Source organism: Lissotriton vulgaris, chromosome 4_2 (assembly GCF_964263255.1).
Source record: "Lissotriton vulgaris chromosome 4_2, aLisVul1.2, whole genome shotgun sequence".
Lineage (NCBI taxonomy): Eukaryota > Metazoa > Chordata > Amphibia > Caudata > Salamandridae > Lissotriton > Lissotriton vulgaris.
In genome coordinates, this window is record NC_141692.1 from 15758973 (window position 1) to 15903151 (window position 144179).

Genomic DNA, 144179 nt, shown 5'->3' on the forward strand with positions numbered 1-144179 from the left:
TTACTGTATTTTATTGTGTAATATATGTATGTATTGTATTTTATTGCATCTTTTATGGCCTATGTGGCCGAAATAAAGAATTTTTGGAATTGGAATTGGAATTGGCTAGTGATAGGCATCAACCCCCATTTAGGTAGAGTGTGCTGATAGTGATGAGCATCCACCCATCTATGGGTAGAGTGTGCTGGTAGTGAGATTCATCCACCCCCCTATGGGTTGACTATGCTGGTAGTGATGGCATCCACCCCCCTGTGGGTAGAGTATGCTGGTAGTGATGGGCATCCACCCCCTATGAGTACAGTATCCTGGTAGTGATGGGCATCCACCCCCTAAGTGGTGGGCAAAGCGGGTAGTGATAGACATCCACTGCCATATGGGTGGAGTATCCTGGTAGTGATGGTCACCCACCCCTATGGGTAGAGTATGCTGCTCGTGATAGGCTTCCACCCCCATATAGGTAGAGTGTGCTGGTAGTGATAGGAATCCACCCCCTATGGGGTGGATAATGCTGGTAGTGATAGGCATCCACTGCCCTATGGGTAGAGTATCCTCGTAGTGATGGGCACCCACCCCTATCGGTAGGGTGTGCTGGTAGTGATAGGCATCCATCCCCATCTTGGGTGGGCAATGCTGGTAGTGATAGGCTTCCATCCCCCTATAGGGTGGACAATGCTGATAGTGATAGGCTTCCAGCCCCCCTCCATAGGGGGGACAGTATTGGTAGTGATAGGCATCCACCCACCTATGGGGTGGGCAATGCTGGCAGTGACTTATCCCGCTGGCTGATTCCGTGGGTACCCGGGTTCCACTCAGCGAGGACCTGGTAGATGACCCTTAAAGTGAACGAATAGAGGGTGTAATGTCTACAAACAGCTGCTGTGGCTCACCTTCCCTTTCTCCGACAGCTATCAGCCCCACAACCCCCACAATACTGAATATTCGTCCAAACATAGGGCTCGAGGTCGGCTATCCTGCACCCCTTCCAGTTCCTTTTTGACCTTTGTGGCCCGTTTTCCCTGCAGAGCCACTGCTACTCCATCAAAATACAGCCGCCCGCAACTGGTCCATGCACAGGGTTACGGCTACTCTCACCTGTGACTTTAGTAACTGGGGCCCTTCTGTATCTCTGCAGCCCGCATGACCGGGACCAGGCTTGAGCTTTAAGGCATAAGGTGCTGCAGTTGGCTTAAGGTACTGACCCCTTGCTCTTCACTTGAGGCTCACAGGCCCCTACAGTCCCCAACAGACCCGGGGACCAGGACCAGACTGGGCGGCTGCCCCTCCACTCGCATCTCACAGCTCACACAGCTGGTCTCCGATTGATCCGCATGACTTACGGACTCTTGCCTGGCTTCCGGGGGCTTTCTCCCCACGGCACTGAGATTCTGACTCTGTCCGTTTATATCTATGAGACACTGCACATTCTTGTCCTTTCCCAAATGCAAGGACCCTTACTCCACGCTGCAAGGGTGACTGCGTTGCGGGGGTGATTGAATTTGTGCAGGAAGGAACACCTTCCTACACAAAATCAATCAATTCAGGCAATTTCCTTTCTCTACGTGTGCTGCAGAATGCAGCACAATTAGAGAAAGGAAAAAAGGGAAAGAAATGAAAACAATGGGGTGGCGTTAGATTCTGATGCATTCCCAGGTTTACGTTTTCTCATAAATCTGGGAATACTTTTAATTCCATAGGTGTTCCGTGGGAACACTCGCTGCAACATACATGGAATGCCCCTTTCACTCAGTGTTCTGCATGAAAGGGGTCCCATATTCACAAGGCCATGAAGAGCCACATAAAGTGGTTTTACGTGGCCTTGTGAGTAAGCTGTGGCACCTTGCGCCACCGGAACATCAAAAAAAGTGACAATGCGGAGGCGAAAAAGTGCCTTAAGGGGCCTCATATATGAGCACATTGTAAATGGATAGCCCGTTTCCAAACTACGGAGCTGCTGTCACTATTGTGTAATATATAATATATGCATTGATTTTGTTGTAAATGTATCACTACTCGACTAATCGGCTTGAAGTCTGGCAGAATCCAGCATGTTCTTAGGAACAGATGCCTCATGTTAAAATGTGCAGCTAACTCCACTCCTTTCATTTCTCTTAAACTGCAAATGACTGCCCTGAGAGCATGGTCAGTGTACGTTCAAGCCTCGGTCCTTAGATGTTAATCACCCAAGCATGCTGTGGCTACCTTCACCCCAACTTTAAATATGTCACAGAATTTTCCAAATCACTGATAATCACATGGTATGGGAGCACTTATTTAGTAAAGTAGGTTTTTGGCTTTCCTACCATAATGTACCCACAGATCAAACTCTCACCTTCTCAAGAGTAATGTCTACTAGGACATGCCTTGATTCAATACTCATCTTTCCTCTATTCTGATCCTGTGCCAGAGCAGCCTTTCTTTTCTCAAAGGCCAAATCTGCTTCTTTTATCCCAGGGCTAAAGGATCCAATTCTAATAGCAGCTGAAATACTCCTTCCATTTCATTGTCTTCCATGTCCATCCACTTGATTAGCATGGGTACTGCAAACTCACAAGGATACAGACCACTAACAAGTGCATTGATTCCAGCTCTGGAGAGCACAGGAGAAATGGAGTGATGCAGGTGTCTCACCTTTATGATCTTCTTGATCCACAGGAGCGACATTGCTTGTCTTTGAGGCTGTGAGATGTTTCTACACGTCAGTGTTCCAAGACTTCCTGTCGGGTTCTAGAGCTTTATCTCAGTACAGTACACTACTATAGCCCTGATAAGGATGTAATATCAATTTCCACTGTGAAAATAACTAACTGAAAGTCATTACAAGAAAATGTGCTTGCAACTCCGGTAAGGAACATATTTATATTAACTTCTAGGCAGGTTGATTAGCTGCTGTAGAACGACAAACAAGGCCACACTTCTGAACAATATGTGCCATCAGTTTGCTAAGCAATAGTTACAAGAGGCGTTCATCTGGCTATCTACTTGCCTTTGGTCACCTTACGTCAACATTTCTATCTCTTAGTCTCTCCTCTAACATTATGATGGTGCAATGGGTGCTCCAAAAATTATTCCTAGTGAAAATGTGCGTCTGGGCAGGAGTCTAGATGCACATTGAGCTAATGGTGCATGTTACGTAATCTAGCTCTAATGTGGAGGGAACATAATAAATCACCTTGTTGTAATTTGGTAGCAATTAGGTTAGCATTAGCAGAAACTATCCTGTAGGTAGAGGCTATCTTGTCCATTCTGTGGAATCTATTTTGTATTTCTGGCAGCCATCTTGTTTGCCATGTGCTACCTTGTGCTCACCATGTGCTCTGTCCTACCTTTCTGTTAACTGCTCATGCATTCTGCCTAGAGACAGGTTATATTTAACTTCTTCTGCTTCACACTTGCTCAGTTGAGCTTGCAGCTGTCCATGCAGCTGCTACTAGCCTGTTACTGTCAGGATGTGTTCACCAGAATTAGCAACTGTTAGCACCTCCCACTTGTTGACTGTACATTTTCTGTATGACCTTATATGTACATAAAACCTGCATTTGTACTTGTACCGCCTTCTTTTGAGCCCCTGTGTGGGTACAAAAGGACCAATCTCCTTCCATTTAGCGTGCTACTGCACACACTACCGAAGGGTGTTGTGAGAATGTAGTTCCACCTCATGAGGAGTAATACATGTTGTACTTTCTATTCCAGTTTCTGTGCCAACTTCTATTCTATGGTCTGAGGACTCTGTGCAGAGGAGGGAGAACCCCTAGCACTGGTAGGCCTTGCTGAGGCCCACTACTGCAAATTGGCACTTCAAAGCAGGGCTCATCGGTGACTCGGATGCCTGAAGGACTGCTCGAAATGAAGGATTGGAATCTCGCTTTGGACACGATCGCTGCCTGAGGAGACCCGCGTCTTGGCAACCACAGCGTTTTTCCTTTCTTTCTGATCAGACCATCCAGGTGGTGCTGCTCCTCGACTGAGATCTCTTCAAGGTGTAGTGACTACATAGTTAATGCTCAATCAATCAATCAATCAATCAAGGTTTATTCAGCACAACTACTCATCCGTGAGGCTCTTTAGGTGCTGAGGGGAGAATGGGGGGCTGCTGATCCTTTCAGAATTGGGTCTGCAACAGGGCTTCCCTGGGGTAGAGAGGCAGGGTGTTCCAATCTTTGGCAGCGAGGTGGGACAAGGATCGTCCTCTGGCCCAGATCTTGCAGATCTGTAGGATGGAGGCCAGGGCCAGTTAGGCATAGCGGAGGGATCTAGTGGGTGTTTGGAATGAGATGTAGTGGTTCAGATATCCTGGTCCTGTGTTGTGGAGGGCTTTGAAAGACGTGTGGGAGGAGCTTCAAAATGACTCTTTTGTTAACTGGGAGTCAGTGGATTTCTCACAGGTGTTCGGTGATGTGGTGCAGTTGGGGATGTTGAGGACCAGCCTGGCTGTGCTCTGTAGTTTCCTTATGATTTTCTGGGTGACGCCGGAGTAGAGAGTATTTCCTTAATCAAGTCTACTGCTGATGAGTGTGTGTAGGTGACCGTCTATCTGGATTCGGTTTCGAATCAGTAAAGGCTTAGTTCACTTACAGCCCAGCTCAATTCTAGTGCAATAAGACTGGAGTTGGCACCTCTCCCATATCATATATGTCAGTAGACCTGATTTGGGAGACTCCTGATTTTAGCCAAAATTTCTTTATTTTGGCTGTCTCCCACCAGAAACTGCCTCTCCAAAAGTATAAGTCAATAGGGAAAATGCATTCTCCTGAATATTTATTTTAAAATATCCCACTTTCCTCTTCTAAAATGTTGGCATGAAAGCCATCTGTTCACATTTTAAGATTCTGCAAACTCACGCACCTGATCATTAGGAAGACTTTATATGAAAGATTCTCTTTGTGTACTTTTATTTTTAGTCAGGGCTCACTGGGACAGCTGGAGAACACATTCTAAGCTATTTCCTTCTAAAATGGACTGTTTAAAGAAATACAGGGAACACTTCTGCTTTTAGGTGATTTTTATAATTTGTGACCAAACCTGGTTCTTAAGATACTGAACATGGTGGTATAAAAGCTGCCAGGGGGCCACCCTAAATCAGACACATTTCTGAAACATGTCAGCACCAGTTTATATCCATTACAGGCAGATACTGGGACAGTCAAGGTATCACTCAGATACAGTTCAGACTCATCAGAAGGACACGTTCTGCCAAGTTCAAGCTCTGTCAAGGCACAATAAAGACACAGTTCAGGGTGGTTCAAATACATGCCAGGTACAGTTAAGACACCGTTCCCTGGGAGTGTTTGCATCCACTCCAGGCAGATACTGAAAAATTATGGCATCACTCAGATACAGTTCAGACACATCCCAGGAACAGGTTAGACAAGTCCAAGCTCTGTCCAGGCACAATGAAGACAAGGCTCAGGGTGGTTCAGATACAGGCCAGGGACACTTAAGACACAGTCTTGTTGGAGAGTTTTGAGAAAGTCCAGGCCCATACTAATCACAGCACAGATGATGCAAGTCAACTGCCATAGCCAGTTGTGCAGGGTAGTGTACATCATCCAGGAGGACCCTACTAAGCATTGATTGCAAGTCAGGTGAAGCAGAACCACAGAGTTAAATTCCACTCTCCCTGAACACCACTGGCCCTGTGCTTGTACACCTGGCTTCCCAGGTGCGAGAACCTATGAGCACTTTTTACCAACTGGAAATGTTGGTAATATTTCCTGAGGCTTCAATAGCAACATCAACCATGCCTCTAAACACTGCTCCACAAAACTTTTTTTTACTGTTCTTCTTACCCTCTTCTGTTCACTCCTGTCCCACACAGAAGCCTCTAAAACATTTAGAACTTGCTCAAATCCATGTCCAAGTTTCCAACAGGCAAAACATGTGGCATCACAAGGACACCATGCATATACATATATTTGACAGAACTAGACAACTAAAACAAAATAGTCACATGATTTCCTGACATAAACTTTGGATCCAATTTATTTAAGATTTTGGATTGCAGTATTGAAGTGGCAAATAAGGTATTTAAAATAAAGTGCACAAATGGGATGCATGAAATCCCTTTTATTCAAACCATGGTTAGCAAATGAAAAACTGTAAGGAATTCTTCGCTTTCTGCATCCGCCTGCCCTGGATTGAAAAAGGGTCAAGAATGCTTGTGAAAGGATGAGAATTCTTCATTTCAGCCATTGTTAATCACTTTGGCTGCATCTCAGTCCATCGTTGTTTTGCCCACCATTCTCTTTCAGTTTGGATTCAGCCCTTTACAAATCAGTCTTGGTCCTGATCTCATAGGAGCAGTCCAGACCAACCATACAGTCCAGGTTTTCCCTGAACTGGAGCACCAGATACCTTAGATCAGGTATGCCCTGACTGCAGCTCATCAGTCAGGTGTAGCTTGGTTTTGTGGCACAGTGGGAACAATAAGCACATCTGAACATACCTTTGGCCACTTAGACAGTGACATCAAACTCACACAAGGTGATGGGAGAAATGCTTGCAATGGGTTTAACCGCAGGCAATCTCTTGGGGTAGCATTCCAACCCATCAATCTTTAGTCCACCATGCCACCTCAGAATAGACCGAGCCATACACAAATCAGCATTGATTCAAGTGATCAGACACTCAGCAATAGACAATGTATGGATCCTGGGAGCTTGCACAAACTATGAACTGGCTGTATGGCTTTCTTCCACAGTTTTTTTTTACATTAGTGAATTATGGTCATCCTTTTAGTTTGGTTTTCTTGTAGTACGTTCAGTCCCTCGTTAAAGGAATACACCTGAGGGCATGTGCTCATGGACCAGCTGTGTGTGGTAAGCTGTCCTACAAATGTTCTTTTGCCATTTGACTCCCTCTGCAGTCGCACATAGTATTTAGCCTTTACCCTGAGGACTCACTAAGAACACTTGAAGTATTAGTACAAGAAAGCAAATAAAAGAAAGACAACAAAATGCAACTACCTCCATTGACTGATCCATTATGCATGATTTAAGAATATTATGGGTTAAGCACGGTTGAAGCAGAAAGGGCGTCTTATTATGCGAAGTAAGCAAAATATCAGTGGTGGGTGAAATTTTTAATTCCACAGGTGGAGATGGAGGAATTTAGTTATTCTGCGTTACTCATGTAATGTAATATTACTAATACATTCTGTTGATTCACCAGCAGAAATATTCTGCTCTGTAATTGGTATTTAAACAGGGCTGGAAGAGAGAGAAGACCCTCTGGTTTAAGAACCACAGCAGATTAAAATGTAATCCGCAGTGATTTAAGCATAGAGGGACTCCCCCCTCTTACAGCCCTGTTTAAACCAGTACAGTGCTGTACATCAACCTTGATGCTGCCAACCTCTGACAAATCAAATGTTATCTGTCACTAGATTAGTTCAACAGTCAAAAGGGAATTAGTTCCTTTCTGTGGTTCCTAAATTAAAGCGCAAAACGCTTTGAGGAGTAAGACACCAAAAACATTTCTGATCTCAATGATATATATCCTGACATGTTCCACAATTATCTCAGAAAGGCATAATTTTCATTAAAATCAAATTTATTAAAAACTTAATCAAAAACAGCATGATATATAATCAACAGTTTTGCATATAAAAACAATCACAATACATTGACATTCAACAATATTTAAAAATAGCCAAGTTGTCGACGCGTTTCGGTGTTTAAGATTGATGATACACCTTCCTCAGGACTACAGTAAAATTCTTCAATCTAGAAATATACGGAACAGTCAATTAGTATACATTCATTGAGGGATTTCATTTGCAGAAAGTTTTTTTAATCTATTCAATTTGCGGTGTCAGTCTAAATCCTGGGGATAGATAAATCTTATCCACTATTATAATTCTGGTTTGTTCCTTTGAAAGACCTGTGTACACATAATATTATTTAGTGTACAGTTAGTGTGTTGATTTAATCCACAAAACTACCTCTGTATCACCACTAGAACTAGGTAATCGTATGCTTACTTTATATTTTGTGGTTGGAGCCTTGGGGTTTCGTGCTCTGTGCTGATTTCAACCATATGGAAAAATTCTTGTCCACTTTTATAAATCAGGTTGGTTCCTTAAAATGATCTGTGTATACATAATAATATTGGGTATACATTTAGTGTGTTCATTTAAAACACAAAAATGCCAAGCGCTTTACAAACCTAGTTGAAAGTATGCTTACTATGTAACTAGTAGTGGGAGCGTTGGGTTTCATTCGTTATACGGAAGACTCAGGGTAATCCTCGGGTTGGCGTCTTTCCACTCCTCGCTCTTGCTTTAGCGTGATGGAGATGGAGTGCTTCTTTTTTATAATTGAAGAGAGTTCCTTTTATCTAGATAAAGAATGATAGTGGAGTACAAGTATTACACCTTATTGTATTCCATTATCTGTGGGTAATGTTATTCAGTATTGGTGATGCTTTTTAAATTGCATAAAAATAAAGCGTGTTTAGTTTAAAGCAGTGCATATTTAAAAAAAAACGTTAGGGTGCATTAAAGATTAGGGCGTGTTACTATTGAATCAAAGTTTCAAAACATCTTAAAATTAAGCGAATTGCTTAAGATATGTGAGCCCAAACAGACGCTACCCAGTTGGTTTAAATGTCCCAATGTCTGTTAACGCCCAGGGAAACAAAGCGCCCGGTCGTCCCCTTTATCTTACCTCCGTAGTTAGAGCTCCACGCCGCCTGCCTGGTAACCCGGTCTCCAGCGTCAGTTGATGCGCTGGGATACAACGGGTCCTTTTATATTATGTGGCGGTATGCTCTAATTCAATAACTTGTTGCACCTGTGCTGATTTTTTTTCGGTAAGCGCTGTATGTTCGCCATTTTGGTAGTTTTTTTACCCTCTCCTTGCCAAATAGTGCCTACAAACGAGGAGGGACTAATCGTGAAGATAGAGTGATTCACGAAGCGGAGTTGCATTTCGTTTATATGCGACGCTCGTTTTTAATTAGCTTATGGTGTATTTGAATTTTAAGAGGTAGCGCCTCATAAGCTATTGTTATAGAGCATTTAGACCCATGCTCCTGTGAATATATATTAGAGCATGTTTCTAGTCTATCGCCACAGATTCGTATCGCCATTTTGGTAGTTTGTTGGCGTCACTGCGAAGATGTGTGTTCTATAGGGCTTAGTAGTGCCTACAAACGAAGAGGGACTAATCGTGAAGGCAGAATTATTTACGAAGCGCAATAGCATTTCGTTTGTGCGCGACGCTCGCTTTTGGTTGGTTTATGTTGCATTTGGCTTTTAGGAGGTTACACAACATAAACTTTTGTTATAGAACATTTATAAAACATTCAAGCCCATGCTCTTTTAAATATATATCGGGGCATGTTGCCACTCTGTAGCCACAGGGTTTGACCGCCATTTTGGTAGTTTGTAGGCGCCTCCGTGAGGATGTGTATTGTTTAGGGCATATTTCACCTATGTTACAGTACCAGGCTCCTTGCTTATTTCATGATGGTACATCTCAATATAGCCACAAATAAATCATATTATTGTTAGTTATTTTTATAGTACCAGGTGTATAATCCACATTAATTACACATAATTCTACCTGAGGCTCACTTATGCATGAAAATCGGAGCATGTAGGGTGGAATTTTAGTACAAAAAACTGCAATTTGTGATGCCCAATTCATTATATAGGAAAATAGTTCATAAATAGAAAAGGGCTAATAAATGAGAAAGGGCTCCGGATTGTCATCACAAGGTCACCCCTTACATTCTTATTTGGCCACACAAATATAGTCATTTTTGTTATGTGGATCATTGTTCAGATCATACCTGAACCAAATACATAAGCTTGATATTCTACTTTTAGAAGTGAAATCACATATTCTTATTCAACAATATTCCGTTTCTAGGCAAATCATAGAGCCAATATTCCATTCTAATAAAGAATTAACATTTAAACATATTGACTGTTCCGAATTCATCTTTTTATGGACAGATGTATTTACAGGCATAAATCTATTTTCTGTAGCTTGTCATTTAATTTATTCGATGTAAATGTATGTATAGGCATTTATATAGCGCACTACTTACCCGTAGGGTCCCAAGGCGCTTCGACCGCTGCGAAACCCTTCCTGGTTTCCCTGAGAGATGGTCCCTTAATGGGTATCTCCAGGGTGAGACCAGGCATCCCCGGCGGTCTGGTGGGGCCGTTAGTGAAGATGAGGCAAGCTAATGCCCAGAGTTGCCGAGTGTGATCGCTGATCAAAGTGGGCACCGAGGCGAGAGAATTATCGAGTCCGCTGACCCTGGTCCATAAACCTGCCGCGCCAGGAATCGAACCCTGGTCCCGGGCCGTCCTCTGCTCTCGGGTCTGCCGCCTCTAACCAGTGAGCCACACTACTTCATGGATGGATATAGTGATAATTTATATCAGACATCTATGCACTGAACATAACCCACCGTAAGGAAGTTTAAAGAGACACTGGGCTAGTTATCGCACCAATCTTTCCCATTCTTCCCTGCTATTCAGACCATGGGTATAAGTGCGAAATTTAGACATGAAAAATTGTTCTCTTTGTTTACGTTTAACGTCCAAATTTCCTCCTCTCATAGTGGTTTTTATTTTTTCTACTATGCACCATTTTATTTCATCCTCTTTGTGGTTTTCGGTGATCCAGTGATCTACCAATGGGGCATTTTTCTTATGGTTTTTCAGGGCAGATCGATGTTCGGATAGACGTAATCTGATTTCACGCCCAGTTTCGCCAATGTATCCCTTTTGGCAAGGACAGATTATTAGGTAGATCACATTAGGAGTTCTACAGTTGACATGTTCGTTCACCCAATGTGATGTACCTCTTAATTCGATTTTGTCGGATTGGATGATGGACTTACAATGAGTGCATGATCCGCACGGTTGATTGCCTCTAATGGGTTTACCCTGATCAATGCTTAGTTGTTTAATTTTTTTGGGCTCTCTGTAGGTCTGAACTAAACAGTTTCGAATAGTCCTATTCCTCCTGTAGGAGAAAATAGGTTTGGGTAGAGGAATTTTACCTTCTCTGTTTAGAATTGACCAATTCTTGGTAATGAGGTTTTTTACCTTACAGCTTAATCCATTGAAGTTCGAGACCATGACAATATTGTTTTCAGGTTCTTTCTTTTTGTTGCCAGTCTCAAAAAGGGATTCTCTACTCTGGTATTTAGCTCTTTTATAGCTGTCTCTTATTAACCTCTTGGGGTAGCCTCGTTGTAATAATTTAATTTTTAAATTTTCAGCACGTTTCTCGAAAGAGTTTTTATCAGTGCAGTTCCTTCTTATTCTGACGAACTGACTGTAAGGGATGCCATCCTTCTGATTTTTGGAATGGTAACTTCGATTCCTGGCGCGGCAGGTTTATGGACAGGCAGGCAGGCAGGTTTATGGACCAGGGTCAGCGGACTCGATAATTCTCTCGCCTCGGTGCCCACTTTGATCAGCGATCACACTCGGCAACTCTGGGCATTAGCTTGCCTCATCTTCACTAACGGCCCCACCAGACCGCCGGGGATGCCTGGTCTCACCCTGGAGATACCCATTAAGGGACCATCTCTCAGGGAAACCAGGAAGGGTTTCGCAGTGGTCGAAGCGCCTTGGGACCCTACGGGTAAGTAGTGCGCTATATAAATGCCTATACATACATTTACATCGAATAAATTAAATGACAAGCTACAGAAAATAGATTCATGCCTGTAAATACATCTGTCCATAAAAAGATGAATTCGGAACAGTCCATATGTTTAAATGTTAATTCTTTATTAGAATGGAATATTGGCTCTATGATTTGCCTAGAAACGGAATATTGTTGAATAAGAATATGTGATTTCACTTCTAAAAGTAGAATATCAAGCTTATGTATTTGGTTCAGGTATGATCTGAACAATGATCCACATAACAAAAATGACTATATTTGTGTGGCCAAATAAGAATGTAAGGGGTGACCTTGTGATGACAATCCGGAGCCCTTTCTCATTTATTAGCCCTTTTCTATTTATGAACTATTTTCCTATATAATGAATTGGGCATCACAAATTGCAATTTTTTGTACTAAAATTCCACCCTACATGCTCCGATTTTCATGCATAAGTGAGCCTCAGGTAGAATTATGTGTAATTAATGTGGATTATACACCTGGTACTATAAAAATAACTAACAATAATATGATTTATTTGTGGCTATATTGAGATGTACCATCATGAAATAAGCAAGGAGCCTGGTACTGTAACATAGGTGAAATATGCCCTAAACAATACACATCCTCACGGAGGCGCCTACAAACTACCAAAATGGCGGTCAAACCCTGTGGCTACAGAGTGGCAACATGCCCCGATATATATTTAAAAGAGCATGGGCTTGAATGTTTTATAAATGTTCTATAACAAAAGTTTATGTTGTGTAACCTCCTAAAAGCCAAATGCAACATAAACCAACCAAAAGCGAGCGTCGCGCACAAACGAAATGCTATTGCGCTTCGTAAATAATTCTGCCTTCACGATTAGTCCCTCTTCGTTTGTAGGCACTACTAAGCCCTATAGAACACACATCTTCGCAGTGACGCCAACAAACTACCAAAATGGCGATACGAATCTGTGGCGATAGACTAGAAACATGCTCTAATATATATTCACAGGAGCATGGGTCTATATGCTCTATAACAATAGCTTATGAGGCGCTACCTCTTAAAATTCAAATACACCATAAGCTAATTAAAAACGAGCGTCGCATATAAACGAAATGCAACTCCGCTTCGTGAATCACTCTATCTTCACGATTAGTCCCTCCTCGTTTGTAGGCACTATTTGGCAAGGAGAGGGTAAAAAAACTACCAAAATGGCGAACATACAGCGCTTACCGAAAAAAAATCAGCACAGGTGCAACAAGTTATTGAATTAGAGCATACCGCCACATAATATAAAAGGACCCGTTGTATCCCAGCGCATCAACTGACGCTGGAGACCGGGTTACCAGGCAGGCGGCGTGGAGCTCTAACTACGGAGGTAAGATAAAGGGGACGACCGGGCGCTTTGTTTCCCTGGGCGTTAACAGACATTGGGACATTTAAACCAACTGGGTAGCGTCTGTTTGGGCTCACATATCTTAAGCAATTCGCTTAATTTTAAGATGTTTTGAAACTTTGATTCAATAGTAACACGCCCTAATCTTTAATGCACCCTAACGTTTTTTTTAAAATATGCACTGCTTTAAACTAAACACGCTTTATTTTTATGCAATTTAAAAAGCATCACCAATACTGAATAACATTACCCACAGATAATGGAATACAATAAGGTGTAATACTTGTACTCCACTATCATTCTTTATCTAGATAAAAGGAACTCTCTTCAATTATAAAAAAGAAGCACTCCATCTCCATCACGCTAAAGCAAGAGCGAGGAGTGGAAAGACGCCAACCCGAGGATTACCCTGAGTCTTCCGTATAACGAATGAAACCCAACGCTCCCACTACTAGTTACATAGTAAGCATACTTTCAACTAGGTTTGTAAAGCGCTTGGCATTTTTGTGTTTTAAATGAACACACTAAATGTATACCCAATATTATAATGTATACACGGATCATTTTAAGGAACCAACCTGATTTATAAAAGTGGACAAGAATTTTTCCATATGGTTGAAATCAGCACAGAGCACGAAACCCCAAGGCTCCAACCACAAAATATAAAGTAAGCATACGATTACCTAGTTCTAGTGGTGATACAGAGGTAGTTTTGTGGATTAAATCAACACACTAACTGTACACTAAATAATATTATGTGTACACAGGTCTTTCAAAGGAACAAACCAGAATTATAATAGTGGATAAGATTTATCTATCCCCAGGATTTAGACTGACACCGCAAATTGAATACTGCAAATTGAGTAAGAAATCTTCTTATTTATACTCTAGACACCAATAGATTAAAAACACTTTCTGCAAATGAAATCCCTCAATGAATGTATACTAATTGACTGTTCCGTATATTTCTAGATTGAAGAATTTTACTGTAGTCCTGAGGAAGGTGTATCATCAATCTTAAACACCGAAACGCGTCGACAACTTGGCTATTTTTAAATATTGTTGAATGTCAATGTATTGTGATTGTTTTTATATGCAAAACTGTTGATTATATATCATGCTGTTTTTGATTAAGTTTTTAATAAATTTGATTTTAATGAAAATATTGCCTTTCTGAGATAATTGTGGAACATGTCAGGATATATATCATTGAGATCAGAAATGTTTTTGGTGTCTTACTCCTCAAAGCGTTTTGCGCTTTAATTTAGGAACCACAGAAAGGAACTAATTCCCTTTTGACTGTTGTTATATTTCCCGGTCCTTTCTGGGTTTGTTAGGGAAAACTCTCTCTTTTGTTTAACTAGATTAGTTCATACAATTCTACCCTCAGAATGTATTCGCTCTCATGAATAGCTGGATTGAAATACCTGGAATAAACTAGCTCTGATCTCCTCACGCACCCCTTCAGAAATAAACCATCACTCCCTGGTTTAAATGTAATGTCAGGATCCTGAAGACACTTTGTAAAACTCTAGAGAGGCAATGGCACGAAAACTGCATGACTGATGCCAAAGTCATACATCTATAAAACAGTTCTAAAAAAATACTGTGAGGAGTATAGGACAGTAAAATTCATACTTTGAGGAGAGGATAGAGGAGGCAGGTGATAAGAACAAGAAAATCTTCTGAGTCATCAAAAACTTCATGTCCCCTGAGCCCTGCATTAGATTGCACCAACCAACTGTAGAACAGTGCAAACAATTGGCCTCTGTATTCAAGATAATATCACAACTATTCAAACCAGCCTAGCGTCAATCAATCAGTCGATTTGTAAAGCGCGCTACTCACCCGCTAGGGTCTCAAGGCGCTGTGGGGATGGGGAGTTGCTACTGCTCGAACAGCCAGGTCTTGAGTTGTTTCCTGAAGGAGAGATGGTCCTGGGTCCGCCGTAGGTGGGTGGGGAGGGAGTTCCATGTCTTGGCCGCCAGGTAGGAGAAGGATCTTCCTCGGACAGTAGATCTGCGAATTCGTGGGACAGTGGCGAGGGCGAGGCTGGCGGAACGGAGCTGGCGGTGGGTATGTAGAATGTCAGGCGGCTGTTGAGGTATTTGGGGCCCATGTCGTGGAGAGCCTTGTGTGCATGCGTGAGGAGTCTGAACATGATCCTCTTGCTGATGGGGAGCCAGTGCAGGTCTCTCAGGTGGGCAGAGATGTGGCTGTGACGGGGGATGTCCAGGATGAGTCGTGCAGAGGCGTTCTGTATCCGTTGGAGTCTTTTCTGGAGTTTGGCTGTGCTGCCAGCGTATATGGTGTTCCCGTAGTCTAGTCGGATGGTGATGAGGTCCTGGGTTACCGTCTTCCTAGTTTTGGTGGGGATCCACCGGAAGATCTTTTGGAGCATGCGCAGGGTGTTGAAACAGGATGAAGAGACGGCGTTGACTTGATTGGTCATCGTGAGCGAGGATTCTAGGATGAATCCCAGGTTGCGTGCATGGTCCGTTGGCTTGGGGGCGGTGCCCAGGGCAGGGGGCCACAAGGAGTCATCCCAGGCCAAGGGGGATGGTCCCAGGATGAGGATTTACGTCTTGTCTGAGTTCAGTTTCAGACGGCTGAGCTTCATCCATTGCGCGACGTCTTTTATTCCTTCCTGGAGGCTGGCGTTGGTGGTAGTGGGGTCGTTAGTGAGGGAGAGGATAAGCTGGGTGTCGTCCGCGTAGGAGATGATGTTTAGGTTGTGTTGAAGTGGGATGGCTGCTAGGGTGCTCATGTAGACGTTGAAGAGGGTGGGGCCGCAGATGACTTCGGTGGCTGCGGATCAGAACGGGGGAGGCAGACTCTCTGGGTTCTTCCGGTAAGGAACGAGGTGATCCACTCCAGGGCCTTTCCTTGGATTCCGGTGTTGCTGAGGTCCTGTTTTAGGGTGCGGTGGCATACATTATCGAAGGCTGCTGAGAGGTCCAGGTGGATGAGGGCAGCTTTTCCCCGTTGTCGATCAGGGACCTGATGTCGTCGGTGGCTGCGATGAGGGCAGTCTCGGTGCTGTGGTTTACTCGGAAACCGGACTGTGAGGGGTCAAGGGATCCATTTGTCTTGAGGAAGGCGGAGAGTTGTTTGTTGATGGTCTTCTCGATGACTTTGGCAGGAAAAGGGAGGAGCGAGATGGGGCGGAAGTTCTTGAGGTACGTGGGAAGTAAAATCATTCCTCCGAGATACGATTGATTTTATCAATAAACTTCCCACAATTCCGTTTGAACAAAATGAGGATTTCTTAGTAACAATGGATGTTTGTTCACTGTACACCCAGATCCCTCAGAGTGATGGTCTAGATGCTATCCAGTATTACTTATACCAACGACCAAGACCTACTAGAGTACCAACAGAGTTCATTATGGAACTAGCCACATTGGCACTAAAGAAAAATTATTTCAATTTCAACGGTGAATTTTTCTACCAGATAAGCGGTGTAGCCATGGGGTGTCCTTTCGCCCCAGAATTAGCTATACTATTTATGTCATTATACGAAGAGAAATTTCTGTACCAGTCGAATCCATTTTCTGAAAAAATTACTAGTTGGAGTCGATACATAGACGACGTCTTTCTAACCTGGAGAGGGTCCGAAGAGGACCTGAAGGAATTTCATGTGTGGCTCAACTCAAGAACAGAAGAAATCAAATTCAGCATGAACTTCTCCAAAGTCAAAATGTCATTCCTCGACGTCGAGGTATACCCAACAGATGAAGGCCTGGTGACAACATTATACAAAAAATTGACAGACAGAAACAAGGCTTTACATTTCAATAGTAATCACCCGCGGAATTTGAAAGAAAACCTCCCCTTTGGACAGTATTTGCGGATCAAGAGAAACTGCCATTTCAAAGACGAGTATATGTTCCACGCTGCTAACCTGACAGACAATCTAGCGTTAAGAGGCTATCCCATAAAATTACTGAGAAGAACAATGAAGAGAGTATGGTGGATTCCTCAAGATACACTACTAGTCAAAAAGGCAAAACCAACTCTTAACAGGATAGTATGCGTCTCCACATTTTGCCCTAACTCGAATCAATACAAAAAAACCATCTTACAAAATTGGCATCTGGTGGAAAATGTTGATGAGACACTGAAAGAGAAGCCATTATTTGCCTTCAAAAAGGATCAAAGCGTTGCCAACCACTTAGTTCGAGCAGCAATAAAGCAGAACACACCAACAATCGGCACCATGCTGGGACTGCCACCTATCCAAGGACATCACAAATGCGGATCCTGCATTTGTTGCGCAAGTACAGAAGAAGGATGCTTGTTCCAACATAAGCAATTGTTCTGGAAACATGAGAAATTCACGAACTGTAAATCTAGATACGTTATTTACGGCATAAAATGCCCTTGCGACAAGTTGTACATCGGCAAAACAAGTCAGGAGGTAAGATGCCGCATTACTCAACATAAATCACGGATAAAAAAGAATGTGACAACTGCCCCACTTGTTAATCATTGGATGAGTCATGAACACACAGTAGATGATCTAAAATGGACAGTCATCGCGAAAATTGAAAAAGACCCCAGAGGTGGTGACATTGAAGAGAAATTATCACGCAATGAAGCCATGCTTATAGTCAAGTTCAATACAGCGACAAAGGGTCTCAATGAACTCTCTGAGATTTACCGTTTGTAACCACTTCAAGATCTAATAGGACACATGAACACATCCCCATTCGGGTTGCGGTTTCCTGTGCAGACCGTGAGCCCGGCGACACATAGTCGAATTCAACGAAAACACACATCGTCTCCATGACGACGGACTTTTAAACTACAATCCCCACAATTCTCAGAACCAGGAAGTGAGTAAAACTAGAACACACGAGATCAGGAACACCGACTGGATGGTGCCGGCAGCTGCATTCACTGACAGAGACCGAAGAGCGTGGACCCCCCGATATACTCAGCGTACAAGAACCAAACAGGTATATCGAAACGCCGTGGTTGAATAGAACCACAATACAAAGGTTTTCCACTGAAGACCTGACATTAGTCTTCCCTTCCTTTCAGGAAACCACCAAATAAAGAGCCGTTTCACCGTTCTACCCGGGAAACAGCACCCAACTCTTTTCCACGCTACAATAAATGTAAGTAGCCCCCATTCCAACCATAGCGGCCACCGCCACCAGCTTAATAACCACCGTACCCTGACTAGTGCTTCTATTCTTGTAGATCTCCACTTCCATCCGAATTTGTGACAACAAGATTTGTTAAAATCGCGGCATGCGTAAAACTATGTGAGTATTCACGTATGAATGTGGCAATCAAGAAAGTGCTAATGCTTTTTTGGAATTAGAGGCTAAAAGAGGCTCTGTTTTTGTTTCAGTTTCAACCGCAAAAGAGAACCCAGCAACTGAGAGGTAGGACTAGTTTTCCCATACCCCACTGTAGCGTTGAGAGGCAGGGTTCGGTCCCCATGGTTGACCCAATTTTGTTCTCCATTCACAGGCGCATGGTCCTGACGAGATTTCCCCACAACAAGGGGTCATCGAAACGCGTAGACCTCCTCTACTCAGCATTAGGAATTTTCGATTGACTCTCAAGCATACCAAAACTCTTTATTTGCTGATTTCCAATGCTATGTTTTCCTAAAAATTGATGTTGTAAATATTTTTGTATAATGGCTATATGTGTGTATATATCAATGTTATGTTCTGTATGAATGTTGAATGCAAGTTGAGAGTTTGTTGCAAAAAATATTGTCTTTTTGTTTGTTGAATTTATGTTTTTTGACATGTTATGTGGAGCTAAACACGTGTTTATTCAAATGAAAAAAAATTGCTCATTGATATGATGCCCGTGATGCAAAAGTAATAAAACTCATTGGATTTATTCCGGATAAAACATTTCCCGAGAGTTACTGTTTTAGTCAGTGATTCGAGTGATCATCCTTGGTCCAAGTTGAAGTAGTGTGGCAATATTGGTACTGTTTTTGGTTTATAGTTAATTGATGGTGAGGCTTGTCCTTATTGCCAGTGAGCCCAGACCCTGTCTTGGTTTTGGTTCTTGAGGGCTGTCATGTTTTTTGTTGTCTGGTCGTGGCGCCAGGCTTTCTCGAGGGTGCGACAGGTATTCTTGGAGTTTTCTAGGTCGTTGCTGAACCACAAGGTTTTCTTGCTGCCGGGTCTGCTGGGAGGGTTCGTCAATGGTGCGAGTTCGTCGACGCAGTTGGTGAGCCACTGAGTGAGGTTGCGGGCTGCTTCATTGGGGTCCCTCGTGTTGGTGGGAGGGTGCTGGCTGAGGGAGGCGGTGAGTTGGTTGGTGGTGATCTTGGTCCAGCTTCAGTGGGGAATCTGTTGCAGGTGGGTGCGGGTCATGGTTCTCCTAAAGTTGAAGTGGACGCAGCTGTGATCTGTCCAGTGTAGTCCGGTGGAGTAGCTGAAGGAGATTTGCTTGCTGGAGGAGAAGATGGGGTCTAGCGTGTTGCCGGCGTAGTGGGTGGGGGTGTCCAACAGTTGCTTGAGTCCGAGGTTAATTTTAGCAAAAAGGGGTGACCCTGTGTCCCTCAGAACCTGGGTATATGCGATTAACAAACAAAATCGTTCTGTTGGGTAGAGAAAACAATTCCTTTGGAGGAAGCTGAGGACAGCTCCTAAATGTATAACAAGCAAAACACTCTCTGATATGCAAAGTTTTTATATGTATTAAAAACATAAAAACAGAAACAGTATATAGGAATTACTTCATTCCACTACGTTACTAGTAAACACATTTAAATTCGTGAATGGTGACAGTAGTGATTAGGGTGACAAGTGCAATATATAGTGACACTTATATACACAACGAATTATTTACAATAAAACCACATGGGGAAAGGACCGGGGGAGGGAGGAAAACAAGGTATTTTCCGTCGTTTTTTGAGGCCAGTCTTTTTACAAGTAAATATTCCAAGGAAAACCAATTGGTTAATGTCCAGGTTCCTGGAGTTTAGCTTGGCCAAGGTAAGAGCGTCGACGTTTCGACCATGGTTGCGCCCCAGTTGGTGGTCGCGGCGGGTCTTTATCAAGACAAAGGGGCTGGAAAGAAAAGGGGAGGTGTCAGAGAGGTGCTTGTAAATTACATCAATAATTGACCTGAGAATCAGGGTTACTTACAAGGGAAAGGTCAGGAGGTGAGTTATTCCAGGCGGTCGCCCGTTGGTCGACCTAGATAGAAGGAGAGCCTTTTAGCCACATGAGGTGTGGAAAAATCGCACCCACATTTCAGTCTCACATTAAAAACCTTTGTGTTGATTCATAATACAAAATTTAAGTGCCTAAGTGAATTGTTTGAGTCAAGGGAAGTGCCTTCGTGCAATCAACTATATTTTAGAATTAAAAAGAACTTAATTATTGCAATTCGAATCCTGACAAGGAGATTGATTTAGAGCGAAAGTCGCTCCGTGGGGCTCTCACATCAAAAGTACTATCAGGGCAGGCAGAGCGTGAGCTTACCCTCGAACTGGTGTCAGGCGCGGTATTAATCCGCAATATGGTTCAGCGTTCTGCACAACCAAGCCGTCCGTAGGAAAAATCCGAACTAGTGGGTTCAGGCTGGAAACGATAAGTAAATGCGTAACCAGGCAACCCGAATCCGGATTGAGGCTGGAGCTGTTTGGCCAATCAGAGGAGAGGCGCAGCCTGGGAGGACGTCAAGTACGTCTCCTCGTGGACGCACTGTGCGTCCGTTGCTAAGCAACGTCTTGGGTTATGACGGGCCGAGAATTAAGCCAATCATAGTGGGGGCGTGATCCCTTTGTTCGGTAACCGCTGTGACGATGGATTTAGATACAATTTAACAGGCATAAACAGTGCACAACACATTCGCATCGCTTCCTAAAATTACAAAACTATACTCAAATTGCGGAGATTACAAAGCGCACAAGAACACATCATGTAGTCTTGGAAGAAGTGGTTGCCACGGTGTTAAATAGCAATAGCACCAGTTTTTAACAGTAAGCGAAGATTACATGCTCCATAGAACACAGTAACAAACAACCACCATTAGTGTGTTTTAAAGCGAAAAAACAGGGCTACTAATCAAAACATAATGGTATGTACATATTACATGTTCCATGTAGGTACAAGTAGCGACATGGGATTGTTGTCATATGGGAAAACCAGGTTAGAGTAGGGCCATTTGTCTAGAAATTTCCTCGTGTTCATTCAATCCTTGACTAACAGTGTTCAAATTATGGATCCATTTACACTCTTTTCTCCCTAGTGTAGCAGACACAGAACCTCCTCTTGGATTCACATTGATTTTTTCTAAGATGCGCCAGCGCAAACTTAAAGGGTCATGGTCATGGGTGAGGAAATGATCTACCATTGGTGCCCCTTGTACCTTACACTGAATCCTGCTCATATGTTGCAATATGCGGGATTTTATTTTTTGTGTCGTCTGTCCTACATAGGGTTTGTTGCATGGACATAAGATGAGGTATATGACATTGGCAGTGTTGCAATTAGTCAGAGTGGGCAGGTTATATGTCTTATTGTTGTAAGTAAAGGATGGTCCATCTATGCACATTGGGCATGCTTTACAGGTTCCACATCTGACATGTCCTTTTATGGCCGGTAGACCCAGGTGGTCTCTGAGAGTCGCTGATTTAGGTGGTTCAAGAAAAGCTTTGACTACATTGTCCTTTATGTTCCTGCCTCTTTTAAATGCAAAAAGTGGAGTTGCTTCACTTTTTAGTTCAGATGCAACTAGGTTCCAATATTTCTTTACTGTTTTTTTCACCACATTGCTCTTTGTATGGAAGGTGGTGACGCAGACCAGGCCCCCCGTGTCGGGATTTTTTGTTTTTGGAGTCAGCAGTTCTTCCCTCGGGCAGTACCAAGCTCGTTTTTTGGCCCGTTTCAGGAGTCCTACTGGATAGCCACGGTCACGTAGGCGTTTAGTGAGAATCTCACATTCATTGAAGAAATCCATTTTCCTAGTGCAATTACGTCTGACCCTCAAGTATTGGCCAAAGGGCAAATTGTCTCGGAGATTGCGAGGGTGGTGGGAATCATACTTCAATAAGGTGTTTTTCTCCATCGGTTTTCTGTAGAGATCACATATTATCATTCCCTCTTCCGATTTAAAAGAAAGATCCAAAAAGGCAATATTAGTCTTATCATAGTTCATGGTAAATTGAATATCCGTGCTCCTTGCATTAAGCCAAAGAAAGAAATCTTTTAGGTCAGTTTCAGAACCAGTCCAAATCATAATCACATTATCGATGTAGCGTTTCCATATCGATATTGAGTTAATGAATGGATTGTTTTCTGTGTACAGGTGTCGTTCCTCGTATTGGTCCATATATATATTCGCCAGGCTTGGGGCATAGGTGGCTCCCTTAGCCACCCCTTTACATTGTATGTAGAATTGGCGCTGGAACACAAAGTAGTTTCGCTTCATAGCAATTTCCAGAAGCCCTCCCCTCCGCTGACTACATCCTCCTGGGGGACCTCAACTTCCACCTGGAGAACAACAACGACCGCAACACCACCACCCTGCTGGACAACCTCGCCAACCTGGGACTCAAGCAACTGGTGTCCACCCCCACCCACCTCGCCGGACACACACTCGACGCAGTCTTCTCTTCCAGCACAGACATCGACTTCAGCCACTCCACAGAGCTTCAATGGACGGACCACAGCTGCGTCCACTTCACCTTCAAGAGAACGACGACCCACCACCACCAGCAACAGGCCGCCCACAGAAGCTGGAACAAGATCACAGCAGACCAGCTCGCCACCTCCCTGAGCCAGCACCCTCCTGCCAGCTCAGCGAACCCCAGCCAGGCCGCCGACAACCTCACGAAGTGGATCAGCATCTGCGCGGACGAGCTCGCCCCGCTGAGGACCCCGCCCAGCTGACCCGGAAGCAAGAAAGCCCCGTGGTTCACCGACGAACTCAAGAGCTCCAAGAAGAACTGCCGAGCCCTCGAGAAAGTCTGGAGAAGGGAACCTACACCGGACAACAGGACCTCCTTCAAGCTTGCCACCCGGAAGCACCACCAGCTGATCCGCGCCGCCAAGAAAACAGCATTCAAGGAACGGTTGGACAACAACGCACACAACTGCAAGGAACTCTTCAACATCGTGAAAGAGCTTTCCAACCCCAGCGCAGGAAACAACGACATCACCCCATCGCAAGACCTCTGCAACTCCCTCGCTTCATACTTCCACAACAAGATCGCGGACATACACAACAGCTTCAAGAACCACCCAACGCACACCATGACCGAACAATCACCCCCCACCACCACTTTCCACGCTTGGACCCCGATCAGCACCGAAGACACCATCCGCACGATGAACTCCATCCACTCTGGATCACCGACCAACCCCTGCCCTCACCACGTCTTCAACAAGGCCGACGCTGTCATCGCACCCCACCTGCGAGACATCATCAACACATCATTCGACACCGCCACCTTCCCTGAGAGCTGGAAACACGCCGAACTCAGCGCCCTACTCAAGAAACCAACAGCGGACCCCACCGAACTCAAGAACTACCGCCCCATCTCGCTCCTCCCGTTTCCAGCCAAAGTCATCGAGAAGACCGTCAACAAGCAGATGGCCGCCTTCCTCGAGACGAACGGATCCCTCGACCCCTCACAGTCCGGCTTCCGAGCCAATCACAGCACCGAGACCGCCCTCATCGCCGCCACCGATGACATCCGAGCCCTGATGGACAACGGAGAAACAGCGGCCCTCATCCTCCTAGACCTCTCCGCGGCATTCGACACGGTCTGCCACCGCACCCTAGTACAGCGCCTCAGCAACACCGGAATCCAGGACAAGGCGCTGAAATGGATCATCTCCTTCCTCGACGGAAGAACACAGAGAGTCCGCCTACCACCGTACAAGTCAGAGGCCTCCGAAGTCATCTGCGGCGTCCCTCAAGGATCATCTCTGGGCCCCACCCTCTTCAACGTCTACATGAGCCCCCTCGCGGCCATCGTACGCAAACACAACCTCAGCATAATCTCCTACGCCGACGACACCCAGCTGATCCTCTCCCTGACCAACGACCCCGCCTCCGCCAGAGCCAACCTGCACGAAGGGATGAAAGAGGTAGCCGAGTGGATGACGACCAGCCGCCTGAAACTGAACTCTGACAAGACGGAGGTCCTCATCCTGGGCTCTTCCCCCTCCGCCTGGGACGACTCCTGGTGGCCTCCCGCCCTGGGCACCGCACCCAAACCGACAGACCATGCACGCAACCTGGGCTTCATCCTGGACTCCTCCCTCTCCATGACCAGGCAAGTCAACAACGTCTCCTCGGCGTGCTTCAACATCCTACGCATGCTACGGAAGATCTTCCGGTGGATCCCCACCGAGACCAGGAAGACCGTCACCCAGGCCCTCGTCACCAGCCGACTGGACTACGGCAACGCCCTCTACGCCGGTACCACCGCCAAGCTCCAGAAGAGACTCCAGCGGATCCAGAACGCCTCAGCCAGACTCATCCTCGACATCCCACGAACCAGCCACATCACCGGACATCTGAGAGACCTTCACTGGCTCCCCGTCAACAAAAGAATCACCTTCCGCCTCCTCACCCACGCACACAAAGCCCTACACGACCAAGGCCCGAGCTACCTCAACAGCCGGATCAACTTCTACGCTCCCAAACGCCACCTCCGATCAGCCAACCACGCCCTCGCCGCCGTCCCCCGCATCCGAAGAGCGACTACAGGAGGAAGGTCCTTCTCCTACCTGGCCGCCAAGACCTGGAACTCCCTCCCGACCGACCTGCGCCTGACCCAAGACAACCTCTCCTTCAGGAAGAAGCTGAAGACCTGGCTGTTCGAGCAGTAGCGCCCCCCCCCCCCCCAGCGCCTTGAGACCCTACGGGTATGTAGCGCGCTCTATAAGTGTCACTGATTGATTGATTGATAGGAAAGAGGTAGGTATCCAATGGGGTGCAGGCCGTTTCTCCAGTACGTCTTTGATACCTTGGATTGCACTGTCTTGAGGTATCGATGTATATAGAGACGCAACATCTAGTGTCACCATGAATTGTGTGGTTTCATCATATGGCTGACCTTCTAGGAGTTGTATGATGTGCATTGAGTCCCATACATAGGATTTCGTTTCAGGTACCAGTGGTTGTAAGAAATGATCAATAAATTGGTTTACCGGCTCTAAGATAGATCCACAGCCAGATATTATTGGTCTTCCTGGTGGGTTATTTAACCCCTTATGGACCTTGGGTAACGTGTAAATGGTTGGAATCCTGGGTTCTTTTTTGATCAAAAAGTCTCTTTCATGCGGACTCAGAAAACCTTTATTTATCCCATCTTCAGCCAGGGTCTCGATCAACTTCCTTATGTCGATGGTTGGATCCCTGGGTATCGGCTGGTAGCTTTCCTTAGCAGCAAGTTGGCGTTTGATTTCCGCAACATAGTCATCCGTATTTTGTAGTACCACTGCTCCACCCTTGTCAGCTGCTTTGACAATGATCGAACTGTTTTTGCTAAGATCTTTGAGTGCAAGGGACTCTTCCTTGGTGATGTTGTATCTTATATATTGCCTCTCTTCGATGCTCATCATAACCTCTTGCATTACGATCTGTTCGAATGCCAATATCCGCTGGCTCATACAGTAAGATCCAGGGGTAAACGTAGATGGTGGTCTGAAAGGTGTGGCAGCCATTTTAGGGGTGTATTCATTCTTGCCAAAGTAGTACTGTAATCTCACTTTGCGGAAGAATTTTTGTAGCTCTAGTTTTGTAGTGAAGGCATCTGGTCGGTTACTCGGCACAAAAGAAAGACCTTTATTCAGAATACTTCTTTCAGCAGGAGACATCTGGTGGTTCGAGAGATTGATGATGGAGTCATCTGGTGGTGCAGGAGCCACATGAATTTCAAAAGTATTCTGTATGATTTCCGTCGTAGGTGCCATCATTTTGCGGGATGGTTCCATATCCAAACCCGCCAGGTTTGCGCGGGGGCTTCCGTCAACACCCTGCTGTGTATCTGTACTGGTCTCAGCCATTGGTGGGCTTCCTTCTTCAGGCGGGCTTACCATCTGTAGGTTTGTTTGCGAGTTGAGATCTCTCCATGTGTCTCCGGTGGGTAAAATCTCACTCTCGTATTCCCTCTCGGTGCTCCTCTCGAGTTGTTCCATGTTCTTCTGGGTGTCCAACCTCGCTGGGCAGTGCCGCCTCGGTTGGATGGACGGTAGCCTTGCTCTAAAAAATGTTGCTGCGGGGCATCCGATGATTGCCTGCTGGTTGAGGCCCCTTCTTGTTCTGACTCCGATCCACTGCCTGCTGATGAGTCTGGGAAAGTTGTGAATCTTCTCGGGCCTTGTCTGCCTCTGTTGGTATAGAAGCCTTGGTCGTCCTGTTGATAATACTCGTCTGCCAAGTATGGATATGTGACTTTTTTATCGTTCGTGGGGATGTCTTTACTGAGTTTATTGATTATTCTATTCAAAGTCACTGTATTGAACTCTGCCAATGTCTTTTCGGCTTTTTCCAGTGCCTCTTTGGCGTTTACAAGTGCACCATCTTCCAGGATTTCTTTTTTTAGATCTGCGATTTCCTGTGTTAGCTTCTTCACATACTCTATGGCCGTTTCCACCCCTAGCACCATCCAGTGCCTAGAGCAGTTATTGGCCACAAAGCTGAAGCCTTCTCTAAATTTTGGTACGTCAATAAAGATTCCTGGCTCGTTTCTTACTTGCAACCCTTTTGGAATTATGTTGGAGGCCAGGTATTTAGTAAGCACATGTCCATGAAGTCGGGAACGGATTAATTTCTTTTCGAACCGTTCTAGTTTTATAAGCTTTTCATTAAGTGTTACATCGGAAGTTGTTTTGTCCGAGCCAAGGAGAAAGTTAGTGGAGTTTTGATCTACTATTAACTTTGCTATGTACTCCTCTGTGTAAGACAATGTTTCTTTGTCTGACATATCTTGATTTAGATAAAGTGCATTAGAAGCTGGTAATCTAGTGCGAATGAATCAGTAAAGAGAACCCTCGCAAGTCAGCACTTGCAAAAGAATAATTTTAGCAAAAAGGGGTGACCCTGTGTCCCTCAGAACCTGGGTATATGCGATTAACAAACAAAATGGTTCTGTTGGGTAGAGAAAACAATTCCTTTGGAGGAAGCTGAGGACAGCTCCTAAATGTATAACAAGCAAAACACTCTCTGATATGCAAAGTTTTTATATGTATTAAAAACATGAAAACAGAAACAGTATATAGGAATTACTTCATTCCACTACGTTACTAGTAAACACATTTAAATTCGTGAATGGTGACAGTAGTGATTAGGGTGACAAGTGCAATATATAGTGACACTTATATACACAACAAATTATTTACAATAAAACCACATGGGGAAAGGACCGGGGGAGGGAGGAAAACGAGGTATTTTCCGTCGTTTTTTGAGGCCAGTCTTTTTACAAGTAAATATTCCAAGGAAAACCAATTGGTTAATGTCCAGGTTCCTGGAGTTTAGCTTGGCCAAGGTAAGAGCGTCGACGTTTCGACCCTGGTTGCGCCCCAGTTGGTGGTCGCGGCGGGTCTTTATCAAGACAAAGGGGCTGGAAAGAAAAGGGGAGGTGTCAGAGAGGTGCTTGTAAATTACGTCAATAATTGACCTGAGAATCAGGGTTACTTACAAGGGAAAAGTCAGGAGGTGAGTTATTCCAGGCGGTCGCCCGTTGGTCGACCTAGATAGAAGGAGAGCCTTTTAGCCACATGAGGACGACCAAGGCTTCTATACCAACAGAGGCAGACAAGGCCCGAGAAGATTCACAACTTTCTCAGACTCATCAGCAGGCAGTGGATCGGAGTCAGAACAAGAAGGGGCCTCAACCAGCAGGCAATCATCGGATGCCCCGCAGCAACATTTTTTAGAGCAAGGCTACCGTCCATCCAACCGAGGCGGCACTGCCCAGCGAGGTTGGACACCCAGAAGAACATGGAACAACTCGAGAGGAGCACCGAGAGGGAATACGAGAGTGAGATTTTACCCACCGGAGACACATGGAGAGATCTCAACTCGCAAACAAACCTACAGATGGTAAGCCCGTCTGAAGAAGGAAGCCCACCAATGGCTGAGACCAGTACAGATACACAGCAGGGTGTTGACGGAAGCCCCCGCGCAAACCTGGCGGGTTTGGATATGGAACCATCCCGCAAAATGATGGCACCTACGACGGAAATCATACAGAATACTTTTGAAATTCATGTGGATCCTGCACCACCAGATGACTCCATCATCAATCTCTCGAACCACCAGATGTCTCCTGCTGAAAGAAGTATTCTGAATAAAGGTCTTTCTTTTGTGCCGAGTAACCGACCAGATGCCTTCACTACAAAACTAGAGCTACAAAAATTCTTCCGCAAAGTGAGATTACAGTACTACTTTGGCAAGAATGAATACACCCCTAAAATGGCTGCCACACCTTTCAGACCACTATCTACGTTTACCCCTGGATCTTACTGTATGAGCCAGCGGATATTGGCATTCGAACAGATCCTAATGCAAGAGGTTATGATGAGCATCGAAGAGAGGCAATATATAAGATACAACATCACCAAGGAAGAGTCCCTTGCACTCAAAGATCTTAGCGAAAACAGTTAGATCATTGTCAAAGCAGCTGACAAGGGTGGAGCAGTGGTACTACAAAATACGGATGACTATGTTGCGGAAATCAAACGCCAACTTGCTGCTAAGGAAAGCTACCAGCCGATACCCAGGGATCCAACCATCGACATAAGGAAGTTGATCGAGACCCTGGCTGAAGATGGGATAAATAAAGGTTTTCTGAGTCCGCATGAAAGAGACTTTTTGATCAAAAAATAACCCAGGATTCCAACCATTTACACGTTACCCAAGGTCCATAAGGGGTTAAATAACCCACCAGGAAGACCAATAATATCTGGCTGTGGATCTATCTTAGAGCCGGTAAACCAATTTATTGATCATTTCTTACAACCACTGGTACCTGAAACGAAATCCTATGTACGGGACTCAATGCACATCATACAACTCCTAGAAGGTCAGCCATATGATGAAACCACACAATTCATGGTGACACTAGATGTTGCGTCTCTATATACATCGATACCTCAAGACAGTGCAATCCAAGGTATCAAAGACGTACTGGAGAAACGGCCTGCACCCCATTGGATACCTACCTCTTTCCTAGTTGGTCTTCTGGAAATTGCTATGAAGCGAAACTACTTTGTGTTCCAGCGCCAATTCTACATACAATGTAAAGGGGTGGCTATGGGAGCCACCTATGCCCCAAGCCTGGCGAATATATATATGGACCAATACGAGGAACGACACCTGTACACAGAAAACAATCCATTCATTAACTCAATATCGATATGGAAACGCTACATCGATGATGTGATTATGATTTGGACTGGTTCTGAAACTGACCTAAAAGATTTCTTTCTTTGGCTTAATGCAAGGAGCACGGATATTCAATTTACCATGAACTATGATAAGACTAATATTGCCTTTTTGGATCTTTCTTTTAAATCGGAAGAGGGAATGATAATATGTGATCTCTACAGAAAACCGATGGAGAAAAACACCTTATTGAAGTACGATTCCCACCACCCTCGCAATCTCCGAGACAATTTGCCCTTTGGCCAATACTTGAGGGTCAGACGTAATTGCACTAGGAAAATGGATTTCTTCAATGAATGTGAGATTCTCACTAAACGCCTACGTGACCGTGGCTATCCAGTAGGACTCCTGAAACGGGCCAAAAAACGAGCTTGGTACTGCCCGAGGGAAGAACTGCTGACTCCAAAAACAAAAAATCCCGACACGGGGGCCTGGTCTGCGTCACCACCTTCCATACAAAGAGCAATGTGGTGAAAAAAACAGTAAAGAAATATTGGAACATAGTTGCATCTGAACTAAAAAGTGAAGCAACTCCACTTTTTGCATTTAAAAGAGGCAGGAATATAAAGGACAATGTAGTCAAAGCTTTTCTTGAACCACCTAAATCAGGGACTCTCAGAGACCACCTGGGTCTACCAGCCATAAAAGGACATGTCAGATGTGGAACCTGTAAAGCATGCCCAATGTGCATAGATGGACCATCCTTTACTTACAACAACAAGACATATAACCTGCCCACTCTGACTAATTGCAACACTGCCAATGTCGTATACATCATCTTATGTCCATGCAACAAACCCTATGTAGGACAGACGACACAAAAAATAAAATCCCGCATATTGCAACATATGAGCAGGATTCGGTGTAAGGTACAAGGGGCACCAATGGTAGATCATTTCCTCACCCATGACCATGACCCTTTAAGTTTGCGCTGGCGCATCTTAGAAAAAATCAATGTGAATCCAAGAGGAGGTTCTGTGTCTGCTACACTAGGGAGAAAAGAGTGTAAATGGATCCATAATTTGAACACTGTTAGTCAAGGATTAAATGAACACGAGGAAATTTCTAGACAAATGGCCCTACTCTAACCTGGTTTTCCCATATGACAACAATCCCATGTCGCTACTTGTACCTACATGGAACATGTAATATGTACATACCATTATGTTTTGATTAGTAGCCCTGTTTTTTCGCTTTAAAACACACTAATGGTGGTTGTTTGTTACTGTGTTCTATGGAGCATGTAATCTTCGCTTACTGTTAAAAACTGGTGCTATTGCTATTTAACACCGTGGCAACCACTTCTTCCAAGACTACATGATGTGTTCTTGTGCGCTTTGTAATCTCCGCAATTTGACTATAGTTTTGTAATTTTAGGAAGCGATGCGAATGTGTTGTGCACTGTTTATGCCTGTTAAATTGTATCTAAATCCATCGTCACAGCGGTTACCGAACCATGGGATCACGCCCCCACTATGATTGGCTTAATTCTCGGCCCGTCATAACCCAAGACGTTGCTTAGCAACGGACGCACAGTGCGTCCACGAGGAGACGTACTTGACGTCCTCCCAGGCTGCGCCTCTCCTCTGATTGGCCAAACAGCTCCAGCCTCAATCCGGATTCGGGTTGCCTGGTTACGCATTTACTTAGCGTTTCCAGCCTGAACCCACTAGTTCGGATTTTTCCTACGGACGGCTTGGTTGTGCAGAACGCTGAACCATATCGCGGATTAATACCGCGCCTGACACCAGTTCGAGGGTAAGCTCACGCTCTGCCTGCCCTGATTGTACTTTTGATGTGAGAGCCCCACGGAGCGACTTTCGCTCTAAATCAATCTCCTTGTCAGGATTCGAATTGCAATAATTAAGTTCTTTTTAATTCTAAAATATAGTTGATTGCACGAAGGCACTTCCCTTGACTCAAACAATTCACTTAGGCACTTAAATTTCGTATTATGAATCAACACAAAGGTTTTTAATGTGAGACTGAAATGTGGGTGCGATTTTTCCACACCTCATGTGGCTAAAAGGCTCTCCTTCTATCTAGGTCGACCAACGGGCGACCGCCTGGAATAAGTCACCTCCTGACCTTTCCCTTGTAAGTAACCCTGATTCTCTGGTCAATTATTGACGTAATTTACAAGCACCTCTCTGACACCTCCCCTTTTCTTTCCAGCCCCTTTGTCTTGATAAAGACCCGCTGCGACCACCAACTGGGGCGCAACCAGGGTCGAAACGTCGACGCTCTTACCTTGGCTAAGCTAAACTCCAGGAACCTGGACATTAACCAATTGGTTTTCCTTGGAATATTTACTTGTAAAAAGACTGGCCTCTAAAAACGACGGAAAAAACCTCGTTTTCCTCCCTCCCCCGGTCCTTTCCCCATGTGGTTTTATTGTAAATAATTCGTTGTGTATATAAGTGTCACTATATATTGCACTTGTCACCCTAATCACTACTGTCACCATTCACGAATTTAAATGTGTTTACTAGTAACGTAGTGGAATGAAGTAATTCCTATATACTGTTTCTGTTTTCATGTTTTTAATACATATAAAAACTTTGCATATCAGAGAGTGTTTTGCTTGTTATACATTTAGGAGCTGTCCTCAGCTTCCTCCAAAGGAATTGTTTTCTCTACCCAACAGAACCATTGAGTCCGAGGTTGGCGCGGTTGTCCAGCAGGGTGGTGGTGTTGCTGTCATTGTTGTTCTCCAGGTGGAAATTGAGGTCCCCTTAGGAGGATGTAGTCTGAGGAGGATAGGGCGTGCTGGCTGACGAAGTCTGCGATGGCTTCGCTGAATTGTGTGCGTGGTCCCGGTGGTCTGTAGATGAGAGTTCCTCTGAGGGTGGTCTTGGGTTCGGTGTGTGTATCTGGAAGTGAAGGTACTCAGCGGCGGTGAGGGTTCATTGGAGTTGGTCGTGATTCGGATGGTGTTTTTGTGGACGATGGCGATGCCTCCTCTGGTCTGGTTGATGCGGTCCTTCCGGGTGATCTTGTAGCCATCCGGGATGGCTATGGCAATGTAGGTGGCTAAGGATGCGTTCATCCAGGTTTCCGTGAGGAAGCTGGCGTCCGGTGCTGTTGTGTCGAGGAGGTTCCAGAGTTCGACGGTGTGCCTGTGGACGGAGTGGGTGTTGAGCAGGAGGCACTTGAGGTGATTGTTGCTGGTGCTTGGCCTGGCGGGTGCGGTGCAGGTCCAGAGATAGGTGAATTTGCAGGCTTGGCAGGTGAAGTGTCAGTGGGTGCCTTTCGGGTTGGCGTGGTAGCATGTGGAGTTTCGGTCGGTGTTGAGTGCGATGAGGGTGGATGCATCGTAAGTCCATCGTGTGGGCTGGCACCGTCGGGGGTCAGGGTTCCTGGCGCTGGGCGCGGTCCAGGTGTGGACGTGCGCAGACGGGCTTGCCTTTGGCATGCCTTCGGCGTGCAAACGGCGCACCCACTGCGCGCGTCCGCTGCTCATCCCGGCAGAGTGCTCCATAAGAGGCGAAGTGGGAGGGGGCGCAGCTGGGAGGTGGGAGCGGGGCGGTGAATGGGAAGGGATTCAGAAGGCAAAGTGTGCGTGGCCGCAAGGGGCAGCGGCGGGGTATCGGGGGGAGAGACGGCGGCAAGGGTGCTAGAGAGCCCAACAGTAGGATCGAAGCAGGGGAAAAAAAAAAAAACAGGATGCAAAGCCTAACAAAACAGCGCAAAATGCGGGGGGATCACTGAGATAGCGAACAGGATTGCAGTGAGGGAAAACAGTAAAAGTGGCAGCAGTAGTCAGCAGGAGCCACAAACTCAGATCCAAGGATCCAGTCAGAGGAGAGTCAGCAGGAGACAGTTTGCTGCAACTCAGTCTCTCCCACTTTGGCCTCACTTTTACATTTTATGCATATCCCTTTGGAGGAATCATCGTTGGCTTTTCGTGCCCTAAAATCAGGATTGGCAGCTGGCCCCTGGCCCCCAATCTAACAGTGATAGGTGCAGCCGCCATTAATCCACTCGCCAATAAGTATTAATGCATCATTGTCCTCAGCAACAATTCTGGTATCATGGAAGCAGGCTAAAAGTTTGCCCCTGTTAAAAAAGCCTGCAGCGGACCTCATGGAGCAGTCTTGCTGTAGGCCAATTTCCCTAGTGTCAGCATTGGCCAAGGTCCTGGTTAAAGCTGTTAATCAACAGTGGTCTCAGTATCTTTTAACTAACGTAATGAGACAGCATTACTTGAGATCACTGAAAATATTAGAGATACCTTGGATGTGGTGGAAGGCCATCCTTATTATGTTACATATGTCAGCGATCTTCTATATGGTCACTCATTCTATGTATGCCCCTAGCATGGCTCTATTCCATTGGAATAGGTGGATTGGCTTTGGATTGCCTAGCTTCCTTTCTGAAGGACAGAGAGCAGGAAGTGTGGCTTACCCCATACAATACTGGAGCATTTGAGTTGGCAGTGGGCATGAAATTGGTGCTCCACACTGTATAACAAGTACCTTGCCTCTTTAGCTCAGTTGACAGAGGCCTTCGATGCTAAGATTATCCTGAGAACATCCAGCTGTTGTTTACATGTGGGAAGTGAGAGGAGATTGCAGTAGAGTCCATAAAAATCAACCTTTCTTCTGTCTTTCACTGGATGACCTCACATCAATTAAAATGCAATGCAGCTAAGACGAAAATGTTATTCTACGGCCTCAATACTCCAGTTTTGCAGACACTGTGGCCCAAATATGACCCACCCCTAGATCTTCAGGGGGAATATGCAAGATATTGGGCATTACATTTGACAATTACTTATCTTTTCAGCTACAGATTATGTCAGTGATCAAAACATGCTTTGGGTTTCTGTAGACATTGACAACATGTGCACACTTTCTCTACTTGGCTGCAAAGATGGCCATACAGGCACACATAACATCACAGCTGGACTACAGCAGTGTTGTATATGCAAGACTCCTGGATTATCTGCTTAAAAAACTTGAAGTGGCCCAAAAGATGGCAGCCCACATTTTACTTAGCCTGCCCAAGAACACACTTGTTTCCACACTTGCATGCCCTCCACTGGATTGTGATGAAGAAAACCATTCTATGAAAAATATTAGTCCTAGTCCTTAGAGCGCTGCACCATTCTGGTGCAAGTTGTCATGGGGTTAGAATCAGTTTCTATGCCCACACCAGAAAATTGCAGTCAGCCTATTGCCTCCTGGCAAGCATTCGTAAGATCCAATTTGTGAGAATGGGTGGAAGGACCTCGTCCTATCTTGGACCATTGGTTTGAAATAAACCCCCAATGAAGCTATGCTCTGTAACGGCTACTGCCTTGTTAAAAAAAAGATGAAGACATGGCTTTTTCAACAAGAAAAGATGATATTACTGTGTATCGCAGAAGTTTTCACCATGTCCAACTAGGGACCACCAATGTAATCAGGGTAATTCAGATACACACCCTAATTTAACCTATTCTCACCCTATGGTAGTTTGGCACAGAGCAGTCAAGCTTAACGCAAGAGGCAATGTGTAAAGTATTTGTGAAACACTAAATTACAGTAACTCAATGAAAACACCACAAAAAGAATCCACACAGTTTAGAAAAATAGTTAATATGAATCTTAGAAAAACAAGACCAAAATGACAACAAATTAGTAGATATCAAGAGATTAATTTTATAATAATAAATGCAAAAAACATAGCGTAGGAGTCAATTTCACTAAAATGTTACTTGAGGTCACACTAGATCTGAAAAGTCAAGCGTACATCGATGGTGTGCAGTCTGTATACAGTTCCAAACAGGTCCCGCAGATGGTTTACTATCTCAAGCTGAGCATTGATTTTCTTTCGTGGGGCAGAGGTTCACTTGCGCACCGTCAGCATCTCTGATGATAGTCAACTGTGTATGAAGAACCGTCAGGTATTGTGGACAGTGAGGTGGGGGCCTTACAGTCATGGGTGGTGATGCTGCTGTGCAAAGAGACATAGTTTCCCATGCTTGTGATGCACTTCTGAAGCTAATGGGACCGTTCGCGGACTTGAAGAGTGAAAAACTTGATTTAACCTCTTGGCTGCTAATGACAAGGGTAACTCGTCATGGACTTTCCATTGATTTCAATGGAAAACAAAGGGGCCTTCAAATGTTGCCTTAGCAGTAAAGGGGTTAAAGGACCCAGAAGCAGTAGATAGTGAGAATAGGTGAGGAACCCAAGCCAGATGCCCAGAGCTTGGATGGTACCTCAGGCAAGAGTAGGACTCAGAGAAGGCAGAGTCAACCAGCTCCAGCAGAATTGTAGGACGTTTTTTGTACCTCTAAGACTTAAAAAAGCATGCCCTTGGAGTTACTCTGTGTTCAGTTCTAAGCCTTAGTGTTGCAGAGATCAATTGGCAACAGGGCAGCTCAGCAAAGCAGAGAAGCAGTTCCTCAGAACAGTCAGTCACAGCAGAATGATAATCCTTCAGAACAGCAGCCTTTACTCTAGCAGAGTTCTTCCTAGGTTCAGTCGGGTACTGATTTGATAGAGCCAGAGCCCTGGTATGTATACCAAAAAGTGCCTTTGATGTAGAGGGTGACTTCATGCAGATTTCTGATGTGCACAATAATCCCTTTCAAACCAGCCCTGGCTCCATACTACCAGTGGGGGGTAAATCAGCCCTTTGTGTGAGGGCAGGACACAACCTATTCAGAGGAGAGGATGTGGCCTAACAGCTAGACTTGGGGAACCGGGTATGAGTCTCGAGAAGGATACTCAACATCCTGTAATTCTGGGCAAATCACTTAATCTCTCCATGCCTACCAAAATACATGTGTCCATCTTTAATGCAATTGGTACACATGTAAAGCACTCTGATAACTTGCGGTTGTGTTTTACACTATATAAAAAAACTTTCCCAAAAGAAAGATGTGAACCATCCTCTCCTGCTTCCTGCCTAGGAAGGCTATCCGCATGAAGATGAATGCAGATGAATCGGCCTGCCACACCCAACCGTTCCTGTGTTGCAGCTGTCTAGAGGAATGCACAAAGTTTAGTTGTCACCCTGCCCAGACATGTATCAGAGACAGGCTCTAATTTCTAAAAGTGGCATTTCTAAAATGGTTATGTCAAAACCAACTTTACCATTAAAGAGGATATAACACCGCTAGGCTCAGGTGGTAAGGCCTAACTCTAAGGCGAACTGTTGCACTTGTGTCACACTCAATACAGTAGCACAGCGTACTTCCACTCAAAAATGACACTACACCTTCACTTTAGAAAAATAGAAAAGATGTATCTTTTTTTTTTACTTGAATTCAGTTGCATAAGCCTTAACATGCCATCATTTTACATTTATTGTTCCTATTTCTGTGACTCTAGGACATGGCACAAAGTATATATCTCTAGTGAACCTCACTTAGTCATTCAATTAATCAGCAGGATACATTCAAACAGATCCCTTTTTCATGTAATAGTCCATTTAAATATTTTAAGGGTGAGGTCCTGAGGCAGATTGATAACAAGGCAGAATTATGGAATCAGCAGATGGTTGTTTCAATTGTGTAGCAAACTGGTGCTGGAATGGAGAAGTCAGTTAATTCTCAGTGAAACATTTCAACTTGAAATCAAATCCAAAATTTACATTCACCTTTCCGAGTATAGACATGGGTTTTAGGAAAGGATCACTGTTCATGCATTTAGTTAGATGAGGTGCGGCTCCAATCTCGTGAATAACCCTGCCTATAGTTGATCACTTCATCATAATTTGGTTTGCAACAGTTGGATCAGCAGTTGTTCCTTGGTTAGCTTATCACTTACAAAGTTAGAGAGACCTTCCTGGGTAGCTCCGCTGAATACAGCCCCTCAGTCCCCCTCATGCACTCAACTTCTATTAGCCGGGGAGTCTAGGTATTCACCAGGCCCAGCAGAGGGATCTGTGGGTCTCACTCCTCCCTCCCCGCTCTATATCCCAGCTTACTTCTGAAGGAGGCGTTCGAGCTGCCGGTCCGCCCAGTGCTGGCCATTTGAGGGACCAAGCCTTTCCTCTCAGAAGTCTTGAGGGCTCTTTATGGCCCAGTTGGATTACGAGAGGCTCACGAAGGCAGATTCCCCCCTGAAGGCAGAGCACACCTCAATTCCTGGTGCTCCGCTGCCCCCGCGCCTCCCTCTCCACACACCCAGCGACAGAGGGCAAACTACTCCTCCTCACGCGACACCGCCTCAGGGGAGCCGACCGCTTCTAAACTCTGGTGCCGGCCCCGTTCTTCCGGCACTATGTAACTGTCCATGCCTACCAGGCAAGGCAGAGTTCAACGGGGTGGTTCTCTCACAATACTGGACCCGCCCCAGCCAACTCTCACGCTTCTCCTGGCAAGCTAGCCCGGCGTTCCCGCTTCACAGGAGTTCAGCTGCACCACAGGGAGCAATGGCTCTCGCTAAGCGTACTTTGGAGAGAATCAAGGTATCGATGTTGAAATCCCACTTCCCCCTCCTCTTCACATGGGGGCTAGGGTCAGATAAGGTCTTAAATGCCCCACAGTCTGTCTTCACTCCACTAGAGGGAACAACAGCAGCGCAGGACCCTGCAGGACTCTCACTCACCTTGGTCTCAGGCGAAAGGATGTCCCTCTGTGACCTGGCGTTCTCGAGATACAAGGAAGGGGGGTTGAAGTTTAGTTATCTCTCTTTCACAGGGATACGGGGTTTCCTGAGTCTCTCCCACAGCTGGGTCAGTTTAACAGGTAGGGAGGCAGATTCACCACACCAGCAGCAGCTCTTCAGAAAAGAACCATCATCCTGGTTAGGATCACCCTTCCTCATACCCCGTAGTCTGCACTCCAGTCAGATCTGTGTGATGACCCAAATGGCCGACCAGTCAGCTCCCTTTTATAACCCATCTCCAGGCCTCCAGAAGGAACCAGAAGGTTCTAGATCCCCCTAGTGTTAGCCTATGGCCATGGCTCTGAGGTAAAACTTTGACAGTTGGTAGGCCACCATTTTGTGGGTGATCTTTTACTCTTCCTCCATTTTACAAGAGTACCTGCGCCGCATTACTAAAATGTAACAATGAGGCGCCCAGAGACCTAGGGTCAACACCAGGAAAAAAAATGTAGTGGACACACAGGAAAAATACAGAAGGTAAAAAGGGGATAAAAAAAAATAATAATTAGGAGGGAGCACCCAAAGGGCTGACAGGTCTAACAGGCACCACTTGTCTTCTTCATATAGTTCATAGTTTTGATCCCCTTGATTCTTTATCAGGTCCACTCATGCCGGACCACCCAGCAGAAAACAACAACAGGCCTTACTAATTTAATTCACAGAGATAACTTTCCATTTAACTGTCAATGCTGCCCTATACACTTCAGTCTACTTTTGAGGAGCTCTCAATATGCCCCTTTTTTCTAGCAGATTACAAAGCTTACTATTACCATGGGCTAGTGTCTCACCTGTGTGTTAATCACCTTTCTAAAGTTTTTATTGAAGTCCGAACAGGGAATAAATATATTTTATTATTGCAATGCATTCATCAGAGCCTTGTAGAAGGCCCAGACCTGAGCACCAGAGAGGGGTAAAACATGTGTTGGCTGTCCACTCCTCAGTGTGTCTCTAAAGTGGATATGTGAACAAGAATACCAGAGAACAAGTATCGCTGAAGAGAATATATAGATAAAAATATATGATATAAGAGTGATAATAGTATGGCTTATGCATGGTTTCTCTATCTCCATTATACGTGTTGAATGAATTATCAAACGTTGGCCTCATTATTCAAGTGGTTGTATTCCACTTTGCCTATTTATTATAAGTTAATAATGTATGAATGAGATAATGCACAAAAGTCAATGAACATCTGCAACAGATCTGGCAGGAATTAAAATACAAAGGCGGACTTAGTGGGATGGGGTATTTAGTGCACCCAGTAAACCTCCACAAGGTGGGGTATTGTATTATTATTAAACAGCATTGATTGAGCGCATAGCTACCCGAAGGCATCCCAGCAAAAGCAGCAAGACAGAGGGGATATAAGTGCTTTAAAGAGAAGCGTTTGGAACAGCCATATTTTGAGGAGCTTTTGAAAAGGGAGGTGACAGGACTTTGACCGAAGATGTACAGGAAGAGAACTCCAGAGTCTGGCTAGGTTGTATGTGAAGGACTTTCATCCACATCTAACCATTTTAACTTTGGGGATTACGGCAAAATTTAAATTAGCAGAGCGTAGACATTTTATGGGGTGATAGAAGGTAATGAGACACTCATTAATTGAAGGGTCATTCCCCCATAAGGTTTTGTGGGATATGCAGGAGATTTGAACTTTATTCTATCTGAGATTGGAAACCAATGTAGAGTCTTCAAGGCTGGCTTATCCGACTGAGTATTTGATGTACCAAGTAGTAGCCGAGAGGCACAGTTCTGCATGACTTGAAGTTTCCTTATCATTGAGTTAGGAGCTCTCAAAAAAGGGAGTTCCTGTAGTCCAATCGAGAGAGTCCCAAAGGCCTGGACCATGATTCTTCTTGCTCTCATAGGAAGGAGCGGTAGGATTTTCTGAAGGAGTCTGAGAATTCCATAGCAGGCCTCTGCCAGCATTACACCTTGGTGGTCAAACTTTAAAGATTTGCCCAGCCAAACACCTAGGCTTTTGATTTTAGTATTGGGAGTAGGATTGGCCCAGGCAATGTGGGAAATCATGTGGATGCAGTATTTACTACAATAAATACTTAATGTTTTGCTTATTCTCAGGGAACTTTCCCTGATCAATTTCTGCTTCATTGACCATTCAAAATGTGTCAGTGGAAAACTGTCTGAGATGAGTAAATTATCATATGCAGCCAATTCCGTCCCTGGGTCAATGCCCCAAGACGAAAATAATGTTATTCATAATTATGGTTCTTGCACACATTTCTATTTGTAAAGGAACTAGAATTCAGTCCCGCACTTGTAGTTGTGGCTTTAGTACAATTTGGTGTGCAGAATAAATTCACATTACATCGTATCATATGATTTTTTAGTACATCTCTAAGTGCATCTGATCACAAAGCAGTCACAAATGAAAGGTTCAGACACATTAAGTAATTTCCTGTGTACAAAGCTCAGGTTTCATGCCCGCCTCTTCTCTGACCGCATTAAAGACATGCCCTGAGCATGAGTTGCACAAAGGACACAGGAAGGTGATCAGGCACAGAGACTCCATCACCCTACTCTTTACTCTCCTAGCACCATGAGGGAAATCCTTGCAGCTGCCGCCATACTCCAGGCACTGATAACTGGAGGTAAGGTTGCAAGAACCTTCTATATTCTTGAAGTGTGTCAACGCGCAAAGGTGCCCATTGATATGAAGACGGTAGTGGTCATGATAGGGCATACCACTCTCCAGAAATCAGCTGTAATTACTATCACATTATTGCCATTTCTTCTTTCCCCCTGTATTTCCCTGTTTTTTTTCTTCTTTAACTCAGTTTTAAACCTTCTTTAGTTGCAATGGATGTCTCCAAACTTACATTTCAGTTTTATCTTGGCTCTTCCTTGATGACTCAACCTCGTCTCAATGACTTGTAGTCCTCAAAGGGTGCCCGACTTTACCAAGATTATGCCAGGTTAAATCTTGAAAAGATAAGATTTTGAGTTGCAGCAACTCTACCCAGCAACTATTCCTGTATCTCGCAGAGACATCAGAGTCTAATGACCTCATAGAAACCGAGAACCGTTTGTTTTTAATAAATGAAACAATATTGGTATTTTATTTCCAATAATGATCTTAAACATTGCAATAGGTGGACTAGGATTATGATCACAATCCCCTTCAGGGAACCAGTTTTCATGGTGACCATTAGATGATCACTAACACAGTTCTGCATGAAAGTTGACTGTAAGATGGAGGATGGCTGCTGCCAGCAGAGACACAACAGCTTCTGAAGTTTCACAACAACTTATTCCTGCCTCATGCTCTTTTGTTCCCAATGTATGACAGAGGGAAATACACAAGGGTCCCTCTAGATTTACAGTTCACTCTTGGAAGCAAAGTAAACATGCAATACTTAGGAAGGACAGTCTGCCCAGAGTACATTGTTGGATATTTTTTACTATTGGAATACACCTAAACTGATTAGTAAGTAGTAAAAACAAGAGAGATGCTGTCTTGTAATAAACAATCTGTTTGTCTTTATTTCATTTTTGTATACCTTCCATTAGCTGTTCATTTTAAAACAGTGAGCCTGATCCATTAAGAAATTAAACATAGTAGCTGCATTTCTGCAGATTTCTGATGTATACAAACATTTCCATCAATACTGTTATAAACATGTGACATTCATAAGATTCCGAGAAATCGGTTTGTACATTCCAATTTGACATCAGAAGCTTTACATGCTTACGTATGTTCATGAGAAAAAGCATTTTTTTATTTCATTTTTTGCTTTTCTCTATGATTAAAACAAAAAAAAAACAGATTCCGCATGGCCTTGGACTTCTCTAAAGCAGCAGTTGTTAACTTTCTTCAGTTGATATTGTGTCCTTCCAGACATAACCAATAGGTTTCAGAGGCTCAAGCTAGAGGAGCATCTACATTCCACTGGTAAAGTAGTACTCATCTGGTGACCACAGCTACTTCAGGACCTTTTATTATCTTCATCTTAACATGTCAAGGGTGTAAGCAGGCTTCACTGGCAGGACCTAGACACATGTATGTTTGAGTGTTAGCGTGTGTCTAGTGCAACTAGTCAATGGATAGGAACTCTAGTCCCTCAGGATCAAGACACAGCTGCAAACAACTGTTTCCACAGTCCTCTGTTAGGCGTATAGGAGTCAGTAACGTCTTCATCTGTGCTGGGGGTGGGTCACATTTTAAGTGGTGTAACAAGTCAACCTAGGCTGATAATGTTGAATGGAAAAGAATGGCAATTGCTGTATAACTGGTGATTAAAAACAGAACTTGCATCAGTTTGACTCAGTTTGTTTCTGGTGAAATAAATCCTTTTATCTCATTTAGCCAAGTAGTGAGTTGGTGAAATTGTGTTCCTGAGTTTGGCTCTTCAAATAACAAAGCTACTCTCTATGATGGCCCAGTTACTCTTATGAAGTTTGAAACATAATCAGTTCCAATACCCAGAATTATGCATTTTTGGACTGTTTTTATGCTTGGCGGCTATTGAGCTGATGCCTAGCTTGGTATCTGGTGCTCTGTCTTTTGTATACTTAGGGCCTCATGTATGAAAAGTGTTGCATCGCTGGGCGAAACAGAGATGCAACACTTTTAAATGCGTCCTCCTTGCGACACCATGGATGAGCCACATTTACTGTACGGCGCTCCTGACGTACCTGTCGGCTCAAAACCCACACATTGATGAAGTTGTGCTGTAAGTATGGCACAACTCCAACAATACATGACGGAGGCCTAAATGTATTGCACTGCATCACCCCTACGCCTGCTGTGAGGCAGACATAAGGTTTTGACGCTGTGGTGTCCTAGAAGTAGCATCGTGAAATCTGATAGATTTCACTGCGTCACTTCTACGAGTCTTTCATGAGTTTGAACGCCCACCATGCATACATTATACCTGACAAAGGTATAAGGTATCCAAGGGTTTACAAAGTGACACATCTGCACTTAGTAAATATGGCGAAACTTGGCGCATCATTAACAATGCTGCTGCATCAAAAAAAGTGATGCAAAAGTGGCGCAAAAGTTTTGCAAGGGACTCATAAAGAAGCCCTTATAATTTGCTCATGTCCTGAGACTTGTTTTTATTAAATTTAATAAGGAATGCTGTTAACAAACTCAAAACTAGAGAGGCAGAGATCAGTGAGAGGATGGAATCCCTAGAGAACCATGCTAGAAGAAACAATCTTAAGATCTTAAATATTCCAGAAGGCTTGGAAGGGGAGGACATAAAGGGTTTTACAATCCAGCTCCTGGAAGAACTAATTCCCTGGACCAAATCATCACACCTAGCTGAAGATAACCAAAGGATACATCATGACCCATTCAGGAAAGGTAAACAAAGGAAAAACCCAAGAAAGATACTGATCAATTTCATGACGTACGCACTAAAGGAAAAGATCCTGAGTGAAGGCTTAAAAGCGGTGTCTTTCTCCAAAGATGGGTGGACATGCAGGATCAGATCGAATAATGCAAGAACTACCCAGGATAGGCAGTGGGAGCTGGGCCAGTTTGTGCCACAGCTAAGGTGAATAGGTGCGAGTGTTCAAATGCGCTTCCCAGCCTCTCTAAGGATTATGTGGAACAACAAAATGTTCAATATCCCCTTCAGTGCTGATGACAAAGCCAGCTCGTCATGGGTGTTACCTGCCCTGTGCTTATGACGAGCTGGCTTTGTCATGAATAATGTGGATCTTGATATTGCAGCACCCAGCGGGAAAACCCATAGCAGCCAAGGTGATATAAGAGACCCAAAGTAAGTGGAAAAACTAATGGAGCAAATAAAGACCCAGCAGGAAGATCGTGCCCATACACACCCTCACCTATAACAAAGCTCACAGGTTAAAAAAAGAAAAAAAGAAAAAAACAAATGGGCTAATAACCTTCAGCAGTCATATAAAGGTGGGAGTACAAGGATTAACAAGCTAACAATACATGACAGGGAGAGCAAAAATGGGCAATTGTGCAAATAGGAAGAAAGAGGAAGGAGGATCAACAAAGTCCTGAAGGCAAGCTGAGAGGAGGTCAGTGGTCGTTAATTAAGATACAAGAAAATGACCAAGAATGTCGAATCCGAAAAAATAGGAGGGAAAGGAAAAAAGTTCAACGTGTTAACATGGAATGTAAACGGGCTACGAATTAGAAAACGTAGATTAAAAATTCTGGAATACCTAAAAAACAGTGACTGCGAGATAATAAGAATCCAAGAATCTCACTTAACTAAAGAAGAATGGGAGCTTATGTGTAAAAATCAAAACTGGATTGAGCACTGCATTTGTACAAACCAAAATTGTAATGTCAAAGGAGTGGCGATCATATTCAAGAAATCCCTCAAAAAGCAGTGATTGAGAAATCAGAAGTAGACAAGAAGGGAAGATGGGAATGCGTAAGGGCAAAAATCCATAACATCTTATACACGGTGGTGGGCTATTATGGGCCTAATGTGGACAACGCTGAACCACTTCAAAACCTGTATACCCATCTTCTTTGAAATCAAAAAACCTGTATACCCATATACTGCTAGTTGATTCACCCATAATAATGGGAGGTGATTTCAATATCTTATTAAACCCAAAAGAAGATAGACACCCGATAGGAAAACTACCATCAGCTCCAAAAATGAGAGAGTGGATCGGAATCTTTATGAGGGATCTTGGGATTATAGACATTTGGAAAGAAAAAGGGAATAAACAGCACAAATTCACGTTTAAAAATAAAAGGCTTGGACATGATTCCAGAATAGTTTTTTTTCTAATAAGTAGTGTCATAGCTGAACATACAATAAAAGTGGAAAACATTCCGGAACATATCTCAGACCACTCCGCTGTAAAATGTAACTTAATATTACCTGAATTACCAACTCAACAAAGGTGGACAGTGGATAAGAAGATTCTACTGGATGAATCTGTTGTGGCTAACCTAGTGGAAGAAACCCAGTAGTTCTTTTTTCTAAACAAAGAAGAAACAAATAAACAAACAACGTGGGACGCATATAAAGCATATATAAGGGGGACAATTGTGAGTAAAATGGCCCATAAAAATAAGAAGAAGAAAGCTTCCATAAAAAATATTGAAAATGATCTGAAAGAGCTAAATCTAGAAATGAAAAGGGCCAGGACTACTCAAGAGAGCAAAGAAATAGGTGAAAAAATAAAAACCAAAAAGATGGAAATTAATGATTACCTGGAAACAATAGCTAGGGAAAGATGGGAGGCCAGCAAACTCTCGCATTATGAATACGGTGAAGGATGTGGAAAGATCCTCGCCTGAAAGGCAAGAACGGAGCGAACCAGAAACCGGGTAAACAAAATACAAAAGGAAGGCCATCAGGGACAATTCTCAGAAAACCAGGAAATAAGAAAAACTTTCGTAGAATTTTTTTCAAAGCTGTATACGGAAGAAACCAACTGTTCCGGTGCTCAAATACACTGCCTGCTTGATAAAATAGAGATTCCTATAGCTTTGCAGGAACCCAAACCAGGTCTGAACCAAAAAATAACAGAGAAGGAGGTCCTAGATGCAATAAAATCCTTGAAAAGGGGGAAGGCCGCAGGCCCAGACTCCATACCAAATGAAGTATATCTGGCTCTTTAGGATAGTGTTTTGACTCCTCTCACAGACCTCTTTACCGAAATCTTTGTCAACAATGAAGATCTCCCTAAATCATGGAATGAAGCCACAGTCAGCATTCTATTAAAACCAGGAAAAGACCCAACCAAATGCGAGTCATATAGATCCATTTCACTCCTGACCTGTGACTACAAGATCTATACACAGATGTTGGTAAAAAGCATAGGGGCAGTGGCAGGGTCCCTAATCCATTTAAATCAAAAGGTGTTTATCAAGGGAAGACAAATATCTGAACTATCTCACGAACTTATAGCTACTATAGATATCGCGACCCAACAAAATTTATCTTTGGCAGTCATAACATTCGACGCTGCCAAAGCTTTTGACAGGGTCAGTTAGCCATTCCTGAGTGTCACTTTGGCTAAGTTCGATCTAGGGACTAACTTTGAAAATGCAGTTAAGAACATCTATAGAAATCCATCAGCTAGAGTATTGGTAAATGAGGCACTTACAGAAAGTTTCCAAATAAAAAGAGGAACTAGACAGGGATGTCCCCTATCCCCCCTATTATTTAATTTCTACATAGAACCCTTAGCATGTCTTTTAAGAAGTAACAAAGAGATTATCCCTTTTACATATCAAGGTTGGGAGAAGAGAGTTGCATTGTTTGCAGATGACATAATGATATTTACAGGAAACCTAACCATCTCCCTTCCAAAGATAGAAAACATCATAAGTAAGTATGGGGCGGTCTCGGGCTACCAAGTAAATCAATTAAAATCTGAAATAATGGAGTGGAATGGTGAGTTTGGGAACCCTCTAGTAAAGAACAAAATAAAATATCTGGGAATTGAGTGTATCAAAAACATTAAAGGAATAGCTAGTCTAAACTTCAAGAGAATACACAAGGAAATAAGCACTATTTTAAAGGCTTGGGTAGGCCCTAACCTCTCCTTCCTAGGTAAATCCAACCTAATAAAAATGACAGTACTGCCAAAATGCACTTACCTGTTTAATTCACTTCCCCTAGAGTTTAGCAAGGTAGAGATCAAGAAACTGCATGGGTAGATATCTGAGTTCATGTGGGCATCAAAAGGAGTAACAATTAGCTGGAAAAAAATGAGAAGGAGTAAGATGCAAGGTGGCATAGCCAGCCCCGACATATTGGAATATTATGAAGCCTTTCAGTTTAAAAATATAAGGTTTCTGTTAGGCAAAGCTGAAAAATGGCCTATGCACTGGAGAGTTTTAATTGGCTGCGGAAATGACCACTATCTATACAAATTTGGTCATCCCAAGTACTTTAAAAAAATAAAAATAAAAATGCTAAAATCAGCAGCAAGAACCTGGTACGATATAAGAAACACCCTGGCAATACCTTATTATAGTAAATTCTCCCCAATCTGGGAATCCCCAGGAACACCGGAATGTTTAAAAGATAGCCTAATACATCCCCTAAAGGCAGCCAACATAAACTTCTGGGGCCAATTGATAAAAGGCAAAAAGATCAAAGACTGGGGAATTCTAGATAGAGAAACCCAGGGGAAGTTGTCTAGATTTAAATACTACCAATTAAGCAGCTGGCTTAAAGGAGTAAAAGAAGATCTACAAGGAGATGAAATCATTGAACAAAAGCTCTTGAATACAGAACCATTCAAAAAAGAGATATCTTACTGGTATTGTGCTCTGATAAGATCAGGCGAGGAACATTACAAAGTACCTCAAGAAATCTGGGAAAAATCAATGCCAGACCTCGACATTGCAAACCTTTGGGAACCCCTGAACAACATTGCCAGCAGAGTGGTAAATTCTGCTGCACTGAAAAAAAACACTTGTTCACAATACATAGAGCGTATTGGACCCCCAAAAAACTGTCAAAATTTAAAAACTCTACAGTAAAGAAGTGTCCAAAGTGTGGAGTAGAGAAAGTGGATGATGTACATATGTTTAAAGAATGCGCGATGTTGGAAGACTACTGGGACCAGATCGGTAAGACTCTTTCAGAGGTACTAAAACAACATATTGAGGTAAGCATTGACTTAATTATCTTTGGGGCCAGAAATAAATTACATAATATCACGATGTTCAAGGGTCATTAAAACATACTTTTCCTAATTATCCTCTTAGCCAGGAGGGAAATATGTATAAATTGGATAAAACAAACACCTCCTAGACACTCTGAGTGGTTAAACTCAATTTTAAGGGTATACAAACTGGATAAACAAAGGAGGCAGAACAAGAAAAACACGTTTTGGAGTATTTGGGAAACTTACAATTCGGCAACCGAAAGGGGGTCCAATGATTAAGGCAAAGGCAACATTGATTTCAAGCAGAGTCTTGAACAGAGTAGTCATAATGACTAGCTACCTCTGTTGTATTGGGTTCTCCAGGCCTACATACTCCGCAGAATACCCACTACACCATAAAAACTGTTGGCACAGAAACTAGAAAATATAAAAGACAAGTTTATTAAGACCCCATGGGGTGGTGGTACATTCCTACAGCACCCTTCGGTAATGCAAGAAGTATCACACCGAACATCGGTGCAAATCCTTCTTTTATACAGTTTTACAGTAATAAAAAGGTAGGCGGTACACATTTATAGAGTTTTAGGTACATATATGGTCATTTTTGGAACACAGCCAACTCATGGGAGGAGCTATAACACCACTGGTCAGTTTGGTGGAACATTCCTAAGGGATGACTGGTCAATCTGAGCTGTGCGTGTGTGAGCTTGACCATTACTAAAAATAGCCTGTTGCTGGGCAAACTCGAGTGGTCAGTGGTACAGAGGAAGGACAAAAGGGCATGCTGACCACGAGGCAATGCATTTGAGGAACACGACAAAATCTATACGATTTATTATTTAACGTAAAGCCAAATAGATATATGCTATCGGGATGGATGGGAATGGAAAAAAAGGCATTTTTAAGGTCAATTACAGAAAACGTGGTGGCAGTAGGGGGAACCAAAGTAAGTAAGGTGGTGATTTCAGACACCACCGGGTACTGGGGCACTACAATTTTGTTTATTTCTCTCAAATCAATAATAAATCAATAGACTTTGTCGTCAGTGTCTTTCTTTAGGATCGGAAGAATCGGACTGTTACAGACATTGTAGGAAACTTCCTCCACTACTCCTGCAATAATCAAATCCTGAACAATGTGCGTCAGGGCAATTTCACCTTCTCTAGATATCTTGTACTGGGGTACACGTGGCCAAGACACTCCCTCCTTAACAGTTATTCAAATAGGCGGAATGTGCATCTGTCCCACATCCGTGTCCGATGTAGCCCATAACGTGTGTGAGAGGGAGGCTAATGCTTCAATTTCCTGCATGGTACATAGTCTTCCTACATCCGGATAATTGTCATTCAAAATAACCCACACTCCTTCAGGGGCGCAGCGTATTGTTGCTCGAAAATATTTAAGCAAATCTATGCCCATAATAATGTCTGGGGTATGAGGCGACAATAAGAATGGGCACAGACCAAAGAATCTGTCAATGCAAAATGTAAGAGGTTGTGACAGTGGGCTTGGAGAGGGTGTGCCATCGAACCCTATACATGTAATCGTTTCGCCAGACAGGGGAGCCCTTGGAACCAAGTTTTTAGACAGAGCACTGCGAGTAGCTCCTGTATCAACCAAAAACTGATCAGTAGAACCCAAAACGCCCGCTGATACATATGGACCTCTTTGATCTACTGGCACTTTAACCGATTCCACACCCCATCCTACGCAATCCTATGCGTGCACATAATCCTGAGACTCCACGTTCTCACCCTCCGATATCTGGTACTGATTCCGTCAATCAAAAGTATTACGATCATCCTGACCACGACCTCTCGCCTCAAACCTACCACGATCACTGGCTCCACCTCTCGCTCCCGAATAACTATTCCATGTCCTTCCACCTCCTCGACCACGCTGGCTACGTTGCTCACGAAGCCCCGGACAATCTTCAGCTCAATGCCCGAACTCTTTACAGTATGCACATTGGTCCTCAGCAATGTCAGTGCGACCATAAGACGTACCATACCCTTCTCGACTGCCTCTATCATTCCCTCTTGGCTGCGTAGCACGAACCTGAGCCAACATCACCTTCGTCTTCAACTCCTTCGCTTTCTTATCTATACCTTATTTAGCCACTAATTCCGGCCCCTCATAATACTGAGCCATAGTTAACAAAGACGCAGGGGTCACCGTGGTCCAGGAACTTTCACTAGTTTTCAATCGCTTTGCAATCTCCGGCAGGAGATTAGCCACATACTTATCGACAAACAAATGCCTACCTGTATCATCCGTTAATAATTGCCCACTGTAATCATGAAACGCTTCCTCGAAACGTGAAAAGAAGTCAGATACCGACTCATCCTGTTTCTGTTTGCAAGAGGCTAACATAGTCCAATCAATCTTTTTAGGGGGAACAAGCGTTTTTAATTTATTCAAAATAGCTGTTGGGAGATCTAGGATTAACTGGCAAGGCTTACATGCAGGCTCCCTGTCTAAATCAGCTTGAGCTATTGCTTTCCAATCCGCTCCTAAAATCGTTTGGTCATCAAACTTACGAATTGCTCTCCACATATCAGGGGGCAGTATTAACCCAAAGAAAAGATCAATATCAACTAGTGTCATAACACAGGAAGAAATAGCCCCCTCCACTCCTTCATAAAATGCGGCTGGATTTTTACGTGGATCAGGTAAAGCGTTTTTCAATGCCATAACATCTGCTCTATTCCAAGGCGGGTACACCCAATTATATATAAAATACCCTTTTGCATCCCCGGACAATTTATCATCACTGGTACCTTGCCCTTTGGGGGGAACATACAAAGGTGCGGCTTCACGCATAGGCATAACATGAACTTTAGAACTCTTATCTGTTCCAAACATAGAACACTGTTTGGATGACTCCGTCGACCCCGGCGCAGGCACGTCTGCTGCTTTTTGTGCTTCCCGCAATCTGGACACCTCATCCCGTAGCTGGACCAACCGTTGGAAAAAACCATTTGCATCTGCAATAACAAATAAACCTTTATGCATATTCTCACGATCAACTGATATGTCCTTAGGCTCTAGATCATCTGAATATTTCCTAAATCGTTCTACAACTTCATCTCCAAAAGCACTTAAAAAATACAACTGCTCTCGCTCTGGCCACTTATTTCTTTCAATGTTAATCTCTGACATAGTTATTTTATTCAAATTAAGCTTGCGAGCAAAACTGCAGCTTCACTAGCAGTTAACCTTTTACTCTTACTCCCAAGACCATCTTCGTCCGAGTCCACGTCCGGAGCCATAGGCGAAACATACGGAGCCTGGCACCGATCTAATAATGAAAAATCATCAATTTCATTAGTAAGGACAGGATAAAGCGGACGCCGAATAGGAAATTGACCGCTCATTTGCAAATTACGTTCTTGTGCCTCCCTCTCTTTCTTTTCCTGTAACTCCTTCTCCTCCAGCTGTAAAGCCTTATCTCGAGCAGCCTTGCGCTGCTCTTTTTCCACCAAGGCAATCTCACGCTTCATTCGTTCACGCACTGCTTTCTCCCACATTCATACACAATCAAACATATTTTGTCTAGACCTGCGCTGAAACAAACATTGCTCCACAAACTGAACCTTTCGTAAATCAAACGGCCCATGTAGTGGCCATTGCAACTCGGGATCAGATTTAGTGTATTTATTCCATAATTTACTGTACAATATAGGGGGAAGGCCGAATTTTATATACATCTCTCTATTGGGAGTCCCCTCTGGGGGAGCCGGCTGGGATTCATTTAATCGATAAGTGGTACCATTTCCAAGACAGCACATTCCTTGGAGTGTGCTTAAAACAGGCATGTTCAAAAAGTATCACGGAAACGCGATACCACATGAATGGCACTTACTATACTTCACACAAATGTGCCGCTCAAACACAAACAAAGTTAGAGAAATGTCTCTACATGCCTGCCTATGTGAAGTGCACTACACATATAGTTCAAATCATAGGATCAAATGTTAGCTAACTCAAAACATATTCATAGAACCAAAGTAAGCGTACGCAGACTACCTTACCAATCACAAGCTTACCAAAATCTCAGATATCAGGTTCCAACTGCCAAGGTCTGTGATCGAATCAGCCAAATCGGCACTGTACGACAACTAGAACGAGTAGGATCTCAGTCGAGGACCGGCGCCACCTGGAATGTCAGATCAGAAGGAAAGGAAGAAAACACCGTGGGTGCCAAGACTCGGGTCACTCAAAGGCAGCGTACGCGTCCATGGCGAGTTTCCAATCCTTCGTCACGACCTCTCCTCCGGGCATCCGAGTCGCCGATGAGTCCCTTCGTGGTCACCAATTTGTGGTATTGGGTTCTCCAGGCCTACATACTCCGCAGAATACCCACTACACCATAAGAACTGTTAGTACGGAAACTAGAAAATGTAAAAGACAAGTTTATTAAGACCCCATGGGGTGGTGGTACATTCCTACAGCACCCTTCGGTAATGCAAGAAGTATCACACCAAACATCGGTGCAAATTCTTCTTTTATACAGTTTTACAGTAATAAAAAGGTAGGGGGTACACATTTACAGAGTTTAAGGTACATATATGGTCATTTTTGGAACACAGCCAACTCATGGGAGGAGCTATAACACCACTGGTCAGTTTGATGGAACATTCCTAAGGGATGACTGGTCAATCTGAGCTGCGCATGTGTGAGCTTGACCATTACTAAAAATAGCCTGTTGCTGGGCAAACTCGAGTGGTCAGTGGTACAGCGGAAGGAAAAAAGGGCATGCTGAACACGAGCAACGCATTCTCTAAAATGGCCGCCGATACATACAAAATGGCGTCCAACAACTATAGTCAAGAGAAGGGAAAAGAAAGTGTAGGAAAGCTCAACGCTAACCCGATCACCGTCAAATTACGACACCTCCGACAATCATGTGCCTAGATATGGACATAAGTGGGCCCCTGGAAAATAAGCTTAAGTGCTCTCCCCGCCCGAGAGAAAAATGGGTCGAAACCAGAAACGGGGCCTCTGACTCCTTCATTATCTAAACTTTTTTTGCTTAGTGAGGACTAAAAAAAAAAAAAGGAAGCTCATTTATCTGTGTGGCTCTTGTATGGATAGTTTTAAACCAAATAAAGATTGATTGATTGATTGTATAAGGCATTTCTCCCAAACTCAACTTCAAAGAGTATGTGGAAACCATTCAAAGCCAAACATACTCAGAATTTTATCATCCAAGGGAACTGCGTTTGTGAAACTGGACCTTGGCTGGACCGTGACCAGACAAGACGGGGAAATCTGATCCATGCAGCACTACAGCTGAGATCTGGCAGACTGGAATGTTGCAAAATGGCGGCATCTATAGATAAACTATGACTAGCCCATTCATTGTTCTTTACTGGATTACCTGTCTGCTGCAAATTCACTTTCATGGGTCATTTTCTCAAAATATAGCAAATAAAAGCCTTAATAAAGATTTTATTTTGAAAACAGTGTTGGCATACTTTCACCGGAAAGCATACACCTTTAACAGCAAGGTACAGTTTAGGTGTCACATGTTTTACCTTCAGATCAACGGTTTACTTAGAAAAGCAGGATAATAAAGTAGATTTGGTTCATTGTTGATTAAGTACAGAATGTGCAACTGTTGATTGATCAGCAGGTCTGACCCACAGAAGAGGTCTGAAGTTCTGTCTTTATCCTGTGTCTTACAGGACAGGACTGGCTACCGGGTGCTTCAGTGGGCTGGCAGGGTGGGGGCTGCTTTCACTGCTGGGGCAGGTTAACTAGCTGGGGTTCTGCGGGCCATGTTCCCTCTTGCAACTGTTTTACATAAACAATGCAACAACAAATAGATTTAAAGTGTGTTATTCCCTTGTTTATTTAGAATGAAACGCCCAGGAGCCAGACCAGGCGTGGTGTCTTTCAAAGCAGAAACGCCTTTCATTTCAGCATGGAAACAGGGGCTATTGAAACTGCAGCAAGGGATGAACTGTTATTCCATCAAATGCATGTTCATAGCATATTCTTCTGTTCTGTAAATTTGTCATGAAATTATGATAATCCAGAATAAACAAAAACACAATCACTGATTGTTTAGTTCAGAAATCATCTAAAGCTATCATAAACACTATATCCTTGCCTCTTTATAATTCTATTATTTCTATTACTTTATTCATTTGCTTTCAGGCTTCTTTCTTTTTATTTTGGTAGAGTAGAAAATCGACTTAAGCAGCAGAAACAAGTGGCGCCCTCTGGTGCACAGCGTGGTGCCAGTCACGCTCATTTCAATGCGCTGAAAAAGCTCCGGTGCTAAGAATCAGTGCAAGCATTGCGACGTGCCAAATTCTGCCCACTTGCTGAACTCGCAGGAATTTTGCAGAGTTTACGTATCTCTGCCCAACTCCAGAATGGAACTCTGCGTGTTCCACACGCCATTACTCCTATCTTAGTAGATGTGGCCCTGTTCTGCTCTCTCCCTCTGACACAAAGCAGCACATCAACTTTGGTTGCTGCTCTTTGTAATTCTATCCCTCGGTCTTTACCTGTCTCTAAGTCTGTCTGTCTTTATCTCTGTGTATTTGTCTGTCTCTTGCTATCTGCCTCTGCCTACCCATTTCTCCAGTGGCGGCTGGTGACATTTGAAAGTGGTGTGGCGTAAAATTATTGTCATACTGAACCACTGCGAGCGAGCCCGGCCTACCCGTCCCACTTAGGGCAAACATAGCAAACTGGCAGTTTGTGCTGGACTGTTCCCATGAGGAGCAGGTTCAAGACTGATATGCATATGACTAGGTCCAAACTAGGATTCCACGGTGAGCAAAAGAGCAATGGATTAAACCCAGCTGTCTTCACTGAGGGTGAGTGGTTGAAAAGATTCAGCACTCCGTCCATCATCTTGTGTTTATTACAGAAATCGCAGCACTTGGTCTCTCTCTCTCGTCTTCCCTGATTCGTCTTCTCTCTTCCCTTATCCTTCTAACTCTTCTCTATTTTTCTGTCTTTTTCTTTCTTTATACTCCTCTCCTGCTCTATCTTCATCTTCTATTCTTTCTCTTTTACACTTCTGTCTCTCCCCTCTCTTCCTCCTTCCTCTTTCGTTCCCTCTCTCTTTCTCCACCTCCCATTATTTACCTGTCTTGCTCTTGCTTACTCTCTCTGCTTGCTCACTCTAGTCTGCCTCTTTCTCCTTTCTTTGTGGTTTGTATTTTCCTTTCCCTCCGTATCTCCTGTCACTCTTTCCATATATTTCTCTCTCCTCCAAGTGCTCACACTTTTTCTCCTCCCCTCTTCCACTACTTGGGGTCTGGGGGCGTCTGGGCAAATCCAATGCGCAACCCCTCCGAAATCACGCGAAGCACCCATTGGTCTGACACAGTCTCGCGCCAAGAGTCCATGAAGCAAGAAAGTCGACCCCCAACCGGACTGACACCAGGAGCGATCCAGTCAGGATTTGGAAGCAGGAGCGGAGGAGGCAGAAGCGCCGGAGAACCGGGACTTATCAAAGGAGGGAGCACCCCGGCCACGCCCCCGTCCACGAAAGGGCTGACCAGCCCGGCCCCTCTTCGAGGTACCAAAAGACCGTTGGGAACCAAAAGCACGGAATCTGCCAGGACGGTCAGGAGCAAGCAGCTTACGGTCCTCTGCCGTCTTCTTCACCAAAAAGTTTAACCCCCGAGAAAGGGATTTTCATAAGCAAGTTTTTCTGCGCAGCATCAGCTTTCCAGGAACGGAGCCACAACTGACGCCTCGCCGCCACCGAGGATCCGGCCGCAGAAGCAGCAGCCCCCAGCGAATCAAAGGAGACATCCGACAGCAGACGGACCTGCTGCTCCATCATCGCCAGGGTAGAAGAAACATCCTCCCCCTGGTCCAACAACTCCGATAGAGATTGAAAATCCTTGAGCAAGGACTGGATAGTGTAAGATGAATAGGCCGCCGCCCTGATAGAAAAATTTGCAGCCGCAAAAGTGCGTTTCACAGCACCATCCACCTTACGGTCAACCGGGTCCGCAGGAGAAGAGTCCTCCGAGACAACGGACCCATGTGAGGACATGCTCGCCAACAAAGAGTCAACCTTCACGGAGGCAGGGTATTTCACCGCAAAATCCTGAAGAGGGTACCTCCTACTCAAGAAACGAGGAAAAGAACCTTTGTCCACATCCTTCCATTCATTCTCCAGGACCTTCAAGACCGAGGAATGGAGAGGCAAAGAATCAGGCTCGGGACGACGATATTGCGAGAACAGATCGTCTGCCAGAGGCACCTCAGAAGCAGGGAACACCAAGTTTTCGCGAATGTGGCCCAGCACCTCCTTCAGGTCGGTACCTTGCACAAAGCGACCCCTGACATCAACCTCCTCCTCATTCGCGGAATCAGCATCAGCAGCGTCGTCCTCAACCCTCGCCTTCTTAGGAGGAGGGACAGGAACATGACCCCGCAAAGCAGCAGAAACCGCAGTATTAATCATCTGCTGTAAAACTTCCATAGAGGGAACATGCACCCCTGAACCGGAAGCCACGGCCAAAGTATCAGGATCATCCACGTTAGAAGAATCCATGACCGACAGCCAAGTGAAAGTAAACAAACACAGGCATAACGAAGAACAGCCCGGTAAAATAGGACCCCAGGTTGCTAGGCAACCCAACAAACTCCCCCCGGACCGAAGCCGAAGGAAATAAAACAACCGGAAGAGCCGCGCGCCGCCGCAGGAAGACGCCCAGACCGCAGCGCGCCAAGCCCAAACAGCCCCAAACGCGCCTCCCGCTCTGCAGGAAACGAGGAGGCATGAAACGCCGCCGGCGCGAAAACCGGCAGCAGGTAAGGCCGTAGACCGGCAAAAGCACCCATGGAAGCCCACGGCTCCCAGAGACCCCGCACCCGGCCGTGTAACGTCCGCTCAGCAGGACGCGCGGCCGGGAAAGGAAAGCAAATTTGCAAACAGCCTACCCACCAAACCCCGGAAGTCCGCTGAAGCAGGACACGAGGCATTCAGGCAACAGAAGGGGGAAACAAAACATTAAGCAAACGCAGGACAAAAAATGCAACACCCAGCATAAGGCAACATGCAGCAAACTAACTTCCCCCTACCATATACCACAGGACAAGGGGAACCGCTAAGGCAGGAACCCCGTCCCACTCACCTGACCAGCAGGGAAACCACAGCACTCGGAGAAGTGCAGAAAAAAAGAACAGGCTGAGTGGCTGGTTATGTGTCCCTTTATGGGATTGGTGGAAGCCTCGGGGGCCATATTGGAGGAGGGAGGGGAGACTAGAGCGCTGCTCTTTTAATTTACTTGGAGTTCTGTGTGGAGCCGGAGGCTCATATGTAGATTACTGTGGCGAGGAAGACAGGACGAGGAGGTAATGGAACTCTCTGCTACATTCAATTTCCATCCTCTCACTACTAGTTGCTGGTGTTTTGTATTTGTTTTTGCATTATACTGTGAACAAGAACTTTATTATCTTCTCCTTATCCCCAAAACATTTCAACCCAAAGAGTGAAAGTCCCCCACTCAGTCAACCAGGCCCATTTTTTACACCTGCATTGTTTTAAAAAAAAATAAAAATCAAAGTGATGTACAGAACTTTCTATTGAATTTCTCTTTCCTACAGATTGCCTGTTTTGCGAGCAGTGCTTCGCTCTCCACACCAGCAGCTGCTCGGGTATCATGACGCAGTGCCCTCCTGACATCACTCACTGCGTCGCAGGCCTAGAGAACAGCACACTGAGTGAGTGCAACACGCTGCATATCTGTAAGATGTGACCCCATTGGAACGATTTTGGCCATTTGTGAAGGTGCCTGCAAGCTTCCTGTTTCACCTCCAGAATGCCCCGCCCTTATGTCCACAGGGAACCACCTTCTGTTTGGCTAATATGTGCTGCCTGGTCTAAATTCCTCAATCCTCACACCCAGATCTCTTGCTTGCCTGATTTCAAACAACTCATAATTTGCAAACAATTTACGGAAGAAAACAAGCTCAGGAAGGTCAGAATTGTGGAAATGTATACAAAAGGATCTGATGTAAAGCTCAGGGCTAGAAGGCCATGAGGTAAGCAGCATTGTGGGAGGAGGAAAGTGTGACACCCAATTCATAAAAAGTTCAGAAAAATGTATTGCCCAATTAAAATTGTCATGTGATGAATAACATAGATCTATGTTTTAAAAACAATTAACACATGAACTCTTGCTTGAACACATTAAAGATGAACAAGTAGTGGCTGTACCTGTTTCACCACTGGTAAATCACCAGACTCCTTCAAGATGACCATGTATGTGCTGCAACTTATGCTCATATCTGTTTTATGTTACATCAAAGTGTGCATTTTTCCAACAGGGAGTGATGTTATTCTAACCGCGTTCAAGGACTGTCTGGATCCTTCTCAGAAATCAGCCTGCGACAGAGAGTTCTCATTCAAACACTCAGTGGCCTCTATACGGATAAGCAGAGTGTGCTGTGACTCTGATTTCTGCAACAGTGGGGATCTGAAGGGTACGTACAGTTTGTGACTCTTAAAACTGTAACACAGGGATGGACATGGTACATGCAATCTGTGACTCCCACATCAGTAATGCAAGAGATGTGTAGGGAATGTTCAGTCTGCGACTCCAACATCTGTAACAGAATGGATGTGTAGGGAATGTTCAGTCTGAGACTCCAACATCTGTAACAGAGGAGTTGTGTATGATACATACAGCTGGTGACTCTGATAACTTTAACACAGGGGATGTGCAGGGTACGTGCAGTCTGTGACTCCCACATTTGCAATGGAGGAGAGATGCGGGGTACATGCAGTCTGTGACTCTAACATCTGTAACAGATGGAATGTTCTGTCTATGACTCTAATAGCTATAACAGAGGGGATGTGTAGGGTACGTGCAGTCTGCGACTCCCACATTTGTAACGGAGGGTGTGTGCAAGGTACATGCAACCTGTGAATCTGATAACTGTAACAGAGGAGATGTGCGAGGTACATGTAGTCTGCAACTCTGAAATATGTACCAGAGAGAATGTGCTTTGCACAGCAACAAGGGGGGTATGCAAGATACAAACAGTCAGAGACTCTGATACTAATAACAGATCAGATGTGTATGGTACGTACAGTTTGTGACTCTGAAAAATGTATCACAGGGGGTGTGCAGGGTACATGCAATCTGTGACTCCGAGATCTGTAACAGAGGGAATGTGTAAGGTATGTGAAGTCTGTGACTCCCACATTTGTAACCGATGGGATGTGCAGGGTACGTCCAGTCTGTGACTCTGACATCTGTAACAGAAGGGATATGCAGGGAACAAACAGTCTGTGATGCCATCTGTAACAGAGGGCAAGTGAAGGGTGAATTTACTTTGCCCCTCTGACATCTATAGCAGAGAGAGTAGCAGAGTAGGTACAGTAACAGAGAAAATGTGCAGGGTAATTAAAGTCTGTAAAGGTGAGTGAGGGTGTCTTTGGAAGGATGCAGCATAGGGGAGCAGTGGGGCTTGTGTGAGTGTGCTTCGATGTTTGGTTTTTGCAGTGTGGGTGGTGTGTGGTGCATGCAAAGGTTGTCAGAGGGTGCAAGAGACACAGGAGAAAGACTCTATGGTGTTGCCTGGTGGGCCTTGGCCATAACTCAAGGACAAGCAGCTGCTCTGAGGTGCGTTGGATGAGCGGATGACCACGACAGGGAGTCTTAAGACAAGTGCTGTGACTAGGTCCTTGGGATGCCTTCTGGCAGGGACGCTTGAGACAAGTGCATGGACCAGGTCCTTGGGATGTCTTATGGCAGGGACTCTTGTGAAAAGGGCCTGGACAAGGTCCTTGGGTTGCGTTTTAGCAGGGACTCTTGAGACAAGTGCCTCAACGAGGTCCTTGGGATGCGTTTCTGAAGGGTCTCTTGAGAGAGGTGCCCGGACCAGGCCCTTGGGATGCCTTACAGCTGGGACTGTTGAGACAAGTGCCCGTACAAGGTCTTTGGGATGCCTATTGGCAGGGATTCTTTAGACAAGTACCCAGATAAGATCCTTGGGATGCCTTACAATAGGGACTCTTGAGACAAGTAAATTGCCTAAAAAAAGGTTCTTGGAATGCCCCACTGCAGGGACTCTGGAGGCAAGTGCTCGGATAAGTTCTTTGGGATGTCTCACACCTGAGACTATTATTATTTGGGATTTATAGAGCGCATGGCTGCCCAAGGGCTTTCCAGCGCTAGGAGACTGAATGCGCTAGGTTTTAATTTTTTATTCAAAGAGTTTTGTATAGCGTGAACAAGACAATTGGGTATCAGAGCACTTTACATTGCATGAGGTAGAATGGAGACAAAACTTGGATAGTAAGGCTATACACAGTGATATTACATAATTTAAGTATACATCCCTAAAGATAAACACAATATATACCGTTAACAAAATATATACAATGCGTGAGATTAGATTTGAGATATAACTATCTTTATATTGTGACTTCCTGATTGCAAAAAGGTTTTAAGTGACCTTTCCGAAGCATTCTATATTCTACAAATTCTGGTTCAGGATTAGTATAGTACTGGTCAAGGCTATCTCCCAAATATTTGTAGGCCTATAAAAACGGGTTAACATGGTAGGAACAGTGACATGAGGTAGATTTGGGATACATCCCAGTGTAAAAGATTGTACTTGACTTATCCTGTAAATTCCATCTTCTCCAACCCTGGAGAACCGCCCTCGAGTAAGTCCAACTCAGCCGGTGAGTTTCTTTTCACTTTTCTTGAGTAAATGTCTTGGTCCTAACTCTGTCACAGTGCTAAAGATGATCCATATTGTCTATGGGAGGAACTTGCTCATTAGAAATATTTTCATTTCCCTCTTAAATGTTGCTGTGTTTGTTATCTTTCTAATGTTTGGTGGAAGAGGTTCCAGATTCTGGGGGCTGCTCCTGAGAAAGCTCTATCATAAGATCTCTTCTTCCGGAAAATGGGTGGTCTTAGAACCTTCTCCATGGCACTCCTAGCTGGTCTATTTCCTCCAGATACTTCAATTTTCTGGGCAAGGTATCTTGGTGTGTTGTAATGAAGCACTTTGTGTGTGATACATGCAATTTTTTGCTGAATTCTGGCTTTGAACGGTAGCCAGTTTAATGCTTTCAGGTGTGGAGAGATATGGTCAAACTTCCTCGAACCAGTGATAATTCTTGCAGCTGGGTTGAGGCATGCTTTTAGAGGTGCTTTGGAAATTTTTGAAAGTAGTGCAACCATATTCAATCCTCGAGATGACCAATTATTGGACTGCTAGTTTACGATCTTCCTTAGAAATGAAAGGTTTCACTTTTCTAATGTATTTCAGTTGAAAGCAGGCACTTTTTGCCATTGCTTTGATGTGGACTTTCATATCAAGGTTCTCGTCGAGTGTGATTCCAAGAGATTTAGCAGAGTCAACTAAGGTAGGGGTGCAGTTAAGCGCTGTGATCATTTTAGCCCATTCCTTAACCTCTGTGTGGTTCTTTGGTGGTGAGATTAGAAGGAATTCTGTTTTTTGAGCATTTAGCTTCAGATGATTGACCATTGTAATGTCATTTTTAAGGCCTCATTCATTAATCTGATGTCTTCCAGAGACGAGATCTTGATTAGTATCTGTGTGTCGTCCGCGTACATATGAAAGGCAATTTTGGAGTTTCGAAGAATTTCTGTAAGCTGTTCGACATACAGGTTAAACAGAGATGGAGATAGTGTAGATCCTTCAGGGACTCCAATCGTGTTAGGATATGAAGGTGAGAGAGGTACAGGTTAAACAGAGATGGAGATAGTGTAGATCCTTGAGGGACTCCAATCGTGTTAGGATATGAAGGTGAGAGAGATTGATTGACCAAGAATCTTTGTGTTCTATCCTGTAGGAAAGATTCAAACCATTTCAGCACCATACCCGATATTCCCATCCTGTCATGGAGCTTGTTCAGTAATTTTACATGATTTACCATGTCGAATGCAGGTGACAGGTCTAGGCGGATGAGTAGACATGTTCTATTTTTGTCTAGGGCCTGTACAGCATCATTGACTATATGTAGAATTGCCATTTCCGTGCTGTGTCCTGTTCTGAAACCCAACTGGCAGTCATCCAGAAGAGAGAAATTGTCTATGTGTTGGCTAAGTTGTTTTTGTACACATTTCACTATTTGTTTGGCAAGTACAGGAATGTTGGTTTCTGGGCGAAAGTTATTCGGATCTGCCGGGTCCGCTGTTTTTTGATAATGGGGACTACTTGACCAGTTTTTAGGCATTCAGGAAGTACCCCTTGTGATAGAGAGGCATTAATAATTTTTGTACATATGGGAATCACGACATGGCTGATTTCTTTCATGCATTTTGATGGGAGTCGATCATTATAGTGGTTATTAGATTTGATATCTAGTAGCGTTTTGGCGATGTTATTCTGGTCTAATAACTTGAAAGTATCCCAATGTGCCTTTTTTTTTGCCCTACCCTCCTTAATTATAGTGTTGTTATTGCTCGTTGTGGGTTTTGGTTGTCTAGGTTATCCCCTGCACTCCTGAGCTCACTTTCCAACATGTTGGCTTTGTTGGTGAAGAATGATGAGAATACTTCAGAGTTTAGTTGTTTTTTTGTGATTTCTTGGGCCGATTTGGCCGACTTGTTGGATTGTTGTTTTTAAATTTCAAATAATTTCCATGGTCTATTTTTGGCGGAATCCAATTCTGATCTAATAAATTCCTTTTTGGAGTTGAGGATCTTTTTGTTGTATTTTTTTCTGGTTTCTCTGAGGGATTTCAGTTCGGGGGATGATGTGTGTTGTCTCCATTTTCTTCCCGCCAGTCTCATTTTCCGTCTTTCCTCATTCAGTGTCCTATTGAACCATGGATTTTTAATCTTTTCTGTTTTAGAGGCATTGTGGATTTAACTATATCCGTTATTGATGTATAGTAGTGGTCCATTAGATCATTCACGTTCTGCAAGTTCTTAGGTGGATATAGGTCCTTCTCACAGCTTTCTAATAGAAGTGCAATGTTCAAGTCCTTAGTGTCCCGCATCCACTTTTAACTATATTAGGTTGTGCGTACTTTTTCTTTATCCATGTGGGAATCAGGAATGGTATGGCATGGTGATCTGACCAGTCGCACGGCTCTATTATTAGAACTGAAATGTTCTATTTTTTTTTTATTATCCAGTCCAACATAGCTCCTTTCGAGTGAGTTGGCTGTGTGCATGCTTGAAAGAGATTTAGCTTGGCTAGAAAATCTTTAATAGCGTTGACTTGTTTGTCGTTGTCTTCGTTCCTGTGTAGATTTAAATCCCCTAGGAATATATTGTTTGCGTTGGTGTTAGAGTTTGCCGTGATGATCTCCATTGGTTTTTCTATGAAAGGCATATTGTTACCTGGTGGGTGATAAAGTGCATGCAGATTGCATCTTTGGTGTTTGGCCGATCTTATATTGAGACCAAGGTATTCACAAGATTTGAGATGTTCTGAATTTATTTTGCCTACTTCTATATCCGAGCGGTGGTTGCAGGCTACGCCACCCCCTGTCTTTTTTTGTATATCCAGTCTCACAATGCTATATCATGCTAGTAGGTCCATGATCGGAGATGATTATTCCGATAGCCATTTTTCCGTGAGGATTGCAATGTCAATTTTCTGGCTAATCATAAGGTCAGCTATGACTGATGCATGTTTAGCTGCGGACATACAGTTGATCAGAAGGCATTTCAACATTTTTCCAGCATTGTTTTAGACAAGACTTTTCGGTTTGGTGATTATCTGGACTTGTTGTAAGTTATTAAGGTTGGGTTTTCTTTCATTCTGTCTGGATGTTTTATTGGCATTGATCTGGACTGTTCTGATTTTCTCCCCCCTACTGCGTTCTGTCGTCTCGTACTCCCAGAGTAAGTATAGGGTTTCTTCTTCCGATAAGTCTTTATTTTTCCTGTCTGGTCGAGTATGCCTATTTGATAATGGCATCGCCGTCTCATTACTTTTTCTTTGAGAGTTATATATTAGTTCTATGATGTGCTCAACTTTGGTGTGGGTGTTTTCTGTAATTTCATGTAGTTTTTCCATCTCTTGCAGAGCTTAGTATGTCTTGCACATGTTGTTCATTTTTATTCGAAGCTCTTTAATTTCTCTCAGGGTCTGAGGTGATGTGTTTGCTGTGTTCCCCCGTTTTCTAATGGGATTCCCCTTTTGTTTTCCCGTCTTTTTATTCTGTTCTTTTCATCCGGATCCTTAACTTTTTGAGATTAGTTTGGTTGTTTGTTCCACCTTTATTTGTCTTGTTGGATTCTCTATCCTGACTTTCGGTACTTAATACCATGTTTGGGTGAGATACCTCTCTTGCAATTCGATGTGGTCTTTGAGCTGGAGTAGAATGGGGTATAGCTGGGGTGAGATTTTCTATATCTGGATTTTCCCTGAATTCAAAGAGTAGCCTAATCACTGGAGATGCTCCGTGAATGAGGCGGGGTGGTGATTCTTCCCTCTGACCTTCTATGTCATTTTTTGTATATCGTGTAGATATTTCTGTTATGCCTGAATCATTTTTGGGTGACGTGCTTCCTAATCCGCTTGTGTCTGTAACTTGTGTAGACTGTTGTGGTTCCTGAGGTTCCATAGTTATTATGTTGTCTGTGGAGGTAGTGTTCCCGGAGTCTGGAGTGCCTTCTTGTTGACTCAGATGTTGTTCATATCTTGTGTTCTCAGTATACCTTTTGAAAGTTGGGAATACGTTCTTGTACATAGTTATGCAGAGGTCAGCTCTGCATTTTGGTGCTGATTTAGTCATAATTTTTGTGTCATGTTGTATATTGGTTATAGATGTTATGTTGAGCATATTAGTAATGGCATAGCGCCATTTAGCCGTTAATTTTGAAAAGAATATCATGTCATTCACAATAGTACCTTTAAATATGTTAAACGTGGGGTCTGATATCAGCGTGTCTGGGATTTTCCTCATTAGGTAATGCTCAATTTTTTTTGCTGCATTCTTGGATAGTTTGGTAGGATACCTTATGATGTGGGTGTTCATGCTTACTCATTCTAAATAGTTGTCCGGCACAATTGTTGACTGGTCGGGAGTGTTGCAAATATAAAGTTGTAATTTACTGAACGTGTTGAAAGTTCCAGTAATCTCCTTGACTAGCTAGATTTTTGTTTTCTTTTCGTTTACCTTCTGCTTAATCTGAGTAGCCAGCCCAAAGATCAGTGATCTTTCTTTTATCATTACTTTATTTCAAGAATATTTCAAGATGGACACCCATTTTGTCGGCCTTCTCTGTGATCTGATTGCCTTTCACTCTCTCTACTGCTGAGTAGTCCTCTTTCCCTTGCTTTCACCCAGTGCTACTTAGTAGTCCTTTGTAGTCCTCTTTCCCTTGCTCTTACTTCTTGCTCCCATTTTGGAGAAGATAGTCTACAAGAATATACTCAGGATGGCCATAATCAACAGCAGTAGACGATGTCCTACAGTGTGTGCAGATCGAAATTGCAGTAACAACGGAGAGGAGGGGACTGCTGTAACTGACTTCAAAACTGGATGTCCTTGGCAGCTGCCATTTTAAGGTCAGGCACGCAGGGTCCTGACTCATCTGCTATCTCCTCCCTGTTCAAAGTCTTTCTAATGTCTTACTATATTTTAATGGCGATCATGTTATATGTGTTTTCTGCTGTAAGAGGGTCTGCTATGGTACGTGCTGGGATGTTTCTAGGTGTTCTGGTGATCGGGCATTACATATCCATGGGCCACTGCGTCGCTGTCCCGTTGGCGCCACAATCTGACTCAGCTTCTATGAGTCCCGATCCGATCCTGCGGTGACCCGGAAAAGTGCTTCTCCTCCTGTCTTTTGGCTCCCCCCTGTCCTCCTTTTTTCGTCGGTAGACGATGGCAGCTAGCCCAGACACGCACCAGGACTTACCAGCACGCTCGCAGCCCCCTCACTGAATAGGCTGGAGAGAAGTTAGGGGTACTGCTTGAACAACCACATTTTGATCGACTTCCTAAATTCTGTTTCCTTACTCAAGATCACGTGGTATTGAGGCAAGTGCCCGGACAAGGTCCTTGGGATGCCTTACAGAAGGGACTCTTAAGACAAGTACCTAGACACGGTACTTGGGATGCCTCACATCTGGGACTATTATTATTTAGGATTTATATAGTGCATGGCTGTCTGAGGGCTTTCTAGCTCTAGGAGACTGAATGCTAGGTGAGGTTAGAGAGAAGTTAGTGGTACTGCTTGAACAACCACATTTTGATCGACTTCCTAAATTCGGTTTCCTTACTCAAGATTTGCACATCACATGGTATTGAGGCAAGTGCGCGGACAAGGTCCTTGGGATGCCTCATGGCTGAGACTCATGAGACAAGTGCCCGGAAAATGTACCTGGGATGCCTTACGCAGGAACTCTTGAGACAAGTGCCCAGACTTGGTCCTTGGGATGCATTATAGCAGGGATTCTTTAGGCAAGTGCCTGGCCAAGTTTCTTGGGATGCCCTACGGCAGGGACTCTTGAGACAAGTGGATTGCCGAAGCAAGGTCCTTGGAACGCTCCACATCCACGACCCTGGAGACAAGTGCCCGATAAAGGTGCTTGGGATGCCTCATGACTGGGACTCTTGAGACAAGTGCCCCGACAATTTCCATGGGATACCTCAGTGCAGGTTCTCTTGAGCAAGTGCCCGGACAAGGTCCTTTTGGATGCCTTATGGCTTTGACTCTTGTGACAAGTCCCCAGACAAGGTCCTTGGGATGCCTCACTGCTGTGATTCTTGAGAAAATTACCCAGACAAGGTTTTTGGGATGCCTCACGGCAGGGACTCATAAGACAAATGCCCCAACAAGGCCCTTGGAATGCTTTACATCTTGGACTCTTGAGACAAGTACCTCAACAAGGTCCTTGGGATGTCTCACAATAGGGATACTTGAGGTACACAAAAGGGTAAGAAATGGTCATTGCTAGGTGGACACAGAACTTGTAAGCCAGGCATGGCCACCCACACACAAAAGTCATGAAAGAGTTAGCAAGTTGAAGCCTCGGACCTGTGACTCAGTGGATCAAGTGACACAAGTAGAGCTTTCAGAGCAGTTGAAAGCAATTTATGACAATCTTGAAGGGCCATCATGACTGTATGGTTGATGCATTGCAGGATTAGGCAGGTAATGGTTATTATTATGGAATAAACTATAGGATGTACACTTTATAACCTGCTATGAGATGACAATTTAATTCAAAATAAGCCAGATATCAGCATTTTGATGACCAATAACCAATGCCATCATGACAAGTGTGTACCAAGTTATGATGTGAATAAGTTAGAGTGAGTGTTGTGAGAAACTGTAAAAGAGTTTAGAAATAAGGGAAAAATATGAATTCAGAAGGCGAAGAGAGGGGAGACACAAAAAGAGAGCAGAAAAGTAAAGGCAGAAGTAAAGTAGCAGGACGGAGAGAAAAGGAGCATACAGTTGGGGCCCTGAACAAACCTAGAGCAGGGCACAAAAAGGTGACAGCCGCAAGGGCCCAGCTGCTAGCCAGGCCGAGGTCAGGTGGCATCTGCTTTATGGCCGGTTTGCTCTTTGGCTGCCAGTAAGTAGATGGGAGGGAGGTTTTGAACATGATGGGAGCCACCTCAGGGTTGCAGGGTAGAAGAGCAAAAGGGCAGAATGAAGAAAGGGTGTAATAGGACAAGAATGGTGAAACAAATTTAAGGAAACATCAATGAAAATGGAACATTGGTCTGATTCACAACAGTAAAATACATTTTAAGTAACTGTACAACTTTTAGCTGTCACTAGAACTGAGTGGAAGTTACTAGTAAAAAACTAAAAACTAAAAAGTTAGTAGGTGCATCACCACACAGGGCCAACCACTGCTACTGCAACACCCTCCGTTAGAAAACAATGGAGGTAGGATATTAAAATAAAACCCCATGGAAACTAATGTTGAAGTCAATTATTGAATATTAAATAGGTAAAAATGCAGATACATATAAATTAGGTTCATAGTTACCTCAATATTTAAGTTGCAAATTAGTTATTAAAATGTCTTTTAATAATTTTTTTATATTCACCATTTATATATCTTTTTGGGAATTAATTTTTATTTATTTATTTATATTTATATTTATTTATTTAGATTTTGAACTTTTTAAAATATTGTTATTTAGTAGCTTAAAAGGCAAGGGTCAATTGCATATTATTGTATTGTGGATATGTGTGTGTATTGATTCACTTACTACTCACTTGCATGAAACAAACAATGAGACTAGTCAGCTACTCAAACCACATACAATTCTGCAGCACTCACTGGTAACAAAACCCTTTTATAGACAAACATACAGCTGAAAGATCTCAGACAAGAGACATATCTAACATTTCTGTAATAGCATACAAAGTGGGGTGTCTAAAGTGGTTATTGTATGAATATGGGGATTTAGACATGAGTCAGCACCATTTTGTGAACAGAAATATGCTTCTCAAGTCCTGTCCTTGGTTATTTCAGTGCCTTCTGAAGACAACACCCCCAATGGCTACATATGTGAAGATTGTTTCAATGACCAGTCCAATGAACCGTGCAGAGCGACTGGAGTAGTTCAGTGCACTGGGAAGCAGAATGCATGTGGCACCTTCTCTGGTACTGCCTCCATTCCTGGTGAGATACATTGATTCTTACAATTAAGAGTTTTGTATCCCGCTGCATTACACCTCATGGTTTCCAGCAATTTCTTTAGATTGTAATTATGTTCACGCTAATTATTTGCAACTCATAGAAACTGACTACATATGGTGCCAAAGTGCTTTCAAAAAGTGAAGTTTGTTGTAAACCTCAATATTTGTGAAATTAAGTCTAAGGCTCCCAAAATGTGTGTGTCTTTTTACATCCATTCTAAGTCCAGATAGCTGTCGCTGGACTTCAAAAGGTCCATCAGCCTCAATCAATCAATCCATTCTTTATTCGATCCGTTAAAGGTACGTCTGGGCCATGAACTTCGCTCTGCTCACTGAGTTTACAAAGATTTCTGCACTCACCTTTAAGCAGAGCACGCAGAGTTCCAAAATAATCCGCTCAGCAGGCGGAGCAGAGGCTTTTTTTGCACGCTCGTGTTCATCAATATCCAGTTGGAGAGTGCGAGCAAGGAAAATCCACCTCCGGGCGAGATTTCATCCTCATTCGCGATCTTCAATATCAAGTTGGTGAACGCAAGTGTGGAAAATCAACCTAAAGGCAAGATTTCTCAACGGAGGCAGTCAGATTTCTTATTGCGAGTGGTTGTGTATGCTTATGCCCACTGACGTTTAGTAACTGTTTGTGTTAAGAGAGCTGCTGGAGTGAAAACCTACTTGAGCGTCAGAAAGGAAGCAGCGCCCACTTATGCTGTGCATGGTGCCATTTGCGATGATTGCACAGTGCAGACAAGCACCTGGCACTGAAAATCACAGTGCACTCCACCACTTGTGGAGCCCCGAATAGCAAGGCAGAGTTTGGTTTGCACTTTGCAGAGTTCCGCGTAGCAGAACTCGGCAAACTCCACCCAGGCTTGGTTAAAAGCAGTTACAGATCACAAATATAAAGAATATAAAATGAATATCAAAAGACCATACAACAAAGACACAGTTACATTCAGATACGTCTTAACCATAGCAAATAAGAAACCCAACTTGTACCCTAATCTCTGAAGTCCATTAAATTCAATAAATAAATAAATAATTTACAATAAAAAACGTATAACAAGGTATGAAATATGATCACAAAAATGGAGAAACAACAATATCATCAGACAAACATATACATACATTTTTGAAAGGACAAAATACAGTTTTGGGGACTAAAAGAGCGGCTTTCATCTTTTTCAAGAGCACAGACAAAGTAATTTCTACTTCCTAGGCAAGCGACTAAAAGGAGGCTAACGCAAAGCAAATGACTGGATCATGAAGATTCTTCTTCAAAAACAATAAAGCGGGCGACATTGCCCGTTTTTAAGTATCTTTTCAATCTCATAAAAACCACAAAAAAGAATATATGAAGGTCAGACTGATCTGATCTCTTGTCACAAGGGCAAGGCGAAAGGTCAGTATTTCTATACCTCTTAGCAGAGAAGCCTAACATCAGTGGAATTATATTTAGTCGAAATCTCAGCAGAATATATCAATTTTGACCATTTCCGACACTCTGTAAATATTAGTAGCCCCCCTCAAGTACCGGTGATGACAGTTGGTACAACATCACTATTTTCTTTAAACAATTTTCTCTGTGGTGCTCATAAGCTGCCTTTGAAAAGAAGATTGCCTTCAGTTTATGCTTCAAGACTGTTTTACACACACTGGGGTAATAAATAATTCCTAAAGCAGGCAGGTTTCATCTCACATACTGGAGGCAGAGAATTTTCTGTCTGTAATACATACCTAGGCAGTTTTTAATTATATTCTGAGTTAGGTTCAAGAGTAATATTTATCAATTATCATGGGTAAATTGAGGCACTGGTCTTTAGGGCCTCTAGCACTCTGAAAATCATATAGCGCAGGCAACAAACTACTCTTCTCCTTAGCCCACTCTTCCAGCCTATCTAAAAGTAGGCTCCCCATTAACTTGATTTGGTATCCAGCAGTGAGATGGGTCTTTAACTCTGGGGCTTTTCTTGGTCACCCTTTTGTATATAGGAACAATAGGCCATATTATCAAGAAAGGGGCGATATATTATCACTGCTTTTATCGGCAAGAAAATGGTGGTGTTAACCTGGGCTTCTATGGGAAATCACTAGGGTATATTATCAAGCCCATTATCACTGCTTTAGCAGCAGTGCCCTGCCGATAAAAGCAGTGATAATGTATCACCCTTTCTTGATGATATGGCCCAATAATGCTAGTTTTCCATGAGGCATGAGGGGTAATTTTAACAATTTCATTACAAATATAAGTTAATAACGGGGCACCATAAATCTTGGTTCTCAAGGAAAAAGTCAATAGGGACACCATCAGGCCCCAGTGCCGTTCCACTAGAGCACTTTTCCAATCCCTGCTATCGTCCAGTACTGAAAATATCAAAGTTTCACACTGTGATGATTCTACAATTGGGCATTCAGTTCCTGAGGTGTTATTTAAAAATGAATGTGTTCAAAGTTGGCCACCCATTGGGCTTCACTAGCATGTGAGTCTAGACAGGGGTCAATTGTACTTTTAAAGAAGGGGGCATTAATCACCTTCCAGGATTATTTACAATTCTTGGAGGCTCCTGCTATCTCTAGGTTTACCCATGCTTCTTCTCTTTGAGCACTTTCCCTATTCTTCCTAGCTCCACATACACTTTGCAGAGCATCTTAATTTGGACCTTAACTCTGGGTTGTTTTTTTAAAGTCCTAAGCAAGGTGCTTAAGGCTTTAGAACAGACTTCATAAAACCACAGTTTCACTGGGAGTTCCTTGAGTGGACTCTCAATAGAAGAAGGCAATAAATAAGTATTACCCTCCAATTATATGCATTTTAAGACCAGCCTCATATTTCAAGCTCTGAATTGTGGGACCAATTTTACCGATTTAGGGACATTTTAGCTGGTTGCCATTTTTTCTATCCAAGATGGGTTGCTTCATATTTTGTACGAGTATATATTTTTTTACCTCTACAAATAATGTAGAAAAAAGTATGGCGTGGTCAGTAAAAGCTGTAAATTGTCAGTCTATTTGAGCAGTTTGTCTCCGAATAGACTATTACGTAATCAATAGTGGACTCATAGGGACATATTCTCAAGGACTTATCACAGAGTTAGTGGTACTTTATCGCAGCCAAAGTGACAACAACTATATCGCCCTATTCACAGGCTGGTGCTAACAGCTGATATCACCAATTTTCCTGCAATAGCAGTCGCAAAAAACATTGCCACAGATGACACTGGCAACTAACGCTAATGATATGCAGAGTAGGCATTCCCATGCAAAAAGCTGTGAAAACATCACTTTTCAACATTCTCAACGACCAGCCAGATCGGTGATAAGATCCAAAACAGGCAATAAGGTACTTTATCCGCAGGGAATTAACACCTGCTCTTACCTGGTGTAAAGTCGGATGACATCTTGCACCATAAAAGGGAGCCCAACCCAGAGCCAAATCTGAAGAAGAAGAGATGCCATGGAGCAACTGATCATGCAGCCCGGACACGCAAGAGGGCCACAACACCCACTGCCATCACCCCCAAGGCCAGCCCCCCCAGTGCTGGGTACCCCCGGACAAAGATGTTACATCAACTTTACGAAATCATGATCAAAACAATTCACCTGATGTCGCACAAGTACAATAATCAACATTCATGTGTGGTCAAAAAAAGGAGTATCATTCATTCATCTTTGAATTTCCAAGCAAATCATTTTATTCAAATTAAACTCAAAACAACTATTTGGATGAGTCATGGCGGGTCTTCTCTGGACAATCTGTAAGTCACAGCCTGCAAGACAAAAGTCGAGATAGGAAGGTGTATCATGCGCTCATCAACGAACTGAGAGAAAGGGAGAGAGAGAAAAAGAAAGGCAGAGAGAGAGAAAGAAAGGGAAAGAGAGAGTAAAAGAAAGCAAGAGGAAGAGAGAGAAGGAGAGAGAAATAGAGAAAAAGAGAGAGAGAAAGAAAGAGAGGGAGAGAGAGAGGGAGAGAGGGAAGGAGAGAGAGAGAGAGATAGAGAGGGAGAGAGCGGGAGAGAGAGAGAAAGAGAGAGGGAGAGAGAGAGAAAGAGAGAGAAAGAGAGAGAATGAAAGGGAAAGAAAGAGAGATGAAAAGACAAAGAGAGAGAAAGAGAGGGAGAGAGAGGGAGGGAGAAAGAGAAATAGAGAGAGAGAGAGAGAGAGAGAGCAAGAGAGAGAGAGAAAAAGAGGGAGAGAGAGGGAGAGAGAGAGAGTGAAAGGAAGCGAGGGAGAGTTAGAGAGAGTGCCAACACCGCAGAGCCAAGCCTCACCGCTAACCTGTTGCCACCGTTGTGTTTCCAACCACGTGCCGGTATACACTGCAGTCCACCAGGTCCCTTATCTGAAAGAGAGTCCAGATATTTCAATGGTAGATTCCATATAATTGCACACGCCATCATCGCTTGCCAACCCATGCGCACAAAGGATGCTGCACTCCAGCCCCTCCTGTCTCTCATCAGTGATTGCCCGCCCCTGGGCACCCAGGCCTCACTGCTCACCTTCCGCCACCGGCGTGTCTCTAAGAGGGCTCACCACGTGCTGGTTCAAGATCCAAGCCCGGGGCCCGCAAACATGTCAGCCTCCACATCATGTAACCTGCACCGCAGGACACCAAGTCACACGTGTGATAATGGGTCTTGATTTTGCAATGGCAGAAATCCTATCAGTCCAAACGCCATCATCGCAGGCTGCACACCCTCTCTGCTCTTTAGGTGCCACCAACTGTGTGAACTGCGAGGCAACGCGCGCTGCCCATTGGCTCAGGCCTACACTGCAGTCCATCCGGGTTCACACAAGTCCTTACTAGGACGGCACATCAGGGCAGGCTGCACACCCACTCAGTGATTAAGTTGCCCCTACCTCAGTTCATCAAAAGTCACCGTCCCTTGGCTGTAGGCCCGTGCCGGCCGCAGTGTATCCGGTGCCACCAACTCTGTGCTACACAAGTCATGGACCCTCTATGATTGAGTATTGTGGTGAGGACGCCATCATGTCACCTCCAACAATGGGGAATGTGATGTTGAAGCAGGGTCACATGTCCTGTGACACGTGTGCTGGATGTGTGTGGTGTGGGTGTAAACCAGCCATGAGGAAAAGGCTGTGACATGCTGACAACTAAACCTGTGATCAGCAGATCACTACAGGGAAGACCCAGGACATGTAGCGTTGTCGTCCCCCCTGGACAAGGAGGTAACTAATGCATGTTTCTCTGTTGTATTGTTCTGCACCACCCGGACAGCAATCAGTAATGTTGCACCCTGTGACTCAAGTCCGACAACATGAGCAACATGGACATAAGGTAAATCACTGACCCTACATTCTTCCATACTTCCACAATTGAATGATCATAGACCTGACGCATCTGTGTGGAAATGAATGTTTAATGCACATTGAGTGGAGTGTTGTAATTGGAGCAGAACAGGGCCATGCAAACCCCACTTCACATTGTTGGCCCATGGAGGGCCAGCCAGAGTCCTTTAGGGAATGACAAGTTCATCGGAAGAGGAAGAGTTCAGTCCACAATCTGATTGTTGTGTCATTTGTAACCAAACAGAATATGGTAGTCTATGTCGAGGTCTAAGGTGAGTGTTGCAGATTGTGTCAGGGGACAGTGGAAGGTGATGATGCAGAGGCAAGAACCAAGCATTAACAGGCCATTTGGCAGAGATGAATGCTACTACGTCCTTCTAACCACTAAGGCAGAATCATCCGCATCAGTGTCCACTGCTGTTTCATGTGCCTTACATGTGGGTGGTGGTGTTCTGTCTGTAGCACTTTGTGGCAGTGACACCTCAGGGGATGGAGGTGGAATGTATGTCACACTGTATGGCACTGACACTTCAGTGGGCGGAGATGTGGATTGAATGGTAGCAGCAGCATTTATCTGCGCCAGGCCTTGTGCTGGCAATGCCATGAGGAGGGTCTGCAGGTCATTGAGGAACCCAGCTACCTCATGCTGGTGTGCAGCCGTGGCAGCTGTTCTTTCTGCCTGCATCTGATGCATGTTCTCCATTATCCTGCGCATGTGTCCCAACTCCCGGGTGACATTGCTGGAGCCACTCTGACTAGACAGTTGTTCTTGTGTCTGAGTCAGGACTCTAGCTATGTCAGCCATGTATTGTTGGAGAGTTTGGAACGGACTGCGGGTGTCCGTTAGGGACTGTGAGTGGTCACTGATGGGACTTAGACACCCACGTATGGCATCTAGTTTGGCTGCCATGCGGTCGAATCCCACTCTCACCTGTTCAGCCATCTTATCCTGGCGCCCCAACACACAGCGTTGGAAGGCCATGTGTTGTTCATGGGGGTCCTGGGGTGCTGCCGTGGTTGTGGGTGCTGCCTGAAGTGTGGTCTGTGCAGGGGGTGGGGTCTCATCGATGCAACTGGGCTGTCCTGCTCCTGGAGGTGGGTTGACTAAGCTGTCAATGAACTCTTGGAGGGCATTGGTGTCAAAGATTTGGATGTCCTCTTCGTCATCAGAGAAGAGAGGTTCAGTCTGCTCTGCAGGAGGTGCTGGTTTTCCCTCTACAATGTGAGGGGGAGATACAGTTTAAATTTGTGTTCACATGTATGTTGACGCATTGTTCATGTTTACATACAGACTGCATGACATGGTACATTGTGACTGTTTGGAAGGAGCTGCCTATTTGATGCGGGACAGTGGACATTTCGAGAACATCACAGATGTATTTGTACTTGTACATTATCAGCTCACACTAGCCAGTTTCTACCCACCAGCAGCACTTGCTGTGTCCTATCTTCTGTTGTGGATGTGTTGTGGTCTGTACCACATTGTTGTCGTTGTTGAGATGCTCTGAATGTTATGTGTGTGTGCTGCACTTTGGGAGAGTCGCCCCTGCAGCTCTGAATTTGCTACCCCTTAGCCATTTCATGCGGTGTGCCTTTGACTTCTGTGCCTATACAGTGCTGAGATGTTGCAGACTTCGGTACATTGGGCTCTTGGTAGGAGTTGTGGGTCTGGGGCATGGTTTGTCTGCAGATGTGTTGTTGACGTCAGGGGTTGTGGGATCTGCTCCTTTCCAGATGTGGTCCACACTCAGCCACCTCAGTGTTGTGGCATGCAACATTTCATGATATCTTGACTGCAGCAATGCTATTCGTCATGCAGTGTCACTTGCATTGTCAGTGTTGCTCACAGACCAGCGGCTTTGCTGGATTTGACACATGTGCATGGGTTGGTTGTGAGATTGGTGATGTGTTGGATGGGCCCCCTCTGGGCACATAGTCAACGGAGGCCTACTTGCTGTTTCTAGGTGTGCTGCAGTGTGCACAAGGTGAATGCTGTCAGAGTGCTGAGGAGGACAATGGAAGAGGTCAAGAGGCGCTGAAATTATGTGAAGCGCAAAACCATGCAGACACTCACCAACAACCAGAAGGCAGCAATGCAGACTGGAGGTGGGAGTCCAGCACCACAGGAGGAGCTGGATGAGATGGAGAATATGATGTCCACAGTCATCAGTGTGGAGACAGTGGCAGGAGTTGGGGGACCGGACACTGCTCAACATGACCTGGCACAACAGAAACAGGGTGAGTAATAATCAGGGACTGGGGGAACAGAGGGAGATGTGCACAATCGGATATGGATCCGTTTACTGCAATATTATTATGGTGTATGCAGGCGATACCACTCCCTGTCTTATCAATTCTAACCAGTCTGATGATGTCATAATTTGGGGGTACTAGTATGTCAATAATGGGTGTAGAGGATTCTTTTAGCCAAGTTTTGGTTAAAATTAGCAAGTCCGGTTCTTGTGTAAGAATGAGGTCAGCTATGTCGGCTGCGTGCCTTGAGGCCGATCTACGTTTTTATAAGTATACACTTAAGACAGGGCATGAAGAGGGATGTATTGGGTTCCTGAATGAGGGTAACTTGCCTAAGGTTGTGTTTGATTATGCCTCTAGGGTTCTGTTTAGTGTGCCTCAGAGTGTTAGGGGGAATAGTTGATATTGGAGCCATATTGGGCGGGTGATCAGGAGACAAAGGGGACCATTAGGACGTCGGGCGTATTGCCCCCGCCACGCTGGCGGTAGCCAATGCCAGCCAGGCGGGGGCAATCCACCCGTCATCCTCACCAGAATTCCCCCCGCCATATTAGAATGGCAGGGGGGACTGCAGCGGACAGAAAGACCGTCCACCGCTTTTCCGCCCCAGTCGCAAGGCGACCAGAGCGGAAAAGGGTTTCTATGATGGCGGTGTCTTTCAGACACCGCCTGCCATGTTAGGATGCCTTATCACTAATGCCTGCGTCCACTCTCGACAACACCACCAACACCAGCATTATATTTCGACATGGATATGTGTGTGGTCTGCATACTGCAGTCTGTCCAGCACATCCACGCCACACTTGACAATGTGTGCATTCTCATTCATGGGTCAGTTGCCTCCTTCACACATGCCTGGTTCCCACCTCTACCCACATACTGCAGAGGTGCCATGCCATTGATGGCGCTTGTACATGGCTAGCCCATGTTGCCAGAGTATGTTGTGCTGTTTTGTCTGGTTGGTGGATATGTTGTTTGGCATGTTGTATGTGGGTTTGTAACGTGTGTATTGCAGGATTTGTGAGTTGCATGATTATGGAGTTTAGGTGTTTGGTGTGTTTATTTGGTACTTACCGATGTGCACTGCATTTCCTTTGGTGCCATTCTGGAAGCGCCGATTATTGATGGATTGTCGGACGATGTATGAGTCATGCACACTGCCTGGGTAGTTGGTGACAACATTGGTGAAGAGTTTGTGGTGGTTCACCATTGCTCTAGTGGAGATCGAAATTATTTTAGGTGTCTGTCTCCGCAGTATAAAGTAATGTTGGTTTGAAGGTGTCACCGGACAGGTAGTTGCCTTGTAACAAAGACGGGTGCGTCTACGGCAGCCTGCCGATCTGTGTACCGGATGAGGTCCTCATCCAACATTACTTTATACTGCGGAGACACACACCTGAAACACTTTCAATCTCCACTAGAGCTCCTCACTTTGTGCTGGACACGATTTTTGAAGTTCCTACGCAGTCTTATACCGTGTTTGCACTCGGCCATAGTCTACTTAGATACGTCTTCAGCACTTTACATCCCTCGTTCAACAACTCAGTCCTGGGCCCCTCGGGTCGAAGTTATCACCGACGGAGTGACTTCCCCTGTGTTTTCATTATCACGATAGCCCTGACGAGTCGCGGGAAGATTGTCCCATGTGCGACGAAAGACGTGTCAGCTGGATCGTTTTATAAGAACATTAAAGAAAACTGCACATCCAACGGCTCTTTTAATGAGAGAACACTAATTTTGTTGAATTACAGGCTTTGTTTCCTTTGCCTTAGTGTCTACTTTGACACAACTGTTTATTGAATGTCGGAGTGTGCATGGGTATTGTGCTATTGACTTACGCCATATCAGTCTAGGCTGACACTACATCGGGGGGTTATAGGGCTCATCCCCTCAACCTTTTGCACATCAATTGTTTTTCATTGTAAATCCCATTGAAAGTTTTGCGTTACAACTCAGCAGTGCACCCTTTTCTCTTTGAACCTGACTATAAACCCTTTTTAGACCTATTGAAACTGTAAACTTATCATTGGCTGCCATAAAGTGCTGATAACTCCTCGAGAATATGCCCCCTAATCTTTTAAAGCTACACTTTATATATCTAAGCCAAGCTATGTGATGGGCATAGTTAAGGGTCAAATACTCTTTGAATATCAATTGACTCTAAGATGATGCATCATTCAGCCCAATTTTCAACCAAAATATTTGTATGAGGAGAGCCAGTGTGTCACAAAAATACCACTTATTAGGCTTTCGCTACACAATTAGCCTGATAAATCTTTAAACGTGCTGCAATCGGTCTCTTGCTCAATTTAGAAGCAAAATTAATAATGGACATAATAGCCCGCACTAAGTCTCCCCTCTTTCTCTTTTTTAGTGGGCCCAATTTCATCTGCTCATTCAATATGATCCTCAGATACAAGAAGACATCAGTGCGGGGGACCTGAGCATGTCCTACCCTAAATAAAAAATAAAAAATAAAAAATTGTGTGAAAACCCACCTGCATCACATAAGATTTGGAGTTGTTTATTGTAAATCCAGGTCCGTTATAAAGGTGGAGAAGGTGTCAAGCAGAGTTTGTAAACCCCTAGCAGTCCTAGGTATAAGAACCATGTCATCCAGGTATAACAAAACCCGCAGGCCACGTTGACCTACCTGCGGAAAATCAAACCTTGTTGTCAATAAAATTACCTCCAGATCATTAATATACCAATTAAATAGGAAGGGGCTAAGATACACCCTTGGCGTACTCCTCTCTTTATGGAAAAATTGCAGAAAACTCTTAAATCTTGCGAGAATTAACTTGCACCTTTTTTGCTTGATGGTGGTTTTCCAGAATAAGTTCCCATCTACCATGATGGCCAACCTGGTCTGCCAAGCTTAGTCCTGTTCACATGATAAAATGCGGAGGAAAGATCCATAAAGTCTGAATAAATAATACCAGAGCAGGCAACCATGTATTTGTTGAGGATCATATGTAGGTTAAGGCACAGGGCCACGGTGGACGCCCTGGGTGAAACCCCTACTGGACTTCTGATAAAATAGCGTGCTCCTCTGCTCAGCTAGTCAGCCTATCTAGAAGTACTCGACTCACCACCTTCACCGAGTCCAACAAAGAAATCGGTCAATAGCAGTGAGTGCTGTCTTAATTGCCTTTTAAAAACATGCACTATAGTAGAAGACGCCCAAGACTTAGGATAGAAACCTTTTGCTGCTGCATTCATGACAGCCATAAGAACAGGTGCCCAAAATTTGGATCTGCTTTAAAAAGGTCAGATGGGATACCATCAGGTCCTGGGCTTTGTTACGTGAGAACCTGACAATGCCATCCTTGACCTCTTCCATGTTAAAAACTAAGTCAGAAATACCTTCCTCATGGCCAGAGGGTCAGTTTAACTTGGGGGACACCACAACATAGCTTCGAAATGGAGCACCCACTCCTCCTCAGTAATATGGGCACCCACTGCACTTCCTTTCTCGTGATTTGGGAAGGGGCTGTTAATCATGCTCCAGAACCTGGAACTGTCCCTTAGCATACTAGCCTCAATTCACTCCCTCCAGGCTTCCTCCTTTAGAGTGGACCTACGTCTTGCCAGTACCATTTTATACACTCTTCGGCAGGATCTAATTAACATGGAATCTCTTGGACACCTATTTAGGGCTTCCCGCAGATTCCTTGCTGTCCGAGAGCAAAGGGAATTGAATCATCTGGGGATCTGTGGAACAATTTTCCGAGCTAGGGCTCTTAAAAAGTCACTTATTTTCAGGGAAATAGTTTAAAAAGCACTAATATCCTCGCACAGAGCCGTATAAGGGGTGGTGCACATAGCTAACTAGTTTGCACACAAGACCGATATTGATTCCCAAAATATGTCTGGGGATATCTGGGTCAATTTCAGCCGTCTTTGGCTATCTGTTGGTCTCACCACCCCACTCTGCCCGGCCCCTCCTCTGTGCGACAGTAGGGGCCCAAGAACATAAACACACAAAGGGTTATCGTCACTATGTAGACTGGCTTGAATAACAAATCCCTAAAATAAATCAGGTACAGGCGATGATACCTCTATAAAATCAATAAATGTGCCACCACCCCTCCCATTAAAAGATGGAACAGTGGCCTTACTGCAGGGGTCGGTTGAACACATGAGGGACAATAAGTCAAATTCATGAAGGAAACCATTCAATGTATCCCCTTGTAGAGGATGTTCCCCTTAAGTGTGGGCAACCTAGATCAGCCAGGTTAGAGACCCTGGGGTCACCACACGGCTATCATGAAATTTTGAAAAGCAACATTAAGATGGTTCCTTCAAAAGGAGCCCAACATAGTAATATTACACACAACCTTGGCACAGGATATTGAAATATAAAAACTAATAAGACCCAATTTGTGGGACCACTTGCAAAGTACCTGTGAATTTATACATAGACTCTCTGCTGGCAGAACCTTTATATTACATTCTACAGCCAGGGAAATATAAACCGCAAGGCCACCTCTTGATCTTCCTGTAGGTGAAGGGGTAGCCAGAACAAGAAAGGACGTATAACCAATGTTCCCTCAAATTATTTATAAAAGAAGATTTAAATCTCCTACAGAATGGACAGGCTCAGTTGCAAGCTATCACACATTTAAACTGGCTGTTCCAAATACTGAAATCTAATAGAGTGCCTTGGCAGCTCATCAGTGAGAGTGGCATATTTAAACTCTATTATCTGAACTGAATATAATGAATATTGGTTAAACCGAAACCCCCTATACCTTATTAAGTATTGAACTGGAAGATACATTTTCTGTAGAGGAGAGCAGGATTTGTGTCACAGTGGAGCCTTCTGGCGCAGGTAGGGGGATATTCCCAGGAGATGATGTGCCTCGTGCCAGGCAGTGGTTGTCATAATCGGGTTCAATGCCACTCTCAGGTCCTTAGCCAAGAGATATGGGGGCTGTGTCATGGGCACAGGGGAAAGGAGGTGATCCAGGTATTTATCTACAAATATTATTGTGATGCTTTGATCTACATATATACACTTGAGTTTCCGACTTTTCCAGGTCAGCTATTCATGACTCATATTACCATCGCCATTGGAAAAAACAAAGCACTGATAAGTTCATCATTGAATAAAAGATGTTTTCAGTTAGACAAAGTTCTATTGAAAAAAGATTACACCTGCAATTTACTGTCTTACAGTCACTGAGGGGATAAGCTCTTGGCATCTGCTTCAAAGTGTGGGGAAGGTTGTTGGGGAAGGTTGTTGGCTTTCGTTTAATGTTTTGTTCTAATAACAGCGCCTTTACGAGCTGTGATTAACATGAATACTTAAACAAAAGCCCACAACCTTCCCAGCACTGCGCTTTACAAACCAAAGTGTCGAGCAAGTTAAAAATACAGCATGTACTTTAAACGCTGTGTTTTTAAACTTGCTCTACTCTTTTGTTTGTGAAGCGCGGTGCGGGGAAGGTTGAGGGCTTTTGTTTAAGTATTCATGTTAATCATAGCTCGTGAAGGGGTTGTGATTAACATGAATACTTAAACAAAGGCCCACAATCTCTCTCACAACCGTGCTTTACAAACAAAAAAGTAGAGCAAGTTTAAAAATACAGCGTGTACTTCCAGAAAGTACACGCTGTATTTTTAACTTGCTCTACTCTTTGGTTTGTAAAGCGTGGTGCTGGGAAGGTTGTGGGCTTTCGTTTAAGTATTCATGTTATTCACAGCTTGTGAAGGGGCTGTGATTAGCATAAATACTTAAACAAAAGCCCACAATCTGCCCCGCAAGTGCCAACAGCCGCAAGCCCCCAAGCCCACCTAACCTGCACCCCCGAGTCCAGACTCTCCTCAGGCACGAGGATCTCCTGGGATGTCCTGGGTGGGAGAGCGCTGCACCTACGGCAGTGCACGCTCATGTTAGGAGAGGTGCGCGCACTCGCACCTTAATGGGGACAGTGCTTATAACCCTCCAGTGGTAAACGTCTTTAAGACAGCCATGTTTCCTCCTGGGAGGTGTGTAACACTGTATCCAGAAGAGCAGGCCCATTAAGTCAATCACAAATGTCCAAGACAGCCAAGGGTGAAAAACGGTTTGTTAGCTCCATAAGGAATAGAGCTGATTTCTGCCAGCCTTGTGTTAGCCAATACAAATGATTTGGATTAGGAGTTAAATTTAAGTTTGGGGGGGCGTGGCTAGCAACCAGAGAAAATGGCCGCAGCCTAGGGAGCCTCCGTCATCCAAAAATCCTTCCCCGAATATCTGGATAGTTTTCCTGTGGCTTTTCAACCTTCTATCAACAGCACAGAGTATCGGAACACCCATGCATTGACTGCTCCTGGTCTGAAGGCGATTGGCAGCTTTTGGAAGTAACTGTGCCCATCAGACGCAAAGTGGCCTAATCTGGTAAATCAAGCCGGGAACTAAAGTCCGCTCAGAGCCGACCGCGACACGCACAGCGGTCCAGCGATCATCGCAAGGCAGAGCGTAGTGCCCGAATAGACAGAGGTGACCTGGTGGGACCCCCGCACAGCAACTGCCAATGGCTGTGTGACGGACAGTGGAGTGTTTACCTGGGAGGCACCAGCGCCCACATGAGAATTGCATAGGGGGCATAAATGAAGCTGTGGAACCCCGGCACAACCGCAGCCCAGAAACCTGGTTAACGGTTTGAGGAAAGAGGTGAGGAGTGGTCCCCTGCCCCCCAGAGAACCTACATCCAAACTTCTTCTGGGAGAAAGTTCAAGCGCTATACGCTGAAGATGCACTGCCCCGTCATATCACAGGAATCACACAGGCAGGCAGAGGGGAACATTGGAGGACCCCGTGCATCATGCATTCATAGTTTTGACCCGGCTGGCTTCTCTCAGAGGTGAATGCGACTGCCAGACATAGTGCGGCCTAACCTGGTGAAGTAAGCCGGGGTCTATATTCAACACTTAGCTGGCAGCAGCATACTCAGCGATCCAACGATCACTGCAGGGCAGAGCGGAGTGTTGCAGTAGACAGAGGGGCCCAAATACGACGTCCACGCAGAGACTGCCAGCAGTGTGTACCTGGGGATGCCCAGACAAGGAGTACAGTGAGTGCACACACAGGGCTCCGAGGCCCCACTGCAGCTACCCACAGCCCAAGACACCAGCTAACCCCTATAGAGCGCAACATTTCCGGCTAAGACATAGGTGAAGAGTGCCCCCCCCCCCGGAAGTCTCTATTCCAGCTGCTTGAGGGTAAGAGTGCAGGCGCTGTACACTGACAAGGCACTACCCTGTCATACCACCAGAGCCATTCGGGCAGGTGGAAAGGAGTCAATGACTTTGGCAGATTACCACTCCTCAACATAATAAAAACCCCCATGAGCATCACCGATGACATAAGTGGTGAAACACAAATTCACAGGAGAAGGGGTTTGAAATCCGACAGGCCGCGTGTGCAAAAGTGGTACACTGGCAGGCGGTGGCGATTACCACCCCGGACCCTAACCATAACTAGCAACCTCCCGTACTGGCAAAAATTTGCAGCAGAAATTTGAAGGTCCAGAAGCAGACGAGGCTTGAAAAATATGCATACACTAAATCGCAGCCCGACCCTGCTGGCCAAGACGCTGAATCTGCACCAAACGCAAAGGACTCAGAAACACGTGAAATGACATTGTAAGACATTATGACCACATTAAATAACGCGTCCCTGGACTCATTCAGTAGAACTTCCATTAATCCAGGCGACTTCAACAAAATGTCAACCAGAGTATCAGAAGTAGAAGCCACAGCAACAACCCTTGTGCAGAAAGGTGGAATCTGACTATATGCTTACCCCCACTTTTTTCCTGGTGTTTTGCTGGGTACAGAGCAGGAATATCATTGTAAAAATATCGACTAACCTAAATATCGCTGCAAAAATATCTACAGGAAGAAATATCGATGACAAAAATATCGTCTGACCAGAATATCGACAGACAGGTAAGTAATATCGTTAACATTAATATAGTTGTAATAAATATCGTTTACAAAAACATAGTTTACAATAATATCGTTTTTTAAATAATTATAAGTAATGTAGTGTTTTTAATGAATATTTGTAGTCAAAGTAGTATTTTTAGTAGTATATTATTATTTAATAATGTATTTTCAGTTGAATTTAGTATTAATAGTTCCGTAGCGGGTTATGGGTTTATAGGGGAGTAGGGTGGAAGTAATTTAAATATAATGAAATAATACATTAATTATTGTTTTAAATGAACATAAATAGTGTAATAAATAATAGTTAATTAATTTCAATTAGTTAATTGAATAATAATTATGTAATTAATTATGTTAATTTTTTTATTAATTTTAGGTGTGTGTACAGGATTTTTTTAGTGAAAATGTTTTTGGGTAAAGGGGTATTTTTAGGGTTCAGGGTCAGTTTTCAGATTTTGGGTAAAGGAGTATTTTTTGGGTTCAGGGTCAGTTTTCTTTTTTTGGGTAAAGGGGTATTTTTAGGGTTCAGGGTCAGTTTTCAGTTTTTGGGTAAAGGGGTATTTTTAGGGTTCATGGTCAGTTTTCAGTTTTTGGGTAAAGGGGTATTTTTAGGGTTCAGGGTCAGTTTCAGTTTTTGGGTAAAAGGGTATTTTTAGGGTTCAGGGTCAGTTTTCAGTTTTTGGGTAAAGGGGTATTTTTAGGGTTCAGGGTCAGTTTTCAGTTCTTGGGTAAAGGGGTATTTTTTGGGTTCAGGGTCAGTTTTCAGTTTTTGGGTAAAGGGGTATTTAAATATAATGAAATATTAGATTAATTAATGTTTTAAATGAATATAAATAGTGTAATAAATAATAGTTAATTAATTTCAATTAGTTAATTGAATAATAATGATGTAATTAATTATGTTAATTTTTTAATTAATTTTAGGTGTGTGTACAGGATTTTTTTAGTGAAAATATTTTTAGGGAAAGGGGTATTTTTAGGGTTCAGGGTCAGTTTTCAGTTTTTGGGTAAAGGGGTATTTTTAGGGTTCAGGGTCAGAGTTGGGGTTTTTGGGTAAAGGGGTATTTTAATTATATGTATGTATTATTGTTGTTATATAAAGTAATGTGTAAAATCAATTTATATGTCCACATTTATTAAGTTTATAATTAAAAAGTGTAGTAAATTTTTTTGAAATAGTTAAAAAATAAAAGTAATGTACTGTATTTTGTTAATAGTACTTATATTTATTTATTATTTAATGTAATTTTGATTATTTTAAAAAGTCGATATTTTTTACATCTATATTAATTACAACGATATTTTGGAGTCGATATTTATGTACTTACCTGTTTAAGTATAGGGTGTCGATATTTTTGTAAACGATATTTTTGCAACGATATTTATGTCCGCTATATTTTTGTAATCGATATTTTAACACCCTACCGTTTTGCTGGTTTTTGACTTAGTTGGCCTGGGACCCTGCTATTCAGGGCCCCAGCCTCTCTGCCTTCTCTATACAATGGATACCATTTACTTTAGGGGGTCACCCTTGTGAGCCCCTTTATACTGTACAAAAGGTACCCAGGGCATAGGTGCACCCTAGGCCTACCAGGGGCTGCAGCATGTATTGTGCAACCCCTGGTTTGCCTTCCAAACTTACACCACATGTCTGTTCACACAGCCTGGGTAAGGTGGTATAATCACCCCTTTCTCAGATATAGTATACCTATATCTATATATACATATAGACACACTCCTATGGCAGGCCTTAACAATGTTGGTTTTATGTGAGAGGGTGCCCTAGCATGAGCTGAGCACCTCTGCAGCTTTCAGAACCATCTCCTCATAGCTGTTCAATGATAAAGCCATACCATATACTCTTAAGTGCATTATAATGCTCGCGGTTAATGCTAACTTTGGTTTGGCTTTATCAAAACATGTTGTGTAAGGTGTCAAAAACCTTGGAATACTACCCCCCTGCCAGTCCTGGCAGCGGGGGTAGCATTCCACCCTTTTAGAGGGAGAAGACATGTAGTTACTGGTTTACCCGGTTAAAGTTAAACAGAGCCCCAGCTTCACAAAATGGATGCTGCTACCATAGACATGAGTCTGACCTCCTGTTGCTGGATGAAACTCCGGCAGGGGAGGCCTGGACAATAGGTTTTCTGTCCAGGGAGGTTCTGGCACCTCCCCAGATGGGCTTTTGTGTTTTGGGGCATAGAGGGCTGCATTCAGTGAATGCTTTCCAGACACTGCCTGGGCCACACAAGGTGCTCCATGCATTTCCCAGTTCGAACTGCTTGCTGGGGCACTCTGCTCTGGTGTGAAACTGGACAAAGGGAAAGGGGTGTAACCACCCCCTTCCCAGGTCCACCCTTAGGAGAGACCTTAAGGGTAGTCCAGCCCCTAAACTTAGTGTAAGTATGGGAGCCCAGTAACTAGGATTTTAGATTACCCTGGGTGAAACTTTGAAACATAAATCATGGACCTTCAACATTCCATTTCAACTGGAAGACATCTCCCTTGTGGTCAAAGAGTGACCACCCTGTTCAAACAGGCACCAACAGCAACTTTGCCGGTCTGCATTTTTGAGGCTCCCGCCGGATCCCAAAGAATCTGTAACACTGGACATGAACTTACAGACATCTCTGACCCGACCTTCGCTCACAGCAAAGCTGAGACCCATGGCAGACACCAGAGATGTGGGACCGGAACTCCTGCACATCCTGCATTTTGCAAGCTGCACTCACTTTACAAGGTAACTCGAAGTTGTGCATTGGTATGCTTGAAGCCCCAGACCGAAATCATTTGCACTGAATCTCAGAGGCCCCCACTCCACGAGTGACCCATGGACCCCGCTTTTGCATTTCAGCTTGACGCATCTTTGCGGTTCCTAGTCTGTTGGCTAGTGAGCCACCGAAGACTTTCCATTATATCGAACTTGCTTTCCTGGTTGTGCCAGGCTTGCTCCAACTTCCCTACAAAGGAGAGGTTCCTGCACCGCAGCCAATCTCCACATCCTGCATGGGTTGCGTTTGCTAAGGCTTGTTGGGTTTAGTCCGGATACCAACAACAAAGTCTACTAGATCCTTTGTGGACAGCTCGAATCCAGCTCCTGGTCATCATTGACACCTCCTGGTCCTCGTTGCTGAAGAGACAAACTTCACATCTTCACCTGAAATCACCCGACATCTGGTGGCATCATCCTATCGCCGCCCTGGTCACAGGATAGTGACCCAGACTCTGTGCCTTCTGCTTTCAGGTTCCACAGATCTTCAATCCACCCTTGGATCCACCCAGACACGTTTCTCCTGGTCGCCTACAGCACTTCTTTGCAGCTCTTCATTGAAAGCGACGACGAAACCCAACAGAAAAAGACACCTATGCACCAGGCTTCCCTGGGTGAGGTAACACGAGTCCTCTGGTGCTCCCATGGGTCTTGACTCTCAAAGTGTCCTAGTTTAAAAGGGTTCCATCGTAGTCCATCTGGAAGTGACCTTAAATTGTATATTTGTAACTTCTACGTTTCCTATAGAAAGTCAATGGTAACCCGTGGCTGTGTTTAGACACTGCAAGCGTCTTCCGTTGGCCTCCTACTTCCTAACCTTTGGTTGTTTAGAGTAGCCCCAGCGATTCCACAGGCCCCGGGCCTGCTGTCCCATTCTCTTGTGGTTCTTATGCCACTATTTTAGTATATGGTTTGTGAGGCCCCTAGGGCATGAGGTATACTGTGCAACTTATCGTATATATTAACTCAGTGAGTTGTTTTGTATTTTTACCTCTGGCTCATAAAGAGTGCAGTGGGTTTGTGTTTAGAATAAATACAAATATATTTGATGTATACCGTGTGTGTTGTCCTTTCATTTGGTACTCACAGGATTATAATTAGTAAAAACAACTTGCTTAATACGCTCTCTGAAGTCTTAGCACGATTACTGCTGGTCCATGCTACCACTAGGATAGCTTTCTATAAGATTAACTTTACAACCACCATCAATTAGGGTCGATTAAACTGGTGCAAGTGGACATCATATGCCTGGCTAACTTCTCACACCTAGTGAATGATTCCTCCACTCTCAAGAAGCAAGTTTGCCAGCTTAAGGCAGATAGCAAACTGCTGGCTGCAAAACTTGAAGACCAGGAAGGCCAGTCGAGGCGCAATAACATTACAGGTGTGCTGGGACAGACAGGCGGTCCAGCCTTTGACTTATTCGTTGAGGACCTTGTCATGAAGCATCTCCAATCAGGAGGCCTCTCCAACTATTTTTCTGTAGAAAGGGTACACCGGATCACCAGAGGAAAACTGATACAGAGGACCCCTGCGACCTATTTTGGCCCGTATTTTCAATTACAGAGATCAGGATGTGATACTGCAAGCAGCACGAACCACCCCTCCGTTGCGCCTTGACAACAGTACTGTTACAATATTTCCGGAAAAAAAACGCAGCAGTCACGAAGCAGCGCCGTGGCTTCCTAGAGGTTAAAAAAACACTCTGAGACCGTGGTCTCAAATATTCAATGCTGTTCCCCGCGAAGCTAAGGGCAGAAGCCGAAGGTAGGGCATGTTTTTGTTGACACCTGAAGACACCCAGGAGTGGCTGAAGGGCTGGCGCCGAGGTTCACAATCAGAATGCTCTGGAGGGGGTAGCGAACAGCTCGGTGGGACTGCGGAGAGGAGCGAACCGGAGCAACCAAATGCTACGATACAATTATCAAGCGCTAATGGGAGGAATTGACCACAACCTTGATGTGAAGAAAACCCGATACCAAGAAAATGGCAGAACTTCATGCTTTGTCAAATGGATTGGCTGAAACTCAGACAATACTGTTGAGGGACAGATGCACTGAAGAAGAACCTTCTGAAGATGACTGAAGGATCACAAACTAAAACGCCAAGCGATGACAAAATTGCTTCCAGGGAGGTACATTTCTTTATTACCTTATGGAAGGGAACATAGCCATTAGTTATGAAGATATAGGGGTGGTCCTCTGGAATCACCGACGATCTTTCTCCCTCCCACATTATGGTAGTTGGAAAGGGTACTAAGTACTCTGCGCAGTAGGGGAGGCGGGTAGTTTTAATTCGGTCAAGCAGGGAAGAGGGAGAGCATGGGGGGACTATTCATGGTTGTTTGTATTTTGTGGTTTGCAGATTCCAGAAGGGCAGTGACTAACTGTTTTCATCCATACACTATGCATCAGACACACTATCGGCACATCTCCACTATTAAGCATGTAGCCTACAACAGATAAAGTAATACAGGCTCAACGAAACCCTGAACCTTCAACACCTTCCCTACCACCACTTCCTCCCCTATCAATGATTGCGTGGAATGTCTGTGGGATGGGCGACAAGTTCAAGAGAGGGCTAGTCGTACAATATTTGAAACGCCATGCACTTACGGTAGCTTTCATTCAAGAAACGCACCTGACGGGCCCCTCCTGTAAAGCCATGGACTGGTGGGGATTGCGAATGGTAGTGTATTCTGAGTTTTCCTCTGGGTCGCGGGGTGTAGGTATTTTAGTGAGAAAGCAACTTCCGCTGTTAATTAAATGCACATGGACGGATGACCAGAGACGGTTTGTGATTATTGCGTGCCAATGGGAACGACAGGCCCTTAATATAGTGTCTATATACATTCTTCCAGCACTCCAACAAGTGGCCCTCCCAGCTCTTAGCGATATCTTCCTTGCCATTTCAGAGGGGGAACTCATAATTGAAGGTGATTTTAATGCTATCATTTGCGAGACCCTAGACACCCCCCAAAACCCAATATTGGAACCTCCCATATTTCTAGACAGACTTGGTCTAATGGATGCTTTGTGATACGTCACCCATCAACACAACAGTCTCTCGAGGATTGACTACTTTTTCACGTCAGCAGACAGTTTACATAATATTGTAGACATTGATACCCCACCCAGGGGCATTTCAGATCATTCTCCACTATTATTCACATACACGTCTCAACACACAGTGAGACGTCACATCTACTCCATATACCCCGGTTATCTACTTAATCCCAAAATTCTCAAGGACATCGCTAACACAACACAACACTATTTTCAAGAAAATGTACAGTCAGTCCAATCCCCGTCGACCCTCTGGGAGGCCTACAAAACAGTTATCCGTGGCCAAGCCATTGCCTCCATTGCAGGACATAAACTCGAAAAGAAGAAAGAGATAGACACCATGGAGTAAGAACTACACCAGGCCGAGGAACACCACACCCAAAACCCGAAGACAGGATCAGCCCACTCCTTACATCTTAAACTGCAGAAGTATATGGAATATCTAAAAGAGACAGTTAAATCCAGGTGACGAGACACACAGCATAAGATATATGAAATATGTGATAAGGCAGGAAAAATTCTGGCCTGGCTCGATAAGAGGGAATGGGCTAATTGGAGGATCGCACAATTACAAACAAGGGAGGGAAAATCTATAACGGATCCCCAGGGAATAGTAAAGAAACTAGCTAACTACTACCAGCAAGTATATACCTCGACATCCACGATGATGATCGAGGAATTACAAGCTTTCCTTAAGGATATCCACATGCCCAAACTAACATCTGAAGCAGTCCTCACGCTGGAGGCTGGCCATACAGTGGATGAAATACAATAAGCTATTGGGGCCATACAATCAAAGAAAGCAGTGGTGTTGTTTGTCGATTTAGATTCCGTATGAATTTCCCGATTCATGCCCTTATATAGGTACAATTTGCATTGCCCATTTATAGGCATAGATATCAAGCCCATATTTAGGCATAGCCCATGCTGCCCAAATACAGGCATGGCTACTTCCACCCGTTCATCTACAGCACAACGATTTCTTGGAAAACCAGACTCTTAAGCTGTTAGGGGCTGAACTACAAGCATTCAAGAAGGAGAATAAGGACCGCAAATTCCCCCCACACACAGTGTGCGATTCTTAATATTGTGTTCAATCTTACAATGAAGATTTGCAAAATTGGCTTTAAAACGGTTACAAAGATGCAAAAGGTGGCACCATCAACGCTTTGGGAACAAGTAGTTCAGTTATGACAAGTACTACAAATTACTCATGTGATACATACCCGAGTCATCAACGTGATGTCATTCACCATGAAGGGAATTCATTGGCCTTCTGTAGCTGCAATTACTTGTTCAAAAATGGAAATAGACGGCAAAATAATGCTGGCTGTCAATGCTTCAAGCAAAGACAGTGGTAAAACTTTCCCAAAAGGGTTTCCACTCAAGTACTCATACATAACTGATGCAAACAATGTTCTGTTTGCTCAAATCCCTGGAGTGGGGATAGAGTAATTCCAAACATGGAACATAGATAAGGACTAATCTTAGCAGCACATGGAGGGCTCGTCTTTGCACATGCAGGTGTTTCTGCCACCGTATCATTATTAAAACAGAGATACTGGTGGCGGCGCATGAGGAAACAAACCAGAAACTGTGTTTTGGAATGTGAAATATGCCAAAAGATGAAAGTCTCTACAGTGAAACGTCCTGCACAGATGCCCCTGTTAATTTAAGATAAACCATTAGCTTGCATTTACCTGGACCACTGCGGTCCCTTACAGAGGGATGGTAACTATACATATATCATGGTCACAGTGGATTCATGTTCGAAATTCATTTGGATCTGTCCTCAGTGCTCGGCTGACGCTCGAACTGTTATAAAAGATTTGCGAGTCTTTATCGGCACATACGCAGTCGGCACGTTACATTCTGACCAGGGTACTGCATTTAGCTCTAGAGCTTACAAGGAGGCCATGGCCAAATAGGGTGTTGCATTGCAGAAGTCTAGTCCATTCCATCCTGAGGGAAATTCGGTAATGGAGAGAAAAAAACGGGACATAAAGCAATCTATTACAGCTAGGGTATTAGGATCGGGTGAAGGGTGGGTCAAACATTCAATAAGTGTCCAACGTAGTTACCAAGACGTTCTCTAGGGAGTATCACTCCATATGAGGTCCTTTTTGGAACTAGAATGCTGTTTGCGGACCTTGATTGTCAGACATCTGGGGTGGATCGGGAAGATTTTGATATCAAAGAACATTTAGCTGTTTTACAGGACTTAAAAGAAAAAAGAACAACACAAAGTAACGTGATCCTGAAACCCCCCACCACTGAGTTAAAACCAACCGTCTCAGCAAGGCCTGTCTGGATCCCAAAGCTTGGTGATCTATTCAAAGAGAAGATCGCGGACAAGAAGGAATTTGGGCATTCTTACAGACAACCAGTACCTGTCCTAGCAATCGACGGATGAAGAACATATTAATGCCGCCCATTGCTGGTAAAAAGGAGAACATGCTTGTGTCCATCGACCTGGTCAAACTACATCATGTGGCGATAATAAGCAGTAGGCTGAGTGGACTCCACCAATGTAGCATATGCCCTGCTCTAGCTACTATCCAAGAGGTTCAAACTGAGAGACTCATTACCTTTGAATAATCTGCAGTGCGAAATGAAGGACTAAGCAACAAAGCTATCAAACTTGTACCTCTTGAAACCCAAATAACAGTTTTTCAAGAAATACCTGTCTACAACGAAGTAGCATCTGTCTACATTAATGAAACTCGTGATCCGGAGGTTCCAGCGATTTCAACGAATCCTGATGCAATCCCTATAGTTGACAGAACTGCCTCTGGCTATTTCATTAACTTTGAAACGTTTTCTGAGAATCGCAGCAAGCCTTAAACAACGCCAGTAAAAAGAACTTTAAAAGAACAAGCAACAGACCTTTTTCAAAACCTGGATAAGACTTATCTGGTTTCACCATCGATTGAAATTTGGATTGTGTTGGGTGTATTTTTTCTTCTACTTTGGTGGACTCTGGTAATAACTTTGGGAATGCTGATAAATGGAAGATATGTCAAAATGGACATAGTAAATAAGAACATCAACCTACTCATCAAGCCACACAAATCATCCCATCTTGAAAAAGAGACTTGTCATCAGTGAACATCACAGCCGTTCCTATACCTGGTGGTATAGCTTGGGACAAACGGATTATGACATTTGTGGCCCGTCGGAGCTATTTGAGATTCCACACTTATTCAAGATTTCATTAAGTGACTTTGTTTCATTCAGTACCTTTTCTGATAACTGTGATTTTGAGACTGTTAATAATATGATGTCAGACTTAGAAATGTCTGCAGTATTTACAAATCATGAATATTTAGAAAGTTCAAAACAAAGAAGGAAGTGTAGAGGAAGTGATAGAATCACCCTCCTGGTAGATCCATATAAACAAAGAGATTCTATCAAAAAAAGTGCAAGTGTTAATTTTAGGTTTTTTTTATATATTGAAAGGAAAGTTGGCTCTTCATCAGGTCAGTGGGATGAAGGCACTATGTGCTTTTAAAATACCCCTCACACACTAAGAATCCCTTAGTGTCATGCTTCATCATGGGGGCTTCCCGTCCCTCTACGGGGCGGGGCGTGCTACGACCTACGAGCTACGCGGGAGCACTATTATTTTGTGGTGAAATGACTATGTGTTAGTGCAGTGACAGTGAAGGTAGTGAGGTGTAGGGTCCTGGTAATGTGATTAAAAAAGGTTTAAAAATTCCCTGGCTAGTGGAAAAATTGTATTCGCTTCCCTGGCTGGGAATGTTAAAAAGGGGTTGTGAGGTAGGGCTGTCGGCACCTACCAGGTCGACATGGTTCGCAGACAGTCCTCTACTGTCTGATCATCAGGATCTCTGGTGGTCCCTACTAGAAGGTACTCAGTTCTAAATAGTTTTGCCTAGAGTCCTACAAACCGATAGCAAAAATAAGCTGCCAGTTTGTGCTTCAGGGCATGAGTTGGCCCGGAGTGAAGCTTTAAAAATTTATGAAAAAAGACGCACTGGTCTTTTCCCAGTTCTGAATGCGTGCCTCATGAGCCGGCTGAAACAAGGGTTTTTCAACGCGGTCAATTAACTGCTGATCGACAGTGCTTTATTCCTACCCCCGTGCAGGGCACAGCCCCTAAATACCTACAGAACTTAGTTCAACCATATAGGACTAATCGAACCATTAGATCTTCTGGGAATGCAGACTTCATTATCCCAAGATTCAAACATGCTAGAATGGGTGGGCGGTCTTTCGCTCATCTAGGTCCCAAGCTCTGGAACCACTTGCTCTAAAATTGGAGAATAATTTGCTGCGGTTCCGGAAGGGACTTAAGACCTTGCTTTTTGAGTGATCTACCCGTTGTCCTGGTCTGCTGGATATTACCTGATATTTCTTTCTTCTTGAGTCTATCCCTAGCGCCGGGAAACCCACTGTGGGTAGCTGTTGTGCGTTACAAGTTAAATAAATAAATAAATATATAAAATATATGCCAGTATCTATGCTACTTATAATGAATCATGGAAGATTACGTAAGCAGAGATTGCAGAAAGAATACGAGAAATTGATTATATTATTTTAGAGAAAACTCTCTCTGTGGTTGACAATGGGTTAACAACTCTGTTGTCCAGGATATATTCATTGGACAGCATAGTGTCTTCTTCCGTAGACATCATGGAACAGGATTTGGTCATGCTGCAACATGGTCAATTGCAACTTCGTTCTATCATGCTATTAGGCTGGACGTTGCAAAACCTTTGTTCAGGCTATGTGCCATGGCGTTTAATCAATACTACATCACCGGTTTTAGAATTCAATCTTAATGATGAACAGATCAAACTGGCACAGAGGAGAGCAGACTATACAGTGCTGAGCATTGAAAAACTGGAAAGATTGCCATTTACGGTAGCAGAAAAAACAGTTACTGAATGGATTATACATTGAACAATCTGTTACAATTTTCCATTTTCAATGTTGCCTAAAACACATACCAGCAGGCACATATTAAAGGCTGGGTAAAGAATACATCAAGACATCCTGGGAATAACAGTACACACATAGATGTTGGAGTGGGGGACGTGAAGTGTTTCTAAGCGGGATAAACTGTAAAAAGGCACTAAGCGGTTCTCTCCTTTGTCAGGGTATAAACTTAACAGGGATATTGTGGATCGGCAAAAGAAGAGATATAATGTTTGGACTCCTTTTCTGTTATTTTTTGGGTTGGGTATAGGGTATAGGGCAGATTTGTAATGGTAAAGGTAAAGGTGTTTCTGAAGTGATTAAGCTTTCTCAGATCTCGGCGGGTAAAAGTCTTGTGGAAGACCGGTAAAGGTGGTATACTTCCTCCTAAGAGCTAAGAAAACCCCTCATATGAGATAAGTTGCCCTAGGGCGGTACTGCGAAATTCAGGGGCAAAGAGATGGCAAATGAGGACAAAAAAATAAAAAAATAAAAACTTAACAGGGCCTGCGATGATTCCTCTAATAATTTATCCTGCCACCTGCAACAGCTGCGGTGATTGATCCAATTTTTGGACAACTTTCAAATGGAAGTTACCTCATGTTGAACGATCACAGCTGCTGTGGCATGTTGACAGGTATACCATATCTAGTAACTGTGTCAGCCAGGGTCACATGCTGTATGCAAGTATAGTTTCCAAATACCAAGACAGACAGGGAGTGGCCTTTATGGCCTTCACTGAACATCTCTTCTATACAAATTGATACATTAAACAGTATGAAAGCCATTCTTTTGCAAAAAAACTGTTCCTATGACCTTGGCCTAAGAAACCGATGATCTACAAGTTGCAAGGACTTCTGCCGAGATACATGCCCTCTTAACTACAAACTGATCTATACATTTCTTGGAAATGTTAAGTCGTATCTTAAACATGTCTGATACGAGTGGTATTTTACATGTATTTAAGACTGTATTTTCTGGAATGTTAGCACCTTTTGAAGCAGTCCTAGGAATATTTTCAAACTTCAGGCACTCTGTGTTTGGTGGACTGCCCCTCATTTTGGGACTTGAAGCAGGGATACTATGTTTGCTCCTACTGCTGCGATATGGCAAGCCAATTCACCAGCGACACCCAGTTCTCCATGGTGACAACTCTATTGGTTTGTTGGATTGTTAGCACATCATTCAAATGTTGGGACTAGCTGGTCTACGAGAATTAAATACCACATGGTTTCTGTCAGTCAGACCAATTTGGCAAGATTACATCTTACCTGTTCTACGCTGCCTGCTATGCGGAGAAGAATGCGTGTTAGACACATGTCTCACACTCCCATCAGTCATGCAAACGGATGTTGATGCTTTGCGTGAACCAGTAACGGCCCATGCACTGTTTTGTCCCCAGTGTCTACCAATCCTGATGATGGCATTCATTGACATCTCAAAGACGCAAAATGCAACTGGGTACGAGATGAGAGGTACGAGACGAAACAGGCACGCAGGTTCCATCCATTACGGACATTGCTATTGTGACTAATGCTGATGGCGATGCTTCACATCTAAGTGCGGTTAATCTTCCAAACGAGGTTATCCAACTTTCGCCTACTATGGGAGAAATTTTTTGTCAACAGACATAAAAGATTTTATGTTTTCTCCAAGCCCTAACACTGACTTTTTATTTTGGTGTTCTGAGAGACGATGAATTTGACCTTTATTTTTCAAAACAAAGTTCTAACTTTGGAACTCTTTTTCCTGTGATTAATTTTTTTTTCTTCTCAAATCTGAATTTTTTCATTTTTGGCACAAGTAAACTGCTTATAGTAGAGCTATTCATAAAGAACAAGATTTCTTTGAAAACTTCCAGAGACAATATTTGACCTGGTCCATATACAAATCAGTTTTATGTAATCTGACGTGAAATGGTTTCGGTACCTTTTGTTCTGTCTTTATGAGCCATTTCACATTTTTGTGATTCATTCAGTCAGCATTTCAAATGTCAACTATATGCTTAAGAATGAAACATTGCTTGGAATGCATACAGCACCAATGCTCTTTTGTGTACAACTAGTACTGATACATTTTTATGTGTTTTGGGTGGGTTTTAAACACTTGTTGTGTATATATATTTTAGATATGTTAACATGTTTAGGACTTAGTATTTAGTAGAAGTCATACAAAAGAAAGTGAAGTTGGTGTTGTATGCCAATTTAGATTTCATATGAATTTCCCAATTCATGCCCTTATATAGGTACAATTTGCGTTACCCATATATAGACATAGGAATCAAGCCTTATTTAGGCATAGCCCATGTTGCCCAAATACAGGCTTGGCTACTTCCAACCTTTCATCTACGTCACAACGATTTATCAGAAAACCAGACTATTAAGGTGTTAGGGACTTCCCCTTGCTTGAATATTGATTCCTCCAAGAACTCAGTTATTATACATGAACAGCTATTCCTTAGGGGTTCATTCATGATTTTCATATGCCTGACTTTACGTCAAACCTGACATTCCTAAACACCTTCAAGGTATAAATATTCCTTCACTTGCTATGGCAAAGCACGCTGTCTTTTGGTGCAGTTCGACTACCTAATTGCACGACACAGTTTGCTACAGCAAGTGCCGAAGGAAGCCAACTTTAGAGCTGAGACACTGATCCAGAAATCTAGCTCCAGTGCATCTGACTCCCCTTGCGCGGGTTTGGGAAATCGAGTCAGTGAAAGAGATACCAACCTCTCGCATTCTACGGTATGGAGCGGATTAGAACCTAGAGAAACCTTTGGCAATTCTTGGAAAAACTAAACATATGCTAAAGACAGCACCTACTTCTCTCCTCGTACTAGACCTAGGTTAGGTACACTGGGGTAGGTGTATTTTAGAAGCACCAGTTGAGTATTTTAGCCTGTGTTATTTATGTATGTATTTTTATATGTCAAAGCACCAGACAATGCTATTACAGTATTATTTTATATTACTATTTACGCTGTACGCATTGTACTTTGCATTCTGTCTAACGATTGTAGCAGTTCACCTCTCATGAGAAAGAAGACTGTCAAATAAACCCCTTTTATTGAAACACCTGTGTCTCTATTTATATACAAATCTGTAAAAACAAAGCATGTTCGATTGACTGAGAAAAATAGTTATCTATTGTTTCCACGACTCTGAAGATACGTTTTGTTCTTGGGAGACAAATTTGTCATGGTTATGCGGTTGTCAGAAACTAATCCCTTCTTGTTTATTTGAGAAATTTCTAGTGCCCTATGAGTTAGCTGGCACTCACAATTAAGTTTAGTATACTCGAAAGAGACATACTGACCTCGGTTCTATGTCATATCTGTAGGGTATATTATTCCAATGTGCATAGCCTATTGGGAATATAGGAACTACACTACAGTGGGACCTAACAGCATACCCATAGAACTCTACAAAAAACAACTAATCCAATTGCCCCATATCTCTTTAATATGTATCTAGAAAGTCTGGCGGCGAAGGAGCTCCAACGAGATCAATGTACAGCCACCACAGTAACGATCCCTAATTCAGGTAAACCTCCCGAGGACTGTACCTCAAACCGTCCAATATCATTGATTAATGCTGAGGCTAAAATCCTTGCTAAACTCCTTGCCCCTAGATTAACCCCCATCTCGCTGCCCTAATACATCCAGACCTGGAAGAAACATGGCCCTCAATCGGAGACGCCTACGTGGAGTGATGGCCCATATACCATATATCCAGGAAGCAGCCGCTATCCTCTCATTGGACGTCCGTATGGAATTTAATATGGTGGAGTGGCCATTCCTCTTCACGGTCCTGAAGTTCTTAGGCTCTGGCCCCACATTTTGTGCATTGGTGCACTTTCTCTATTCAAAGCCTTTGGCTCATGCAACAGCAAACAATCACATATCAGAAGATTTTCCGCTAGGGCGAGGAACACGTCAGGGATTGCCCCTCTCACCATTACTATTTACCCTCGGTTTGGAGCCCTTGGCTGCTTGGATTAGATGGGAACCAACTATCCGAGGGCTCAAATGGACAGCGGAATGGGAGGATCGCATCTCCCTATATGCGGAAGATGTATTTTTATAATTGACATCTCCCAGGTGATCCATCTTAGTGCTCCTCAATATCTTTAACCTCTATGGCCAAGACTCTGGTTACACAATTAATTGGTCTAAATGGATTATATATATACTTCACGGCCCACCACCGCAACTCCCAAAAGGCTGTACATTGCAGATTACAGAGAGCAGTTTTAAGTACTTAGGTATCCACATCACACCAAGCCCTGATGAATTAATTTTTTTAAATCTTATGCCTTCCCTGGAATGTCTCCAAAGGGACACGGTACACTGGCTCTCCCTACCATTGACATTACTGGGGAAAGCTGCACTTTTTAAAATGATCGCACGCCCCAGGTTTCTTTATGCTCTGGGGAATACTTCTTTTTTAGTGCCACCAAAATATTTTAAAGCAAAAACAGCGGAGGTTTCTAGTTTGCTGTGGCAGAACAAACCAGCACGCAATGCCATGGACAAATTGGTCCGAGGTTGGTATGATGGAGGCATAGCTCTTCCCAACATACAATTGTATTACTGGGCCTCACTGATGAAAGTGCTTAATCAGTGGATACATGCCCTGCAAACAGATCCAGCATTTAGGGTGGACTGCTGTGAGTTAGGAGAGAAAGGAGTCATGAGGGCGCTATATAACAAAAAGCGATCAACCCCCCTAATTGGACCAACAGCACAAACGGGTCAGATTTGGTTGGAATTGGATCCGTACCCAACTCACCCTGCTTTGGGACACAACGGCTGGGATGACTTAGAAATAGTAAAGTTTTCCACAGATGGGATACTATAGACATCCCCATGGTAGGTGACTTATGGATTAAGGGTGAGATGGCTACGTTCGCACATCTGCAGGAACAATACGAGTTGGCACCCTCTGAAATATTCCGATACTTACAGATCAGGCATGCACTTACGGCAGCTATACCACCTTGCACCGCACTGCCGGAGGCCTCCCCCCTGGAAGATAGGTTACTGACTGACTACATGGATAAAAAGGCTATCTCTCTTACCTACCGTAAACTCATCAACAATCTACCAGATCCAATGCACTCTTTACGCGTAAAATGGTCCACTGAGCTATGGGAATTTGATGACATGGATTGGCAGGAGGCACTATCATCCCTGCGCAAAGTAGCAATACCCTCATGATTGAGACTGATACAACTCAAGATACTACATCACACATACTATACTAGGGTGACCTTACACAAGATATAGAGTGCCACAACTTCATTTTGTTTGAGAGAATGTGGGGAGGAGGATACATTCTAATACACCCTATGGAACTGTCCGCAGATAATGCCATACTGGACAGTGGTGAGGCAAACTATATACCAAGTTGGTGAAGTCTCACTTATGCCGGAGCCCAAAAGATGTTTATTGAACATATGGGAGCCCAAGGATCTTAACCATGCAGCACAAGATTGGGCAATCCTCTGAATAATGTTAGCCAAATGCAATATAGCTAGATTCTGGGGCTCTCTGTATTCGCCTAAGCTCAATGACTGGTGCACAGATATGGACCAGACCATGGTGGCAGAAAAAACGGCATGTGTCCACCGGGGCTGTCTCCCCATATGGGAGAGAATATGGGGAGCATGGAACAAATATAGGGGATATATTTGTACTCCACCTACGACAACATCTGTTGACAGTTCTGAATGAAGGGGGTGGTGAGAAATCAGGGGATTTATATTGTTCAATCTCGTATTTAATGTGCTAACTGTATTATTGAAGTGTATGTGCCATCGGAGTTTGTACAAAACAAACAGAAATATTTTTTGAATGTGTAATGCATGTTTATTAATAAACAGAATTATTCATGCTCAAAACTTTGCTGACTTTGGTGACACCCTACCTGCCTTTCTGGAGGTCACTCTTGACCTGAAACGCCGCCTCACGCTCCTTGCCCGCTCATCCCCCGCTGCCGCATCCTGCCATCACATTGCGGCCGCCGAGTGGGGGAGAGCATCAGCACCAGGAGACTACAATTCCCACCAGCCCTTGCGGTCGGAAGCCGCACAAGGGAAAATCGCGGCAGGAGGTGCTTAAAAATTGGCACCACTATCGGTGGAGCGGGGATTCATGCTCAAAACTTTGCTGACTTTGGTGACACCCTACCTACCTTTATGGAGGTCACTCTTGACCTGAAATGCCGCCTCAGCTGCTTGCCGGCTCACGCCCCGCCGCCGCATCCTGCCATCACATTGCGGCCGCTGAGTAGGGGAGAGCATCAGCACCAGGAGACTTCAATTCCCACCAGCCCTTGCGGCCGAAAGCCGCACAGGGGAAAATCGCGCCAGGAAGCGCTTAAAAATCGGCACCACTATCGGTGGAGCGGGGATTCTTGCTCACAACTTTGCTGACTTTGGTGACACCCTACCTGCCTTTCTGGAGGTCACTCTTGACCTGAAACGCCGCCTCACGCTGCTTGCCCGCTCACCCCCCGCCGCCGCATCCTGCCATCACATTACGGCCGCCGAGTGGGGGAGAGCATCAGCACCAGGAGAATACAAATCCCACCAACCCTTGCGGCCAGAAGCCGCACATGGGAAAATCGCGCCAGGAGGCGTTTAAAAATCGGCACAACTATCGGTGGAGTGGGGTTTCATGCTCAAAACTTTGCTGACTTTGGTGACACCCTACCTGCATTTCTGGAGGTCATTCTTGACCTGAAATGCCGCCTCACGCTGCTTGTCCGCTCACCCCCCGTCGTCGCATCCTGCCATCACATTGCAGCCGCCAAGTGGGGGAGAACATCAGCACCAGGAGACTACAATTCCCACCAGCCCTTGCGGGCGGAAGCCGCACACGGGTAAATCGCACCAGGAGGCGTTTAAAAATCGGCACCACTATCGGTGGAGTGGGGATTCATGCTCAAAACTTTGCTGACTTTGGTGACACCCTACCTGCCTTTCTGGAGGTCACTCTTGACCTGAAATGCTGCCTCACGCTGCTTGTCCGCTAACCCCCCGCCGTCACATCCTGCCATCACATTGCGGCTGCCGAGTGGGGGAGAGCATCAGCACCAGGAGACTACAATTCCCACCAGCCTTTGCGGCCGGAAGCCGCACACGGGAAAATCGCACCAGGAGGTGCTTAAAAATCGGCACCACTACCCGCGTCATGGGAGCGCCCGGGTTAAGCCCGGGACAAGGGCAAGACCATCTATGGCCGTCCAGGGCTGGCCAAGGCTGGGCTGGGCCACCCCACCAACATTTGGGTTCATGACATTTAACGACAAAAGACAGTGAGTTAAAAGTGCAACGTTTAACGTTGTCATAGTCTAAAAATATTGCCCTCTACACTGTAATCACCACACTAGAAGTTAATTATTTCATTGTTGTTTAAGCTGTATTATCTTACGATTACATACCCGAAGATACCATGAGTAGACGTAACACCCTAGGAAAGACAACATTGGTGGGAGGTACAGTAAGGGGAACTTTAGATAACTTTATTACTAGGGTAACATCAGAGCTGGAAAAGGAAATAGTTATGGCAGAAAAACGCCTTTGCACGGAGTTTGCACATAAAAAGTGATCCTCGCTGGGTGCCATGAGATTAGTAGTTATCCTTCCAAGTTCCAATATAGATAACGAGCATAACTCTGGGACGAAAGATCTTGAGAAGCCCCACTGTCTGATAAGTACCCAACAGATTCAAACGAGGCGGAATCAAATGATACGATTTTAGAAACTTCAGCGGATACATCTATCGAGATAGTACCATTGGTAACTCTTGAGATGGACACCTCTAGTACATCTAAAGACCCAGGTCTCACTTTAAAAAAAAGAAAGCGTGGGAATGATAGCAAGGGAGATAGATGCGCAAAACTATCAAAAACATTGCAGAGTTCAGTTGGGAATAAACGTACATCTATAAAAAAGACAATCCCTGAACAGTCTCTCCCGTCCACAGTTACAATAAAACAGCTGATGAGGAGCATGGAACAGCTGATTAAGTCACTGATACTTCCGCTGATAGAAAGAGTAAAAAGAATGGGTGATCAATTAGGACGAATAGAAGCAGAAACGGCAATACACTCAAAATTGATTGGTGACATAGGGCATAGTAAACACGTAACTCCTAGTCAGGACATCATATCAGGATAGATATTACCCACTGAGATGCTTGGTAGGGATATTAATCCCGCACAAGGACAAAATAATCCAGTAGCTCAGGACACAGAAAAATGTGCGGTTGTTAGTGGGGAGGGGGAGCAAAGGACTGTAAACAGGTTACTTCTGTGACAACTAATATTGGGTCCTCCCCTAAAAAACGTAGCAGAAAAAATCAAGATAGGATAGATCTACCACCCGAGGCGGTACCATACGTAGTGGTTTTAACTGGGGTGCCAGAAGTAATGGAAGGAAAAGACAAAGATTACCATCAGTTAAAGAATAAAGTAATCTTTTGGTTGTGTAATAACAGACCACTACCGGCAAATTTCAATGGCGAAATCCTTAATGTTAGGAGGCTGAATGGGTGGGGAACAGACCAAAGGACCTCAGGGGGGACATTGTCTTGGTTAATTTTCGGGATCGTGGAGCTGTGAGATACATCAACGATTGATACTCTGCGGGAGGGAAGGGTGAAATTGCAACGCACGATCTAAGTTATTTTTATCCACAATCCATGTTGGATTATCCCACTAATTCTCGTGTTCCCTGTGGTCCTAGTTTTACCCGTTATGGTTTTAGTATCCCCACCTTTAACCGTTTCTCCGTGCTACGTGGCAGGGAAGGAGTCGATTGACTTCCAACACAGACTAGAGAGGTTACCTCTTGTGAAAATCAGCCTGCTGCTGTAGAACACATAAACGATTTAGAAAAGGGGGTGGTGATGAACAGAGTGTCTGAGTTAAACAGACCACTCTTACCCAGTCCAAAGATCAGGGCTTGATCCATCACCGTTATTTATCTCACTGCCCCATCCCAGCTCAGAACCTGGCTATATGCAAATCAGTCTGTCCCTGGCCCAGTGCATCATGGGAACAGGGCAGACTAAACTACCAAGCCAATTCTTCACCAGAAAGGAGACAAGCTACCGGGGACCGGTTTCTGGCATTTCAGCCTTCTTCGGCCCGGCTTGCTTGAATCCTGATGGAGCAGTGAGAAAGGGACTCATGTCTGAGTATACCCTGCCACACCTATAGTGGCCAAAAACGATTTAGAAAAGGGGGTGGTGATGAACAGAGTGTCTGAGTTAAACAGACCACTCTTACCCAGTCCAAAGATCAGGGCTTGATCCATCACCGTTATTTATCTCACTGCCCCATCCCAGCTCAGAACCTGGCTATATGCAAATCAGTCTGTCCCTGGCCCAGTGCATCATGGGAACAGGGCAGACTAAACTACCAAGCCAATTCTTCACCAGAAAGGAGACAAGCTACCGGGGACCGGTTTCTGGCATTTCAGCCTTCTTCGGCCCGGCTTGCTTGAATCCTGATGGAGCAGTGAGAAAGGGACTCATGTCTGAGTATACCCTGCCACACCTATAGTGGCCAAAAACGATTTAGAAAAGGGGGTGGTGATGAACAGAGTGTCTGAGTTAAACAGACCACTCTTACCCAGTCCAAAGATCAGGGCTTGATCCATCACCGTTATTTATCTCACTGCCCCATCCCAGCTCAGAACCTGGCTATATGCAAATCAGTCTGTCCCTGGCCCAGTGCATCATGGGAACAGGGCAGACTAAACTACCAAGCCAATTCTTCACCAGAAAGGAGACAAGCTACCGGGGACCGGTTTCTGGCATTTCAGCCTTCTTCGGCCCGGCTTGCTTGAATCCTGATGGAGCAGTGAGAAAGGGACTCATGTCTGAGTATACCCTGCCACACCTATAGTGGCCAAAAACGATTTAGAAAAGGGGGTGGTGATGAACAGAGTGTCTGAGTTAAACAGACCACTCTTACCCAGTCCAAAGATCAGGGCTTGATCCATCACCGTTATTTATCTCACTGCCCCATCCCAGCTCAGAACCTGGCTATATGCAAATCAGTCTGTCCCTGGCCCAGTGCATCATGGGAACAGGGCAGACTAAACTACCAAGCCAATTCTTCACCAGAAAGGAGACAAGCTACCGGGGACCGGTTTCTGGCATTTCAGCCTTCTTCGGCCCGGCTTGCTTGAATCCTGATGGAGCAGTGAGAAAGGGACTCATGTCTGAGTATACCCTGCCACACCTATAGTGGCCAAAAACGATTTAGAAAAGGGGGTGGTGATGAACAGAGTGTCTGAGTTAAACAGACCACTCTTACCCAGTCCAAAGATCAGGGCTTGATCCATCACCGTTATTTATCTCACTGCCCCATCCCAGCTCAGAACCTGGCTATATGCAAATCAGTCTGTCCCTGGCCCAGTGCATCATGGGAACAGGGCAGACTAAACTACCAAGCCAATTCTTCACCAGAAAGGAGACAAGCTACCGGGGACCGGTTTCTGGCATTTCAGCCTTCTTCGGCCCGGCTTGCTTGAATCCTGATGGAGCAGTGAGAAAGGGACTCATGTCTGAGTATACCCTGCCACACCTATAGTGGCCAAAAACGATTTAGAAAAGGGGGTGGTGATGAACAGAGTGTCTGAGTTAAACAGACCACTCTTACCCAGTCCAAAGATCAGGGCTTGATCCATCACCGTTATTTATCTCACTGCCCCATCCCAGCTCAGAACCTGGCTATATGCAAATCAGTCTGTCCCTGGCCCAGTGCATCATGGGAACAGGGCAGACTAAACTACCAAGCCAATTCTTCACCAGAAAGGAGACAAGCTACCGGGGACCGGTTTCTGGCATTTCAGCCTTCTTCGGCCCGGCTTGCTTGAATCCTGATGGAGCAGTGAGAAAGGGACTCATGTCTGAGTATACCCTGCCACACCTATAGTGGCCAAAAACGATTTAGAAAAGGGGGTGGTGATGAACAGAGTGTCTGAGTTAAACAGACCACTCTTACCCAGTCCAAAGATCAGGGCTTGATCCATCACCGTTATTTATCTCACTGCCCCATCCCAGCTCAGAACCTGGCTATATGCAAATCAGTCTGTCCCTGGCCCAGTGCATCATGGGAACAGGGCAGACTAAACTACCAAGCCAATTCTTCACCAGAAAGGAGACAAGCTACCGGGGACCGGTTTCTGGCATTTCAGCCTTCTTCGGCCCGGCTTGCTTGAATCCTGATGGAGCAGTGAGAAAGGGACTCATGTCTGAGTATACCCTGCCACACCTATAGTGGCCAAAAACGATTTAGAAAAGGGGGTGGTGATGAACAGAGTGTCTGAGTTAAACAGACCACTCTTACCCAGTCCAAAGATCAGGGCTTGATCCATCACCGTTATTTATCTCACTGCCCCATCCCAGCTCAGAACCTGGCTATATGCAAATCAGTCTGTCCCTGGCCCAGTGCATCATGGGAACAGGGCAGACTAAACTACCAAGCCAATTCTTCACCAGAAAGGAGACAAGCTACCGGGGACCGGTTTCTGGCATTTCAGCCTTCTTCGGCCCGGCTTGGCCCGAATTGGCTTCTGTAGTTTGGTTTGTCCTGTTCCCATCATGCACTGGGACAGGAACAGACTAATTTGCATACAGTCAGGTTCTGAAACTGGGATGGTGCAGTGAGCTAAAAAACGGTGTTGGATCTAGCCCTGATCTTTTGACTGGGTGAGAGCTTTCTGTTTAATTCAGAGACTCTGTCCCTCACCACCCCTTTTTGTAAATATTTTTGTCCACCCTAAGCGTGGAAGGGTATTCTCAGATGTGAGACCCTTGCTCATTGCACCATCAGGATTCAAGCAAACCGGGCCGAAGACGGCTGTAATGCCAGAAACCGGTCCCCGGGAGCTTGTTTCCTTCCCAGTGTAAGAATTGGCTTCTGTAGTTTGGTTTGTCCTGTTCCCATCATGCACTGGGACAGGAACAGACTAATTTGCATACAGTCAGGTTCTGAAACTGGGATGGTGCAGTGAGCTAAAAAACGGTGTTGGATCTAGCCCTGATCTTTTGACTGGGTGAGAGCTTTCTGTTTAATTCAGAGACTCTGTCCCTCACCACCCCTTTTTGTAAATATTTTTGTCCACCCTAAGCGTGGAAGGGTATTCTCAGATGTGAGACCCTTGCTCATTGCACCATCAGGATTCAAGCAAACCGGGCCGAAGACGGCTGTAATGCCAGAAACCGGTCCCCGGGAGCTTGTTTCCTTCCCAGTGTAAGAATTGGCTTCTGTAGTTTGGTTTGTCCTGTTCCCATCATGCACTGGGACAGGAACAGACTAATTTGCATACAGTCAGGTTCTGAAACTGGGATGGTGCAGTGAGCTAAAAAACGGTGTTGGATCTAGCCCTGATCTTTTGACTGGGTGAGAGCTTTCTGTTTAATTCAGAGACTCTGTCCCTCACCACCCCTTTTTGTAAATATTTTTGTCCACCCTAAGCGTGGAAGGGTATTCTCAGATGTGAGACCCTTGCTCATTGCACCATCAGGATTCAAGCAAACCGGGCCGAAGACGGCTGTAATGCCAGAAACCGGTCCCCGGGAGCTTGTTTCCTTCCCAGTGTAAGAATTGGCTTCTGTAGCTTGGTTTGTCCTGTTCCCATCATGCACTGGGACAGGAACAGACTAATTTGCATACAGTCAGGTTCTGAAACTGGGATGGTGCAGTGAGCTAAAAAACGGTGTTGGATCTAGCCCTGATCTTTTGACTGGGTGAGAGCTTTCTGTTTAATTCAGAGACTCTGTCCCTCACCACCCCTTTTTGTAAATATTTTTGTCCACCCTAAGCGTGGAAGGGTATTCTCAGATGTGAGACCCTTGCTCATTGCACCATCAGGATTCAAGCAAACCGGGCCGAAGACGGCTGTAATGCCAGAAACCGGTCCCCGGGAGCTTGTTTCCTTCCCAGTGTAAGAATTGGCTTCTGTAGTTTGGTTTGTCCTGTTCCCATCATGCACTGGGACAGGAACAGACTAATTTGCATACAGTCAGGTTCTGAAACTGGGATGGTGCAGTGAGCTAAAAAACGGTGTTGGATCTAGCCCTGATCTTTTGACTGGGTGAGAGCTTTCTGTTTAATTCAGAGACTCTGTCCCTCACCACCCCTTTTTGTAAATATTTTTGTCCACCCTAAGCGTGGAAGGGTATTCTCAGATGTGAGACCCTTGCTCATTGCACCATCAGGATTCAAGCAAACCGGGCCGAAGACGGCTGTAATGCCAGAAACCGGTCCCCGGGAGCTTGTTTCCTTCCCAGTGTAAGAATTGGCTTCTGTAGTTTGGTTTGTCCTGTTCCCATCATGCACTGGGACAGGAACAGACTAATTTGCATACAGTCAGGTTCTGAAACTGGGATGGTGCAGTGAGCTAAAAAACGGTGTTGGATCTAGCCCTGATCTTTTGACTGGGTGAGAGCTTTCTGTTTAATTCAGGGACTCTGTCCCTCACCACCCCTTTTTGTAAATATTTTTGTCCACCCTAAGCGTGGAAGGGTATTCTCAGATGTGAGACCCTTGCTCATTGCACCATCAGGATTCAAGCAAACCGGGCCGAAGACGGCTGTAATGCCAGAAACCGGTCCCCGGGAGCTTGTTTCCTTCCCAGTGTAAGAATTGGCTTCTGTAGTTTGGTTTGTCCTGTTCCCATCATGCACTGGGACAGGAACAGACTAATTTGCATACAGTCAGGTTCTGAAACTGGGATGGTGCAGTGAGCTAAAAAACGGTGTTGGATCTAGCCCTGATCTTTTGACTGGGTGAGAGCTTTCTGTTTAATTCAGAGACTCTGTCCCTCACCACCCCTTTTTGTAAATATTTTTGTCCACCCTAAGCGTGGAAGGGTATTCTCAGATGTGAGACCCTTGCTCATTGCACCATCAGGATTCAAGCAAACCGGGCCGAAGACGGCTGGTATGCCAGAAACCGGTCCCCGGGAGCTTGTTTCCTTCCCAGTGTAAGAATTGGCTTCTGTAGTTTGGTTTGTCCTGTTCCCATCATGCACTGGGACAGGAACAGACTAATTTGCATACAGTCAGGTTCTGAAACTGGGATGGTGCAGTGAGCTAAAAAACGGTGTTGGATCTAGCCCTGATCTTTTGACTGGGTGAGAGCTTTCTGTTTAATTCAGAGACTCTGTCCCTCACCACCCCTTTTTGTAAATATTTTTGTCCACCCTAAGCGTGGAAGGGTATTCTCAGATGTGAGACCCTTGCTCATTGCACCATCAGGATTCAAGCAAACCGGGCCGAAGACGGCTGTAATGCCAGAAACCGGTCCCCGGGAGCTTGTTTCCTTCCCAGTGTAAGAATTGGCTTCTGTAGTTTGGTTTGTCCTGTTCCCATCATGCACTGGGACAGGAACAGACTAATTTGCATACAGTCAGGTTCTGAAACTGGGATGGTGCAGTGAGCTAAAAAACGGTGTTGGATCTAGCCCTGATCTTTTGACTGGGTGAGAGCTTTCTGTTTAATTCAGAGACTCTGTCCCTCACCACCCCTTTTTGTAAATATTTTTGTCCACCCTAAGCGTGGAAGGGTATTCTCAGATGTGAGACCCTTGCTCATTGCACCATCAGGATTCAAGCAAACCGGGCCGAAGACGGCTGTAATGCCAGAAACCGGTCCCCGGGAGCTTGTTTCCTTCCCAGTGTAAGAATTGGCTTCTGTAGTTTGGTTTGTCCTGTTCCCATCATGCACTGGGACAGGAACAGACTAATTTGCATACAGTCAGGTTCTGAAACTGGGATGGTGCAGTGAGCTAAAAAACGGTGTTGGATCTAGCCCTGATCTTTTGACTGGGTGAGAGCTTTCTGTTTAATTCAGAGACTCTGTCCCTCACCACCCCTTTTTGTAAATATGTAGAACACATAAAGGCAGCTTGTTTAATTAATCAACTGGGTTTAATGGATCACCCTAGTTCTCAAGGTACATGTGTTAAAGAACGGTTGAGGGTAACATTCTGGAATATACCGGGCCTTCGTTCTAAGTTAAATAACCCGATCTGGGCAGATTTAATTAAAAACAAAGATATTCCGTGCCTGCAAGAGACTTGGTCTCTGGGCGAAATCCATATTGATGGTTTTAAAACATATCACGTCCCAGGAGGTTGTTCCAGCCATGGGAGGCACATAGGGGGGCTCTGTGTCTATGTTACAAATCTAATGGGGACAGTAACAATTAAAATGATGAAAACGTGTAGTCAATACCAGATTATTGTTATGAAAGCATCTCCCAAGGTTGAGCTAATAATTATTAACATATATAACAATCTATAAAAGTCCCAAGTAAGTCACAAGGTCTGTGCCCTAAATGGGGATGTTAAGAGCATGACCGATAATTCACGGAGGAAATCCATTGTTATTTGGGGCGGTGACTTTAACCATAACCTCTGCCAACAGTTCTTGAGCGGATGTGGCGACTATGAGGAAGAAGGTACTGAACACCAGCCCCATTTCACCCATCCTAAAGGGGGCGACTCCTTTAACGAGGTGATGGCTACTCATAACTTGGGTTTTGTCAACAGGTTATGTACACCTAATGTGGACTTTAGCCCCATGTTTGTGGGTAGAGGGCACAGCACCCTGATTGACTTCATTGCTATTTCTAACAGCCATGGAACCTGGATAGCTGACTTCGTAACTCACACGATAGGAATTAGTGATCATCTCCCACTTAGTTTATGTATTCTACTCCCACAGGATAAGGAACGTTCACTGGTAGAAAGATTAGCCTGGACTAAAGGATGCGCAGTGGGTGGGCAAAACGGATACGCAATTAGATGGGTAAAGAGCGATCCGGAGGTCACCAATATAAAAATAATTAAGAATGCGATCTTACGGATCATGAAGTGTCTACAGGAGAAGACTTCACATTCAGATATATTGGACTCCTTTGCGGATATTACCAGGATAATACAAGAAAAATTAGGGCGCCCAAACAGAGATCCTAAAATCTGTAAGAATAGCTGGTTTGATTCGACTTGTACAAGGGCTTACTCACAACTGAAAAGGGCCCTCCATAATACTGTGAGAAACACGAAGAAGTAAAAAAGTGCAGGAAGGAATATAATATAGCTATAAAGATCTGTAAGCGTAAAATTAAAAATGAGGCTTGGTCAAATCTATACGAGGCCTCGTTAAAAAGGGACAGTTCCTCTTTCTGGGGAGCAGTCAATGCACCTTTTTTTAGTCCAGGGGATAATGCGAAAATTGAGGTCGCGATAACAGAAGACACATGGATAGACTTTTTTTCAGAAGTCTATAATCCAGGAGGGGTTAATAAAATCGTAGATATGTGGTCATTAACCCAAGAGGCCCTTAATAAATTTGTGGAAATTAATATAACTATCAGCAATAAAGAAATTATGGAAGCTATCAAACAAAGCAAGAGTGGCAAAGCTCCAGGCCCTGATGGCACCCCAATTGATCTATTCAAGCACACAATAGAACTATGGTGCCCATTGCTTACGCGAGTGATTGAGGCAAGCTGCAAACTGGGTCTAATTAAAACCTGGTCTGATTCTGTACTTATACCTATTTTTAAAAAAGGGGACAGCGAAAACCCCTCTTGCTATCGCCCCATATCCCTTTTAGATTTGTTCATTAAAGTTACGGGCAGAGTTATACTGAATCGCTTGCAGCAATGGGCAGAAGATGAAAATATATTATCCTCGGTAAAATATGGGTGCGGGGAGGGGCGGGGTACTTTAGAGCAGGTTTTACATTTTTTCATGTTATTAGGAAAATATACGCAGGCAAAGGACGGCAAATTGTATGCAGTGTTTGTCGATATCAGCGCTGCGTTTGATTGTGTAATCCACAGCCGATTATGGCATATTTGAACAGATATGAAGGTGGATGAGGTGTTAATATCATTTTTAAGACAACTTTATGCAGGCGCTAGGGCAAAAGTGAGATACGGGGTAATGGGGAATGTACTAAGTTGTTCCATGTGAAGCAAGGAGTAAGGCAAGGCTGTGTACTCGCCCCTTTTCTTTTTCCTTATATACTAACGATCTGGAAAAAGAACTGGTGGCTAAGGTCAAAGATTCCCAGCAGGTAAAACATAAACAGATTGTGTCGCTCCTGTATGCAGATGATGCCGTGATAATGGCTAGAACACAAATAGGCCTACAAACGGCATTAGATCCAAACATAAACTTTATGGATAACAGGGGCCTGAAACTTAATGTGACTAAAACTTTTGTTATGACCTGCGGAAGATGAAAGAACAGAGACTGTTCTCTGTTCGCTGGGAAAGAGAAAATTGCACCAACTAAAACTTTTTCCTACCTGGGTATTGTATTAGAGGATTCAAGCTCCTGGGGTCAAGCTATCAGAAGTTGGTCACTAGTGTTTAAAAGAGTTACAGCCGCACTCATGATATTTGACAAAAAAATGGAGAAAAGACCCCCTGAAATCCTGTTAAAGATCTACCAGGCTAAGTGCATAAGTACTGCCATCTACGGGGCAGGAGTCTGGGTAATCGACGACTCCTCATCAATTCAAAAGGAAGAAAATGCTTTTTTAAGATTTATTTTTGCCATTCCTCATAGTTCTTCTGTTTTTAACTGTAATTCGGAGCTGGGCATGCGCTACATTAGCGATCTGATTAGTATGCAACCTATATTATTATGGCACAGAGTTTGGACTTCGCCCGATCTTGTATTAAACAGAGACATCATTTCTGACTTGTTGGGGTTGAACAAGGCTATCAGGATACCATGGCTGTCCTACATCTGTAAGTTTACTAATGATCTGGGGAGACCAGAGTTTTTTGGACATCCTGAATCCATGAGCAATATAACGTGGAAGGATTTAAAGTTGCTCTGCTGGAACCACCTAGTATCATTAAGGTTAAGTTTAGAAATAAACAAAAAAACAGTACTGCAATATCAACATACCTTAGCAACGTGTACAATTCAACATTATTTAATTTGGTGTTTAGACAGCTTTGACAGATATTTACTGGCAAGATTTAGATTTGACATCTTTTTCGCCTAATTGCATTTCCTAGTGTAAATGATTGGTCCAGATCGCTTTCTAAGTGTCCATGCGATTACACGTCAGACCAATCTACCCTGCATGTGATATGTTTCTGTAAATTTTATGCTATAGAAAGGTCTAGATGGATAAAACCACTTCTAACAAAACAAGGGACCGTTCGGCATTGTTGTTTTTACAATCTTTAAACGATGTAAACTGTGTTGCTACAATGACAGGCTTTTTAAAAAGCATTTTGAGGAAAAGGAAAAGTTTAATCAGTTTTTAATATTTATGTATTTGGTTTTAAAAGTTGTATCTATGAAATGTGACTGCTTGTGAAATGAATTTGCTGCTTTTATGATTTTATATTCTGTGAAATCCAATAAAGCTTTTCTACTACTACTAACTACTACTAATAATAAACAGAATTAAAAATATATATATTTGAGTTTGAGTTCCTGAAAGATGAATATGATGATGACTGCCTGTTGACTAGAGCCTTGGGAAGGTTAGTCATGTAATCCTGCCCAAATGTCTCAGGTTTATAAAACATCTAAGAGGAAGAGCCATGATGGATGACTTGGGACAACAAGGAGCCTTATTTGTGGTTGTAACTAAAATCCTTTCCGCAATGTGGGGTCTATTAAAATTGATAATAACACAATCACCCTTACAGGATTTATAAGAACTGCCAACCCAGTTGACCCTTCGCATCATGTTAATGTTTTTCTCTACGCATGTTCCAAGAGCAGTATTGCAAGATAACCAATAGAAGACTTTATTCTTCAGTTGAGAATAATCCTTCTTAATGCCTGAGGTAGAGTTGGCACATTCCCCAGGATCACAACATTTTGCTGGCAGATGTATGCCAGGCAGGTTTTGCATAAAGCCCTCCCTTTCACCCTGAGATGGCTCTCCAGCTATATTACTCTCAGGAGTGGGTTGATTGTGTGTAGAAAACCTTTCCACAAAGCAAATGTCTGCACCCGACATTGATACTGTGTGGATCCGGGAAGACCGCGAAACCCATCAGGAGTGTGCATGGCCCCTCGAAGACCTCAGGAGGAAGGTGGAAACTCACTAGTGTTGAGTGTGGGGTTGCCACAGGAGGGCAAACCATTGCTGGGGGAGCTATTAATGGCCTTGATTTCAGGTTGACGGCTTCATCACTTAGGGGTAAACTGAATTTCCGGTCAGAAAGTCCATTTTCAATCAAGTTCAAATGTTGTAATAGCAAACCCAATTTGGAGTCCATCATAGCCTTCAAAGAGTCCTGGAAGGATTCTAATATGAACATCATATCTACCTGCTTGATCGATTGGGGACTTCTGGGATGTCAAATTGACTCTGGATCTTTTGGCCTTTTCTCCAGACATTTGACCCTTTCTTTTGGTGCCAGACCCTTGCCTAACTGACTCAACACCTCCTGTTCTCCCTTGCGTAGCAATCCCGGCAGCTGTTGGTTTAACCGTATGATTAATAGGAGTATCCACCACATGCCCCTGACTTAAAGGTACATTGTCTCCCCTAGAATTGTTAACCACAATAGTGGGTGTAAGGGGTAACTGCTGGCCAATCCGATGGGTTCTTGCACCCTGGAGTTATTTGATGATCCATCAGCACAATCCATATGCATGGGAAGACAACCATTTACAGGTGACCTAGAAAGACGCCTGTTGGACTTGACCCTTTTTCAGGGTCATCCCTGAGCTTTTTGCTTTCCTCCTGATTTTGTCTGACCTGTTTTTTGATTTTATGACTCTGGGCACTTTACCACTGCTGATCAGTGTTAAAGTGCATATGCTCTCCCAATTGTTAATTGATGTATGGATTAGTGATTCCATGATTGACTTGTTTAGTTTACTTGTCAGACCCTAGTGCACTGCACCACGAGTGCCCAGGGCTGGTAATCCAAATGCTGCTAGTGGGCATGCAGCACTGGTTGTGCCACTCACAGAAGCAGCTTGTAGAAGTGCGTCTAAGGCCTGCCATTGCAGAGCCTGTGTGCAGTCTGGTATTGTCATTCTTGCAGGGCAAGATCACCTCCTTGGCAGTCCCTAAACCTTCCCTTTTCTTCATATCAGACACCCCTAAAGTAGGCCCAAGGGCAGGGTGCATTGTAAGTATAAGGTAGGACATGCCCTGGTGTGCGCGGCATGTCCTAATAGTGAATTACAGCCATTTTCGTTTTTCACTATTGCAAGGCTACCTGTTCTCCATAGGACAGAACGGGTAGTTAGAATATTACATCTTATAATCCTAACTGACTCAGGGAACATGGTAGAAATTCGAGTTTAGTATGCCTGAACTCAGAATGATAAAATACATTTTTAGTGAAGTTGGTTTTAACATTCTGTGTTTGAAAGTACCACTTTTAGCAAGTAGGTATTTTCTTGTCTAACAATCCAAACCTGCCTCTGCTACGTTGTGTATTCCTTGTCTGGAGTTTGAGTGACAGGGCTGGGAGATTGCAGGAGACTGGATGAGTCAGCTCAGTGGTGAATAGAGAGATCTGCATGTAGGTGGGTGGGAGGAGTTTCACCTGGGATCTGATTAGGGCAGTGCCTGCCTCCACAATGCCGGCTCCATCCCTGTGGTGCGTCTGATGTCCCTGCCCTGCACTGTGAAAGGAGGGAAGGAATCATGTCAAAAAAGTGCTCCAGGGATGTGCCTTTTCTCCACAATGCTGGCTCCACCTCCTGTAGGGTGTCTGATGTTTCTGCCCTGCACTGTGAAAGGAAAGAAGGAGTCATGTAAATAGAGTGCTCCAGAACTGTTTTGGACTAGGCAAAGGCCCCTCTGCCCTCAGAGGAAAAATGATTTTGGGATATAAAGATTGGGACCCTGGTCCCAAAAACTGAGATCATTTTTGGACTACAAGAAGAAACCTTTACTGAGGAGAGGAACCTGAAGAAACTGAGGAGAGACTAGCCCTAAGCTGAAGTGCTGCTTGAGGTTTGGCATGCCATGGTTGCCTGACTGCCAAAGAAAGGAGAAAGGAACTTTGTGTACTTTATTTCAACTTGTAAGTATCTCCAAGGGCTTGGAACAGAGCTTGCCTCCTGCTGAAGTCTCAGGGACAACTGACTTCACCCACCAGCTCCCCAATCAATCAATCAATCAATCAATCGATCATGCCATTTGTAAAGCACACTACATACCTGTGAGGGTCTCAAGGAACTGAGGGGGAGCTGCTACTGTTCGAAGAGCCAGGTCTTGAGGAGTCTTATTAAGGTCAGAAGGTCTTCGGTCTGCCGCAGGTGGATGGGGAGGGTGTTCCATGTCTTGGTGGCGAGGTGGGAGAATGATCTACCTCTGGCGGTCACTCTTCGGATGCGGGGGATGATGGCGAGGGTGCTGCGGAGTGCGCTGCAGATACGCTGGTCTGGTGTTGTGGTGTGCCTTGTGTGGGTGGGTAAGGATATCCTCTTGTTGACTGGGAGCCAGTGCAGGTCACGCAGGAGGGGTGTGATGTGACTTCAGTGAGGGATGTTGAGGAGCAGGCTAGGGCGGTGTTCTGGATGCGTTGGAGCCGTTTCAGGAATTTGGCCGGGGCTCCTGTGTAGAGCGTGTTTCCGTAGTCCAGTCTACTTCTGACAATGGCCTGGGTGACCGTCCTTCTTGTTTTGGTGGGGATCCACTTGAAGATTCTGCGAAGCATGCGGAGGGTGTTGAAGCAGGAGAAGGAGAAAGCGTTGACCTGCTTCGTCATGGAAAGGGTAGAGTCGAGGATGACCCCTAGGTTGCGTGCATGGTCACCGCGTGTAGGGGGAGCTCCTAGTGCAGTCGGCCACCAAGTGTCTTCCCAGGCCAAGGGGGTGGATCAGAGGGTAGGGACCTCTGTCTTTTCTGAGTTTAGCTTCAGTCGGCTGTTCCTCATCCAGTCGATGATGGACTTTTTTCCTTCATGGAGGTTGGTTTTGGCAGTGTGGGGGTCTTGACGAGGGAGAGGATCAGCTGGGTGTCGTCGGCTTAGGAGATGATGTTGAGGTTGTGCTGTCGTGCGACGTGGACAAGCGGTGCCATGTAGATGTTAAACAGCATTGGGCTGAGGGATGAGCCTTGGGGAATGCTACAGATGATCCTGGTGGCTTTGGAGCGGAAGGGGAGAGACATGGATGCACTGTGTTTTGCCGGAGAGGACGGAGGTGGTCCAGTCCAGGGCCTTCTCTTGCATTCCGGCGTCTTGGAGGCATGTTTGTAGTGTGCCGTGGCAGACCGTGTCGAAGGTGGCTGACAGGTCCAGGAGGATGAGGGCCGCGGTTTTGACGTTGTCAAGTAGGGTCCTGATGTCATCGGTGGCGGTGGTGCCGTCGCATCTCTGAACAACGGGTGTTGCCGCCGTAACTGACACATTGCACCACATCAAGAGAAAAATCTCCCACTGAAGAAGAAGTGTGTCGCCGTCGCAGCCACTGCCGTCACATTTGTGAACAAGGATGTCACCGCTGTAGCTGACGCATTGCACCTCAAAAAAAGAAAAGCGTCTTGCATCCACGGAGAAGAGTGCCGCCGTCGGAGCCGCAGTCATCGCATCTCTGAACAAGGGTGTCGCCGCTGCAGTTGTTGCATCGACCGGAAGCATCTCGCATCGGAGGCGAAGAGTGTCACTGCCAAAGCCGCTGTCATTGCATTTCTGTACAAGGGTATCGCCGCTGCAGCTGACGCATCGAGCAAAGAATTCTCACAACATCGGAGAAGCATGCCGCATCTGGAAGAACTTCACAACTTTATTTCTTTGCACTGGAACTTTACTGCATTTCCATCGCTGCAACACGTTTGTTGTGGAAGCGTCACCCATCGTAAGGTACATTGCCGTAAAGTGTCGCATTTTAAGAACTGAACAGAACTAAACTCAAACGACCATTTTAAGTACAGTATTGTGAATTTTTGTCGTTTGTGGTCTTGTGTTAAGTCTATAAAAACCTGCGTGGTGTCCATCTGTAGTGTTGTCACAGGGTTACTGTATGTGGTCACAAATGCTTTACACACTGCCTTTGAGATAAGCCTGTCTGCCCGTGCCAAGCTACCAAGGGGGTGAGCAGGGGTTTATTTAGGAGTGTACCTCCTTACCCTGACTAGAGGCAAGGGTCCCTGTTTGTCACAAGTACCTGCCTGTGCCAACTAGAGACCCCCAAATATAAAAACGCCGGTTCACCAGCTCTATCTCCTTATCGAGCACCACTGCTGCCCGCTGTAAAAATGAGTCCATAGTCAATATAGTGCCTACCCTGGAGCTCCCTGGATCTGTGGTCAACTTACTTTTCCCCATGGTATAACAAGGTCTATTAACTGAGTGATGGGCTTCAACACAAGAAAAAGCAAACGTAATGTCTACTGCTACACACAAAGGCGGTTAAGCACACAGGCCAGGGGGCTCTGGATACATCAATACAAAGTCCCTCAATTACCTAAAACTCTAGCCCTCTAACCAGTGAACAATTTACAGATGTCTATGCAGATGAACAGAAGGGTAGCTTTCTCCCTACCTGCTCCTCTGCCACTGGAGCTGGAAGATGATCAAACTTGCTATGGCATGGTGCTGGGTATTGAAGAGGGTGGAAAAGAGCAACCAAGAGAGAAGGCCACGTTTAGCCTCCTCCAGTCTCAGATGGGGGCCCCTTGGAACAGGCTTCATGTCCCACACTGCAGGACCCCGGATATCTTTATAAGTGCCTCCTGGTATAAATTACATGTGTTAGTTGTCCTGCCGCTTGGCCCCCTGGGATCGAGAGTCCTCTCTTGCTGGCTGCTGATAAAGTGGCGTTGTGCTGTGCAAATGGTGCGTCCCATGCTGAGGCCCTGGAGATCCTTAAAAGCACCTCCTGGCATGAAAATATGTGTTGACGGCTCCTGCTGCTTGTCCTCCTGGGAGATAGAGTCCTCCATTGCTGGCTGCTGATAAACTTGCGATGTGCTGTGCAAAGGGCACGCCCCATGCTGCGGGACCCTGGAGATCCTTTTAATTGTCTCCAGGCACAAATTACACATGTCGGCGGCTCCTGTCACTCGGCCCACTGAGAAATAGAGTCTTCTCTTGCTGGCTGCTGATAAAGTGGCATTGTGCTTTGCAAAGGGTTGTCATAGGTAGAGCTAGGGAAAACACGTGAGCACATTATAAAAAGCAGAAACCCATTTGAAAAATTTGCATCAATGCGAAATCGCCCCATATGTGAATTTTAGGGCATATTATATAGTATCTATATACACAGCCCTACTCATAATGTATTCAGCCATTACAATGATCCGCATAATTGAAGGTGATTGAAAGGATGCATAGAATAGGTGTAGCTGCCAGATACTGTTTAAAGCTAGAGTTATTCTGCTTTTGCAGGGTGAAATGATGTCAAATCCATGCCAAATGTAGGGCTAGAACTCAAATACTCATCATGTGAGGAGATCCAGTACTATGTTGATATAGTTTCTAAAAACTCCAAAATGCCAGTTGATACCCAGCCTAATAACTACCAACCCTAAGCACAATAAATCCACAAGATGCCTTTTCAGAAGACTTTTGGTTGTTCTGACCGCTGGGAGAAGAGATTATAGGATAATTACATAGATGCCAAATAATACCACCCCCTTCTTCTGTGCAATTCTTACCTTTCTGCTATGACTGCATACCCATCATACAGGACATCCCAAGGGAGCCCTTCCCAGAAGGACAATACCCTCTGAAATAATAAGCAGATATGGAAGTCACAGGTGAGCAGGAAGGTGACAATCCAGCATTACTAACAATTTCCACTCTTCCTCAAATACTCACCATGCAAATGTCCGGTAACTATCTGCTGGTGTCAGTACCAGCCATGACATTTTGTCATGTGTTCGTTTCAGGTATTTCAGAGAACTCACCCTCATTAACACACAACTGAGGTGCATTGGTATTGTAAGTTGTATGCTAAAATTAAGTCCACCTTCAGAGTTTGCACGAAGAGGTAATAAAAAAAACATCATTTCTGCCAAGAAGGTGGTACACCTCATTGCTGTATTTAATTATCAAGTACTGAGTATTATTTTGTCTTTTCTTTTCTTTTGATTTGATTTCTTCTGCCAGCCTCAAATAGAAAGAAAAGACAAAAGAATACAAGAAAACTGTCTTTATATGACATTGTTTGTGCTCGTAGACTTATGTGCCTATTTTGTTTCTCATTGGATGCAGGGTTTACCTCCTTTCTCCTTAAGCATCGCACTAATATAACACACTAGAAGAACGGCGTGTACTGTGTTGTTAAGCGCTGTATCACCTTGAATCTCCCCTGTATAACAACACCTGAATAGTCTTGGTTTCAGTTGAATCAAATGTGCCAATTGTCAAGGAAATAAAAAATGAGAGTCCAAAAACTGTATAAAATAGCATGATTTCTTACATAATCTCTGTCAAAAAAATATTATGATCATTCTAAGCAATAAATAGCTGAGACTATTATGTACAAGTCAGGCCAACAGTGTCCTTGTCCTGCTCACTGCTCTTAGTTTCAAACATGAGGACATGCATGGACCGTCTGTAATGCTAACAATTCAACAATAAATCCCAGGTCCTGGAACCAGGCCCAGGTGGCCTCCAACAATTACTGTTGTGGGTCAGCGGCCAATCAGAGTCCTTGGGTACTGGGATGGAAGTGATTTCCTTCCTAAATCCAAAAACCATTGATCTGACAGCAATGTTAATGACTGATTACTGTTTGTGTTTTTCAACAGGTGAAGCTGTGAGATCATATAGTGCGAAAGGATGCGTTACGCAAGATTTCTGCAAAATCGGAGTTTTCAACATGCCGGGAACACAAGCCTTCGATTATGGTTTGAAGTGTTTCCCTGCCCTGAAAGTGTGAGTCCTTTGTTTATACCTCAAAGGCACACCCTCCCCAGCTTAGCAATTGTTGATAGAAGCATTCCTACATTCTATACACGTATGTCGCATGCAGTGTCTAGTCTTGTAAAAAGGAAGCCTTTGAACTCATATCAGCCTCTCTGAGACACAGCATACAAGTAGCCAATGTGCTCAGTACAATCCAGGCCGGCATGCAATTTAACCACTGGCTTCTCTTTTCAACCATCCTAAGCACCTGGGCATCTCAGAGGCTTATCTTGGATTCATGCATTGAGTGGTCCAAGCCCTGCCCTCCAGTCACCCATCAATTCTTAGGGTTGTAGAAGGTGCTTCTCCTGATCTGCTACTAATACTTCAGTAGCCATGAACAGCCATTCCAGCTTTTCTTCTGCTTCTTGGGTTTAGAGCTGTATACCTCTTCTTACATAAAGTAATGGGAAATATCTGGCACAGTTTATTTGATGTTTTCAAAATACAAGAAAATATGGTTATTGGTTCATATCTCCACTTATATTTGCAGCAATCAGCATGCTTTGTGCCACAGCTATAATCCATAATAGAAAGAAAATATCGACCTGCGTTGTACTGCAGGTTGAAAAAATGAATAAATCTTAGTTTACACCACTTCATCTATGATGGGTCTGTGTCTTTAATGTCTAGCTAGGGGTTATGTGCCTAATGACAGCTGGGTAAAAGGAATGAAGGTAAATACACAGCAACATAGACCAGTTCCTTCAGTCAGGATGAAGCATGAAAGAAAGACCTTCAATGCAATGCAGGCAACAGAATGAAGACCCCGAGTCTGATATTATCAGTTAGACCCTGTCCCTGCTCAAGACCTCTGATGGAACCCTCACCGTCATCATACCTTGGTGGATGCCTTGACTGATATTATGGTGGAGTTTTTTTACAGGCAGGTTGCTCCCCACACCACACAGCACCACCTGTGTGCCTGTGCCCTGAGCCCCAGCTGCCTCTGCTGACAGTGTCTGAGGCCCTTCTCCACCTACAGGCTACCACCTGCGCCTCATCCCTGGTGGCCAGTGGTAGGCCGTAGGTTTTGCTCTTGCTAGTGCCCCGTATTGTAATTTATTTTTATTTGTTTTACTGGTTTTATTGTCTTATTCCTCCTTTCCCTCTTGTACTATTACTGTGCTCTGTGCCCTTTTGCCTTCTGTAACCTTCACTGTTCCTCCCTCCCGTTTTTCACGCAACTGTATCCCCTGCAGCCCTGCACCCACTACCCACGCTCGCCCATTCGTCCACTCCCAGCTGCTCTTTCCTCCCACTTCCCCTTCTTATGGCAGCTGCTGTTCATATATCTTGCATGAGAAATAAGACTGTTCAATAAACCCTTTTATTGAAAACGCCAGTCTCACTATTTCTCAGCAAATCTGTAAAAATGACGCACTCTCAATTGACTGAGTAAAATAGTTCCAGTCATAGGGAAACAAAATTGTCATGTTTATGGGGTTGTCAGAAACTAATCCCTTCTTGTGTATTTGAGAAAGTTTCTAGTGCTCGCTGAGCTAGATGGCACTCACAATTAAGTTTAGTATATTTGATAGAGATATACTGACCTCAGTCCTATGTCACATCTATCGGATATATTATTCCAATGCGCAGAGCCTATTGGGAATATAAGAACTACACTACAAAGCAATGGGTGACAACTTGTCATGTAACACCCATGGATGATTATTGAAATAGACTGGTCGATTGCCTTTTGTCATTCAGGACTTTTACCTGCTGAATAAAGCTGATTTTTGTTATTTACTTGAATTGCATTTAAACTGAAGCACACAATGTTCCTGATGAGTGTACTGAAGCTGCTGTTGTGATATTGTTTGTTAACAATAATAGATATGGTGTTTTGATGGACTATATGTGAGCCATGGTATTTGTGTCCTATTACAGTATGTCTCCAAATAATCATTGGCTGTGATTTTGAGTTGTCATCAATAAATTAATCAACCAATCAGAACATTTGTAAAGCGCACTACTCACCCGTGAGGGTCTCAAGGTGCTGGGTGAGGGAAGGGGAGTGGTGCTGCTACTGTTTGAATAGCCAGGTCTTGATTAGCCTCCTAAAGGTTAGTAGATCCTGGGTCTGCTGTAGGAGGATGGGGAGGGTCTTCCAGGTCCTTGCAGAGAGGTGGGAAAACAATCTGCCACTAGTGGTTGCTCTTTGGATGTGGGAGATGGTGGGGAGGGCAAGGTCGACAGAGCGGAGCTGGCGGTTTGGGATATAGAAGGTGAGTTGTCTGTTGAGGTATACCAGTCCGGTGTTGTAGAGTACCTTGTGTGCATGGGTGAGGAGCTTGAAGGTGATCCTCTTGTTGACGGGGAGCCAATGCAGGTCTCTCAGGTGGGGTATGATGTGGCTGTGGAGAAGGATATTGAGGATTAGACGTGCAAAGGCGTTCTGTATGCGTTGTAGTCCTTTCAGGAGTTTGGCCGAGGATCCTGCATAGAGGACATTTCCGTAATCCAACCAGCTACTGACGAGGGCCTGGGTGCTTGTTCTTCTAGTTTCGGAGGGGATCCACCTGTAGATCTTGTGGAGCATGCAGAGGACGAGACGGTGTTGACTTGCCTGCTCATGAAGAGTGTTGAGTCCAGGATGAACCCCAGGTTGCGCGCATGGTCGGTAGGTGTCGGTGCTGCTCCCAAAGAGGTCTGCCACCAGGAGTCGTCCCAGGCGGAGGGGTTGGAGCCGGGGATGAGGACCTCTGTTTTGTCAGAGTTCAGCTTCAGACGGATGTTCTTCATCCACTCGGTGATGGCTATCATTCCTTTGTGGAGGTTGATTTTGGTGGGGAGGGGGTCTTTGGTGAGGGAGAGGATCAGCATGGTGGCATCGGCATCAGAGATGATGTTGCGGTCATGCATTCAGGTGACTTGAGCAAGAGATGCCATGTAGATGTTGAACAATGTCGGACTGAGGGATGATCCTTGGGGACGCGGATGATCTTGGTGGCTTTGGATCAGAAAGGGGGAGGTGGATGCTCCGCGTTCTGCCAGAGAGCAAGGAGGTGGTCCATTCAAAAGCCTTGTCTCGGATCCCTGCTTTTCGGAGGCGGGTGCGTAGGGTGCTTTGGCATACTGTGTCGAAGGCGGCTAAAAGGTCCAGGAGGATGAGGGCCACAGTCTCGCTGTTGCCACCAGGGCCCTGAAGTCATTGGTGGCAGCGATGAGGGCAGTTTCGGTACTGTGGTTGCTGCGGGACCCGGACTGGGACAGGTCTAAGATGCTGTGCTCCTTGAGGTAGCGGGTCAGTTGCCTGTTGACGGTCTTCTCAATGACCTTCGCAGGGAGACAGGACGGTAGTTCTCGAGGTCCTTTGGGTCAGCCTTTGTTTCTTTGAGTAGTACTTTGATCTTGGTGTGCTTCCAGCTCTTCGGGAAGGTTGCGTTCTCGAAGGAGATGTTGATGGCCTTGCGGAGATGAGGTGCGATAGTGGCACTCGCTTTGTTGAAAATTTGGTGTGGGTATGGGTCTGACATAGATCCAAAGTGGATGGTGTTCATGATTTGGATGGTATCGTTGTCGTTTATGTTGGTCAAGGTGAGCAGTGGATGGATGTGGATGGTGCCATGGGGCCAGAGGTCTCTGTGGCTATTGGGGCGGTCTGGTTGTTAAGCTGTCCTGCATGTCTCTGATCTTACGATGGAAGAAGGTGGCAGGGGAGTCGCACAGGTCTTGCAATGGTGGGATGTCGTTGGTGTTAGAACTGGGGTTGGAGAGCTCCTTCACGATGTTGAAGACCTCTTTGCTGTTGTGTGCATTGTTGTCTGGGTGGTCCTTGAAGGAGGCCCTTTTGGCAGATTTGATGAGGTGATTGAGTCTGGGGCTGGCGTTCTTTTGGGCTGCATAGCTATCCGGTGTCTGTTCACTGTGCCATTTCTTCTCTAGTTTTTTGCAGGTTTGCTTGGAGGCCTGGAGGTCCGCATTGAATCTGTTGGCTTTCTTGATGGTGCATCTGTTGCAGGGTTTCTTGATCGGGGTGAGAGTGTTGGCTGATGTCTCGGGCAGTGGTGTCGGTGGTGTCAATGGGTGGGCTTTGGGCAAGGGTGGTGTTTAGTTGGTCTTCAGAGACTTTGCTCCAGCTGCGGCAGGGGATCTGTTGAGTGTGTTGGTGCATGGTGGGTTTCCAGAAGGTGAAGTGGATGCAGTGGTTGTCGGTCCAGTGGAGTTCGGTGGTGTGGCTGAAGGTGACGTGGTTTCAGGCAGAGAAGATGGGGTTTAGCGTGTGTCTGGTGGAGTAGGTGGGAGTTGTGATGAGCTGTTTGAGTCTGAGGGTCTAGAGGTTGTCAAGCAGGGTGGTGGAGTTGCTGTTGTTGCTGTTCTCGAGGTGGAAGTTCAGGTCCCTGAGGAGGATATAGTCTGTGAAGTCTGTGGAGGGCGTGCATCCTGACGAAGTCGGCGATGGAGTCGCAGAACTCTGGCAGGGGTCTGGGGCGTCTGTAGATGAGGGTTTCTCTGAGGGTGGTGTTGGGATCAGTGTGGATCTGTAAGTGCAGGTGTTTGGCGGTACTGGGGGTGTTGTCTGTGCTGGTCGAGACTCTGAGGGTGTTCCTGTGGACGATGGCAAACTCCTCCTCCTGTTCCATTGGTACGGTCCCTGCAGGTGACCTTGTAGCCATCAGGGATGGCTATGGCGATGTTGAGTGCCTAGGAGGGGTTCACCCAGGTCTCTATCTGGAAGGCAACACCCAGAGTTTGATGGAGTGCTTGCGGGCAGAGCAGGTGTTGAGTAAGATGCATCTGAGGTGGTTGAGTCCATTCTCAGAGGGCAGTTTGATGGTTTTGAGGCTGGTGATGCTGCAGCTCCGGCAGGAGAAGGGTCCTTCGGTGCGCTTCGGGTGGACAGGCTGCAAGTGTGTGCTTGTCTGGAGTTGCTGGCATCATAGTGGTGTTGGGTGTTGAGGTGTTAGCGAGGGCAGGGTGTCTGGCGCTGGGTGCGGTCCAGGTACGGACTCCATTATAACGGGTCATGGGAGGAGCAGCTGGGAGGCAGGAGTGGGCCGATGAATGGGACGAGCAGGGGGGCGGGCCGCAGGGATGCAGCATTTGGAAAAAAACAGGCGAGACCAGGGCACAGAAGCTCGGAAAAATTACAACAAATATTAGGTAACAATACAGTGAACAAGAATCACAATACAAACCAGGGGCACAAAAAGAGGCAACAACAGCAATTTAATATGTTGTGGGTACGAAACAGAAGCTGACTGAGAGCACAGCGAGAAATGGTATCTTCAAACTAATAGTTATTAACTACTTTCTTCATTAAAAAAAAACTGCTATTTCTCACTGAGACACAGAAACAGTTAATCTTTTGTTCATTGAAACATTTCTTGTTTATTTTTTTAAGCTCAGTCCGATGTTATTAAACAATGTACATTATTGTCATTAATTCATGACTCTGTTTTAGTGCATTTACAACTTATTGAGTGATCGCTCAATCACATATTTTTATACATATTAACTGAAACACATCATTAATGGCAGTTGATTGATGTTGGCCGATGCATTTCGGGACAATGGGTCCCTTCCTCGGGGGCCACTGTAAGTAAAACTACAATAGAAACCACAGATTTACAATACATTCTTAACAATGGTATCAAAAACATTTAGGTGTATGTTAGGATGAGTCAACATATACGGATCGAGGTATTCAAGGTAAAGATCTCTCAGAGTAGTGTATAATTGTTTGGTTATTTGAGCTTGGAAAGTGGTCACAAAGTTGTGTTGTGTCACTGGTTAGTCTGTGATGCGGAAACATTAATGCACGTGATTGGACTTAAGCTTCTCAGTAAATCACTAAACACACAGTGCTGGTTAGACGATGTGCAGATAAGAAAGTTTCCCAGTGAATCAAGATATAAGAGAAAGAATTCAAAACATTAAAACACATGCTAAAGATGAAGGATGGGAGAAAGCGACTGAGCCACTGACCTGCGGTTAACACATCATGTTAAGAGGAGAGTAATCACTCAAACATGAAGTTGGAATGCTCAATTCTGTAAAATAAATACTACAGGTACACATTCCGAGTGGTAAGAATAATGTCAAGTGAAGTGAAGTGAAGTGAAAACAAGAGAGGGAAAACTGATACGTGAAACAGGCTTAAAGAGAGCACACACTTGTCTCCTGTACTCTACGAGTGAAAGAATAACGGAGAATGAATCTCACTGAACGCATGATATTCACATATAAAGGACTGAAAATCAAAAATCTAACCTGTGGCGCAAGACGAGGGTCGCAATAATTCTGTGCTACACTCAAAAGCGTACTCGGTGTTCAAACGCTGACACAGGTTGGGGACATTTAGAAATATCGCGCAAGTTTACGTGCACCAGATTAGAAGTCGAGATAGGACAGAAGGTGGAGGCCATGTTAGTAGAGTAATCCTTTGTGAGAAAACGATGCCAAAAATAAACTGTCTGACTACTAATACATGGTGTCCACATGACCAGAAACTTGAAATTTGATCATATCATCACAGAATGTAAAATAGAATGCCTAAACTCAGGCAAGATAATAATCATTTTAAGGTAAATATCATGATTAAGGAAAGACGTCTGGTTGAATGTGGTCACAATTGTTCAAATATACAATCAACGTGAATAATTACCATTCAGATAATAATAGAATTAACCATGTACACAGTGACTGTTAGAGCTCTGAATAGAGACATATAGACATGATGTTCAAATTACAAACTGTATCATTATATTAAGAATCCATTGAAGTTGACATGGATAAGTGATCAAATGATATTACAGAAAACAGCTTAGATCTAGTTTATCATTGAGTCCCATAGGTTCCATAGTTTGGAATTTTTAATAAGCATAACCTCTCTTTGAGATAAGTACTGACTGGGTTTTCTACCCTCTCTCGTTTCAATTTTCTCTATCACCATAAACCGCTCTTGAGATATGTTTGTTGTGATGTTGTCACCAGTGTACTACCAAGTTTGAATTTGTGTTCTTATTCTGTATCATGCTTTTGTTTTCACCTATCCTCACTTTAACTTTGTGTTCAGTTTTCTCTATATACATCGGTCCGCAGGGACACTTAATACTGTAAATCACAAAGTTGGAGTTGCAATCTGCTGTAAATCGTAATGTCGATTTTGCTCCTGTTCTAGGATAATGAATGAAAATTTCTTGCATAACATTACTACAATGTGTACAGTTATTGAAGCTTCTCATTCCTAAATGACCTGTATTTTTGTTCTGGTTGGATTGGATTTGAGACAGCTGTTCTTTTAGATTGAGACTTCATGAGTATGCAAAGATAGGTTTTACTTTAAAATATTAATTGAAATCTTCTTCTTTTTGCAATAGTTCCCAACTTTTCAATATGATTATTTTTTTTCTTTTTTTTTAAACCTTTATTGGAAGAAGAAGCAAGTGACATCAGTGGTGCATACACAAATCTGGTGCATATACAGAGGCATTACATTTCAGTATTAGACGGTAACAATCAGGTTTCCAGGACTGGTTAAATCACGATACAGACAAATGTAGGAATAGATATTCTGCAAACGAGCTGCGTACACCACATCAGTAGAGACCAGTTAGGAACCACAGCATTGTAGAACTTAAACACGCATACCACATTGTAGGTAACTAATGTCGATGTAGTTAGTGTTCCCCAATAGTTCGAACCTTGCCTGGTCGAGGTGCCACTATCACCCTTGGCAAAGCACTCAGTCACTGATCACAATATCCGCAGTGACTAGACGTTGTTGCTTACCCAGGCACTGTCCCAGCAGGGCAGAAGGTCAGCCCCACCCGTTGTGGCCCATGCAATCCTACAGGTATAGCAAATTTTCCGTAAAGCAGTACGCTCCTAACCAATCCCAATCCGATCTTCACTCTCCGATTCAGTATCCTGCACAGCCCTGGTCAGTAAGTAAACCTGCAACGGGCTCCAGAAGTCCTTAGGCCTACAATGCACAGGCATCATTTCGGCATATACATTGGACTGATCCTGACAGTATATGACATCGTCCAACCATTCCTTGAATTTCGGCACCCTGCCTCGACCCCATCGACAGGCCACTCGCCGTTTTGCCAACAGTAGAACCACATCAACAAACCTACGATAAAGTGCCGGCACCTCCTTAGTGTACCCCAAAAGCATTACTACAGGGTCAAACAACACCGCATCTTCAGTCATGGCCTGCAGGGCGGCATGGACCTGTCCCCAGTACTCAAAATGGCCCCACATTCCCATGCCAAGTGGAGGAAAGCGCCCCCCGCCGCCCGGCAACGAACACACCTATCGTCCTCCGCTAAGCCGAATCTGAGTTTTCTGGCCGGAGTATAGTAGAATCTTTGTATGAACTTGTAATGTATGATTTTTAGATGGCAGCTAGACGAGACATTGGCAGTCATGCCACAACAGTAGGCCCATTGCTCATCAGATATGTTGATTCCGAGCTCGAGGTTCCACTGTACGCGCACACGACTAGCCGGGATAACTTGCTGTCTTCTGATGGTCGATTTACAAAAGGGGGTGGTGATGAACAGAGTGTCTTCTGATGGTGCCGTACAGTTTAGAGACCAAGTGACGTCCGTCAGAAATTAACATCGCAGGAAGCGGTAAAGCCACTCCCGGTTCCTTGAGGAATCCAGGCAGCAGCGTCCGGAGGCCCTGTCGCAGCTGAAAATAATAAAACACCTCCAAAGGAGAAGGTTCCACTCTACCAAAAAATTGTTCACGGGTACGAAATGTGCTCTCGTGGAACAGATCACCCCATGTAAGCATCACAGCACGCTTGCACATGCGCTGAAACCCTGCCTCTTGCAGCAAGGACAGGGCAGGATGATAAGCTAGGGTAGTGCAGGCGAATATAGGAATGTGAGATCCAATGCCTTTGCAATACGTGTCCAAGCATCGATTGTGCAAGTCACTGTGGTCTGGTGTGTATCCACATCACCGACATTTCCCATTACCATGCCCTCAAATGGCAAAGGATGTGCAATCCATTGTTCGGCAGCAATCTGAAGCATAAATGGAGTGGGACGCATCCATTGATATGCATAATGTGCTTGAGCGCTCATATAATAAATTTCAAAGTCAGGGACGTCAAAGCCACCTCTATCATAGGGCAGTGTTAAAGTAGACCATACTAATGTCGGTTGTTTCCTCCCCAGAATAGGCGAAGCAGCTCCAAACGGAGACGTTTAAAAAAATACGCCCCCGGGTGATAGGGAATATTCTAAAATAAATACAGGAAGCGGGGCAGGATCACCATTTTCACCAGTAAATGTAAATGTAAATGTAAATGTAAATATATATGTAAATGTATAGGCATTTATATAGCGCACTACTTACCCGGAGGGTCCCAAGGCGCTTCGACCGCTGCGAAACCCTTCGTGGCTTCCCTGAGAGATGGTCGCTTAATGGGTATCTCCAGGGTGAGACCAGGCATCCCCGGCGGTCTGGTGGGGCCGTTAGTGAAGATGAGGCAGGCTAATGCCCAGAGTTGCCGAGTGTGATCGCTGATCAGAGTGGGCACCGAGGCGAGAGAATTATCGAGTCCGCTGACCCTGGTCCAGAAGCCTGCCGCGCCGGGAATCGAATCCTGGTCCCGGGCCGTCCTCTGCTCTCGGGTCTGCCGCCTCTAACCAGTGAGCCACACTACTTCACCAGTGACGCTCTACCCGCCATAGACAGAGGCAAAGACATCCATCTGGTGACATTATCCGCCAGTCTAGTAATAGCGACTCCATAATTAAGCCTAATGGTTTCCTTCCTGTCTAGGGACACCATAATGCCCAAATATCGTAGATCCGAATCACACCACTCCAGAGGGTAATCCAGTGGGAATCGGTGAACCGCTGCAGTGAGTGGGAAAAATCGAGATTTTTGCCAGTTTATGTGTATACCAGATATACATCCGAACGCAACAAGCTCTCGTAGTAGCGCATTGAGATTTGCCAGCGGATCTCTCACATGCAACGTAACATCATCCGCATATAAGGAAATCCCTATTTGGCGCTGAAAACAATTAAACGCACTTTGTTTATGCAATTGGCGAATTCTACAGGCAAGAAGCTCTATGGCAATAGCAAATAAAAGGGGAGAAAGCGGACAGCCGTGTCTGGTCCCTCGCGTGATGGAAAATTGGGGGGATAGCACACCATTCACAACCACCCTCGCCACCGGCTCAGTGTACAACAGTTTGACCCATGAAATAAAGATCCGATTCCACAGAATCAAACACTTTCGTAGCGTCTAGGAAGACAGCGGCTACAGGGAGGTCCGGAGCTATCGTCGGGATCAGAGAGAATAGAGTACGAAGGTTATGCGAGGTCGCCCGACCAGGCACAAACCCGGACTGATCCGGCAACACAATGATGGGCATAAGCTCTGAGATCCGCGCCGCCAGAACTTTCACCAATATCTTGACGTCGCAGTTAAGTAGTGAGAGAGGCCGATAGGAATCTACGTCCAGGGTGTCCTTACCCGGTTTAAGTAATGAGATGATAGCCACCTCTCTCATGGAACCCGGTAGTATCCCCACCTCCAGGGACTCCTCAAAGACCTCCCAGAGCACCGGAGCCATAATATCCACATAACATTTGTAAAATTTGGCAGGGAGCCCATCCAACCCCGTAGCTTTGCCATTATTCAAAGACATGATGGCGCCTCTGATCTCCTCTACCTCAAAGGGCCTACAGAGGAACGCCCTATGATCGTCCGATAGCCAGCACAACAACAGATCATCTAGAAATCCCCCATATCGAACTTCTTCCACTTGTTGTGTAGTGTATAACTGCGTGTAGTGCGGCACAAATATCTCCTGAATTTCCTTCGTGTTCCGACACCGCGTACCATCCGGCAAGACCAATTCCAATACATCTGCACTAAACCTCTGGTGTCGCGTGAGTGCAGCAAGCACCTTCCCAGGCCTCTCACCTTCGCAGTACCTTCTCGCAGTCCAGTATTTCCCCCTGTGCTTCACCTCCCTTGCCGCCTCCTCCTCATACTCAGACAGTTTGTCCCTAAACTGACGCTAAAGTTCAGAGTCAGAGCTAGTCTGCATTCTATTTTCCAGGAGCTTTAAGTCAGCCTCCAACCCTGCAAGAGTACGAACAATGGCCTTGAGCACACCACAGCTCTTGGAGATTGTGACACCCCGGATCGTCACCTTAAACGCCTCCCATATAATTTCCACACTGTCTACAGATCCCCTATTTCTTGGAAAAAACGCCTCCACTTCCTCTCCAAGCTCTGCCTTGAATATGGGATCTAATAGGGCAGAAGGGAACAGCCGCCAGGGTGGCCGTGGTCTATGAAGCCCTGGCACCGATAGTATAACCTTAACCGGACAATGGTCAGAGTATGTTCTGGGTAGATGTAACACCTCATTTATCCCTATTACAAGTCCCCTGGACAGGAACACATAGTCCAATCGCGCCCAGGTGCGAGCCTGTGCCGTGAAGTGCGTACCTTCTCTACCACCCGGGTGAGCATATCTCCAGCTATCTACCAGGCCTGACTCCTCAACAATGCCCTGCAACACATCCCTAGATTGTTAATTGTATTGAGAACTCCCTTCCGACCTATCCTTCACTGTCCGCATTGCCAAGTTGAAGTCACCACCCCAGATAATATGTGAGGCCTCCACTGCAGTATCATGACCCCAGAGTGTAAGAAAAAAAGCAGGCGTATCAACATTTGGCGCGTAACAATTCACAAATAGCACTGTGATCTTCCCAAGCCTACCCCACAATAACACATATCTCCCTTCTGGGTCCACCCGCACTCCCAACTCCTGGAAAGAAAGCGATTTCTTAATCAGTATAACTGCCCCACGTGCATATGATGAGTATGATGAAAACTTCCTTACTGTGGCCCATTGCCTCCCAAATGTAGGCTCAGTCGTCTGACGCAGATGTGTTTCTTGCAGTAAAGCTATCTGTATCGCATGTCTATCTAAATACTGTAGTACATTCCTACATTTCCTGGCATCATTGAGCCCACGTACATTCCAGGACAAAATCGATATCCTATCTAACATGTTATCTGGCATTACCCGTGGTCAATGTGCAACGCGACATATGCAACCAGTTGACATTTCAGTGACCCCGGACCAGAGCAGTTGACCGCAATACTTGTATATATTTCCCCCCATGTCAGCCCCACACCACATCCATCCCTGCCTTCTTCCATTCCCAGAACCTGACACCCCCCTCCCAGCCCCAACCAACAACTCACGTGCAACAAACACACATTCAGCCCCAACAACATTACAACCTCAGCATACAGCAGCCTACCAGCATTGACAATGTTCGTATCAGTGATGTAAATAATTAATTTACTCTCTTAATTTCTATGCAGATAAGTACTTAATCAATAATAACTCAATCGAAATGAAGGAAAACAGAGTCCGTGGTGTAAGAGTTTCTAAGGGTTTTATTCCTCATAAAGGAATCAGGATATCATGTTCTGACCACCACACAGGATGTCAGAAGGGATAGATGAGCGCGCTGTCGTTTATTGACAATACATAGCTTATATACTTGATTTACATCATAATGTTCAATGTAAGAGGCGTAACAGCTGAGAGAAGACAAGATAACAGTATACACGTGGTGCTAGTACATCATCAAGAGGCGTAAACTAGGCGTGAACTAGGGTGTGTGCTAGAAACGTCACTGATAGGTGACGCAAGTGGGTGGCACCAAGGGGTGGTGCTAACAGAATGTTGCAATGTCAGCAGAAATCGGAAGCTTGGATGCGCGCGCAGCTGCATGACGTGTGATAGACGGGGTGCAGGGGACTTGACATTTACACTGGCGGAAAGAGACAGAAGTCTGGCATGTCAGATCAACTTGTGCTTCTATCATATCTGATATCTGATGTTTAGGAACTAAGCTATCTGGGCAGAAAGGTCTCTAGAGCAGAAGCTATTCTATACTTGCTGTGAGTGCGTGTATAAGCGCCTGAGTGTCTGTATGAGAAGCGTGGGGGCATGGGGCCTTCCATGGAAGCATGGCAACAGAGGCTATGAATTACTTGCATAAAGACAGGTCGGCCCTTTAGCCCTGTAGCTGAGGAAGGATGTTTACTGAAGCTAGCAGGCTGGAATGTATCTTCGGGGAGGAAAACAGATAACTCGAAGATTATAGTCAATCTTGGCAGGCAGCAGGCTGAGCTGAGCACGGAGGGCCGCGCTAGAAGTAAGTCAGAGTTCACGGGTACGGGGGCTGCTTGGGCAGAGGCCCTCGCAGTCAGAAGCCAGAAAAGAGGCTCGGTGGCAGAGATTCAGGGCCTACTTTCAGCCAGGCTGAAAAACGTAGGAGTACACTTCAAAAAGACGTTGGCATAGCATACTTAGGAACGGACCATCAAACCCATTCATGGTGGGTCTGAAAGAGGACAAGTTAACGTTGGACGCAAATGTATTTGCGTCTTCATAGCTGGTACAGGAGGGAAGTTACATGCACTTTTAACTCGTACATGGAGTCGGTGGGGTACTCGCTAGGGAACACAACATGACCATAAAATTTATATTACCTCATTCCCTCCTTGTTCCCTACGGACCCTTCATGATATATCGATCCTCATAAATCGATCAGTTTGTTCTTGTAACATTATATGTTCGTCTTTCTTTCTTTGACTGTTTGAGAGGCAACTGGAATGCTCAATGCAGGATGTGGCACACAGTCCACATATCGCTGGCCCACACTGCAGGCACAGGCAACAACTGAATACTATAACAAGGCCAATGCCTAGGAAGGATAAGATCTTCCATCCCCAAGCTGTTAACGTAGTCCAGAACCAACCGGACCAAGTCCAGGTGCCTGGATTCTGATGTATCTGATTTGCAATTTTATGTAAACGGGTGATAGCTTGATAGACGGATGGTGCGTTTTGTGGAATGAAAACACAGCAACTTGACCCGATGACCTTACAGGCTCCACCTCTATCTGCCAAGATGACGTCAATCACAAGGCGATTTTGAAGGACAACAGTCCGTATAGCAGACTGCTCCTCTGTTAAGTTACCTAGAGCGGAGGCAGTTTCGTTCACTACTGCTTCGAGTGTTCTCGTTAATCTGCGTATTAATTTACTGTTTTGGACAGGCCCTAGGAAGAAAAAGAATCCTTTATTGAAATCAGTGTACTGTTCCCATGCCGTTTCTGTGTAGTCGACAAGGGGAATATCTCTTTTGGGTCTATTCGGTGCTAGATTCGTATTTCTATGGTAATCAGGGGGAGCTAGAAAAACAGGTGGCAGGAGGAAGGCAATGTAACAGGTACCATCCCAATCTGGAGGCAAACGTATGTATGCGGTATGACCACAAACAAAGTAGGAATGACTGATAGCTTTAAAGGACGATTTACCATGGTCACTGAACTCGACCACAGTAGTGCATTTACTATGACCTACGTGTACTGAACCTTTCTTGCTAACACATAATTCACCTGTGACTGGTAGTACTAACATATGGGGCAGAACTGGAGCAGTTTCAGATTCAACAGTGAGGATCATAAGGCTAATTGTGTAATTACCTAATCCATATACTTCATTTTCTAGATCAGTTCCTATTCGAGTGGGAAGTCCCTCTTTATCAGGATAACAGACGTTGAGCAGGACTAAGTTCAAGTTTCCCCAAACCCAGCCCCCATCGAAAACAGCAATATCAGGATCTAAAGAATTAATTATTTTAAACCATGCTCCACAGGAGCCATTGTGAGTGAATGGGTACGGAAAGAGAGGCAGAGCTCCCTTGTAATTCTGGTAGGGAGGGAGTCGGCCACATATCCAACAGTCTGTAGCATTATTTGTCTGATGGGAATGGTGTAACATACTAATGAATGTATTGTTGCGCAGCGCAAGTCTGTAAGAGAGTTCATGTGCGGGAAGTTCACTAAAAGTGTGTTCAGCAGAGACATTGTAAGCAGATTGTTCACGCCTGAAAATAGGCCAGTACATAGGAAGCAGAATGCTGGCAATAATAATTAGAATACTCAGAATAAACATGATTATTAGTGTCACTATGCAGTGACTACGAAGTGATTTGCAATATGTTCTTCTCTTTTCCTCTCTCTCTCTAACTCGATCTAGGGGATACATGTCAGAAACTATTTAACCGATTCACCTAGGGGAGGACTTAAACAATTAAACTGTCTGACTTGCTAGATCGAAGCTTCATACGGTAAAGTTCTTGAGGAGTCTTTTCTCTTTTAGGCACAGTAACGTCTTGTGCTTCAACACAGTCTTTGGTGGGGGTGGACGAGTCAGAGTCCTGTTTCAGTCCGTTTTTTAGTTCATTGCATAGTTTGATGTGACTCGTGTGGACCCACCCCTTTCTCCCCTCGATTTTCACGGCGGTCCTGGTGGTAAGCAGAACGGTCTTTGGAGACTTCCAGCGGGGCTCCAGCGGACTTTTCCGGTCGAAATTCCGGACGAGTACCAGGTCCCCTGGACGGACCTCATGCGCCTTTACATCGGTGTTGTCAGGGAAGGCTGCGGCAACCTGTGAACGACATGATTGGAGTGCAGACATCAAGGAGGCAAGGTAATCTGTCAACATGTTACAATCAATATCAGTGATCTTTTTCGGAACGGGCGTCCCCCACATATTCGGCGGTCTGCCAAAGACCACTTCGTACGGGGATAGCCCTGATCTCGAGTGGGCGACCATTCTCATGTAGAATAGTGCCACGGGCAGGGCGACTATCCAGTCGACCCCTTTTTCCTGACAGATCTTGGCAAGACGGATTTTTAGTGTCTGATTATGCCTTTCTACAAGGCCAGCTGCTTCGGGATGTCGGACACAGTGGAACCTCCACTGATATCCTAGCAAGAGGGAAACTTGTCTCATCAGCTCGGACGAGAACGGCTGTCCGTTATCTGAATACACGACACGGGGCAAACCGTACCGTGGGAAGAATTCACGAACCAACTGTCTGGCAGTGGTCGGAGCAGTGTAGTCTGGGACTGGGTATGCTTCGGTCCAGCGGGACAGAGCACAAACAATTACAAGGACATACTTAAATCCTCTACAGCTATTCATCTGGATATAATCCATCTGGAGGACTTCAAAAGGGTGATCGGGAGGATGAAATCCACCTTGCTCAACAGGGACACTTTTACCTGGATTGAACTGACAACAGATCATGCAAGTACGCACTTTCTGTTTTGCTGCTGCTCGTAAGTGTTTGTTGTACCAGAGATTCTGTAAACTGTCTAACATGGCTTTCTCTCCAAGATGGGCAGGACTATGTGCTGTATTTATCATGACTTGAACCATTGAGTCGGGGAGAAACCATATAGATTTTCCCTTCGTCACCCAACCTTGATCTGTCTGAATCCCTCCTAGTTCAGTCCATTTCTTTATCTCCTCTGGGGTAGCATGTGTCTGGATATCAATTACATCTAGGGCGGGATCTCTAACTGCCATACACTGGGTCTGGACTATTGTCTTTGTCACATCAGTAGTCTGGGTGTGAGTCAGTGCTGTATGTTTTGCTGTCTGGTCTGCCAGGTCGTTACCCTGGGAAACAGAATCTGTGACTTTAGTATGTGCCTTACACTTCATGACTGATATGCCCGAGGGCAAATGTATTGCTTCTAACAGTGCTTGAATGAGGGGGCCATGTTGGATCTTGGCCCCATGGGAAGTCAGAAAACCTCGTTCTTGCCAGAGGACTCCGAAGTCGTGTACAACTCCGAAGGCATAGCGGGAATCTGTGTATATGTTAACATTTCTGTTCTTGGCTAGAATACAGGCTCGAGTCAGAGCGATGAGCTCTGCCGCTTGAGCAGACAGTGTGTCAATACGATGTGTTTCTTTAATTTCAGTTTCAGTGGTCACGGCGTACGCGGCCACTAATTCTCCTGTACTTGTTCTCATGCATGAACCATCCACATAAAGTGTCAGGTCTGGATTTGTCAATGGGACATCTGTTAAGTCTCGTCTAGGCTTAGTTACTGCATTAATTATTTCTATACAATCATGCGGAGCTGGATCTGTCATAACTGTAGGTAACAGTGTTGCTGGGTTCAGGATGCTGCAACGTCTGATTTCTATGTGTGGCTGGAATAGTGTTAATTCATAACCTGTCAGTCGTGCTATAGTTAAGTGTTGAGTCTGGGTTCTGTTTAACAAAACCTCTACAGAATGTGGTACTTGAACTGTTAACTGATGACCTAAAACAATTGAATCACTTTGTCTTATTGCTAACGCTGTTGCTGCTACTGACTTTAAGCACGCAGGGAGTGCTTGAGCTACTGAATCCAATGTACTAGAAAAATAAGCACAAGGCTTATGTGAACCTGCTTGGTCTTGAGTGAGGACAGACAACGCTGTGCCATCACGTTCTGTAACAAAAAGTGTAAACGGTTTGCTGTAACATGGTGTCGCTAAAACTGGTGCTTGGCATAAAACTTTCTTTAATTCTTCAAAAGCTTGTGTGTGTTCCTGAGTCCAAGGGAGGACAGTCGAAGTCGCTGCCTCTTGTGTCGTTAACTGGATGAGTGGTTTAGCTAGAAATGCATACTGGGGAATCCATTGTCTGCAGTACGAGGTGAGGCCTATGAAGGCCCGCACTTCCTTTTGTGTCTTGGGTTGCGGCATGTTCACAATTAACTGAATGCGATCGGGAGTGAGCTGTCTCCCCACTTTGGACAGCAAGTGACCCAAGTACACAACTTGCTGAACACAGAATTGTAGCTTCGAAGGAGACACCTTGTGTCCCTTGTCGGCCAGGAAATGTAAAACTGTCAGTGATGCTTTTTCACATTCGGGCTCACTTCGTGCGGTGATCAGCAGATCATCGACGTATTGTAGTAAAGCGGTGTTAACTGGCATTTGAATACAATCTAGTTGTCTTTTCAGTGCTTGACTATAGATGCTGGGGCTTTCTGTGAATCCTTGAGGTGCGCGCGAAAATTTGAAACTGCGTCCATTTAAACAGAATCCGAAGAGATATTGGCTCTCTGGATCAATAGGCACGCTGAAGAAGGCGTTCTTGAGATCAATTACAGTAAAGAACGTTGCTTCTGAATCAATAGCAGTCAAGAGAGATGATATATCGGGGACCACAGGATACTGTGGGATAATGCATTTATTCAATTCTCGAAGATCAATCACCAGCCGATATACTGGCGGTGCATTGGGATCAGTACGTTTAAGAATCGGAATGATGGGTGAGTTACAGATATTGGAGTCGGTCTCGACGACCACTCCTTGGGCAATGAGCTCTTCAATGATTTTCAGTAAAGCCGCTACAGCATCGGGTGGTAACTTGTATTGTCTGATTCTGGGTAATACAACACCTGCCTTGAGGGTAACGCGGTATGGTGTAATGTGCATACATCCTACATCAGTTGGGCCTTTTGCCCACAAGTAATCAGGTACATTTTTCAATCTGACGTCAAACTCACGAAGGACGTAATGACCCTTGAAATCCCGCAGAAAGAGTCTAACCCCCTCCGGGGAGCAGCATATTATAGCTCCTAGAGCCTTCAGTGTTTTAATTCCTAACAGATTTTCCGGACATGATTTTGTTAGCAACAGGTCTGTAACGCGTGATAATGGACCCACAGCCAGGGGAACTGGTTCTGATACTTCATTTACAATAGGTTGTCCTGAAAAACCAAGGGAAACATTTTGTGAGCCTGAGAGGGGTGCCCCTGGAACTTCGTCATGACTTATTGTAGTGCGACTTGCCCCTGTGTCAATTAAAAACTTTCTATCTTTCCCCAATACTTGACTGTGTACATAAGGACCTTCTTGATCTACAGGAATCTCGATAAGAGGCAAGCCACCTTCCCTCTCTAGGCTGTTTCATGTATATCGGGAATATTCGGGGTAAGCAGACTGGGCATACTGGTACATCTGTTGTGAGACTTGCTGAGTTGCAGCAATGGGCTGTGGCTGTGGTACTGCTACGGTCTGTGCTGTCTGTGCAGATGCATGCATGGGCTGTGTATTCTGTGTAGACTGATGCTGGTTATGGTCTTGTCTAGGCGGATGCGGTCTCTCTTTAGTTTTACCTGTCGCTATGTTATGTTTCAGAACTGCACATTCGTGTACGTAGTGACCTGGCTGCTTGCAATAATTGCATGTCCCTTTAACAGGAGCTGCAGCGTGACTTGTCTGGGTCGTACCTTTCCTGTGACTGTCGGATGGGACCGTCTGGGCTACTAACATTTTCATTTTCGTGTCTTTCATGCGCTTCTGTTCCTGATCTTGTTCTTCCCTAATTCTATTCTGGTGATATTGTAACATTTGTAACATCTGGGATGGCGTATTTGCTTGCCATGTACTCTCGACTTTATACACTCTATTTTTAACTAACGGTAGGGAATTCTCGACTAACTTTGATACAAAAAGATGTGGGTACGACTCGCTACTTGGCTGGAGGCCACTATTGATAATAAAACATTTCTCGAATCTTGAATAAAAGTCGCTAGTATCTTCATCATGTTTCTGTTTACAGGACGAGATTGCATCCCAATCCTCCTTTCTAGTTGTCAATAATCTGGGCAGGACCTGTACTATCAAACCTGGTAATGCTTTAGTTTTGTCCCCAAGGCCTAACCCTGGAACCCGTTTTTTCTCTTCGTCTTCTATTTCTGCCCAGGCAATCTTTGTGTCTCCCACCTCCCATTCCTTTTCCTTTAATTTCTCGAATATACCCGTAGGCAATAATACTTTCAACATTTTCATGATATCATCATATGTGTAGTCCCCCATTAATAACATGTCTTTAAGCTCTCTATGGAAACCTGCAGGGTCTTTATCATGGCATGGTACTAATTTCTTCATTTCTAACAGTTCTAATTTAGTCAGAGGCGTGTGCACATACACGCGTTTCAAAACCTTGTCCTCACCCATAACAGGGTGTACTTCTCGTAAGGGGTTCTGACTTTCAATACCACCCCCGCACTGCATATGGTACATTTTCCTTTCTGGAGGTGGGGCGGGGACATATTCAGGACTTACAAAGGTATCATATCTGCGTCGTTGTTCTAGAATTATTTGAACTAATTTAGTGCTTAGGCCTCTCCATCTATCCATCAGTAGTGCTTCTAGTGTCTCATGTAAGGGACCTGGATCGGAATAATGTTTTCTGTACTTAATGAGAAGGTGCTGAATCATATATACCCCTGCTAATTTCTGTTCGTCGGGGGAGAGGTTCAGAAATGTCTGTGCTACGGTGTCATCATTATATATGTCTGCATTTTCGGCCCATGATACCGCTGATCGGGCTAATTCTTGTTCATCCATAGAATTGAGTACATGGTACCCCACTCGATCTCGAAGCCGTTTATCAGTTTCCTGGAACTGATGCTCAGCAGAATTCGGATTCGTTAAGGCAGAGAAGAAAACTCTCTTGCTTTCTGGACGGATACCCTTCCTAAGATAAGTTCCCTTACCTACATATGCTATAGTGCTTGTAGTCGGTTCTAGTTCTTCAGATTCTTCTTCCTCCTCGGAGGGAGCCTTTTCTTTCTCTTTCTCGTGTACTGCTATCACTGCTTTCTTAATCTTTTTATACATGGCCTCTATGCAATTTTGTCTGTCATGTTTTCCATCAGCTATATTTTGACCCCACTTGTTCAATGCATCTAATTCACTCTGATCTGTTCCGGGCCTGTCTCGTTCTCTTATTAGACAATTTATGAAAAATCGTAGTATCAGTGCTTGCATGTTAACTTTCTGTTTCTCCAGGGCATCCTTAATACTGTCGGGGTCCTTTCCCGTTTGAACGAACTCATATATTCTATCTAGGCGCTCCTTCATTCCTGCATAACATAACAAACTATCAGTAGCAGATCTTAACCGTAAAGACGCTAATATCATTAAGTCGTCCTGTCCTGGTTCTGGATCATATCTACAAACTGACATATTTTCTTTTAGTGCATCAAGACGGGATGAATTAGAAGAACGGGGGGATCTGTGCGTAAGAGGACTCTGCATACCTCTGAGATTTAATCTGTGAGTCGGTGGCGGGGTCTGGAGACCCGCGGTCGCACCTCCTGAAGCGGAAACTTGGGCATTATCTCTGTGTGTAGTCAGTATCTGAATTTGTCTTTTAGTAGGATCTGATTGAAGTGGTTTCGGCAGATCAGTTTTAGGTGAGGGAAGTGGCGGAGCTGGCGGAACGGAACTAGTCTTTTTCGGTGTCGGCTGAGAGTGATCTTGGGGGGCAGTACCACCCCCGGCCCTGTCAGTAGGCAGGGCACGAACAGGCAGATTGGTGTAAGCTGGCGCTACATCTTCGAGATATGAATTTAGGAATATGTCTTTAGTAGTCTTATGCATTACTTTAGTTGGAACTAATGGTGACGGCAAATTTTTCGGTATTTCTGAAATGGCGTCAGGGGTACCATCGGCCAAAAGATACATGTTGTTCACTTTGCCATTTTGGATACGATCTATTTGTTCTACTTTTACTCGAATTCCCTCAGTAACTAATTCGTTTTCTTGGGCCTTTTCTGATTCTTTAAGCCTGTCTTCTCTACGGAGTGCTCTATCAGCACGCTTACGTGATTCCTTACGCCAAAATTCTATGGCGTCTTTCTGAGATTGTCTAGCTTTCTTTTTCCGTAATATTTCTTCTACCTTTATGATGCACTCGGCATCCCATGTTCCGTTAACTGGCCATCGGTATCTTTCCTCTAGGTGCTTGGTATAATCTGTCCATAACTCTAGATACAAGATGGCGTCTATGCCATGCTTATTATACATGAAATTACCTGGAGTGTCCCTAGGGGGGATTGGAATCTCTTCCTCTAACATCCCTTTCCTAGTTCCTATCTGTTTTAATTTGTTAAAAAACGGCATTGTGCCTACTTGATACTGAAATGCTTGATCCTTAATACTTAATTTCGCCTGTAACTATTTAAACAAAAAAAACACAATAATGCACAAAAACAATCACATTCATACCACGACATTAATCACATGAAACATTTAAAGACATAGCTAACTTCCCCCTACTCTGAATGTACCGCTCAACGATACAGATACACTGCTGTAACAGTGCAGAAATTCGGAATACTTTATATACTGCTAAACAGTACAGATACACTGCCTAAAAACAGTGCAGACCGGACTTGCGTACCCAAACCCGTCTAGATACGACCCAGCAATGGTACTCACCGGGAAGCACGGAAAACAGAAGGCCTCGGAAAACTCGACTGGACTCGACTCGGAACTTCGGAAAACTTCGGAAAACTTCGGAAAACTTCGGAAAACTTCGGAAAACTGGTGGGCCTCTTCACACCTCGGACCTTGCTTCCTTCGGCTGGGCTCTGGTCGGGATCCTCCGCACTCCTCACCGCCTCGTCTGGGCACTGATCGCAGTCTTCGTCACCTCCGTGTGTCAGAGGGGGATGCAGGAAATCCTGCCAGTACACGTGTGGTCCGTCTAACTGATGGCAGGGGACACGGACTGCAACGCACCTTCCGGCGCGTGAGGTGGGGGAGGGGTCCCTATTCGGGCGCCAAAATGATGTAAATAATTAATTTACTCTCTTAATTTCTATGCAGATAAGTACTTAATCAATAATAACTCAATCGAAATGAAGGAAAACAGAGTCCGTGGTGTAAGAGTTTCTAAGGGTTTTATTCCTCATAAAGGAATCAGGATATCATGTTCTGACCACCACACAGGATGTCAGAAGGGATAGATGAGCGCGCTGTCGTTTATTGACAATACATAGCTTATATACTTGATTTACATCATAATGTTCAATGTAAGAGGCGTAACAGCTGAGAGAAGACAAGATAACAGTATACACGTGGTGCTAGTACATCATCAAGAGGCGTAAACTAGGCGTGAACTAGGGTGTGTGCTAGAAACGTCACTGATAGGTGACGCAAGTGGGTGGCACCAAGGGGTGGTGCTAACAGAATGTTGCAATGTCAGCAGAAATCGGAAGCTTGGATGCGCGCGCAGCTGCATGACGTGTGATAGACGGGGTGCAGGGGACTTGACATTTACACTGGCGGAAAGAGACAGAAGTCTGGCATGTCAGATCAACTTGTGCTTCTATCATATCTGATATCTGATGTTTAGGAACTAAGCTATCTGGGCAGAAAGGTCTCTAGAGCAGAAGCTATTCTATACTTGCTGTGAGTGCGTGTATAAGCGCCTGAGTGTCTGTATGAGAAGCGTGGGGGCATGGGGCCTTCCATGGAAGCATGGCAACAGAGGCTATGAATTACTTGCATAAAGACAGGTCGGCCCTTTAGCCCTGTAGCTGAGGAAGGATGTTTACTGAAGCTAGCAGGCTGGAATGTATCTTCGGGGAGGAAAACAGATAACTCGAAGATTATAGTCAATCTTGGCAGGCAGCAGGCTGAGCTGAGCACGGAGGGCCGCGCTAGAAGTAAGTCAGAGTTCACGGGTACGGGGGCTGCTTGGGCAGAGGCCCTCGCAGTCAGAAGCCAGAAAAGAGGCTCGGTGGCAGAGATTCAGGGCCTACTTTCAGCCAGGCTGAAAAACGTAGGAGTACACTTCAAAAAGACGTTGGCATAGCATACTTAGGAACGGACCATCAAACCCATTCATGGTGGGTCTGAAAGAGGACAAGTTAACGTTGGACGCAAATGTATTTGCGTCTTCATAGCTGGTACAGGAGGGAAGTTACATGCACTTTTAACTCGTACATGGAGTCGGTGGGGTACTCGCTAGGGAACACAACATGACCATAAAATTTATATTACCTCATCAGGAGGACCCCGCCTTCGCCCACCTCCTCCCTCACGGCAACAGCAACATTGAGCAGAAGGCATAGGACTCCCCCCTAGGCGCAGCTAGATAGTCCAGATCCAGT

At 44.6% G+C, this 144179-nt stretch overlaps 1 protein-coding gene across 3 annotated transcripts; it reads left to right on the forward strand.

Moving 5' to 3' along the window:
- The first annotated feature begins 40548 nt into the window (after window positions 1-40548).
- LOC147718142 (phospholipase A2 inhibitor and Ly6/PLAUR domain-containing protein-like) lies at window positions 40549-120711 on the forward strand. 3 transcript variants are annotated; one of them, XM_086919214.1, is made up of 6 exons: window positions 40576-40627; window positions 53245-53247; window positions 57201-57321; window positions 57928-58079; window positions 68046-68195; window positions 120224-120354. In XM_086919214.1, exons 1-6 carry the CDS (start codon window positions 40576-40578, stop codon window positions 120352-120354), a joined length of 609 nt encoding a protein of 202 aa, XP_086775340.1. The 3 variants fall into 3 exon arrangements, with proteins under 3 accessions (XP_086775342.1, XP_086775340.1, XP_086775341.1); XM_086919216.1 differs by lacking the exon at window positions 53245-53247 and having other exon boundaries at window positions 40549-40627; window positions 57201-57317; window positions 57924-58079; window positions 120224-120711; XM_086919215.1 differs by lacking the exon at window positions 53245-53247.
- The last annotated feature ends 23468 nt before the right edge of the window (window positions 120712-144179 follow it).

Excerpts from the sequence above, each read along its gene's own strand:
- LOC147718142 (XM_086919214.1), top strand. The coding sequence starts at position 40,576 with ATGAGGGAAATCCTTGCAGCTGCCGCCATACTCCAGGCACTGATAACT. Across the intron at positions 57,322-57,927 it reads GAGAACAGCACACTGAGTGA|TGATGTTATTCTAACCGCGT; the intron begins GTGCAACACGCT and ends TCCAACAGGGAG. Across the intron at positions 58,080-68,045 it reads CAACAGTGGGGATCTGAAGG|TGCCTTCTGAAGACAACACC; the intron begins GTACGTACAGTT and ends TGGTTATTTCAG.